A 128450-nucleotide genomic window follows, 5' to 3' on the forward strand; every position below is an offset into this window, starting at 1 on the left:
ACCTGAATTTGCCAAATCTTCTTTATGGTAACAGTTGAAATTTAGAAATTGAACTATAATCTGATCAGCTCAGTCTCCAAAAACTTATGAGGCATGAGAAGGAACCTCTCAGTTCAACCTGATTAGTACTATACAGATTTAATAAAAAGAATCAGATCTGATTCTTTTCAGATTTAACGCATAGTTCCACCCCTACACACAGGAATACAGAAAATGCGTAAGAATAATCTTACTGAAAAACTCACCTTACTAAATTCAGACACAAAATAAGGCTTAGACAAGATGCCTAAAGTTTGAAAAATGTGTATCTTAGTTTTACTTGCAACCTGGAAAAAACAAAACAAATCAAAACAAACAAAAAAACTACAACAGAAAATTTTAACAAAATATAGCCAAATTTGCCTTACTGAGTCTTCAGATATTCCAGTGTAGGGAAAAACAATGTGGCAAGCACAGGAGTGAGGAAGAAAACTACTTGGCTCATGCTGTGTCAGGGCTGAACGAGCCCTGCCTATACTTGTCTACTGGCTATTTTTGTGCCTGCATTTGTAGTTCTTCTTGAAGAGAGGTTGTGGAATCTAGAAGACAATAAATTACTTCAGTTTTCCTTCTTGGCAGAGTGTATTAACATCTCTGTGATACACCATGCTCACAGCCCTCCTCCTTTTGAACAGCCTTCGCTTCTCCAGCTCATTCATGCTCCTGCACAAAGTCTTTTTCTCTTTAAAAGCGTCAGGAACAGATTTACTTGCTCTTTTTTGGCCTGAAATTTTGAAGGCATTTACAGGTTATGCTTTTGTTACTGGAAACCAGTGACTCACTTCTCATTTTGTTACCCTCAAGTCTAAATGATTTCCCCACAGTAAATGCCACAGTGATTATTAACTACTATTTCTTAGGTAAAACCTAAATTTATAGTAGTGTTGTGCCATGAATGCAAGATCTGAAATGTGTCCATTCATGCTCCAAGTTCTTATAGTATACAACAGTGAAGAGCAATTTGTGATGTATTATCCCATTTCAGATTTCACTTCCTTAATTATTGAATCATCTTCAACTGAAAGTCAGTACTAACAGTAAATCTGTCAGACTCTACTGCATGGTATGTGAAAGGCAATATTAGAAACTCTTGCTAAAAATAAACTTGTTATGCTAGCACTGAAAGATCAAAAACAACTGTGTAATTAAAAGTTATTAAGTTGGGAGACACAGCAAAAGAGGCATTACCTGGTAGCTGGATTTCTCTGGGTTCTTCTTGTGGGACCATCCATAGGTGACAGGCAATGCTGAGACAGGCAAGTTTTGCAGCACTGCTTCTTGGTATGTTGATTTCAGTAGCTACTGCCAGCAATCTCTCACCTCTACCAGTAGATAAAACCTGTGTGTGTTGGAAGACACTGGGCTGACAGCATTAAAAGATAACTGCTAGCATCACTGTAAGTCCAAAATCAGACTGATACACAAATACTGGAACACCAAATGGATCACATCTGAGCATTTTAATAGAATTTCAGTGAAGACTCATTTGTAAAACAGAGGAAGAAATCAATGCATACCAAAGAATATTGTTTGGAAACACAACAGGCTTTCTGAAAGCTGGATGGTTGGACTTCCTTCCTTACCGATTATGAAATGGCAGCTGACATTTATTGTCCTTTTTGAGAAGTAATCCCGTGGGAAGTATTCCTGTTATCTGTGAGTGGCTGGCCGATAGAGGGAGCATGGAACAGGCTAGGCTCTGACAAAACTATGGCTTTAAAAAAACCTGCCTGCAACTCTCAGCATAGAAATAGTACCAAAACCAAACTCATCATCTGTATATTTTTCTAAGCCATTCCAAAATCATTTAAACTCAAACACAGTATGTGTTTTATGACTCCTTCATAAAAGGGCAAGGACTTCTCTGAAGGTTTTAACCTTTTGCATGCCAAGAGTCAGCATTAGTCCAAGATCAGAAATCCACTTGTAAATGGCAACTTTCTTATTTTTTCTGGCAATTGTTTCCTGAAATTCTCACCACATGTAGCAGAGAGCAGATGACAAATTATTTATGCTCAATAATTTTATATGTGAGCCATTTTCAGCCTTAAACTTTTGAAAAATTGAGAAAATAACAATCAATATTCATATACCCTTTATTTGCTTCAGTGTAACATTCCATGCTAATTGCAGATGTAATATTCATGAGTGTAAATATAAGAATTAACAACTCGGGGTCGGTTTTCTTCACTTTTGCTTTACATGTGAATATTTTGGCTTACAAAATTAACAGAATACAGTAAATAATCCTCCCATACTTTATACAAACTACATGATTTTGATATACAAGGATTCTGTTTTTATTACAGTGACAATATACAACCATATCTATTTACAATGCAAAAAGTATATAAACCACATTTTAAACATTCTGCTACTGGCAGCCACTATTGTTTAGGAGGTAGCTTTAATTAACAAAATGAACTGAAGCCACATTTCCCATCATGTGTTCTATCAAATAATTTACAATACAAAGATAAAAATTCATTGTATGAACAGTATATACAGTTTAATTCTCAAAACAGCAATCTAGCTTTAAATCTTAATGAGGATGTCTCCAGAATAACTGGGATGGCAGTGGATTTGCACTTAAATTTAGTGTATTGTTCAAGAAACATACATATATTTACTTAATCATGCATTCATAACTTTGGATTAATCGATTTCAAACTAAATATAGATAAATGGATTGCTGATTGTACTTAAATCATTTGGGTCTCAGGACTTGAATGGTTTAAAACTATTGCACTGATTTACATGAAAATCAGTGACTCTGCACAGTGTACTTCACTCTAAGTAAAATAACTGGAAAAATGCTTTTCTTTACTGCAAAAATGCTTTCCATTTTCCCTCCATTTGCTAAAATCTCAGTCTATTCATAGGTATTATTGCAACACTGTAACATTCTACAGGCTGCAGAGTATTAGCTGGTCTTTCTGCAAAGACAGCGGTGTACAATGACAGCACCGCTAACACCCCCGATGCATCAATACTCCTTCCAACAGTGTGACCTGACTGCCTAATACTAAAGCAAGTTCCTGTGGTTCACCTGAAGTCATGCATCATCACTGGAAAAATGTGTTCAACCCTATTATTCCGGACAGCTGTTAATATTCTTATTTCATCATCTACAGGTATTGTGGATTACAAGCGCTTGATTGTAACAAAACTTTTTTGTTAAAAATTGAGTATTCTGAAATACAAAACAAACATGGTATTCCTATATTGCTGTCACAGTTATGTGTGGGAGAATTAATCCCTTTTTTGGCCCTGCAGTAAAATTCATCCTGAGATTCAATGCTGAATACACTATACAAAGCTAGCAAGAGAGGTTTTTTGCTCAATTATAGAAAAGTCACATTTAAAAATAATTTCTTTTACTACTAAACAGCTGTCTTTTAAATTGTGCTTTGGCAGGAAAAATTAAAAAGAAATCAACAGAACGTACCTCACCAATAGCAGAAGCAAAGTACAACTGGAGTACAATGTGGAAACATATCATTAGCATGTAAAAAAATGTATAAAAGAAACCACTATTGTGTGGAAAAAGAGTAAAAATATTGGGTAACAAATTTGGTTTACCAATTATTTACAGTCAGGGCAATCGATTAATTTGTTTCATTATTTTTTAACGTATGGCTCAAGAAATTACTGCCCACTTCCCTTCTTTACAAGTGACACTAAACAATGATTACAAAAGTGTTTCCTGCTCGGAAAGGTCAAAACAGGCAACAGTCTATGAAGGATTATACCTCTTTATTAGAACAGCTGATGGCAAAAGGCCTTTTCAGTCTTTAATTCTTGGTATGTTGTAGGCATAACGAACCAAAGGGAACCCTCGGCTTTGGTAGAAGCATGCACGGCCACAGGCCTGCACTTGGTCTGAGCTGTCCGACACGAAGGAGTCGTCCTCATCCGCATAGTCAGAGTGGGCTGACTGGGTTCCACAGTCTGACCAGTAGCCATCCGCCCTTTGGCAAGGCACCACTGCCAGTGCGGGGCAGCTGTGTGATTTGATCAAGTGTTTACAGGGCACAGTCTTGGATAACAGGAGTGATTCGCAGCATTCACACACAGCGATGTTACCCTGCAAGTGCGTGTAGACACCACAGTCATAGTAAAAATCCTGCGTCACACAGCCCCCTTGAGTGTTGACGGCTATTGCCACTGCTCCATTCTTCCTGGTCATGTGGCGCCTGAGCAACTTCCAGTCTTCCTTGAACTTCGGGTTGAAGAACACGTACAGGACTGGATTAAGGCAAGCAGGCAGTGGGAAAAATATCAAAGTAACAGACTTCATAATTTCAGGGCTGATAGAAATCGCAGTGATCAACGGTGCAAATGAGAAGAATGCAACAGGACAGAAAAAGATGCAGTTCGTGAAGATTAGCCAAGCGACATGCTTAATCATGCTGGACTGCGAGTTTTCAGAGAGGTCCTCTTTCTCCAAGTTGCAATACAGTTTAGTGTAGATAACAGCCATTAGCAAAAATGCTAATGAATTCAGGAGCACTAAAGTTACGGTGAAACCTAACGAAGGTGTTTCTCCAGTGGGGAAGGGCAAACAAAGGGGTGATGCTGAGTACTCTGCTTTGTAAAATAGTGGTAAGCATCCTGCTACCATGGCACACAGGAAAGCAAAAACCGCTGCAACCTGAAATTGTTTTTGGCGATTGCTTTTCCCCTTTTTAATGATCTCCTTCGCAGAGAAGCTCCGTTCAACAGCTGCCAACATCAGGAAAAAAATGGCACTTTCTGACGAAAAGACGGCAAGAAACCCAGCCGCTCTGCAACCACTGCCAGTCTCCCACCATATGCCAAATTCAGCAAATCTTCCCCAAGAGACAGCATCCAAGAAAGTTAAAATACCAGTATAGACTCCCATAAATAAGTTAGAGACAGAAATCAGACCTATAAACAGTTTAGAAGATGGCAATGGAGTACAGGATGCAAATATTGTTAACATGACAAGCAGGTTGAAGAATAAAGCAACCAAAAAAATGAACCAAACAGTAAGTCGAATCATCCAGCTGCCCAATAAATATTCACAAGGCTTAAAAGCACCTAGAAGAAAGAAAAAAAACAAAAAAACAAAACAGAAGGACAAGCAATTTAGGAAAAAAATTGTGCCTTAATAAGCAACGTTTTCAAAAGGTATTACGTGAGCAGTCCTCATTAATTCATGAATAGAGCACACAGCTGAACTGCTAAACAGGTCAGTTGAAAGTAAACTATTCTGCTGAAGCTATTTACTAATTAATTATGCCTGAAATAATAATTACAGTGATGAATGGTCACTTGAGAATACTTCATGTAAACAAGCTCCCTAAACAAACTTAATTACCTTTCAGCTACTCAAAATAGCTTTCATTAGTGCCACGTAAATACCTTTTGTTTTCTTTAGATTTCATACTTCATTTAAAAACCACTGGTACCAAATAAAAGCTAATGTTCACAACCAACTTGCAAAGTGAAAGAATTTTTTAGAAGTAGCATGTTCTCTTGAAAAATGACTCGCAAACATGCCTTGTGGAGCAACTTTTGGTCACAGGGAAGCATCTGTAAAACAGCTGACAAATTCAATTTATCAGCTTTAACAGGGACAGGAATTCACCACAAGCCCTCTCCCCAACCCTTGTCACTGAAAGGCACTGTGAGCTTGGAAAGTCATATCAGGAAAATGATTTTTTGCTTCTTCTTCTTTTGCCACTTAAGAAAAATAATAAAATACAGCCAACAAGAAAAATAATACGAACTGAGACAAGGAGGAAAGGTCACTACTCCTGCTTACCCCTTTAATCCTTCTAATTGCTATTTATTCCATAGGGAAATCCTACTGATTTTAAGTAACAATTAGAAGAGTTTAACCCCTCCTACATCCCCATTAAGCACTGCTAATTGTCCGAAGCACAATAGTTGGGGATCTCTCCCTGCGGTCAGGCACTCTGGGAGCTGAAGGCAGAGCAGGAAAGCCCCAGACTGTGCTACCACCTCAGGCTGGAGCTTCGGAGCTGGATTCAGCCTATGACTCCTGGCTCTGCACAGCTCATGCTCTCCCTTCAGGCAGGTGAAAGGTAAGTACAACCCATCCCTCCTGCAGGCTGGAACAGCAATGAGGCAGAACGATTAAATGCCAGCACAAAAATCTCCCAAAGCATAAAGCAACTTCCAGAAACTACTGAAGTGACAAATCAAAAAAGAATCTGCTTGTTTGTTTAAACGAGCAAGCTTCATTTCTGGGCAAGAAATAATGGTGCTGACTGGATTATCAGATCAGTAAAATCCCTTTTTTTACAGATATTTCTAAGACATCCTCGCCAGAATAATTATTTTTACGTACATTCATGCGATGCAAAAATACCTGCTAAGCTGAATCTACTTATAAATGAAAACAACTTTCACCTTAGGAAATGTAAAAGTGTCAGTGCTGTGCTTCAAAAAGCACTTTTCTAGTAGCTGTGCAGCGAGGCATCTTTGGAGAAAAAAATCCACCACATTTTCCTGTCTTTCTCCCAGGGTCTAGCTATCCTGAGAGTTAAAAATTACCCTCCCCTTTAAACAATATTCCCAGCCCACAGGGGGAAATTCATGCTGGGAAAGAAGAGTTTCATGGCTTTCAGTGCTATGCTACTTGAATGCCACTGTTCAGCAATCCATTCCTGCCATTAGGCAAAGCAGAAAGTGGATCTACGAGATGAGCAATGATTCAGAGCTTAGATGGTGGGTGGAGTGTCCTACTTATGACCAAATGACAGCACGGTATAGAAAACAAGTTGTTTGGGAGGGACTGGTAAAAAACAAGGCAAATTGTGATCTTGTAGAACACGCTCTTCCTTCCTTTTAGAGCTACAGCATCTCTGGCATGGGCAAAAAGAGAGAGCTAAAAGCTTTAAAGATTTAACCTATGTAACACACCATCTGAATTCTCATTCTGTGAACAAAAGACCAAAAGCAAATAAGCAGCATTGGTCAAATTATTTCTCAGATTACATATGGCTACATTAATAATGTATTTTGACTTTCTGACCACAATTTTTTTTTGGTTGTGATTAAGAAATCCTTGGGATATTCTGTATACTAAAGCCAGAGCTAGCCAAGAGATGAAATGCTGACAGATTTTCATAATGGATGTAAAGCACCAGTTTAGGAGAAGAGAATGAAACAAAACTTGGAACCCCCCTGCTCATCCAGTATTAACTTCTCTGGAAGTATGCCGTTCCCCCTGTCTGTGTGTTCCTATTTGTGCAAAGATGAGGGTATAAGAGGTACAGAAGGAATCCTCTGGAGAGCCCATGGCAAAGGCAAGGTTGTAGGGCACCACAGCAAATGCTTTCAGAGCCAAGTGGAACCGTGTGTGGAAATTTGCAGTTTGAGGAAGATAAGCTGAAGGGCAGCAATGAAGCTGCCAAGGATGGAAATACTTGTTTGCAAGATCAAAGACTTTCAACACTCCTGGGCTGTTCAAGCCTGAATTGGAATAGTTCTGATATGCCAATAAGAATACTCATTGCACAGGTAGCTGTAGCAATTTAAGATGCTACCTGTAACAGCCCTCTGCTGTCAGTTAATGCAGCTACAGTAGGGCTGGGGAACAGATTAGCTGAAGTATTCCCCATTCTCTCTCCTGCAAAGATAATCAAGTTTAGTTAAAACCACCCATGACAGTAGTTTGAGTTAAGCTTTTAAAGCACAGGCTGACTTCACATTGAAGCAGATGAGCATTCATACAGGCATCTCTTTGGCAACAGTAACACAGAATTAGACGGCAGTGCATTAAACACAGCAGGTTCTAAATACAAGCATTACAGTCTTGCTTGTTCTGCTTATGGAAACAAAGTTCTGTTTTTTCCTAGTATAGTTCTCCAGTATAGTGCTATGTGTCTAAAGCTGAGCCAAATCTTTGTGACTGTTCATCCAAAACAATACTGACATCAACTGAAGTTTCACTCAAGCTTTGTAGAATTTCATGTTCTGTGTACAGAATGACTAGGAGGAATGAAACATGTAATTCTGCAGACAGCTATTTGCATAACATCATGCTAAAGCACATAATAAGATTTACCTGTTGCTGGTGTACAGTGAATAATAGTCTGTCCCAGTTCCTCATTTTCCTCATTTCTTAGAACATCTGCATCAGCTGTATCCAAGTAAAAATGAAAAACAGGTTAATTGTAGGAAGAAAAAGTGAAATTCAGCAAAGCTGCCTAGGATGGAGGTAGCCCTTTGAAAGATCAAAGGCCTAACACTTCACCAGCATTCAAGACTTTAACAGTGGAGCCGTTCCCATTTGGCACATGAAGTCAAATGCTCAGTGCAGGAATCGCTGCAGCAGTTTGAATTACTATTGCATGTCCCAGCTACTCACAATGCTCTATAACATAGCAGCAATATCTTTCATCACTGGAGAAAGATCTATGGGCCTTGAAGCGCCACAAAGAACTGTCGTGGTTTAAGTGAAACCACGTGGTTTAAGTGAAAGGACAAGTCCTTTCTGAACAGAAAGGTCAAAATACTAAGAACCATAACACTTTTTCTGCTCTGGCAGAAAATGACAGAAAAATACTGGCAATTATTCTTTTATTATTATTTTTAATTTTTTTTTTTAAACAGGCAAATCTTGCACTGTCAGATAATACATTTCACTTTCATTTAGAAGGAACGTGGCAGTGCCAATCTGTAAGCAACTCCTAAGCACTTTCAGGGACAGCTTTTGTATTCCTATAAATATTTTCATTTTCCAAATTTCCTTATTCAAAGACAAAATACACCATTATTCAGTCTAGTCTGGCCCAAAATAATACTGCTGGTTTAGCACAATGAAACGCTTACCCTTCTCACGATCCAGCAAGGCACCTTGATCTTGGTGACCCGAATCTTCAGCATTAGAGTTTAAGTAAGAACCACAACCCCAAAATGCACAGCACTGGTAAGCATATGGTACAGAGAGTGACCTGAAGTACAGGCAGAATACCAGTGTTACCCATTGTAACCAACATTAAGATTACCATCTATTAATAACATTTAGATAGCACACTTGAGTGCCAAACTATAAGCTTCTTTTTGTCCAAGTCAGTAATAAAAAATTATTACTTCAAACTAGATCAGTTGTAACCATTTTTGATGAATTTTTGCACTGAGATAAAGAATTGGTGAAGACCTACATGTCTGCTGCAAGGAGTACAATGAAAATACTGTGATGTTTAGCACTCTTTACTACTGATTCTACTCCTTATACAAACCAAATTCTGATCAGTGTTTGTGGCGTTCCTGTGCAAATGAAACTGCAAACTAATTAAGCAAACTAATTAAGGAGTAACTGCTTTGTAAGTAAGCTAATTCCCAGATGATATTAAAAATTACGTCTTTCCTTCCCACTCTTCACTTTGTGGCCCCAAAAGAGGAGGGTTTTTTTCCCTATTTTGTTTATTTGAGTTTAACATAAATGGCACATACTATTAATTCTGGTAGAGAAGTACAGCTGCACACAGAGATTTAAGAAGTTCACATAAAAAAATGAGATAATAGCAGACCAGAAGTTGATTTTTCTGACTCAAGGTTACAATATCAGCTATCTGCAGTATTGTTTCTGAATTCTGTTCTTGTAAATGTCATCAGTCTGAAGGATTCCACAATGCTTTAGTTCTCAGACACAGATCAAAACCTAAAAAACAATCTGCTGTTTCTGCAGGACTGCTGAGGCCTGATTCTAAAAGTGGCATGGATTCCTTCCTTGGTCTTAGACAAATTAATAGTATGGGAAAAAAAGAAAGAAGTTCTTTACTGTGAGGGTGGTGAGGCACTGGCACAGGCTGCCCAGAGAAGCTGTGGCTGCCCCATCTTTGGCAGTGTTCAAAGCTGGACAGGACCTGGAGCAACCTGATCTAGTGGAAGGTGTCCCTGCCTGTGGCAGAGGGTTGAAACTGGATGAACTTAAGGTCCTTGCCAAACCATTCTATGATTCATCACGAGTATTATCTAAACTGGCTTAATTTATTGTCTTATTGCTTGCTACTGTCAAAACAAGTGAGGCACTCTGTGGTGTTATTTACCAACATACCGGAGCTTTGCAAAGCTCTTTGCTGCCAAAGCTTCTTTCAACTCTGAATTGCCTGCAAGTTTAAGCTGGTTCAGTCCACTCAATCCTTCAGTTGGAACTGAAGAGAGTTCATTGAAACTCAGGTCTCTGAAATGTGAATATTAAGACATCGTTACAACAAAGTAAGTTTGAAGATCCTTTAGCATACATTTCACTGAAATAAGAAGGCTCTTTAGGCCTCATACTGAGGCTGTGGCCTGGAAAATGCCTGTCAGCGCAGCAGGCACTGCAAACAATGGTCAGCTAGTGAGAGGTTTCACCATTCACACGTGAAACACAGAACGGGTAAATATCAATTTTAAGCTAAAAATATTTACTAGCTCAGCAGTTTAATGCTAGAGAGAGGAGGTTGCTGCACAGAACAGTCTACTTACAGGTTAACAATAGCTCCAACAGTGATGAAAGCTTCCTTGTGGATCTGTCGGATCCGATTTCTACTGAGGTCACTACAAAGAATGCCAAATGAGATTATTTTATCAGTTTTATCAAAACTTTGTAACAGCCACCGTACTGAGTGAAAAAAGCTAAGGTGACAAATGCATTATGCCTGTGTCAGAAAAGCTGGACAACCCTCCTGCTTCCCTTCTCTCCCCTAGTCAGCCAGGTGCAGTAGCAGCCAAATCCCTTGGTAAGGCAGCTGTATCCTGCTTCACCTCACCCCCAAAGGATAATCCATCTCCCATTCCTGCCCTGCTTCCATTCCTTCCTGGTGCTATCGTCACAGCCTGTGTTCCCAAGGCATAAGCTGACTCTAGCATCCCCTAATCTCAGGGTGAAGGTGCCAGGAAAATCACTTTGATGACAACCAGAGCAGCAGCAGGGAACATTGGCAGGGAAGGGGGGAGGCAACACAACAACAAGCAGAAGGGCCTCCACTCTCCTGGATTTCAAAATCCAGCTGAATCACCATGACTTATATTATGACATTCCTGTTGAAACACCTGTCAATTTTTATCCTGATAATTTCAGTGTTCCTAATACAATCTTCCTAAAGCAAGAGATATAGGAGAAAGAGATAATTTTGTTTACTGGGCTGCTCATCCTGAGGAAAACAGATAGGATCTCTCCAATAAATACTGTATAATGGAATAATACAGTAATAACATAATGCAAGATAGCAGTGATATAATGCAAAATATTGGAGTACCAAAAAAACACCACCTCCTTTTTCAATCTCCATATATATATATATATATATATATATATATATATATATATATATATGTTTTAGAAGTATCTTTATAGGCTAGAGAAACAAAATGGAGAATCAAAAGATCAGGACTGAAACTAGCTGCTGCTAATATTTCCTGCACATGGTTTGCTTCACCTTAGGATCCAGCACACTTGGGTTTTTGCCATCAATTAGATTTATAACACCAAGCAGTTTACATGAGAATAAAAAACATTATCATGTTTTACTCAGAATGCAGTTATGTGCACTTACAGGACACGAAGGGAGGACAGTCCTTGAAAGGTATCCTCTGTGATTTCATGGATTTGATTGTGCTGTAAAGAACTGCAAAGTGAAGAAGTATAAAGAGAACTAATTAGCTAACTGGTCTGACCTCAAACCAAGGGTTAGGTAGCTCCACGCCTGCCAATTCATAGATTTAGCCTTACCGATGGCAAGGCTTTTCTCATTTCCCCTTGCAGGCCAACAGTTTTACTATTTCCCATAGCCATGTTAATACAACCATGAAGCTCCTTCATGGCACCTCTGCCTAATCCCAACTCACAACTCATTTATAATTCAAAAGAGACTTAAGCGAGGACTGAATTATTTCCAAGCAAAAAAGTAACACTTTGCAAACTCTGAAGAATCACACTGAGATTTAAAGCAAATCCACTTCATTTTGCAGGGAATCTTTAGGCATGTTCTGACCCTCAGTGTACTTTAATTTCTCAAAATACAGATTTATGAAAGGAAATATGTTGACAAACACCTCAAGAGCTAATGGGAGAACTGTACTTGCAGTTCAGTAGCTCCCTTTACAATGAACCACATGTACAATGAGCCTGAAGATGTCAAGAGCATAACAGCAAAGGCCTTTAAGAAGTTTATTAGCCCTGCTAATAAACAAGAAGCTTGAGTGCCGTAGAGATAAAAGGAGAAGTAAGAACATATGCAAACATGTTCCACAACTTAGGCAGAAATATTGTTTAGGGTCTGGAAATTAAGCTTAAGAAAATTCAGTGAAGCAAGGAAAAGCAAAGATGGGTTTTGAATGTGCCTTACAGGGAGTGGAGGAAAAAAACATTTTACACAAGCATAGGCTGATGGTTAGAGGGAGCTGAAGAAGAGCAGAAGAGATAAGAGGCAAAAAGAAAAACACATAAATGCTCATTCCATTTATGTGTATAGCAATACTATTCTGAAATGCAGGATTCCTTTTTGTGCCACATGAACAATTTAAACTTAGCTAATTGAGGAAATTTAACCACTAAAAACAAGTGGTTGAATTCTCTGTCCAGCACACTTCTCACATTAGATGGTCATATCTCCGTCTTTAATCTTAGAAACTTAGAATCAAACACAAGCAAAAAAGTTTCTAGAGACTTGGATTCAGCATACTAAAGAGTCAATAAAGATAAAAACCATGTTTTTTTTCTTACATTTCTTCCAAGGAATGGCAGCCTTTAAAACTTGGCAGGTCCTTTATATTATTATAAGACAAGTCCCTTCAAAACAGAAAACAGGAGAAAGGTGCTTAGTCCAGCTCTTCTCTACTAGAAACGTCTCATCATTTGTAACCATTAAATGGATTGGCATCATCTTCCTGTTAGCAATGTTCTGAGAAGAAACTAAGGGCAGTTTACAGAAAATCATGAAGGGAATCACAATTCAATCAGTGAGGTAAAGCCAGCAACCATTACAAAAATTTCACCCATCCCAAAGCTATTCGACAAATTTCAACTACTGAAACTGGTGCCTTGTGATTGAAAAGTAACAGAAAACCAGGCTGTGTCTCTGCAGTGGCTTTGACAGCTCATGAGATACCTCCCAACCAGTATTTTTGATTCTATATCCTATACCTACATATATTCTATATTCTATTTCACTGCTTTCACTTCTGCATCTGGATATGTCTACCGCAAAACCACACTGTACAAATTCATTGAATTCTGAGAGTTGTAATCTAAAAAGGTTTACTAATAATCTGCTTTTTCAGAATAAACTGGATAGATGGTATGCAGTGCAGGAATTTAGTGCAAATTTTGATTTAGTGTGTTGGTACGTCCTTGCAAAGCATCCTCAAATTTCTGTTCCAAAATAAACTTCCATTTGAAAATAAATTCTACCTCGTCATTCCCCCCCCGTTTGTCTTCTATAAAACAGAACCTATTTTTCTCCTCCTTTTTTCACCACTTGCTTTTGTTCCAAATTTCCCTGCACGTATACTTTGTAAACATAGCTTTGCCCCTCCCTTCCCAATGGTTTAATTTACTAGTTTGGGTTTCTTTGCATTTATTCTAAAACACCCTTTTATTGCTTATTCTGTCTTTCCTTTGTATGACTATCCTCTTCCTAATCCTCATATCTATTTCTCTTAGTTCATGATGCTCCCTCCTGTGTTCTCAAACACAGAAAGTCACAGCACCGTATCACAGTATGCTAGAGATTGGAAGGGACCTCAAAAGATCATCTAGTCCAATCCCCCTGCCAGAGCAGGAACACCTAGATAATGTTACACAGGAATGTGTCCAGGCGGGTTTTGAATGTCTCCAGGGAAGGAGACTCCACAACCTCCCTGGGCAGCCTGTTCCAGTGCTCTGTCACCCTCACTGAGAAGAAGTTTCTTCTCAAGTTTAAGTGGAACCTCTTGTGTTCCAGTTTCTACCCATTGCCCCTTGTCCTATCATTGTTTGCCACTGAGTAGAGCCTGGCTCCATCCTCGTGACACTCCCCCTTTATATATTTATAGACACTTATAAGGTCACCCCTCAGTCTCCTCTTCTCCAAACTATAGAGACCCAGCTCCCTCAGGCTTTCCTCATAAGGGAGATGCTCCACTCCCTTAATCATCTTTGTTGCCCTGCGCTGGACTCTCTCCAGCAGCTCCCTGTCTTTCTTGAACTGAGGGGCCCAGAACTGGACACAATATTCCAGATGGGGTCTCACCAGGGCAGAGTAGAGGGGAAGGAGGACCTCTCTCGACCTACTAACCACCCCCCTTCTAATACACCCCAGGATGCCATTGGCCTTCTTGGCCACAAGGGCACAGTGTTGGCTCATGGTCATCCTGTCGTCCACTAGGACCCCCAGGTCCCTCTCCCCTACACTGCTCTCTAACAGGTCGTTTCCCAACCTATACTGGAACCTGGGGTTGTTCCTGCCCAGATGCAGGGCTCTACACTTTCCCTTGTTATATTTCATCAAGTTATTCCCTGCCCAACTCTCCAGCCTGTCCAGGTCTCGCTGGATGGCAGCACAGCCTTCTGGTGTGTCAGCCACTCCTCCCAGCTTAGTGTCATCAGCAAACTTGCTGATAGTACACTCAATTCCCTCATCTAAATCGTGATGGGTCAGTCCCAGTACTGACCCTTGAGGCACTCCACTAGTTACAGGCCTCCAACTAGACTCAGCCCCATAGACTACAACTCTCTGGCTTCTCTCCTTCAGCCAGTTCACAGTCCACCTCACTACCTGATCATCCAGTCCACACTTCCTCAATTTAGCTGTGAGGATGCTGTGGGAGACTGTGTCAAATGCTTTGCTGAAGTCAAGGTAGACCACATCCACCGCTCTGCCATCATCCATCCACCGTGTTATTTCCTCATAAAAGATTAAGAGATTGGTCAAACATGATTTCCCCTTGGTGAAGCCATGTTGACTGCCCCTCATAACCCTCTTATCCTTGATATGCCTTAAGATGGCACCAAGGATAAGGTGTTCCATTACTTTCCCAGGGATGGAGGTGAGGCTGACCGGTCTATAGTTACCCGGGTCCTCCTTCTTGCCCTTTTTGAAGACTGGAGTGACATTTGCTTTCCTCCAGTCCTCAGGCACCTCTCCCGTTTCCCAAGACTTGGTAAAGATGATGGAGAGTGGTCTAGCAATGACTTCCGCCAGTTCCCTCAGCACCCACGGGTGCATCCCATCTGGACCCATGGATTTATGGATGTCCAGATTGCTCAACTGGTCTCTAACCCATTCCTCATTGACTCAGGCAAACCGCTCCGTCGACCTGACTTCATCTAAGGTCTCAGGGGTACAGGGCTCTTCAGGACTGCCTGCAGCAGAGTAGACAGGGACAAAGAAGGCATTCAGTAACTCTGCCATCTCCGTATCTTCTGTCACCAAGGCACCCATCCCGTTCATCAGTGGGCCTACATTGCCTCTGGTGTTAGTTTTGTCTGCCATGTATTAAAAAAAACTGGACCTTGAGCTTGTTTGGAGGTTCTAGCAGGGGAGCGCAGCTACCGTATACCCGTGACCGATGAACGGTACCGCCTGTATCGGGGAAGGTCGTCCTCTTCGACCAAGCGCAGAGCTTCGGGAGGGACGCACGTGGAGCAGTGAGGGAGGAAGGGGACACCCGCCTAGCCAGCCAGATCAGCCGAATCAACCCTGGCGATCAATGGGGTGACAGATGTCGCAGCCAGATCGCCCTCACATCCAAAAAAAAAAAATTATTAAACCTCTCACAGTGCTTGAGTTTTGGATCAGATTCTTCAAGGTGGCACTTCCTGATACAATGTCTCATGGTAGTTTGTTTCAGGATCCAGGTAACTATTAAGAGTTTTACTCATCTGCCTGCTGTACTGTTCCTTTCTCGGAGACATAGATACCATCCAAGAATTTCCTGATATCCTTGTTCTTGACTGTAGTGGCTTGCTGGATCAGGGCAGCTGAATTGGAGACCAATTCAATGTCATTCCCTTCAAGGATCAGCTCATCTTTTTGGGCTTGAGATACTGCACAGGAAACACCTGGCCTCATGTGCACTCTGCGGATGTACTTCTCCCCCAGGAAGTTCCGGATTTCCACAAGGGAGCTGTTATCCTGTATAACCACGTTGATGGGAAAGTGAGCATACACCGATCTCATCTTGTAACGAAAGCCCAGCGTGACACCCTTTATCATGTTTTGTACATGACTGCAAATTGTGCGAACTGTTGCCAGTTCCTTTCTGTTACCCCACCACTTGTCCACACGTAGCTTCTTGTGCTTCTTTCCCAGGAGAGACAGCTCCACATTGATGTGGTTAAAATCCCTCTTCAGGGTTCCTCTGGGGCCCTTGACAATGACTGTCCGGCCCTTCAGCGACACACTGACTTGATCGGGGATGTCAACAGTCTGGTTGCTGAGAATGGTCTTCATTCTCGCAGCTGGCAGCGCGGAAACTAAACCATAACTAAACTTTACTCTGAATGTAGATGACTACTGTTGTGTTACCAGTGAGTGGTGGCAGAATGAGTTTGAAGATGCAAAGACTGTTCTGCAGCACCACCTTACATGGATTTTATACCATAAGAAAGAAACACAGTGCATGCCTATAAAAGGAATAGAAGTCATTACATCAATTCTGCCATGAGTCTTGATTCTTAAAATCAAGAAGCCGCAATCGGATCTCCAACTCCAACAGAACTACTAGGATGAGCATTTCTAAGCAATACTTTTGCTGTATATTAGATTTAAGTTTCTTTCAAAACATTTTGGTGCACATGAAAATAGAGGAGTGTATACTTACAAAGTTCGTAGCACCTTTTGCTCTTCGCATAAATTAACAGGAATACTGTTTATCTTGGTCCCTGTTAGAGTTCTGTGAGGAAAAAAGGGAAAACATAAATGTTTGCATTGTTGCTGGGAGATGGCATGTAAGAGCAGAATAAGGATGGTATCTCAGCTACCAGGGTGCTAGATTAACCATCAGTTTGTTTGTTTGGAAGCGGCCAAGTTTTCTGGCTTTCAGTTCTGTGAGAGAGAAGTTAGTATCAATGGGCTTTTCATAGGCTGTTATCAGCTCACCCTATTAAAAGAATAATTAACAGGCACCCAGATACCACATTAAGGAAAGCTATATAATTACATTTTTTGACAGGAAGAGAACATATAAGTAGTCACTCTCCAGACCCACTAATCGTGTTTCAAACACTTCATGAGAGTGTCAAAGTAAATAAATTATTGCAAAAGATTTCTGTAGAAGATACTTACAAGCTCTCCAGGTTAACAGTTCCTGTCAAATTAGGAAACCACTGCACCATGCTGGCACCCCGAATGACCCTAAGAATATTCCCACAAAAATGAGCTGTAAGCTATCAGGTAGATATTTTCACTAACAAGACATTCTAACATTCTTACTGCTTTTGTGTAAGTTTTACACTTGAACAGTATGTAAAAGTATTTTCACTGCTTCTTATACTAGTAATATGCTTAATAAATCAAACAACTGGAATTCATCAAGCTGATAAGAGTCATATCAATACATGCATACGAAAAGGGCATAAACTCATAGGTAGTTTGTAGTTCAAAGTTTGAAACCTTGCTCCGCTTCACTTACTCGTCACCCTCAGAATTATCTTTTGAGAATGTGCATACACTAACCTGCAAAACATTCTCACAATGCACATCCCTGTTCAAAAAAACACCTAGGATATATTGCAGTTTGTTTAAGTAGGAACCTGAGCATTTGGCCTGAGGTTATGTGTCTTATGCAAGGCAATCAAGATTAAAAAAAAAAGGTTGTAGAGCATATTTACTAAAGATTCTTAACAAACTGGATATTCCCAACAATAACAATGTTTATTAAAGCTTAATGCAAAAAAGTTATAAGGCAGTCATAAGATTTAGTTATTTTGAGTTCTTAGCCACAGCATTTCATATCCTTATATCCATTTATTGTTACTGTATAGTTGAGAGTATACTTACAGGGAATGCAGATCTGAGAGATTCTGAAATGCTGAGTTCCCCACAAAAGACAAAGGATTATCATACAAATGTCTGGGAAATAAAAAATGTGTTTTAATCCTTGTTCTTGTTCTTACAGTCACTGTCTGCTACATACTAAAAACAGGTGCATAAAAATTACTTACATTGTTCTTAGAAGGGGGTTTCCTGCAAATGCACCATCAGGAATTATGGAAATGTAGTTACTGTGAAATCCCCTAAAGATATTGGAGAAGAAAAAAAAAAAATTAAAAATATACTGCCAGTAGATTCAACCAATAGTTATTTTCTTCACACCTACTCAATTTCCAATCATGCCAAAACCAGGATTGTAGATACATAGGAATAAGTCAAACTGTAGGAATAACTTGGAAGGAATGATTTCTGTCTTCTGTACATCAGGTAAACAAAAAATATTTAATTAGAAAGAAACTATCTCTGTCCCAAAACATAATCCTGTGCTTTCTTTCTTCTTCCTTCTCTCTTAAGGAGGGGAGAAGGAAAACATGTGCGGTCAGTGAATATCTAATTCTGCTACTGGGGGCCAAAACCAGCTCAGATTCAGGATCTATGGTAATGGTTCTCCTTGAAGAAATTGCTTACTTATACAGCTCCAAAATGAATTCAATAGGTTCCCTGTCTAGCTGATGATTATATTTTCCTTTAATTATAGCTTCACTTAGCACTACTTAATCTGATTTAGACTGCTGCATAATAAGACAAGCATTCCTAAATCCTGGATTTTTTTTTTCTCTTTATTTATGAAAAGGAGAAAGAAAACTGGTAAAAAGGGAGAATAAGTAATACTCACAACTCCTTTAGACTTGGCAGTGCTTTTATGGCTTCAGGAAACTCTACCATGTTATTATAATTTAAATCCCTAGAAGAAAAAAAAGTAGGAGAATCATAAAATTCCTAACAGTGGTCATGAATTGTCAAAATAAGGTTTGTTTAAGACAATTCAATGAAAATAAAAAGTTCTCAGAAGATCTTTAACTAGACCATAGAATAACTTAACTTATATTTAGCCTTCTAATGTTTTACATGTTTTATAACCAGCTAATAACTTAGGTAAGATATTTAATATTATCTAGAGGATTACGCATATTAAGTCAAATGCTTCTTTAAAGCAAAGCTCGTTATTTTTCAACACCTCATAGATTTTTCTTCACTAGAATTTACATTGAAATAAACTAAGATTTCAAAGTAAAAAAAAAAAGAGTAGACAGAAATGACTACTCTTTATTAGCTTTCAGACTGTAGAAAACAAAAAGTAAATACGCCATTAGGTAATAGCAGACCCTGTAGCAAAACCAATTACAAACCCTGAACAGGAGAAGAGGGAAATCTCATCACACTGATTCAATACACATCAGTGACAGGGAACTGTTGAAACCAGTTAACCTGTCACCATTCCAGCAGTAATGTCAAGACCTGCTACAGCTGTGTTTCTGTGAAACAGACTCCTTATGAGCAGCAAAAACTCATGTAAAAAGTCTTGCATTTGCTATGCATATATACATAGCATCTAATTATTACTTAATTGAGGTTCTAAGAGAATGACAACACAGTTGGAGTAAGCAGCATTCCTGGACTCATCCAAACTCTTCATGTTAACAGAGGCTGTCACTGGCTTGCTCTTGCCCTCCTTCATTTGTTTTATTTATTTAGCATTCTCCCAAGCATACCAAAATGTGCCACTGAGGCAATACTGCATATTAGATGTTTGATCTGTGAGACAAAGGGAAGGGGGGAATGTAACCCAAGCAGCTGAAAGGCATTCCTTGGCAAGGAGACACTCTGGAGATGGAGTAGTACTGCAGATGTGGCATCTGGCCACCATGGACACCCCATACTGACAGGAGTATGAAGTGTCAGCAGGGACAGCATACACAAGGTGAGGGGAAGGTGATTCTTCCCATCCCCATCGAAAAGAACATAAAGCTCACTGTTTCAGATAAACCAGTCCATTATCTTAATATCTGCCAGTATTTGAAGTGAACTCAAGTCAATCTCTTGTATGAGATGCTGAGAACCAGGAGCTGGGCTGTTTCCTACCAGCCTGCAGAGGATCGGTTCAGGAGCTGAGTGGACATGTGAGAGACAGTCTCAGTGGCAGGCAGTGGTGCCCACCCGGTATTGGAGGAGACATGGAGAAACAGCTCTCTGGGGCCCTCTGAGAAACCTCCTGTTGTCACACAACAGTTCTGGCAGTGTATCTTAAATGTGTTTAAACCTACAGTAAATCTGAGAAACAAATATTTGTCCCTTATCACCCACAGGGCCACTTAAACACTTCTGATATATCCATCAGAAGTCAGTGGAGTGCTATGCAAAGATACACCACCCAGATCAGAGCTAGGAACATTAAGAGCTACATCATCCAGCATGACATTTCATCCACACTAATGTTTACCTGCTTCTCAATATAATTAATTAGTTTTGGTGGAGCACTGCACTGATACTAGCCTTCGGTTCCAAGACCTGAGTTGGACCCGAGTGTTGGTGCTGTGCTGCATGGTGCATACATGACTTATTTGCAAGATCTTCACCATACCAGTGACGTAACCTTAATTAAGCTGAGAACGAGACAAACACTGACCAATCCATTACTTTAAGAAGCATACTTACAAGGTTTCAAGGTTGTCTAATCCATCAAAGCAGTGTTTTCCTATAGTTTTTATTTTATTATTATGAAGATGACTAAAAAGCAAAAACAGAAGAAGTATGAAAGCAAGTTAATGATTTCATGCAAGTTAACACATTAGCATGTATTTCTATGAAATCAAGGCAGTTAAATGGTTTAGAAAAAAACACTGCATGAGGTAGGTTATGCAGAAGAATGTCTTTCACTTCCAGACAGAAATATTTCATCCTCATGTGGAAACAGAACAGATTGCCTACAGTCAAGACAGCCTATTTTAAACCTTTACTCACAATCCAGAAGGGTAATAAGAATATGCTTGAACATACATAATTTTTCATATCATCCTTGGAGACCTCATAGCAGCCTTCCAGTACCTGAAGGGGGGCTATAGGGATGCTGGGGATGGACTCTTCGTTAGGGATGTAGTGACACGACAAGGAGTAACAGGTTAAAACTTGAACAGGGGAAGTTTAGATTGGATATAAGGAAGAAATTCTTTACTGTTAGGGTGGTGAGGCACTGGAATGGTTTGCCCAGGGAGGTTGTGAATGCTCCACCCCTGGCAGTGTTCAAGGCCAGGTTGGACGAAGCCTTGGGTGGCATGGTTTAGTGTGAGGTGTCCCTGCCCATGGCAGGGGTGTTGGAACTAGATGATCTTAAGGTCCTTTCCAACCCTAACTATTCTATGATTCTACACAGAAACAGGTCTGTGGCAGATAATATTTTCTTCTTGTAATATCTCTGAAAGCTTACTTTGACAAACATTGGTTCAAAATATCCATTACTAAAATGAGATCTGAGGAACATATGCATCAAGCTCACTACCTATTTTCTATTTGACTTTTTGTTTAGGAGAAAGTCTTTAAAAAACCTTCAGTGGATTGTCTAGTACACATGGTCTAATCTCGTGTTGGCAGTATAGGCTGTTACTAGACAAGTGAGCTAAAATATAGAAAAAACATAATTTTCAGTGCCATCCAAGTAATCAAAGTAACTGAGGAGAGAATCCAAATAACCTATGAAACAGTTACACATACTCACAGAACAACAAGACTTGAAAGGTTTGTAAATGCATAGTCAGGAATGTGTGTTATTTTGTTGAGAGCCAGCGTCAATGCCTGCAGAGAGGGCAGATTGCTGAGTGGGTAGATGGGAACTTCTGTCAGACTGTTGTCATCCAGCCAAAGGTGACGCAACTGCACCAGACCCTCAAAACTGTCTTCTGGTATGGCAGTAATATGGTTGGCATCTAAACGCCTACATTAAAAGAGAAAGAATTCACACAGTAAACTCACAAACCACAGATAAATAAAAATACCAATTAAAAGAAAGCTTCATAAAAAACTTCTCAGACACTTTTAATAAAACATATTAACAAATTCATATGCTTATAATCAGCCTGTGATTATAACCATATTGAATTAGGAGCATATAATGAATATATTAATTATAAGCATATTTAATTATAAGCAAAGTGAATTGCTAACTGTAGACATCTCGCACACACGTACAAAACCTCAGCTGCTAACACCAGAACAAGTCTTTAAAATGGTAGCTTGGTAGTGCATCAAAGATTGCAGATGCATTTATACATTTGAAGTGATTATCATAGACCCATAGAATGGTTTGGGTTGGAAAGCACCGCAAAGCTCACCCAGTTCCAACCCCCTGCCATGGGCAGGGACACCTTCCACTAGACCAAGTTGCTTCCAAGCCCTGTTCAACCTGGCCTTGAACACTGCCAGGGATGGGGCAGCCACAGCTTCTCTGGCCAACCTGTGCCAGTGCCTCACCACCTTCATGGGGAAGAATTTCTTCATAAGATCTCAGCTCTATCTCCCCTCTGTCAGTTTAAAGCCATTCACCCTTGTCCTGTCACTAAATGCCCTTGTAAAAAGTCCCTCTCCAGTTTTCTTGTAAGCCCCCTTTGGGTATTGGAAGACTGCTCTAAGGTCTCCCCTGAGCCTTCTCTCCTCTCCTGTAGCTCCTCCTGTAATGTATTATTCCTATAGCTACACTGTTGACAGCATCACTCCACTTTTTGCTGTGGTGCTGCTCTGCACCTTAAGTGACTAATTTAGAGAACTGCCTTTAAAAGCAGTTCTTGAACAGTCAGAGCTATGAATTATCCTTACGAATAAAATATCTTACCATTAACCAAAACTGAGAAATTTCCCACTCTTGCAGCACCTGCTCCTTCCTTACACATTCCACAATGAGGCAAAATAGCGCATCAGCACTGTTGACCATTGTACATTATTGGATTTGCCATCACGCTTTTCCCCCAAATGAACTCCAATCACAAAGACTGGTGGTAGTGACACACATGGAAAGGGACTTAACCGCCTTCCACACAGAAAGTCAAGCCAAGCGCGACACTTAGCTCTGCTGCAGTTACCGGCTTATCTATGCTGTGGGGCTTCACCTCATCTCCAGGTTTCAAAGCAAGAAAGAAGAACTCCACACCTGGAACCCTAGGAGGCTGAAACACATGTCTGCAGCTCTGGCTCCAGACGTAAAGCCCTCATGACAGGAGGTGCAGGTGCTGGTGGCAGAATCTCACCCAGAATCCTGATCCATGACAACTGACAAACCTGATACTGCAACTCTTTGTCTAATGGCTTTAGCAGCAACAGCAGAAATTCTTATGCAAGATGACGTGCTTTTTCCTCATGCACAACACTCTGAACCAATTTGGTTTGGCATCTTCCTATTCTAGCAGTGTGGTTACTTGAATAGCATCAGTGGCAACCAGGGTAGGCAAAAGACATGGATGGGGACACATTCAGGTTTGTCTACACTATGTCATATAAGCAGATGTGTTGTGAACAGAAGTAGAAAACCACCCATACTAAAAGCTTAAGCTTGGATTTACACAGATGGAAGCCTCAGAAACAGGCAGCAGCAAGGGGTGACCCAGGAAGAAGCAAAACATTAATAAAGCAATATTCTTCATATGGAGCTGGGAGGAAAGGTCAGCAGTGACAGCCCACAGGATGAAACAAATGGACTGTAACCCATCCAAGCCAAGTTAGAGCTGTGAGCAACAGGCAGTGTTTGCCTGTTGTCTGCCCTGGAGGCTGTCTGCTCAAGGTCAACACACAGCTGAACCATGGTGACACTGCTGTGACACCTTGCATAAGTGCCTTTAAACAACTGGTGTACCAGCCCTACGATGTACACTGCTGTCTGGGGAGGCAGAACACATACACCCTCCTCCATTAGCATCGATGACACAAATCAGCACGGGTTTTAACTTCCATTAAGGCATTCATTGTGTTTCCAAAGCCATGATCAGACATGCTCTGGGAACTCTAGCTGAGTTAGTTTAAGAAGTCGTTGCCCTCCAGCCTCTTGTCCTGTCCCTCTCTAGGCTGGCAAAGTGGACCAAGTGACTGTGCTGCACTTTGTCCGAGGCAGTCATGACAACTTAAACACTGAGTTTGAAGAGAGAAGACAGGCTTGATGAAGAACTGATACACCTAATCTATATCCATAAAAGAGAGTTTTGTTGTTGTGATGTACATGGTTTACAGATTTGAGCATATTAGGAAACTCAGCAGCTGAATTTCCATGTAATAAAAAAACAAGAAATACACCAAATTAAGCAACAAATACACATACAAGTGGGAACTTTCCAACCTTTCTCTGCAGCCAAAGGCTCTCTCCTAAGATGAGCAAGGTGCCATTAGCTCTAAAGGCATACATCAAAGAGCTAATTCCTATGGTTAATATACTGGCATCCCCTTATCATTTGCCCCATGGTCTGACAGGTGTGTACACTATTCTGTTTGAATGCTTTTAGGCTGCACTGTGACGGGAACATTTCAGAGAAATTAAATGCCTGATGATAATGAAGAAAAAGGGCGGGGGGGGGGGGGGGGAAAAAGCCTGAGGCTGTGCTTCAGAAAGAAAAAACCAAACTAGACGTTACCTGTCTTTCTTCTCTTCCGTAAATTCACACACCTCCCTGAAGATCAAAAGAATTACTTTCCAGTGGAATAAACAGATCTGAGTCTTCTCCAACTAATTTCTCTCTGCTGTCCTGCTGATTTTTTTGGTTTTGTTGGGTTTGTTTTGCTTTGTTTTTAACTCGTTTTTGTTTGTTTCATTTTGTAAGCAAGGCAGCGTACCCAAAAGGCAGGCCTTAGTTCTTGTGCATACCTATGTCTGTACTTTCAGTGTGCTTCACACTAAATTCATGTACACTAGCAGACTGGAAAACCAAAACACACAATGAAGCCCTGAGCTGAGGAGCACCTCCTCTCCCACTCTTAAAGCAGAAGATGACCAGAGGAAAGAAGGATGCGAGCAATGAGGCAGCTGAACTCTCACCCAGGCAGAACAAAGAGGTCACGGAGATGATGACAAACCCTTCATCCCTACCTTGCATTGCCAAAATCTATGTCCCCCAGTACAAGTGGATCGAGCACCCAAGTAGCTGCATCTTCAACTGATGGCTCTGCACAGCCATCCAGTCTTTTGTTCATCTTCTGACCACAGCAGTAAAACTGGGGGGGCAGAAAAGACCACCACCCACAGCTGTCATTGAGCAGGCAGGTTTCCAGGTGAAAAAGGGTGCATTTCAGGCTCTCTGTCGCCTCTCTGCCAACTTTTACCATCATCTTAACAAATGCAATGTCTAAATAGAGTTGAAAGTAATAAACGATGCCAAATCAAAAAGCCCAAGCCAAGCAGAAAGACAGGACCTCGTGCTGTGATTATCCGTGCACCTCCTACCCTCCATTTACATAGTGACTTTCAGACCTCTGCAGCTGAAAATCACTGTGCTACAGAAGCCAATGGATACATCACTAAAATAAAAGTGGACTGTTCGCCCTGAGTTTTCTTTGACCTGCATTTCCAGTTTCGACAAGAAAACCTGTGATTTACAAATAGCAACAAGCAGAGCAGTGAATGAGTCAAAGTGGTTATTACGTTCAATGCAAAAAACTCAGCTGAGATGCTTCTATTTAGTGTGAAATGCATGTAACAGAGGACTTCGTGAAACAACTGAAAAGCAAACCTAGAATATTTAACAACATCCGCAAAATAACATAACTAAGGACTGTGCCTTTTCTTTAAGATGGGACAAGGGAATATTCACTACCTCATATAACCAGCAAAGTACAAGTAATATTCTTCACTTGGACTAAACTTTTACAAAGACTGTCCTTTTCCACAAAAAGTGTTAAAGACTATGTTCTTTAAATCAGAGCTTGCAGCATGTACTTAAATTCCTAATCTTTTAGAAGCTACTCCAATTCCAGCTTCCCTATAGGCACTGGCTTGTGAGAGACCTTTACATTTTAGTCCATAAATTCAGAGTTCACTTGTAGAGCCATCACCTTCACTTTTATTACCTGTCAGGTTCCCTCCTAAAACAAACTCCAACTTCCACCAGAAAGAAGAGCAGGAGGATGATATGACCCTATATATTCAGCAGCTCTTATATAAGTATTTGACATATTGTTAAAACACGCAAAGAACATGGCAACTTAAAGGACTTCAATCAACTCAGACTTAAGGAAACTCAAGCTAGGATGAACTCCTACCTCAATTCAAACAAATAAAAGCTATGAAGTCTAACACAGACACACACACATGAAATTGTTATATTTATATAGACACAATGTTTTGTTGGCATCCTGTAGCCTCTCCAGGCATTATATGGTCAACTCTTGCTCTCCTGGAACAAACCACAGCAGCATGCCAGCAGCCACTGCTGTAGATGCTCCCTGACGAGCCAGCCATGCTCCTCGCTGCACGAGATACATCTCATAAATGCAGTCTCAGTAATATTATGAATGTACTGCCATACATTAACCCTATTTACTTGGGAAGAGGAGACTATGGCAGATTTGTTTGTAGCTACTGTCCCAGCCTCGCTAACTCTCACTGTGATCACACTGGGCCTCCCAGGCTTCAGGGACTGGGAAATTTTAACAGCCTTGTACTAACAGCAGTTTAACACTGATGCTAATGAAAAGAAAAATCACTCCCAACTCTTGTGTTAAACCACTTCTGCTCAATAGCAATCATTAAAGAGCTTTTGCTCTTTAAAGTGCTCCTCCAGAAACCACAAAGAAATCACTCAAATAACAGTGGAGTAGATTTTTAGGTTTTGAAGTTGAGTACTGATAAGCCTGGTACCTAGGAAATCCTGCTACAATGCAAGGCAACAAACCCACCATGTTAACAGAGGTACTTTAAAATACTCTGCACGTTTGCTTACTGCATATCAAGCAGCGGCTCTCACTACCTTATGTGCTGAGAACATCAATACCAGGATTTCCTTTATTCAACAACAAATTTACAGCAGCTCTCAAAGTAACTATACACACCAAAGCTATTTCAACTGCCAGTACTGATGTGCCAGCACATCTATTTCTTCTAAGTAAATGTCTAAGATGGCACCAGAGATCATACAAAGTTTGCTGCAAATTACGTGCAGAGGATTCAGCTGATCTTTACCTACATGCTGTGTAACTTCAATTATCCCACTTCAGTTTCTGGTAATTCAGTTTCTAAATAATTTCCTGATCTTATTTAAACATTAAATTTAAACAATTCTTTAAGCAAGACCAGAGAGTTTAAAAAAACCCAAAAGGCTACAAAAAACCCAGAGATTCCCGAAGCTCACAAGAAGTACCCATACCTCACTTTCAAGAAAACCAGAACAGCTTTTGAAGGTGAACATGGCATAGAAAAATGAGACTCTCGTAATTCAGCAAGTATGTGAAGTTCATGGAGCAGTATATTTAAACTGCTGCATATTTAAAGATTTTTCAGCACAAACATGCTCAGGAGAGCTCTTCTACATTCTTTACTCAAAAAAAAAAAACCAACAAAAAACAAACTGCAAGGAAGAAGAGCATACTCAGCATATTTAAATTGGCATTGCTTATGCAGTTTAAAAAAGACATGTGGGTAAATTTCTTCTTTCCCCATTCTGGTGCCGATAGTTTAATCCCACAGTTTAACACAGACTCACTGAAAGGCTGGTCCCCTTTAACCCTTCAATAACAGCAAAGCAGGGAACTAAAAAGAACTCTGAAGACAACCCATTAAAACTTGGTTAGTTGAAAAACTATCTGCCACTGGTAAAGGTTCGCACTACATGTAAGACCTTAGAATGCTTCCTAATCAGTCATCACTGCTAATGAACATCATCTTCCCCAGACTATCCTTGCAGACACCCCTATCCTTCAAAACTCTATACTCCAGAATCACAAAATGATCAGCATAAACCATAAAACACTCTTTAAATCTAGGGATTTAAAATCCCTAAATAGGGAATCCTTCCTAAAACAAGGAACACTTAGAAATGCATACTTTAAATGTGTCCTGTCTGACTGAAATAACTCTGTCTGACTGAAATGCCTTCCATCCTCTGTCCCCACCTTTTTACCCTGCATCTTTACCATGCAAAGCAAGATCCTGCTCTTGGTTCTTTCAGTCCCAGACTTAAGACCCCAGTCTTTTCTGCTGGGCCAAGTTGATTTCCTCTCCCAGAAAATATAATCACATCTCAGTTCAACACATTCATGCCTCCTGCTTTATCCTGCTGCAGGCCTGTTCCAGCCTTCCAATATGGGAAGGCAGACTGCAAAACTGGTTCTAATCCTGCAGTGGAGGCTGTAAGCAGACCAGGCTAGAGAGCCACAACTGCTATCAGGTACCGCAGACAATGACGGCTGACCGCATGCATGAAGACACTTACCCTGCAGCTCAGGTGAACACCCACATGCAGAGAAAGGCAGGAGCTATCACACTAGAGTGCCATACTGGCATGATCCCAGTACCCGCAATTTGGGACTCTGGCATAACAGCGTAACTGCAGTGCTTTGAACTAGTCCTGCAGAACACTCCAGTATTCCCTGCATGTAGGCATGTGTGCACATATGCAGGGACAGTAACTCAGTGATTCCTGACCTACAATGATAATAAATCATCTCCCATACACGAGCAGCTACTGACAAGCTATCAAAAAACGACTCCTGGATTTGATGGCAAATGCCCACTAGAATTTGCAGCAATTACAGTTCTGGAGTTTAAATGGAACACTCAAAGCATCTAAAATTCTTTGCTTATCACAGACTCAAAGAATGGTTTAGGTTGGAAAGGACCTTAAAGATTGTCCAGTTCCAACCCCCTGCCATGGGCAGGGACACCTTCCACTAGACCAGGCTGCTCCAAGCTCCGTCCAACCTGGCCTTGAACACTGCCAGGGATGGGGCAGCCACAGCTTCTCTGGGTAACCTGTGCCAGTGCCTCACCACCCTCACAGGGAAGAACTTCTGCCTAAGAGCTCATCTCAGTCTCCCCTGTGTCAGGTTAAAGCCATTCCCCCTTGTCCTGTCCCTAGAGACCCTTGTCAAAAGCCTCTCTCCAGGTTTCTTGTAGCCCCTTTAGTCACTGGAAGCTGCTCTAAGGTCTCCCTGGAGCCTTCTCTTCTCCAGGCTGAACAAGCCCAGCTCTCTCAGCCTGGCTCCAGAGAAGAGCTGCTCCAGCCCTCAGAGTATCTTCATGGCCTCCTCAGGACTCACTTAAGCAGGTCCTCATCCCCCTTGCGTTCGAGACCTCACACATCCTGCCAGATAGACTTTTCTGGGGTGCTAGACAGCAAGTTTCCACTCGGTAAAACTCTTTCATTTTGCTAAATCTCACCTCCTTAAATAAAGGCTCTATTCTAAACCTCTTTCAGAGGCCAGAGCTGGGAAAATATCCAATGTAAACAGAAAGTAAAGAGCTGTTGTTTAGTATTCTGAACCAGGCTGGCTAGTGGCCAGCTATAATATAAACATTAGAGATCATGAAGCTCCTGTAACCATCATCTTTATTTCCACCCAGGTATGTTTACCAGGCTTGTTAATATATACAGTGTGGCAACCATCTTCCCACGCAGCTGGGACTGGAGCACATTAAGAGAAAAATTGGATAGTGGATACAGGGTACAGGAGTTGCAAACCAAATGATTATCAATACATTATAAAGTTTTATGAACAAGTAATTTGTGTCTCCACCAAGAAAAAAAAATCCCCCTAAAGCCTACTTCAGAGCAAACTGTGAAACTGCCAAGAAGAGTCAGTTAAGTGATGTTTAAACTTGCAGGTTTTGGATGGAGATTATATATTTAAAAGGCAGAAGCAGGCTTTTTACATCTATTCTGCAAAGAGTTGTTTGTTTTAGAATAAAGTCACAGCAGCTCAGGAGCTTTAAACCCATTTTTGCCACAAAATCCTTTGGGCGAGAAATAAATTGCTTTTTTTTCCTTTTTTTTTTTCCCCCCTCACTTATTAAAGAAATCAATAAAGCAGCATCCTGACACTCATGTTTCCATGCTCACACACACAATTCAGGAAACTAGTCCTACATTTCTTTGCCAAAAGGTGCTCCCTACATTAGTAGGGAATATGCATAATTACACTGTAATCCTGTGAGTGATGCAATAAACTGAAAGTTTCCCTGAACTTTGTTAAAATGACAGATCTGCGTTCTGGTGAAAGAAACAAACTGCCCAGGAAAAATGCTCTACATTTCTTACTACACTTGTCTCAAAAAACAACTTGCTTTCAAATTGCTGCCAATCCTCAAAAACGGTGTGATCTTCAATGCAGACAGATGTCCTTGTCAGGAACAGAGATGCGGGCAACCCAAAGTGTGAGGCACAGCAGTGGAATTAAGAAAACGGATATAAAAAGTTCCTTGTGTGCCTCTTGACACAGATGACTTCCAGACTGCATTTGCCCGTCTTATTTCTAACAGCTGTTCCAAAGGCCCAATTTAGCTTTCCTCAGAAAAAGTAGTAACAAGTAACTTGCTACTTATTAAACAATTTCCTCCTTTTTCACCTTCTTAAAATTTATACAGTTTATCATTTGCCTAGCAACAATGAAGCTTCCAGAAAGAGAAACCTCACCACACTCAAAGTTGTTACTATTAAATTTTAATTAGAATGATGTTATGTCAAGCAATTATACTGGTTACATTATGCAATATTACATAAACATGCCATGATTTTTTTTCAACAACCAAAGTGTCTCTTTTTTTTAAATGGCTCTAACATGATCTTCTTTCCAACCATATTAAAAACATATGAATTTTTAGAAAGAGAGAGATGCTGGCTTAATTCATTATTTTTCCTTTAATTTTGTCCCTTCCCTTTTGCACATAAAGTTATCATCAAACCAGTAACTGCAGATTTGATATATTGAACTTTAATTCAAGAACAAACATACTGCAAACAAGTAGAGGAAAAAAAGCACATTAATTGAACATGAAAAGATAATTTGCAGACAACAAAGGTATTTACTAAAGCAGTTTCTGGGTTTTGCATTACTGAAATTCAGGAAGCCAGGAAGGTGTTTTGTTTTGTTTTAAATAATTACTAAAGGGTTATTCACATCATATAACACGAAGGATGTATCTGCACAAAGTGACAGTGGCACTCAGACCAAGGTATTCTGTCTACTACACACAAACCCCAAGAGGGAAACATTACATTCACAAAATGGCTGTAAACTGAAACTTGCATCTGTCCTGCTCTTGGATCCAAAAGACTGGAAAAGCTCCTGTCAGCTCATGGCATCAAAACTCATTGCTCCCTCCTGCTATGTGTTGTGCGCTTCCCATGCTCACCATGGTGGACAGGAGATACTTGGGGTAAGCAGCCCAGCAGAAGCAGCTCTGTGGCTCTGTGGGATAATCTGCAGCCCATCTTATTCTTCTGCCCTGTGCTGCTTACTTACTGTGCTTTCTTCAGGTGAAAAAGGCGGGAACCCACACAACTAGGAGGAGGTAGTGGCCAAGATCCAAGTTGAGGGAATGCAGAAAGCACCTTTGCAAAAGTTGCACAATAGTTTGCAAAGCCATCTTGCAAAACTAATTGTTTTTTTTCCCTCCCCCAAACTGTTCCACAATCTGATGCAACACAGAAAGAAACAAGATTTTAGGCCAGAAACCTGAATTTTGGCACAAAGGGAAGAGAGAATCTGCCCCCTCTCTCCGTATGTAAGCAGAAAGGAGGAAAAATCTTGAAGCCCTTCCCCCATCTGCCTCCTCATCACAGTGATAAGCATCTACCACCTAGAGAGCTGTAACTAACTAGTAAGGTCTGATTAAGATGCTTTATAAAACATAATAAGCCATGAGATAGTATAAGTATGTATGAAATACCTTGCGAGCGACTAGCAATAATGGCTGAGGTATTCATAACTGTCTGTGTGATTTCAACACCTTCCAGTAAAACCAATACTATGTGTGTCTCAAGCAATACTCCTTCCCAGAAACCCCTTTTCCTCCTCCGGATACAAAAGACTTGGGCAGGATTCTTTTTTTTTTTTTTTTTGCACAACATTTTAAAATTGCTTGAACACCTTAGGACATGCAAGAAGGATGATAAATGTTTAACACCATCACCACTACATTTATACCTTAATCTTGTACCTGTGTTTGAGTTTTGAAAAAGTTTGGATTTGGGTCACCCCACCAAAGATGACAAATAAAATTCCTTATCAACTTAGCTTGGGAAACTTTGCTCCAGTTGAAACTGCAAATATCTGAAAGCACGGTTGCATTATTGCACATGCATAATTGTACTTCAAAACTTGACAGAATGAAGAAAATGTGCACAAAGTGACTGAAAGGGGAACTTGGAGAACAGAACAAAGTACAAAAACTTACAAGGACTGTAAACCGCTCAACCCTCTGATGGCCTCATTAGGTACAGTCTTCAGCTGATTGTTCTGTAGGGTTCTGTAAAAATCCACTGCGTTAGTAAAGTGCAATTTGACAATAATCTTTACCAACAGTAAAAGTGGCAGACGAGCCCATGGTCCTGTTATGGCTTCACAAATTTCTAGCATACATAAAAACACGTAGAATTATCAAGCCCAGATACCCAAAGGCAAGGATGAAACAACAAAATCGTCTATTTCAGTTTTATTTACATCCCATTCATTAACTGCATGAATTTGCAGGGAACAAGCCTCTGACATAATACTCTGAAATTCCCCTGGGAGTTCAGTGGGGAGGCTGAACAACTTAACGCTGCTACAAATTTGCTACAATGCATGATATTTTACCGTTTTCTTGTGAAATCATCCTATACATGCTACGAAATACACAAACCTCTAATTTTTTCTTAAAGCCACATCAATACACAATGCATTAACAATCTAATTTACAAAGTGAGTTCACAACAAAGCACCTCTGGGCACAACATGAAAAAGACACAGAATGAAATCAGAGCCAAACTGAATTAAGTTATACTGGGGTTTCATAAGAAGTTCTCTTACGGGACAACATATTATTACATGATGAGTTCTTTTATAAAGAGAATTTAAATAACTGAGATCTCACACATTATAAAACCTTCCTAGATTTTGGTGCATACTGGGATAAAAATGCAAGTGGACAAGTAAGTTAACTGTTAATTAATAGCCACATGCCCAGTGTTTCAAGAACTGCTAGAACCTCAGGCACCTTTAGGACTGAGTATCCTGATGAAGACGCCTTCAAGAACCTTGACGCTCTGCATTCAACTCACAAAATATCACATTTAGTAGTTTTGCAGATGGGCAGTTTCCTAATCTGTACCCTGCTTAAGCTGTCTGTTTATAGTTCTTTCTTTACAACTTCAGGGTCCTTTTCCACTACTGATTTTTTTTTAATATCTGCTGAATAAACTATCCATTACCCTACTAGCCACTGGAAATATTTATATCAGCATAAATGCTACAACTGCTACATACAGGTTTTTAGAACCACAAGCAACAGAAAGCTCTTTTTATCCTTAGCTATGGAAAAACAGTTGAAATGAATATTCTTGTCTCAGAAAGGAAAACAAGATATGGGAAACAGGGCACACAGCTGTTTGGGGTTTTCTTTTTCAACTGAAACTTTTTTTCTAATAGTAATTCATTTCACTCAAAGCACCAAACTCTAGAAATTATTTCTATCACCATTAAAGGTCAAACAGAGTTTTAAATAACTGTAAGTACTAGTACTACCTGATAATGTTGGGGCATCTGATAGAGTAAGCTGAAGGGGTGGAAGAAAACAAAAATCTTTAGGTGGCTTTTTAGGATTTTTCATTCTTAGGATTATTCTACAAGATATACTTCAGAAGCAAGTAAGTGTTATAATTAAACACAGTAATTACGCTTTAGTCAGGTTCACCACTGTTCATCATCACTACTGTTTATCATCACCACTTATAACAGGCTTTGTAATATAAAAAATAAAGTAGAAGAGCTAAAATGGGACAGGGAGAGCAAAGATTTCCTCCAGCCTACCAGTAAACAGGCTGGCTGTGCACTAAGAAAGCATACGCTAGCTATTAAGCTTTAAAACCCAATTACTTACAGAACTTTGAGTTCTTTCAACCCAGACAACGCCTTTGGATGGATAAAAGAAAGGTCATTGCCAGCCAGTCGCCTGGAAAAAAATTGCAATAATAATTTCAGTCATATAATAAAGCACTTGTACAACCATCTAAGAAGGAAAAATCACAGATACATCAAATGTTGCAAGCAGTTATGCATTCTGTGTTCAATTATGCCATATTCATGACCTTCCAAGTTGGCAACAGTTACTTCAGTCATTGCACATTTTTACCTACAAGAACACATTACTCAGCCTCATGGATATATTCTGCAAACACGCTAGAAAAAGCACAGCCCAGAATGATAAAACAATCTTCTTATGACACTGGGTTTGAAAAGCGCATTTACCAACTATTAACACAATCCCCTGGCTTTCAGCATTGATTTGCTGAAAGCCATGCTCTGGTACCCACGTGGTTTTAATCTATACAGCAGTTTCTAAAGAAAGTTAATGCAGTTAAGTAAAAATAACTAGCTGCTATCATGAAACAGGGAAAAGTTTCTGTGAGAATCCCAAATGTGAAGATGATATTTGCAAGCAGGCAGTATGTTCACAGTGCTGACAACTGACAGGATGCCTGCTGACATTACCAAGACATAATCTTGATAATATTTCATCTTTTGGGTCAGCTGTTTGGACAGACATTTCAGGAAAGAAAACTCCTTTGGGGGAGGGAGAGAGGGAACAGGATCCTCAGCTGTATTCTCTCTCAAGATGTGGCTGGTTTCATACTTAGGACTTCAGACACTAACATAAAGTAAATTGTGAAAACCACCATGATATTAAAAGCAATAAATATAGGAGATTCTGCAGAAGACAAAGCAGGAAAGCAGAAACAGCAGCCAAAACAGCTGCTTTCAAAGAGCTTGCTCCCCCTTCCCCCATGTCCTGACAAGCAGACCCTGTGTGGTCCAGCCTTCGTTGAGTTGCTAATAGTTGTGACACGAGGTATTTTATTAAGGATAAAAGACAGTGATGCAGAACACCTGGTAATCTGTAGCTGCCAAAGATGCCATCATTGCAGCCAAAGTATTTGCTTTCAGACTTGATTTCACATCCAAGCTAAGGAAAAGAGATGTTATGGAGAAGGTTGTACAATGAAATCACCCAGTGGAAACACTATGTACAAGGCACTATGTGTTAATAATTAAACAACAGTCAGTGTGCTTTAACAAAGGCAACAGAATATCAAAACCCACCTCTGCTGTTGCAGGGTACTCTGAAGCAAACCAGCCACAGTAAGGGGAAAGTATTGTTTGAAAGAGGCAGAAGAAGGAAATAACAAGACCATCATCTAAAGCACCAGCTTGCCAGAACATGACAACATTATTATGTTTTCATCTTAGCCTCTGTTTCTAACTGCATAAAAGAGATTACCCAAATTATTTTGTGCCCACATAAATCTGCTCGCAACAGAATTGGTGACTTCATAAAATGCTGCCTGATAGAGAGGATGCTAGTTACGTTTATCAAATGCATTTGACAAAGATAGATGGTTTCATTTACAAACCAAGACAGAAGAGGATGGCTTCTCATTAACAGGAAGGTGACTATAGCAGCAGATACTATCTGATTTTAGAAAAGTGTTTGTTAAAGCAGGCCTTGGTATTTGTTTAGTCTTTCTATTTTCATGCACACCCTAACTGCCATAGCTATGGCTCTGACATCCTTACAAGCATGCTTAAATCTCAACTTCTCCTGCCTGAAGAAGCGGAGATCTCCGGACTGCTGAGAAAGGCTTGTCTGTGTGGCTTGTGTGTAACCAAAGAGAAATCACAAGCAAAATAAAAAGAATCAATGTAATTTATTCTTGAAATCTCCTGTCTGCAAACAACCCAAGACTCTTGGTTGATATTCAAGGATCACCTGCTACAAGCTCAGGAGTGCTGCATCCCAACCAGAAGGAAGTGCAGCAGGAGGGCCAGGAGACCTCCTTGGATGGATAAGGAGCTCCTGAGGAAAATTCAAATGAAAAAAGAGGCTTATGATAAGTGGAAGCAAGTACAGGTGGCCTGGGAAGAGTACAGGGATGTTGTCCGGGAAGCTAGGGACCAGCTTAGGAAAGCTAAGGCCCAGTTAGAATTAAACTTGGCTAAGGATGTTAAGAATAACAGGAAGGGATTCACAGGTACATAGCAAATAAAAAAACAGAATAGGGAGAACGTAGGCCCCCTCCGGAAGCTCTCAGGAGAACTGGCTATGCAGGATTTGGAGAAGGCTGAGGTTCTGAATGACTTCTTTGCCTTGGTCTTCACTGGCAAAGGCTCTGACCGCACCACCCAAGTCTTGGAAGGTAGACGCGGGGATTGTGAGAATGAAGACCTTGTGAGCCCACTGTAGGAGAGGAGCTGGTTCGAGACCATCTTAAAAATCTGAACATGCACAAGTCCATGGGTCCTGATGAGATCCATCCGCGGGTCCTGAAGGAGCTGGCGAATGAAGTTGCTAAGCCACTGGCCATCATATTTGAAAAATCATGGCAGTCAGGTAAAGTTCCCGATGACTGGAAAAAGGGAAATATAACCCCCATTTTCAAGAAGGGGAAAACGGATGACCCGGGGAACTACAGACCAGTCAGTCTCACCGCCGGTGCTTGGTGACAGCCAGCATGGCTTCACTAAGGGGAAATCCTGCCTGACCAATTTGGTGGCCTTCTATGATGGGGCTACAAAACTGATGGACAGGGGTAGAGCAGTTGATGTCATCTACCTGGACTTGTGCAAAGCGTTTGACACTGTCCCACACAACATCCTTGTCTCTAAATTGGAGAGACATCAATTTGATGGATGGACCACTCGGTGGCTAAAGAACTGGCTGGATGGCCGCACGCAAAGAGTTGTGGTCAATGGCTCAATGTCCGGCTGGAGACCAGTAATGAGTGGTGTCCCTCAGGGATTGGTGTTGGGACCGGTCTTGTTCAACATCTCTGTCAGTGACATGGACAGTGGGATTGAGTGTGCCCTCAGCAAGTTTGCCGATGACACCAAGCTGTGTGGTTCAGTTGATACGCTGGAGGGAAGGAATGCCATCCAGAGGGACCTTGACACACTTGTGAGTTGGGCTGATGCCAACCTCATGAAGTTGAACCATGACAAGTGCAAGGTCCTACACCTGGGTGGGAGCAATCCCAGGCACAGCTACAGGTTGGGCAGAGAAGAGATTCAGAGCAGCCCTGCGGAGAAGGACTTGGGGGTGTTGGTTGATGAGAAAATGAACATGAGCTGGCTTCAGTGTGCACTTACAGCCCAGAAAGCCAACCGTATCCTGGGCTGCATCAAAAGGAGCGTGACCAGCAGGTCGAAGGAGGTGATCCTGCCCCTCTACTCTGCTCTTGTGAGACCTCACCTGAAGTATTGTGTGCAGTTCTGGTGTCCTCAACATAAAAAGGACATGGAACTGTTGGAACAAGTGCAGAGGAGGGCCACGAGGACGATCAGGGGACTGGAGCACCTCTTGTATGAAGACAGGCTAAAAGTTGGGGCTGTTCAGTGTGGAGAAGAGAAGGCTGTGTGGAGACCTCATAGCAGCCTTCCAGTATCTGAAGGGGGCCTATAGGGATACTGGGGAGGGACTCTTCATTAGGGACTGTAGTGATAGAACAAGGAGTAACGGTTTAAAACTTAAACAGGGGAAGTTTAGATTGTATATGAGGAGGAAATTCTTTCCTGTTAGGGTGGTGAGGCACTGGAATGGGTTGCCCAGGGAGGTTGTGAATGCTCCATCCCTGGCAGTGTTCAAGACCAGGTTGGACGAGGCCTTGGGTGATATGATTTAGCGTAAGGTGTCCCGGTGTTGGAACTAGATGATCTTAAGGTCCTTTCCAACCCTAATTATTCTATGATTCTATGAACCTCAGGATTTCAGAGCTGTGGCATCATTTTTCAAATACCTGGCATTTTTAACATGAACAAAAAATTCCAGATGGCAACTAAACACTCCCCTAAATTCGCTTTATTGTCAGAAGCTGCCTAAATCAACTGTATTAACTTTTTCGGGGGGGGTGTGGGGGGTGTGAAAGGAAGTTTGCAGTATTTAATTTTTTATTAAAATTAATTTTTTTTTCTATCAATTTCTTAAGAATTTCACTGTAAGCAGAAAGAAGTATTGATGAACCATGCTGGGTCTCTACACCAGAGAGCCAGTGATCTAGAAAACACATGTTTATTTTTTAAAGTGTTCAAAACATCAAAATAGAAATCCTTAAATCAAGCAAAATTTAGCTCAGGTTATTGCATTGAGTTATTTTGGCACTCTAGTTGATGTTGATCCTACCTACCATACCATTCAAGATGCAGCAGCTCTGCTCTGCCTGCAGCTCTGCTGAGGTTCCCTGTTAATTGGGATGGTGTGTGGATCATCAGGCATCTGCTGTAACTTCCCCACCACCAGAAGAGGCTGGGGATTATGATTTGTTTGAAAAAAGCTAAACTAGATCCAGTTGAATAGCCTCCCCCACCCTCACTGAGTGTCACTGACACAACCTACAGAGCACTGGAAACAAAATACAGCTGAGCCGGAGCAAGGCTTGCGTGACTTCAAATAGCAAGACTTCACCTACCTCAAGGCAGCTCCTGTTTATTCAGCTTTTTTGCAACCAACCAACAGAAAAAAAACCCTCTTGCAATCCATTACATTTCCGCTTCTCCTCCATCTGGCAACCTTCCAGGAAACAGGATACAACTAGCCAAGTGTGCAAAGGCTTTACTAATCAGTTTACCAAATATACATTTATCATTCACATCCTAGCCTTGGGGAGCATGGCTGCTCGTCAGATTTCAACTGCAGTTCTTCACCAGGCAAAGACCAACATGCATGCAGCAGCTGAGAGGATGGAATGATTTCTCTTTACATAACCAGGCTCATTTTAAAGAGAGAAATGAAAAATTAATGGAATATCATATAGCACATGTACAGCATATAAATTAAGACACCACTGAAATCACCCAGCCAGGTTTTCCATGTTACCTCCTTTCAGCATGTCTCAAAACCAGTCACGTTCAGATTTTCAATCTGAACATTTAGCATGTTCAGACTGAATGTTTAAATGTTTAAATATTTAAAAAAGCACCTCCAAACAGGAGATTTAGGTTAGATATAAGAAAGAAACTATTTACTGTGAGAGTGGTGAGGCACTGGAACAAACTGCCCAAAGAAGTGGTGAATGCCCCATGCTGGAAGTGTTCAGGGACAGGTTGGATGGGGCCTAAGAGCAACCTGGCCTAGTGAAAGGTGTCCCTGCCCATGGCAAGGCATTAGAACTAGACACTCTTAAGGTCTCTTCCAACCCAAACCATTCTGTGATTCTTTCTCTCACACACATGGTAAATTTGCTAAGGAAAATCACAATTTTACCAAGGCCCAACTCCAGCACAAAAGAAAGGAAGCAACCTTCATCTCCTTGCAGCAAGACTCACTCTAAACTGCTTGGAATCAACCCTGGGAACCTCTTCTTCATTGGGAGACAACTTCACACTGCTACAAAGTGGCACCTGAAAGCAGCCCTACATTCACACTACCCAGAGCAGAATACCCATCCTTCCCTTCATTTTGAGTGGAAACAATCTCAGACACCTTGTCTGAAAGCCCGTCTATTGTTACTGAGTCAAGGTGCATCACTGTTAGTTAAGAGATCTTTCTCCAAAAGCCAGAGGACTATACAACAGATTCATTCATCGAGACAGTAAAGTCTTAATTTAATAAACTATTGTAAAGTGCCCTGTTATGCTGTAGGCCACTCTCAAGGCACACAGACACAGCAGCAGGCATCATCTGCCACGGAGCATGTGCGTACCACACTGACCAAGAGTTTCCCTGCTAACTCAGTTACACCTCCCTTTGTTTGCAAACTCTGACCAGGACGCGGGTATCCTGCATTAGTTCATGTGAGTTACAACTTCAAGGTTTCTGCAGTGGAATCACAGTTGTAATGTGTGACCACATTTAGGTATCTTTCTTCTAGGTTGGCAATATCCTTGTAACTGCTTAGTATTGAACACTGTAGTCCTCTATTTCTGCTTTGAAAAATAAAAATTTAGTGTTTTAATGGAACAAAATCTCTGTAAATTTGGATAAATTCAATTAGACATAAGCAATTTCAGCATAGCAGGATAATAGAGTAGAACATAAGGAGGACAAAATACTTCTTCTATCCCGTCACATACAGGTACCCTCTAATCATTAGTTTCAGTGACACAGTAAATGACCTCCAGATGTAGAAGACACTTTGGTGCTATTACAGAAATGCAGATACAATCTGGCTGGGGGAATAATCTTCCATGGTATCTCATTCCCAGAGTACACAGCAAGTACAGCACCTTGCAATGAAACTCATCTGAAAGCAGCAGGCTGCTTTCTGTCTTGGGAAATTAAAACTTCTGCAATTATGAATCTGGCAACCTGGCTGCATCTTAACCAAGCCAAATTAATCACTGGTGTCACTCCAAAATCAGGCAGGATGTTCCAGGTATACATTTTTGTCTGTAACAATTAAAACCATCACTTTTCATTTTGACAGGATGCAATACAAACTTCTTGGAAACCTCTCTGCTGGTCTTGCATCCCAGGGGGTGGTGAACCTCAGGTTATTTGAGCAAAGAATTAGGTATTCTTCTGTCCTTCTGAAGATCTTGTGCAAGTAACGTGTTTTACTATGGGCTCCTTTCTTCCTCTTTGTGGTATTCTGGGATCCTCCTAACCTTATCTGCCCATCCTATCTCTGATCACAACACATTCGTACTTTTTCCATTCAGCACCTGTAATCTTACTGCCTCACTGAAAATTCCAATAGTGAAAAAGACTGCAGTCCCAATGTGATATAAATCACCTGATTTATTATTTTTATTTCTCCATTAGCTGCTTCCTGGTAAGACTCAAGACTCTTACTTCAGGACCTAGTCAAGGCCGAACCTTTCATAGCTCTTATAAACCATTCACCACTGCCCCTCTGTCCACTCAACTTTTAGCTTCAACCTACTTATTTTCATCCCATTGGAAAACATTCCACTGCTTCCCCACTTGCACTTTTGCAATTTCTTTACTTCCTTGCTCTCTTACATCAAACTGTTCTGCCATCCTCACATGCCTGTCCCCAACATCAATGTATTCAGGAGTAACCTTTGAAAACACCTCATAAACACACCTGTTGATTATCATGGATTAAATTTTCTCAAACCTAAGAAAAGAGCTTCAGGTTACACCTATTCCAGAGAAGCAGCTGCTTCAGAACAGAATTCAGTTTTCTTAACAGATGACACATAGTTATATGCTACATTTTGTTCATCAAGGCTTGAACTTTCACATAAGAGGTACAGCTGCTTGCAGGAAACTACCAGGGGCTCTCTGCAGGCCCAAGGCCTGTTGTGCAGCCAGCTCCCACCCAAGCTGGCCAGCTGCAGAAGGGGACGGGCTGGTAAATGAAAGCCCTACCACTACTTTGCTTATCTGTGATTAGCAAACAACCCCTTTGGGACTTCTGTCAGCTGCAGCTTGCTGCACTGCTGTGAAGCCAATCAATAACCTCCAGATTACTCCCAATTCTTCCACGCTGATTTAACATAACTCAATGGATGCTTTATTCTGCTGCTGCTAATGGAAAATGCATTTGTCCCCTTCTCCTTTTCTTATTGTAGTTTCAGTATTATACAACCTCAACCCCTAAAGTCATGAGTATGTAAGCCAAGACACATCAGGACTGAGAAACAAAGCCTGTAGCTACAACTAGCACTGAAACTGCACTAACTCCATTCAGCTGAGTAGGCACTTCTCATCCTCAGCCTTCCCTCCCCACAGTATTTACAGCTTTCTCAAAGTTACATTGAACTTCAAGGTAACAGCTTGTTTTCAAAATGTGTTCCTGGTCTAAAACTTCAACATGTGCAAGCAAACTAAACCGAGTGAAAGAAATCTCAAGCTTGACCAGACGTTCTTCTGTTAAATTGTCAACAAAAGTCACCAGCACCCACTGCAGGACAAAATACGGCTCTATGACATTGCTTTTCGTGGACTATCAAAGAGTATCTGTTACTGTATTTATTTTTTTTTTTTTACTTAACAGGAAAGTAAGTTATGATGGATTTTGAAGAAAGCAAGCATTCCCATCCACGTAAAATATGCTCTATCATTCAATTCACAGGAATTATCTGTGTTTTGATAAGACCTCCTTGAAGCAGAGCCCACAGGCTACAACACATATGCACTGAAGGAAATATATAATAACGTAAACGAATTATTATACAACATGAGCTCTTAAAGCAACCTGCTCCCATAGTCTCAGTTACTATTTTCCATGGGGAAAAAAAAAAAAAGGTTTTCACAAATCTGCTAAGATACCCATGTCTTAAATATAACCAGTACTGTGTAGTCTGGAAAACTGGCAACAAGTCTACAGCATGACAAGTTGCTGCCATGAGCAACTCTGATTCCTCTGGCCACCAAATCAGAATACATTTTATAAAATGCACCTTCTCCTCTTCAATTGCCTTTGTGGTTCTTGTACTCTGTCATGATAACCTTTCCTTTGCTCTACCATAGGCCAGATAGACCTTTCTCTCGATAAGTTATCTCAAGGCACCTGCATATGCTGATACAGGTTCTGCCACTCTGGATTTTTAGTTCCCTCTAATTTCTCACTGCCTGAATAGCCATCGTTACAAACACCATTTTGTTTACTTGAGAACATATGTCCCTGTTCCTCACCACGATGATCAAACTTAAACACTTCAGTGGCAGAGTATGGGGAAGTAGGTGGTTTGCTGGATTTTATTTCTTCTTCCTGTCCCCTCAAAAAGTCATGTCTAATGTTAAACTTTTTGCTGTGGATGCTAAGGGATCGGGGGCAGTCAGCTGTGCTATGGGAATGACTTCCATAGCGGTGGGCTGGCTGCTGAGAAACCAGAGGGGAATTTGTAGTTGACAGCTGCGGTTTGGAGGATTCTGACGCTCCAAGAGGGATCTGTGGATTAGATACCAACTTCATCACGGGCCAGCACAGAGAGAGAACTGACAGGAGCTTTTTCAGGATCAACACGCTCCTTCCTAACTAGAAACGTATTTCACTTACCTTGTCTGAAAGCAGAGATAATGAAAGTAACTGAGCTCAGTTTTGATGAACTGGGATACAAAAACTGAATCAACTACAGGTTTGTGCTTTTAGCAAAAACAGTGATATTTGGAAGCTCAGAAGGTTTCCCAGATCACGAAATATGTTAATGGTTACACATGAGTAAAAAAAATGATTGTTGAGATAGTAAATTCTCAACATTGCTTTGATCTGTCCATACGGCATGTCTCTTGCCCTGACATTTATTGCTTTCCAGGCTCGGGATCTCTTGAATGACCATGCAGTTAGCAAGTGCAAAATGTGGAAGTATAAGTCTACATATATTTGGCAATTAACCTTCTGTTACAAGTTCTCTAACCCCTTCAGATACATACAGAGTGAATACAAGACCCTGGATTTGTAGAAACCTTCACACCAAATGACTTGGAGGAATGGGAGTACTTTTCAATATGATTTTTTTGTTTCAGATTGAGGTCAACTGTTACCTTTCTCTCCGCTCAAAAAAAGGCAAATATTTTATCAGAATCATCTGGAGTTTTACTTTTACACAGGAAGAGCAGGAAAAGAACTTTCCATGAGTACTGCTTACTGCTTCTGGGCCAGGATAAGACCTGCCAATGCTAATTAGGCAAGAGTATTTGAGTACTCAAAAAAAAAAAATATACCAAAATACAACCACCCAAGAGGAGGAGACGAAAGAAGGGAAAATAATTACTTTATTCCTCACTATGTCTTCTTACAGTAGCACAGTGTCATACCAGAGCACTATAATGACAGAAATGCACTCTGTTTTCTCAGAGCACAGGGATAATGCATTTACCTCCACATACAGGATTTGCTTTTAGTGCTTTTCTGTCTAACCCTCTGAGCTTGTTGCAGAGCTACATGTGACTCTTGCTGAGGATTGAGCCTAGAACTGGCTTCTTACTCACTGGCACACGCACATCTTTTGTCACACGCTCCAATTCCTTAGAGCAAAAGGAGGAGGTAGATGCACAGCAGAAGCACTGTTTGGGGGACTCTACCTGGAGAGACCCAGCCTGAGAGTTTTGGAGGCTACCAGAAGTTCCTTATCTGGTTTATACATTCATACAGCCCCAAACTGGCAGCTCAGGCAGCATAATAAATTCAGGCTTGTAAGACGGGTCTGGAAGCTTAACACCTCAAAGTTCAGCCTCCAGGCCATTTAGCTAAGCCAGCATCTGTGTGCATGCACATGTCAAAGTAATGCTGAGCACTGAAACTCAAAGACGACAGATAAGTAAAAAGTGTAATTTTCCTCTAAAAGTCCTTGCTGCAGAATAACCAGTCTTGGGATCCTCATACACAACAATGCCAGCTTTTGCAATGAACGTGTAGAAACAGAAACTGGAAAGAAACTTCCTCATCTTTCAAAAACAATGGGATTTACTCAAGCTACTAGTATTTGTCCTCACAAACAGGAAAAATATGCAACTGTTAAGCACAGCAAGACCCTTCCAAACTACAGAAATATCGTTCTTCTATCAGCAGGATCAAAACTCATCCAGAATCAAACTGATTTAGGACTCACGCAGATAAGAAAACATTAATTAAACGCAGGTTAGCCAGCATGTTTTTAAACATCATTTAGCATCTACTGTAGACCAAGTAAACGATGTTTAAAAATATCTTAGCTGACTGTGGTTAACTCTACTTGGGAGTCTTTGCCTAAAGGTTTGTCTTGACTAGAATCTGAAGATGCAAGTTACAACACGCCGACGTGCTTTCTACTGCTCTGGCACGCACGAGGCAGCAAATGTTTCTAATGCATGCTAGCTGGTCAAGTCAAAGCTTAGGCTACTTGCTACCACACGTGAAACCTACACCTTGCTTTTTCTTCATTAGAACTTCACATCTTGGAATTCAAGTTGCAGCAACTGAGGAAATTACCTCCTCCAGCTGTTCAAATATTTGGAGCTGGTAGATGGATGAAGGGTACTCATCGGCTTCCAACCCAAAGTCAGACGGCTATTTCTGAAATGCCAACAGAGGACATCTACCAAAGCAGCCGTAGAGAGCTCTTGGTTCGTCCCCCAGTCTCTGCTGGAAGGGCTGAATGGACAGGTACAGGGTGGTAACATCTCAAATCATACCACCTAGTTGCACAAGAGGATATTTAACCACAGCCTCAGTTCCCACATGCCAGCTAACACGAGGCACCAGGACAGCTTTTCTTGTGAAGATTCGTCCTTATCTTTTCTACTCAAAACAAGTCCTTTACGTCCAGCTTCCCACTACAAATCCTGGGACTACTCATACTTAATAAAGGGAGAGGAACGGCATCATCTCATCAACACTGACACACTACCTTGAAAATAGTATTTTAAAAGACCCAAGACTAATGGACAAAAAACATCCTTCCTCCAAATGCTCCACCAGCCAGGTGAGGAAAGACACTGCCTCCCAAACTAACAGCTCGGCCTTGGTGGCCTTGGCATTACTCCAAGACATGTCTTATTCATAAAACCAAAGTAATAAAAAAGACAGACACTCCCCATCCCCCCCCCCAGGATAATACAACTTGGTGCTGATGCAGAAATTAGAAGGAAGGGGACCATCTAAATTACACACCGAAATAGATACAACAAAAGCAAGCAGCTGTGACATTTCAGCCAGGCGGTCATCTTCAGCTGCAGTCAAGAGGAAAAATAACTCTAGACATTTCCCTTGCAGATACTTCCTGATTACAACCTTATGGCAAAACCACCTCATTTTCACTGCCAGAATGCATTTTAATTAATCCTTATGTCCTTAAAATATACTTTGTCAATGAAAAGCCATGATCAGAGACTCTGGCTGGGGAAGGGGGACTTGAAATGTTTAAGCAAGGCCTCTTAGTGCTGTAATCAGCACAGATTTTATTAAATAGTTGAGCAAATATGCAGTTGCACTCTTTCTTTCCCTGAAAAATTAGTTGCGTGTGTGCAGTCTCTCGCTGCTTTTTCATCTCTCAAAAAACAGACTAGCATTGTCTTTCAGAAAAGAAGAAATTTTTATTGATCTCAATCTTCCTTTTATCACTTTATTTCCCTATTTTCACCAGCCATTAAATAAAAACCTCAATAAAGTGTCACAGAATGAAGACTGTTACATACTGTGTATGAACAAAAGCCAGAAACACAGACCTTGGCATCAGCACACATCTGGAAGATAATAGAGCACTGCTGGCTCTTCAGTGATTTCAGCTTCAGTGCTTGTGCTTTCAGGAGGGACTGTTTTCCTTGCAGTATTACTGGGCATGATATGATCACCACACCAGTCAGAGAGCACAGCATCCTCCCTAACCCTTACTGGAGAAGGTCAGAGCCCCGCCTTGAGGATGACTCGTTGGGAGGTGACCAGCACTCCCCTTCACACAACCACGTGCTTGTGTCACAGGCAATCTACAGACAGACTACAGGACAGTTTGCTGTCCTCTGCCTCCTGGCAGCCTCTCACATGGACCAGTAGCCAGGCAGCCAAAACCTTACCATCTAAACTTCACCCATCAGTGCAGGGCAAATAAGATAACATTTTAAAGAGTTAAGAGTGGAAATCGAAACAAGGCTACAAGGTCAGTAAGTCAAGGAGATTTCTGCTTTATTAGAGCAGTTGAAGTTTCTGAAGCCAAACTGGTAAACTGGGCAAAGAATGAAAATAATTGTTGATTTGCCCTCCTTTATGAGAGTGCCTTTTTAATTAATCCAGCAGATCATTAGCTAATATGGTGAATGGAAATCATGCAGTTAAAAACCTTCAGACTGTTTCAGATAATTTTATTTATTAGAAGGAACCGTATCTGTGCAGAAGAGTCTCAAAACATAACACAGCCTAACTCTTCCAGTTCAAAATTCACACTGGAAAATGGTTTCTGCTTTCTAAAAACACTGCATTATCTAACTGTATTTCCATCCTCTAGCTTTCTATAAATACTTTAAGGTGTGGTTAGAAAAGGGTGGCCAAGTTCTTCAAGGATTTTTAGTTTCCATATCCAGCAGCTCAAGGCTCCAGTGTATTTATGTTAGCATTTTCTGGGGAATACACTTCAGTAACTGCTGTGGCAAAGCCCTTGGTGGTCCGCTCCTTGCTGACTCTGACCATTGCCGTTTCAATCATCCGCAAATTACTTCCAGATGGGTATCAGTTACACAGAGATGGAGAATTTTTATAACATTTATAGTGCAAGAATCCTACAGACATATGATAAGTGTGCTATGCAGGGACAGGCACGATGAGGCTGTGGACAGGGGCACTTTGAGCACATATCCCAAAGGGCACATTCTACCCATGGACAAGCTGGAAGCCCTTTGCTTGTACCTGTGAGTAACACTCAGGTAGGATGCTACCTTAAAGATGCAAAACTCAGAGAACACCTGCAAATTTGATACTTCTCAGGGGAGCCACTTCCCACCTGTTCGTATGTCTTCTTCCACCTAGCAATTAGTCTCCCAGACATTTCCTGGTGCCTTCAATAACCCACCATGGCATGGGATGCATCCGTCAAAGCAGCCAGGTCACTCCCCCTTCAGTGATGTAGAAAGCACCTTTGCACTGAGCAGTCAGCTTGTACAAGTCTGGCATGCTGCTTCTTGCACTTTTGTTCGCTGGTGTTCATTTTAGGATTCAGAAAATGATCCTCCAGACTACCAAAGAATTCACTGCATTAAGGAAACGACAACCCCCATTTTAAATGGCTCTGACTGCATTTTTTAATCTCATCCTCTTCGTACAGGCACTGTGTAAGACTCAGCTGCCTACATAATACATCTAATTGCCTCCCATTTACATTCAATTAAATCCTGTGATACTATTTTGCAATATTAATTAACTGCCTTTGCCAGTGGCTAATCTCCCCAAGCATTTGACAAACAACACGGCTAAAGTATGGTAAAAAGAGAAAGGTGTCTAGGACTGCCTCCTGGGTGAATAGCTACTAGAGTCCATGGTGATGTAGGTACTTACTGCATTCCTATTAGTTTGTGGGATTTTCATTTGCTTCAGATGTGCAATTCTTGGGAAAAGTTCTCAATAGAAAAGTCACTTCTAGCACAGATTTCAACACTACTTTGCTTTTTCTTTGGTGTGGAGACTCACACCCAGGTTTCTGTGCTGAAAAAGCAACTTTGCTAGGGCCTGGCAGTCAGAATGTGGATCTGTTCAGCTGTAAATAAGAGACAGAACAAGAGTTTGAAGATCGTCTTAGAGCGGAGAGGGAAAATTGTGGTTGTACAGTGGGAAGTAAAACAGTTTGGGTTTTTCTGTCCACAGTAAGCAGAAATAAAGACCAAATAATTTCTGTATCCTGTCCCATACTGAAAAAGGAACGGGCAGACTGAAGCAAAACCATGTCATGTCTAGAGCTGGTTATTTCTGTTCAGGAAGGAAGCTACTTTTCTTTGAATCTACTTGATTATTTTCCCTCTAAGGAAGAACATGAATTGAAGCAAAGGACTTGTGCATGGATGGTCTTGAAAGAAAAGGAAGAAAACATCCTCATTCAGTGTTGGTAGGTATGGCCAGAGCCTTTGCACTCTCTGCTTCAAATTCAAAGCAGGTGCTGCTGTGAAACATTACCAACAGCTCTCAAGTCTCAGTTAATGGTTTTCAACTGAGAATTACTGTTCACAGGTACTGTCTACCGATGGCTCTGCTCTAACATGTGTTTTCCTGTCTTTCTGCATTCATGATAGCTGTTGAAATGGACAGCGCTTTTCTTTGGTCTGTTTCTGGAGAATCTCCTACCTCTGCAGCTGTAGGAGGTAACTCAAAAATGAAAACTGTATCTATTTTTTTTATTGCACTATGGAATTATGATTGATTTTAGTATGTCTAAACATTTGGCAACTATCATTTTTACCATAAAGTTGTTGGGCTTTGGGGGGGGTGATTTTTTGTTGGTGGTTTGTTGTGGGGTTTTTTTTTTGGTTGGTTGGTTTGGTTGGGTTTTTTTTTCCACCAGAAATTGCTTTAACATTTCAACAAGGATACTAGGCACAATTTAAAGCTTCTGGGTGTTCACTTTAATTCTGAGCTTAATTCTAGCCTATTTTTTCTTGCAAACTGAAATGCTGGAATATAGGGGGACAATGAGAGACACATTGCAAATGGCTCTTAGGCAACAAGCACAATAGATGATGGCTGAAGGCTCTGCCTTTTCTCTTTACCTTCTTTACCTCCTGACACACCCCAGGGTTTATGGAAGTTACACAACATGCACACCCACCAGTTAGGTTTTTATTGCTTAATTACTTATAGGGGAAAAAAAAAAAAAAAAAAAAAGAAGTCTCCCACAGTCATCTCAAGCTGGGAAAAGAGTTGTTTGGGGTTTTTTAACTAACTTTAGGTGTGAAATATGACTATTAAGAATCTCAAAAAAATGAACTACACATAGTTTAACAAAACACACAGGCATACAACAGCATATATTATAAAGCACATAGGGAATGTCGGCCAGTACATACGCTGGGCCAAACAAGCCTTCTCAGGCTTCTAATTTTTCTTTCCTTTTTTTTTTTTTGTTTTTTGTTTTTTTTTTCTTTTTAATTAAATTGACTACTTCTGCCATAGTGCCTTTCTGAAATTGTGTCACTTGCACACACGCATCATCTGAAACGCTGGTAAACCTATTTTCTTTCATAAAGTATTCTTGACTACATTGCAAACTTAAGCAATACTGAAAATCAGAGGGAATAAACCCAAACCTGTTACGCATAAGATACCACAAACTATTCATCTGACACAAATAAGATCAACTGCTTCACAATTTTACGGTGAAAGTCAAAACCACTTAAATAACTAATTTTTCCCTGGTTCTTAACTGTGTAAGTAATGGTAGCTACTACATTATCAGTATATAAGAAAGACCAAAATTGTAAGGAGAGGTAGAACACCTTATTAGACAAACCAGCACAGCTGGGGTGCAAGGAAGAAAAGCAGAGCACCTTTCAGGAATGCAAACTTTTCTTCAGGAGCAAGTGATTCATCTCATATCAAATATCTCAGTACCTTTGTTCCAGGATGGTGTAGTGGTTGAGTTCCTTATAGCAGATACCCAGAGTCAAAAGGTTCTGGGTTTTACCTGCAGTTTTGCTATGGGGTTAATTTATCCTGTTGCCCTCTACAAATGTCTTCCATGCTTTGCTTCAGTCTCTTCATCTGTAAAGTTGGAATAATGCTTCCCTACTTGATAAAGGTTTGTCTCTTTGGGGAAATTAGTTGTTCTTTCCCTAATGTGTATTTATTGAAAAAAAAAAATCTCTCAACAAAGCATTCATAGTTCTAGTCTAGCCAAAGTCGCTAATGAAGATAGCTTTACTTTGTATTTTAAAGGCTCTTCCATGTAGGAAATGCTACTTTGACACTGAAAACACACGAGAAGCAAAGCAAATCGCTGTGGTTTTGTCATATCTATTGATTTTTACTGGAACTTCTCAACGCTTACTGGCAAAGGTTGAACCACTACCCTCTATTCATAGATAAGGAAACCAAGGCACACAGAAGTCTCTTGACATATCAGAGTACCTACTAAAGTAGCAATTGGAAGTCAAAGCCTCGTCCCTGTTCATTGACTCTGAAACGCAGTCTAATTCAGGGCTAAGCTGTGAAAGCGTGCTTCAACTTGGCAAAGGCATCTCAGTGAAGACTTTGGTTCAACAGACCACCAGGCACATGAGCCTTAGCACAGCTCAAGGATTCAGAAATCCAAGTATCACTTTAGTGAAACTTAATAAAAAGCTAAAGAAAAAACAAACAAACAAACAAACCAAGAAAAGAGTGAGGCGAGAGGAAGATGGGAAGTGGAGAATTATTTCTGTCAGGGAAACTAAAACCAAGAAGCCCTGTACCACAGAACTTGAATTTCTGATGTAGGTCAGGATGGGCTTGTGAGCACTGCACCTGCAGCCTAAGGGGGCAATGGGAGCAAGCTGCTCTGTAAATGAAACAACATATATTTTATGGAATTTATACAACAGCTATAGCGTAGCTCCTTCAGAAACTATGGTAATTACACACCTCTTGTGTTATCTTTGGATAACACTGTAATTAGTATGTGTCATCACTCTACCCATGATTAAAATAATTACCATAAAAAGCCCCTTGTAAGTAGCATTTACTGTTCCGGTTTCCAAACATGTACAGGATTATTTTTTTAAAGCATAATTGCTTTCTCTGTTCACAGCTCAACTCAACACTATTTCCCCACCCACCTTCCACTTCACACAGCCATCTGATGTTGTAGCAAAACCTGAACATGTGTGAAATACTTACAGCTCTTCCAAGTAGGGAAAGTTCTTGAATGCATCCTCCGGTAGCCTTGTGATGTTATTCATGCTGATATCTCTGGAGAAGAAAAGCAGACAGATTTATCAATAAACAGGAAAGGATTTTTACACTCCAGCAAAAGGAGGAGAAAAAGAAAGCTTAGGCAGATTGCATGACAACAACAACAAAAAAAAAAATAAATTCCAGCATCACACAGTAAGTAGTATCTCTTTCTAGTAATTTGCATCCCGAACTTTCCAAGCACAGTAATTTGAGAATCCAGCTGCAGCAAAGACCTATATAATGGAAAGCTGATAAAAGAGTTCTCTGACACCTCTAAGCAACAAAAAATTCCTGTGAAACTACAGGGTATGCATGGATGGAAGAGGCTCTACAGCACTCTTATCCCCAGTACTGATTTTTACCAACTTACATATGTACACGATTTTGAACCCAGATGATTAAGACCACTCTACAACCACATCATATGAAAACAATAATAATAAAAAAGACTGTGACCACCCACCATGCAAATTTTCATCCCACAGTGTCTTAAAAAAAATTAAGAAAAATATGCATTGGGACTTAATAAATAGCTTCTGGCAAACAGGGCTTCTGGAACAACTGACAAGAATAGCAGAAACATGTCCTAGCTCTACCACAGTCATTTTCCTTCTACAAAACTTATAGAAGTCCCTGAGGTAATAGTTTTAAGCAGATTTCATTCTCAGTCCGTGAGCAGAGACAGGCCGGCAGCAAGTGCTTACATGATAGGTATGCAGACCTGTTCAGCCTTTTTTCTTTCCAAAGGAGCAGTAAGTGGCAAAGCTGGTGCCATCACCTCAGTTCACACCTACATAACCATCACAGATAATCCCATCCTAAAGCAAGTTATTACTCATTGTGAATAAAAGTAGCATGAAAACAATTCAGTTTGATAATTAAACAAATAACTGCCTAACAATTCATGACATAACCCAAGTTCTTACTTTCCACTTGGTTACTGCTTTTTTTGGTTGTTTTTAATATGCAGTTTAACGAGCAAGTCAGTGAGACTACGTACAGCCCTGCTTCCACACGCTGTTCTGTAGCATCCATGTGCCACCTCCCCACAGATTTTGGGTAAAAAGAAACAAAACTAAATTACCCCTTCCATCTCACTGATAGCCAACCAGTAACACTGACACTCCTCTAGGAAGATCTTGAAAGGCTGGTGACTGCATGCAGGACAACAGATTTTGCTTGCCACTCAAAATGCTTAATGTCAGAATTAAGTACCTACTGCTAGGGCAGACATTCTCAGCCCATCCATAGCCACCTCTCTTTTCAAACATCTGCCTCAACTGCAATTATCACTTCTGATGAGGCAGAGAAAAGGCAATTCAGACTCTTCCTGCTATGCTGGGAAGGCACAAATTCCTGAAGAACTATTTTGTAGCAGCAAAAATACAGCCCAGGAGAAATAAAATGTTTCACATTCAGGATATCTTCCATGGCTCACACCCATGACAGGACTCGGTGCTGACCCTAGGAGATTTGAAGTCAGGCCTCTAAGGGGAACAAGGAGCATATGGAGGGGTTGGTGCTGCTTCTGTGCACAAACATCCAAGTCATTTGTGCCTCGTTTCATACTGTGACCCAATGCCACATCAGTACCATATAACCTACCAAAAATATTGCAGCAGCTAATTAAACCACTTTTTGCAAGAAGTGCCCACATTATTCCTCCAGCTGCCAGACCATACTGTCTAACATAGTTAATGAAAAAAAGTTTCCTTATTTATACTGACAACAGAATGCACTATTTAAAACACACCATAGTTACTGGGGGGAAAAAAATTTCCCCCACAGCAGTTGACAACGTCAACTGATGTCAGTGAATTAATGCTCAGATTAACAACTGGCAACTGGTCTGCTGGCCCTGACCTGGCAGCACAGGCTCTCAGCAGCACCTGATATGAACACTGCACTCTTACATGTAATCTAGATGAAACTGTTCCTTTAAACTAAATGTGTATTAAGTAGCAGGCCAAGGCTTCACTGCTCATATCCAGGCGTAAATCAAGAGAGTTATTCCCCAGGAGTTGTTAAGAGTATGCTAACGTAACTCAAGAGCAACTGTACACCAACATAACTCAAGACCAATGGTGGCTAAAATAAGGTTCAGCACATACAGACCAAACCAATTGTGAGAAAAGGACCAAGAAAATCCACTATGGCACAACCGACTCCTTCACTAAGCTCCAGAAGGAGCTGAACTAGAAGATCATTTACTTCTGAACTCTACAACCTGCATGCGCTTTAAGAGGTTCTTTGTGTCTCAGCAGTGGCTTGGGTACTGTAAGATGGTGCAGTTGCTGTGGGTGACGTTTTTCTTCTTGCTCAGGAAAGTAAATAAAAGTATGGCATACATGAATCGCCAGCTGTCTGCTCCACAGGAGTCTGCAACTTTGATTCACCCTACCTCCCACAGGCATTTTTCAAATTGTCATGAATACATGTGCTTCACACATCCAGGCCAGCCCCCTCCTTTCCAGAGGACTACACATCCCTGCCACTATCAACTAGGAAGCATTTATGAATAGAGCAGAAGAGCAAGCAGGGAGTGGAGACCCTACACGAATCCTAAGAAATAGTAACCCGTGCAAGCAAATCACAACTCTCTCAAAAGACTGTCCAGGTGATATAAAACCCTATCATTGTATATTAAATGGTGTTAATAAGTCAACAGTACATATCATCAGAAAGCACTTCATGAACAACTAACCATCAGCTGGTTGATGGTTTTGACTGCAACCACATCCGTTGCACTATGTGACAGCTCTTTGGTGCAGAACAAGTAAGAAATCACATCTGTCTGAAAGCAATGGTCTTGAAGTTCCAGAACAAAAAATGCCAGATTTTCACAAATGTCACATGCAATCCTAAACAAAGTCAATGGAAACCAGGTAGACCTACAGTATGGCTGAGATCCAAATTTGACACAATTTTAGCTTTCTCTGGGTTCTGAAATTAGCAAAGAATGATTTTTGCCTGTAAGTTAGCATCTACAATTTTCATATAGGGAGTGGACTCTTCAGATGTAAGCATGAAAAAGAACACCTTAATAATGAAGATGTGTAAAGCATCATCAAGATTCCCAAATCCTATTGAAATTTTTGTTTCAGCAGAGCTATACATAGAAAGATACACAAAGACACATTGCAATTCTTTAGCATTATCATGTCAATCTTCACAGACTTATCATGATACCTTGCTAAAAGTCTGGAATTATGACCAAGTTTCTATATTTGCCTTTACTGCAATCAATAGTCACTCCTACTCAGTAAAAAAGCCAATCTGTATAGCAGTAACTCAGACTTCCAAAGTTTCTTCATGATCACCACACTACTTCTAAATCAAATTTTGTTTAATTAAAAGCATTATGTAAAAGCAGTTTTGCTGCAGAAATTGTAAGTGTGATTGCAAATGCCTCACCCATTAACAGACTTGGGTAGAGCACACTTTGAAAAACTGCTAGATAAAATTAATCTTATCTGAAGTGCACTATCAGCAAAAAAACAACCCACATAGAAGGAAAACCACAAGGAATTGTAGAAGCCAAAATCAGACACTTGTTTTGTTTTTTAAATATATATGTATGTGTGTGTGTGTACACATATAGGTTTTTTAATTTTCACTTCACTCTACAGAATATCCTCAGTCGAAGAATGAGTTCAGGGGTGCAATTTTCTGGTAATAAAATATTAAGAAGTTCATGAGCTTCAATGCAAGAATTTACAAACAATATTATCAAACATCTGTATCACTAAAATTGGCTGACTTAATAATTACTCTTTAAAAAGTTTACCTATTTAATTTGGAAGACACTGGCAGTATCCATGGCAATGATGCTATCACACAACCGAAGGGTCATGTCAGCAGTTGCCTAATGCCTCATTTCAGAAAGACTCTGATGAAGGAACCTCACTGGATTGGGTTATTACACCCAGACCTAAGGCCCCCCAAAACAGCACAATGCCTACAAACCTTTTGATCACCACCAAAACACCACCACCAAAACACCACCCCCACAACACCCCCAACAAACACCAAAAAAGCCCCACAGTTGCCATAGATTTTACTGGCACACTGAAGTTATGACTCAGTATAAGAAAGGCATATCTTTAATTTCTTGTTCTCTTACCCCTTTTCAGAAAGATCTGTCAGCCCTGGCAACCTACAGCTTTGTCTTGAAATCAGAACTCAGCCTCATGGTTATATCTGGGGGTTTTTGCCTGGGAAGTCCAAAACAAACACAACAGCTTAAAGAGGCAAAAGACAAGGACAGAGATGCGGGCTTACGCCATGGATTTGTCAGGAAAATGAAGGAGAAGTTGGGGTAGACCTGCACCTTTCAGCAGCTAACCATTAACTGAGCTTATCTGTACAAAGCAGCCAGGCTAAATCTTCGGTCACTAACCAACTTTAACCAACACAGAGAAGTGGTAGATGTTCGCCATCCCTGGAAACATTCAAGGGTGTGATCAGGCAAGGATCTGGCATCAAAACTAAATGATGAGCAGCTGAAGGTGGTAATTTCTTTAGCAAAAAGAGGCTACATGTCAGGGATAACATGAATCACAGGCTTATAGTGACAACTGGTTTCACCATTTCAGGTAGGAGGGATGTAACACCAGAATATAAACAATAGCGTGCTCCTTCCTCCAGCGCTACTGCTGCCGTGGCTGCAGTTTTGAACAAATAAGGCTCTAGCACTTGGACAGAAGATTTATCCTTCTTCCAGGAAAGTAATACAGAACAGAGAAAAAAATCCCCACCAAAACACAACTAAAACAAGTACTGAACATGTTATTTCACTATGCCAGGTGCTGCAGAGACTAACTTTTACAGGCCAGAGGTGAAAAAGCCACAGTACTCCAGCAGTCATCTGTTCTTTGCAGTGGGCTTCAGCAGATTCCTCCAGCTTATTCAGACAGCTACTTTAATCATAGAATCATAGAATGGTTAGGGTTGGAAAGGACCTTAAGATCATCTAGTTCCAACCCCCCTGCCATGGGCAGGGACACCTTACACTAAATCATATCACCCAAGGCCTCGTCCAACCTGGTCTTGAACACTGCCAGGGATGGAGCATTCACAACCTCCCTGGGCAACCCATTCCAGTGCCTCACCACCCTAACAGGAAAGAATTTCCTCCTTATATCCGATCTAAACTTTCCCTGTTTAAGTCTGAACCCATTACCCCTTGTCCTGTCACTACAGTCCCTAATGAAGAGTCCCTCTCCAGCATCCCTATAGGCCCCCTTCAGATACTGGAAGGCTGCTATGAGATCTCCACACAGCCTTCTCTTCTCCAGGCTCAACAGCCCCAACTTTCTCAGCCTGTCTTCATACAAGAGGTGCTCCAGTCCCCTGATCATCCTCGTGGCCCTCCTCTGGACTTGTTCCAACAGTTCCATGTCTTTTTTATGTTGAGGACACCAGAACTGCACACAATACTCCAGGTGAGGTCTCACAAGAGCAGAGTAGAGGGGCAGGATCACCTCCTTCAACCTGCTGGTCACACTCCTTTTGATGCAGCCCAGGATACGGTTGGCTTTCTGGGCTGCGAGCACACACTGTTGGCTCATGTTCATTTTCTCATCAACCAACACCCCCAAGTCCTTCTCCGCAGGGCTCTCTAAATCTCTTCTCTGCCCAACCTGTAGCTGTGCCTGGGATTGCTCCCACCCAGGTGTAGGACCTTGCACTTGACACGGTTGAAACTTCATGAGGTTGGCATCAGCCCAACTCACAAGGGTGTCAAGGTCCCTCTGGATGGCATTCCTTCCCTCCAGCGTATCAACCGAACCACACAGCTTGGTGTCACCGGCAAACTTGCTGAGGGCACACTCAATCCCATTGTCCATGTCACTGACAGAGATGTTGAACAAGACCGGTCCCAACACTGATCCCTGAGGGACGCCACTCATTACTGGTCTCCAGCTGGACATTGAGCCATTGACCACAACTCTTTGCGTGCGGCCATCCAGCCAGTTCTTTAGCCACCGAGTGGTCCATCCATCAAATTGATGTCTCTCCAATTTAGAGACAAGGATGTTGTGTGGGACAGTGTCGAATGCTTTACACAAGTCCAGGTAGATTACATCAACTGCTCTACCCCTGTCCATCAGTTCTGTAGCCCCATCATAGAAGACCACCAAATTGGTCAGGCAGGATTTCCCCTTAGTGAAGCCATGCTGGCTGTCACCAAGCACCTTGCTGTTTTTCATGTGCCTTAGCATGCCTTCCAGGAGAATTTGCTCCAAGATTTTGCCAGGCACAGAGGTGAGACTGATTGGTCTGTAATTCCCTGGGTCATCCATTTTCCCCTTCTTGAAAATGGGGGTTATATTTCCCTTTTTCCAGTCATCGGGAGCTTCACCTGACTGCCATGATTTTTCAAATATGATGTCCAGCGGCTTCGCAACTTCATTTGCCAGCTCCTTCAGGACCTGCGGATGGATTTCATCAGGTCCCATGTACTTGTACACATTCCGATTTTTAAGATGGTCTCGAACCAGCTCCTCTCCTACAGTGGGCCCAAGGTCTTTATTTCCAGCTTAGTTTAGCAAAGTCCCCCGCTTTCACCCAACACTGACACATGAAGTCTTTACAAATACTTGTACATATAGTAACCAGCACAGATGCTTCCCTCTGCTGAAAATAGGCATCAAATGAGATAAAATAACTTGGCAGAGGATAGCACCTCTGCTAGATACAGTAAAAATACACAGTACCACATCTCCTCTCTGCATAAATTTAAACAACTGTTAAAGCGCCCAGCAGCAGAGACTTCAGAAACCTGAACTAGGCAATATAATGCACTTGAGCTTTTTTATTACACTCCTGTGCAAAAATTCCAGTCCCTGATGAGATATTTTGGTTGCCAGTTTGGAGGTTTTTTTTTAAAGATTCTTTATTCTATCACTAACCAAATTCAAACTCCCCCAGGCTTCAGGATGAGCAGAAATACTTCCCATCTCAAATGGCAATTTAGTAATTCTATCACATTTTAAAAAGAGAAACCCCTGCTTATCTTTAGGAAAGTGGCTTCAGTCACGGCTTCCATCTGTGGTATCAGGCAAAAGAGAATTAGATGAAATGCACAGCTTCTCACAGCATCTCCTGCAGGACACAATTCTCGCTCTCATTTTAAAGCATAGCCTCTACCATGAAGCAGCCTGAAGTTTATCCTAAACTTCCTAACGATGGCCGGAGTGGGATTCTGGCACAAACAGATTAAGGGAACAATAATTCTTGCACAAGAAGAAAAGCTGCAACAACAAAGAAAGACCACAAAATGGAAAACATAAGACTGCCTGCAGAGGGCTACAGAAAGGACAGGCAAAAAATGATAAACAAAATAGCCCAAGGTACAGGCTGAGACTAAAAGCTAACAACCCACGACAGATGATAGGCATTGGAAAAGAAAACTATGCCATCCTCCCTGGACTGAAGGACATTTAGCTGCTACAGCCTTGTTTTGATGATACCCACTGTTCTTCACTACATCTCCCCAGCCAAAAGGTATGCACATTTTATGCAAAGAAACCCTGCTTGCTACCCAACTCTGTTATGCCAGCACATCTAAAACTCAGACATGTGGGTGCTAAACTCTTGATCCTGTGTTGCAGCCTTGACTATCAACACCAGGATTTGCCCTGAACTGGGGGTGCATGCACCTTCCTACCTACCACATCCATGCACTCCATCAGAAGGCATGTTAACTACTTAAAATACTCCAAAAATACTGTACAAAAGTTCTTCAGCTGGAAAAACATGAAATATCTACCTACAGAAAAGGAAAACTACATTGCAATCAAGATTGGCTGCTTAAAATATAAAACAAAAATACTTTCCCCACCCCATGCTCCCCTGCACTTTGTTAATAGCTAACTTCTTTTTGGATATCACCTAACCTCTATCTTTTGTGAAGTTTAGAAGGAAAGAGGAAGAGGGAAGGAGAAAAAGAGAGAGAGGAGTGTCTGTTGAAGGAAAGAAGATCATGTTTCAACAAGGCACCTTTAAAATCCTATAAAATACTCCCTCTGAGCAAGCTTAACCTGTTTGTTGATAGATAATAGCATGTAATACTGTAGGCTCCATTCAGTCTTTTCCAAGGTCTGGGCACTCTGCCACTGAGTTATTTAATTATAACACTTACAAAATGATTTAGGCTGAGCTATCTATATTTGAATAAAGCCTTCCTACCTACTTGCAAGAAAACATTAGGTAAAAGGTCTTAGTCTTACATAAAATTCCCCAGGTATTCAGCTTCAGTAGTACTAGGAAAAGCTGGAGCTGTTAATATCTTTACAAACTACATTCAGTAAACCAGGTGCAAGTCAGCATGACAGAAAACATTCAGCAACAGTCAGCCACCAGTTACCACTGGGACCACTGATAGGTGGATAGTGTCCCAATTACATTAACATTCGTGAAGATCAACAAGACAAAGCAGCAGGTATTTTTGTCAGTATACCAGACCAACAATTCTATGCCAATTATCCAAAAAACAGGGGCAGAAGTAGATGCTGCTGTATGCCAGTCCTTCGAATTTGATCCAGGTCACATCTGCATTAACCAGCAGAACTACCTGGAGCAAAGGGTAGGCAGGGGAAGAAAGGAGAAGTCAGGGAAACTCAAGGCTAGACCAATCTAAGTTGTCCTGCAGTGCCACAGTTCTGAAGAAACACCTTTGGCATCAAACTCCTTGTAGAAATACACTCACATGATGAAAACCAACATAATTCAACGAAATCACACACTTCATCAACCAGTTCCAGGGGAAACCAGGAGCTGAATTACATCATAGTTTAGACCTGCTGTTCTGTCCTAGTTAGCCAATTCCCTCACAATGAACATAAAACCACTGAAGTGATACAGTAGATGAGTTTGTATTAATACTGTCCCATGTCTTAATTGTATTCAGTGTATAATGAAAACAGAGAAAGCCTAGAGGATCAGCAAGGAAATTCTAAGTAAATTAATTCCATTAAAAGTTTGGGTTGGTTTTTTGTTGTTTTACTCTACCTTTCTGATAACAAGCAGCAAACAATTCTGTTTCAGAAGCATCTCCTCACAGATACTGTTTGGAATGGTAATGGACTGCACCATGAATCCAATGAGAGCAGCTAAAATTCATGGGTATGTATTACAGGCAGACATGCCAATCCCAACAGCTAGAAATCATGAACAGAAGGCAAACAAAATTGCCATGTGTTGGAGGATCCCAGGTGAATTTTTCAGTCATTTGGAGTGGTTTTCTCAAAACAGACTGAAAATTGTCTTTCAGCTTTAAACTTCATTCATGCTATAAAAATGTCATCATTCAAGGCCTGATGTGGTTCTGGGCAGCCTGATCTAGTTGAATATGTCCCTGCCCATGGCAGGGGGTTGGACTAAATGACCTCTTAGGGTCTCTTCCAACCCAAACCGTTCTATGAATCTATGAATCAAGCAGAGGAAATCTGACGCTTACAGAGAGGCCTATACTTGGGGAAGTGTTTGGGCTTGCAGTAATGTTTGAGTTTAAAGAAAAAGTTAAAGTAATACACTAAGTAATTAATTTCTTACCTTTTATATACTACCTACATCTGTTACTGCAAGGTTTGGCTACCTCAGCCTTTACTATTAGCTAATGTTTATATGGTAATAGGACACTGATGCCCCAATATGTTAGACTGGTATTGTATTTAACATTTACCTTCAACCAGCTTCTGACAGCTCTGCACAACTGCCAGCGCCCATCTCTCACCAGGAAGGGCCCAGCTCAAGGGCACCTCTGGGTATGCCAACAGCCAAGGACTCCACAGCATTAACTATCCGATATCCTCCAATCCTCACTGCCATGCCCCAACACATTTTTCTCCTTCTAATCCTCACCTATTGTTACTTTTAACATGGACAAAGTTGTTAATGAAAAAACAAGATGTAAGATTTGAAACTAATTATTGCATTAATATACATTTTTCTCCTTGTGATTCCATCTCTCCCCAGGTACCTTAAGTATGGTCCTACTGCTTTTGACATGACACGAGACCTCCAACACTTAAAAAGGCACAGAAACCTGTTCTGTATTCACAGCCCATTTTGCAGTTACAAAAAGCCTAGCAACCATGCCATTTCTTCAATTATGAGCATGTTTCTTTTCCCACTTCTTCTAGGAAACATTCTTGTAAGAAAGGATATATCCAAATACTTAAAGCCTTAGTCAACATCTGCAGTGACTAGCTAAATAAGACAGAGGTTGCATTCCCACCCAGCAAATTCACTTGCCATTTCCTAAGTACTCATACTATCTCTCTAATGAGCACAACGTCTTATCATCTCTTGTTTGTATTGCAACAAGAAGCTAAGGGCCCTAGTTCAACATATCAACGTGATTGGCGCTGTACAAATATGCAATTGGAGACACTCCTCACCTAGAACTGAATTTGCTGCTTAAATGGACTAGACAAACAACAAATGGACAAGAAAACAGGCACAGAAAGGTGCGGTAAGCTGCCCAAAGTTGCCAGCAGAGCCTGGAGTCCCCTCCAGTAACTCAATGCTGCTCTGATGTGCTATGCTCAGCAACTACCCACCATGTCCTTTTCAAAACAAATTAATTACCTTTCTTTTTCCTGGGTTTTGGGGTTGTTTTTTTGGGGGGTTGTTGGGGTTTTTTTAGCAGAACAGGACAGGAGACTCTTTTGACAGTTTCTCCTTTGCTAGATGTAGGTTCACTCCAATCGGTAGCAGCAGAAAGAAATTACATTCTAACAGCTATGCAAGAAATTAAGTGCAGTGTTTCCATCCGCTTTTTTGTGGTTCAAACTAACTGGAACATTTGTGCCACTGCTCACTTGGGGATGAAGCACTTAAACTGCTTTTCCTTGGAAGCAATCAAACATCAGACTACCCACCAACCCTGGCTATTAAGAGGGAACTTAGTTACTCAAAAGTTTTAGCAAACAGGGGTACATGGAGCTCTTTCTCAGTACAAATAAAAAATAAATAAAAAAAAAAATTAACCCCACATAAATCCTATTGATTCCAGTAAGCTTTTAGCATTTTGCTGAAATAGCACCTACATTTTCACTGACAGCCACAGAAAGGCTGAAAAAATTCAGACAAGTCTCCTCCTGCAAGGGAAGTAACATCCTCCTTTCCCCCACCATATCTCCAAGTTATTTCTCCTGCCTCCTCCTTCCCACGTCACATCAACCTGTTAGTTTTTTATTTTCTCTTTTGTTTCTTCCAATGATGTCTTAGCTTTCTTTCAGCCACAGTAACTAGCTCTAATGTACCCTATTCATGTGTCAATCAAGCCATCATCAAGATCTTAGAGAGAACAATACTTGTATGCAAAGGCCTATTTGGAACTGGTATTTGAGTCACTGCAGGCCAGCCATTAAGCAATCACACATACGGTTAATGGCCTATGTTGACACATGGTGGGGAATTAACCCAGAAAAAAATTCCACTGCGTTATTATGAAAGAGATCATATCCTGAAATAGGACTATAGCACAAGTTAACATACTCTTCGGTTAATTTTTAAGAGTCACACATTTGGTGCAGATTACGGGCTGAAGGAAGGGTTTATTGTAAACTGGAGGAGGAAATAAAATGTCTTTCAGTGCAAGAGTATTTCCCTTACATAGTTAAGAGATTATTTATAGCTGATAGTAAAATTATTCATTATTCATGGTTTTGTAATTAATTACTCTCCAGAATACAGGAATACAGGGAATTGAGTACAAAAAAATATCAGGCTGCGAGTGTGACAGGCACATTGATCAAGTAATCTGAGGGCAAGCCAGTGCTGAGATACTCTTCCTATATTTGTGAATATCCATCACAAAATAGGAATAATTAACCTGTGCAAGACCATGAAGAAATCCATGAACAAAACCAAGCAGGAACTCAGATCATCCACATCCCGGATCTCTAACCAACCTTCCATGTGCTGCTAGGGAAACTACTAGGAAACTACCAGGGAAACCCCCTGCCAAGCTGCTAGGGAAGCTCCCAGCACGGCTTCATCACAGCTACTTTCTGGCTTGAAAGTTGTTTAAAATCATGTAGACAAAGTAACGTGGCTAACCAAGACTCCAAGAGTAACCACAGATTAAAATGTCAGCAAGATCATCATAAGCATTTGGTGACACACCCCTCAGATACACAACCACTTGAGGTAACACAGACTACAGGGGACTTCAGGAGAGCAGTGAAAATCTGTAAGGACCAACATTTTCCAGAGGACCGCTGCAAAGCACCTTTGCCAGGTGGACTCATCATGCCTTGCAACTAGCACAGCAGTTGTTTGGGGGCTGAAATCTGAACAATGTCATTATTTCATGCCAATTGCATGTTTTGTGCACTTTACCCAGTTTGGCTCCTGTCTCCAGACAGTACAGCTCAGGCTATGCACAAAGCCAAGGCAAGTTGTATATCTGGCAAGGTGTAAACCTGGCGCAAGCATTCAAAATGCTATCCTCCTCTTAGCAAATATTCTGTTTTTCATTGATGTCTCTTCCAGCTATGGAAAACTATGAAGAATACTTTCATGCCTTCATCCCATTTAACAACCCATAAACTGGCTGAATAACAGCTCTCCAAGTAAGGGGCTTGAAACTGGAATCATCTTTGCCCAAAACACACACGTCTAAACCATTCATTACTATCACCATTTCTGGAAAGGCTTGAGATGATTTGTAAAAGCCACTGAAATAAGCAGAAGGATTTTTTCTTTTTTTATTATTATATTTTAATCCATAGCTCTCCACACATAAAGGGTAATAGAGAACAGAGCAACAGACTACATGTTTAAGGCTTCAAACTATTACATCTCCAGGGTGTAGTCACATGATATGTTTTCTTTCTCACAAAGGAAATTGGCTTATATTCCTACCGCTTTCCACCTCCACAGTAGGAACTGTTTACAGGCAGCATTCTATAATCAGATCATTGTAATAATCTGGATTTAAGCAAAAACATTACTGGGTTTTGGCCTGTTATTGGTTTTTTGGATAGGGTCAGCTTTCTTCTCCATTATGGCCTTGGAGAGAGCTGTACCAGCACAACTATGGAACAGCAGACGCCTGTGGCAGTAGGAAAGAGGAAAGGTACTGAAAGAGACAGTGGGAACTTTGCGCTAAAAGCAAACATAATGTGTAGCTATGCCTGTGATGAGATCAACACCAGATTCCCTAATGGCGTTTTACAGAAAGGTATTTGTCATGTTTTAAGTAAATAAAGTTTAACATTGTGTTTGCAACCAAGTTAAAATAGGGCAGCACTGACAGTTGCTGCAATTGGCTTTACCACCGGGGAGTCATACTGAACCATCAACCACCAAGATAACTGTCATTTTTAAATTACTCGAACTTTGACTTTTCTTTAATGAGTTACATAAGCCCCAGGTTAGACAAACATGCACGTCTTAATTTAAATCACATATTGCTAAACTGAACACAGCCACTTTACCTGTTACCAAGCCACGGTTTTATTCACTACTATTGAGGAAGTTCTCAAGCATTTTCTTCCTTATCAAAAACTTCTGTGAAGAACCATTGCTGAAACACTAGGAACATCACCAAACTATGTCATCTAACCAGTTTAATGAGATCTGTGTGTCCGCCCCTCCAGCCTCGGGTCCTTGCTGCATAACCACAAACACCTACAAAGCATGTTTCATTCCATTCAACAGCTTCAAGGGCAATGCCATAAAACTTAAACCGCCTCTACATGACTGTAGGGAGCCACACTCACCCTTTGGACTCCAAGGACACCAACATCTTCCTCCACCTAGCAACACGGTATTTACTACAACAAACATTTCACACCAAAACCTCCCCGTTACAACTCCGGACAGAGCTTCAGTTCCTTGCCCCAGCAGATACTCATTTTGTGGGTTTGGACAGGTTGATTCCCCTTCCCAAACCCCAGGTTCAAAGGAGAATAATCTTTTTTGCATCTCTGCAAGGAAGGGGAGGATAAAGCTGCTGATGTTTCTGAGCTGCCAGACAGAGCCCAGCACTTCAATCTGATAGAAAAGCAATGCTATCATTACACACATATATTCACATCAAAATCTTCTGTTGCATTTTCACTCTGTGTTTTTGCTCTGTTACAGAAAGAGAACACCAACAGCTACACATCCCATTTTATAAAAATGCCAACTTTAGTAACTCTAAGTACTCTGGATTTTATTCATTTTCTTCTGGTTTATTTTGGTCTCCTAGTCTGTCCCACTCAATGTTTAGAAAGTAACCTGAGCCTCAGAAGTCTGGGTAAGCCCTACATTTTTAGAAGGCTACAAGCAAAAGAGCAAAATAAGAATGGTGTATGAACACAGTCACACAATGAACCCAGAAGACAAAATGTAAACATCTCAATCAGTCCAAATGTATATACAACAGGTTCAGCATCTAAGACTTTTTTTCACTTGCACATAACATATAACATGTAACTTGGACGTAACTAAAAATTATTTCTAGAGGAAAAAAAAAATTAATCTTTTCCTGCAATACAGCACTATAATTATCTACAGACTGTGGGAAAACTAAAAGCACACAGTACAGCTTTCTAGTGTCAAAACAGATTTTGTGGCAGCACCTGGAATGGCCTTTATAGAACCAAAGGTGCTTTTACACAGGAATTTCTAAGGCATCTTAAAGTAGCTGACAAAGCACATTTTTATACGATGTAAAACTCAGGTTATGGAAAATATTGATCATCAACTACCGCACAGTACCTGAACAGAAGAATAATTTCCACTTTGTGACATTTGAAGGTTAAAGTCTGCCTGAAACGCTCTGAAGTTGATACCTTCACCAGATGGTAAAGAGAGGGTTGCCGCCTATTGTCAAGATGTGTAGCTCCAGACAAGAATCCAAACAGCTTCCCAAGCTTTAGAGTTACTGTGGTTTCAGCTACATTCCTCTTTATATTTGAGATGGATGGTCAAGGCCCTTACACACATAAATACATGGGCTGAGCATCCACCTTACATTCCAGTGACCCTTAGACACAAATTGAAATTAAGAGTGCACTGGCAGACATTTTGTCCAGCTTTCGAGAAGAACTATAGGTTCAGGTTCTACTTCCAACAGTATAGGATTGAACAAGGGATATCAAGGAAGCATTTTAAACCAATTTTATTTCTGCTTGTATAATGAGAGTCAGGAATTATCTCATTCTTACCTGACTTAGAGCAAATTACTTCATTTCAAGAAGCACAAAGTATGCTTTCCCTTGTGAAAAAACAGAACTCTCTGCTCAGTGGTTCAAGTGGTACAAGGCTTTTATCCCCTCCCACCTTCCCAAATTCTATTTGCTGTCATGTTAAAGCAACATAATATGCTTTATTAAATGTTCATGATGTAAATCATGAACTGCAAATCAAAGTTCATGATTTACAGCGACACAGCACCTGTGGTGGGCACATACATAGCGGTGGGTTTTCTCCCCCAAAGGCTGCAGTAAAAACCATTTAGCAACATCACAGAACTGCACACATTTGCATCACTCATATTCTTGAGAACTTGGTGAAGGTACAGCCCTACCACTGACACCATCCAACAGATAACAAAAGCCCACACAGCCACATCCTCCAGAAAAGATGGATCCTCCATCAAGAGCCTCAAGTGAGGCTGTCTGCACCATGCCAAGCTCATGGGGGACACAACTAACTTCAGTCAATGTGGGCTGGCAATACAGGGGCAACTGGCAGGAGCAGTCATGTCTGTAAATAGCAAGCCATTCAGTGAAAAAAAAATGTAAAGGAAAATATTCAATCTGGATGAAGAGAAACCAACTGAAAGCACAAAAGCTCTTAAGGCACCAGGAGATGAAGGATTAATGTCCTCAAACAGCTTCCAACCTCAGAAGTCTGAAGGACAAAAGGCAAGACCTGCAGCAGAAAGCCACATAAGATGACGAGCACCGCCTTTTTTATATATATACTTTATGAGGAACCATGCCTGGATACAGATTTTAGATGGCTACACAAAGAGGCTACCACAACCACCAAGAGGCCTCTTGAGCAGCTAACATGCCGAGAAGTCTTTCAGCATAACAAACCAAGATGGATCAACTCTGACTGCAACATGGGTCCTTCCTCAATATTTGCCCCCAACTGGAAGAGAATTCTCCAGAATCAAACCAGTTGGTGAACCCGGCTATTCATCAACCAAGTCTTTTCACACACTTAAACTACAAGTAGAAGCTCAAAGAATCAAAGAAACAAACAAACAAAAATAGGGAGAAAGGAAAAAATTTGGAATTTAAAAAGCAAGAGGTGTGGGAGAGGATTTTAAAACGTACTGGTCCAACCAACAGAGATGTAGGAGAAGGGATGGCAAGTCTGAGGCACAGCGACACTTTCTGAGGTCCCTAATAGCATGCAGACATGTATTTTAGGAAGTCTGCCAACAGCAACCTGCAGAGGTTGTCCCTCTATCACTATGGCATACAAAGCAACAAGCATAGCCTGAGCTGGCAGCCATAAGATGGTTAATACCCACTGCACACGAATTAGAAAACCCCCTACAGTTAAAATTAACTGCAATTGCAAAGAAAAAGAAAATACAAAAGAAATAAGAGGAGAAAAAAGAAACCCAAAAAACTGCACTCTCTCAGACGCCCCGGGAAAAAGCCAAGTACGCTGTTATCGGGGGGGACAATACATTCCCATTCCACAACAGCATATTCACAGTAGTTTTCAATCAACATCTACACAAGTCACTGGGGGGGGAGGAGAGAGAGAAAAAAAAAAAAAATCTGTTTTCTTTCATACAATTCCACAAAAATAACTGTCATCACAACCATCCTTGTGGCAGAAAAGTCCGTATTTCCCTGCAGTGAAATCCGTCTGCAGCTGCCCTGTGGAAAAGACAGGCAATAATTGGCTTCTTTCACCTCTGTTAACCACGAACAAAAGTGTCATTCAGCTCCCAAATGGACAGAAGGCACCAATGGATGGTCAGCTCGCTGAGCCAATGGGCTGGAATAACAATAACCCTGTAGCATTTTCTTTTTCCTTTTGTTTAGTCTTTCAAAGCCCTTAATTAAGACCCTCACAAAGCACCCCTACAGACTTCTTTCAATGAAGCATTACACGCCTGTTTTCTTGTATTTAAGGAAGAAAAGTAACAGGGATTTCTGAAACACATTAAGCAGTACACACAATTTCCATGTATTCACAACTGAAATACTGTTACATTTTAGCTTTTAAATATTATCGTCCATAAAAAGAAGTTCAAGCTTACTGTACCCACTCTTTGCTGTACATCCATTGCTATGTCAAAAACAACAATTAAATACAGGTAGCCATAAATCTGGTGTAACTGCAACAGCTCACCCCAATCTTTCGCGAGCCAGCAGCTCCCAAAACGAAGGCAAGTGGAACGAGGCATGTTGATGCCTGGGCATCCCAAAGCAGGCAGCTGAGAAAGGATGGGGTAACGTAGGGAACTAATTTGTTGCGACTGCACATGACGCACTGGCATTGTCTGAAAAATCAGAGCTGGTGAAGGCAAAGGTATATTCCCTGCTGGGTTTGGTGACCTTCCATACAATTCAGTATCTGCTGTCATTTAATATACATGAAGGTAATCTGTACTCCATTATTCACAACCAAACTGATGGAATACCAGTGTTTGTGTATTAAACAGGACATCTGAGGACTACTACTGCTTTCTGGCAGCACAGGCAGTTGCTGCTGAACAGAAGTGCTATAGAAACTTCCTAGAAATATCAGAGTACACAGCAGCAGCTCTTTTCTTGAAGGTCATTTCCCCCAGCCACAAACAGGAAACAAAACAATCCTAAGAAAACACCACTGAATTATCATCCTTGTAGGTGCAGGCTACTTTGGCCAAACCTAGTCACCATGTCCTTTCCCACCCTAAACCAGCCTCAGCAGCAGGCTAACATGGCCCCTGTTTTTGTGAGGCACCCAGTGCAGTGAAGGGTGCAAGGGTGGGTAAGGAGCATCAGGTACAACTTAGGACCTAAGGAAGCCATCACCAGCCAGCAATGGTCGAACCCCTCCAGCATGATGCAGCCCCTCACCATTGCCTTGTAAATATTCTTGGCCTGTGAAAGGTGGCATCTGGGCAGCTTCCTTGCATTAGACCAGTCCAGAGATAGAAGGTGCAGCCAAACAGGGTCAAAATTATCAGCAGACAAAAGAAAAAACAACAGGCTGAAGCTCTGGTAATCTCCAAAATGCTCTCTTCCCTGAAAGAGAACAGGAATGGCCTTTTTCTCACTGACAAAACCCCACACAACACGAAGCAGGAACAGAACAAAGACATTTCTATTACTAATACCAATCTGAGTGAAGACAAAAAAGCAATGGTTTAAAACCCCCCTCTACACTACCTACATATCCAGCAGGCATTCTTTAACACGCAGCACCTGCTATAAAGGCCACATACATCTAGTCAAAATGCAACGGGGTATAAATCAGTTTAGACCTTTTTTATTATTTTTATTTTTTATTTTTTTAAAACATACCAGCGTTAGCTGCATGTATCCATATGCAACACAGACAAGGAAGAAACTTGCCTTTCAGAAATGGCAATCTAGCAGCAGTACTTGGTGATTTTGCTTTTCAAAGTCAGACTGGCCTATTTAGGTACTACAGACCAAAATCTCTCCTAGTCAGACCTCAGACTACTGAATTAAGGTCACAAGAAATAACACAAGATCATCAATTGTGCTGCATGGACGTTGTTCCTGTTTCCTACTACTACAAGAAAATATGATGTAACTGTACTAAAAGGCAAGAATAAAATATATTTTTTAAAAAAGACAATGTCTGCATGACTTGGTTTTGAAGGCCCAACTCTAAGCACATATTCTTGGAAAGCCTGTTCATGTGCCTTTATGTGCCTTTATCAGAATGTGTTGTATCACTGACCTTGACCATGATTATTTACCAGAGGAGTTCAGGAGGAACTCCTGATCAACAGCAAAGAGAAGTAAGTTAAATTCTGAAAACAAGCATGAAATGTCATTCTGAATGCATCCAATTGTACCAGCCACAATCCAAATTCATATAATGCTGATAAAAGTCTCATGAGAGCATCTGATAAAACTGCAATACAATGTTAATATTCACCACTGCAGTATAATGTAAAAAAAGCAAAACAAGACCCAGCCTCTCCCATGCTACCCCAAAGCCCCAGATACAGCTCCAAGTGCCCAGGACAGGGGGATCTCGGTACCTAAACAGCCAAGGTCTTAAAATACAACAATCAAAACAAACAAAAAAAAAAAGAAAAAACAACAACGAACCCCCCCCCCCAAAAAAAAAAATCCCTGTGAGGCCCTCTCCAGCATGACTTTGTCACTTTGTCAGTCAGGAATCGCATCCCAAACTGGATAGTTGTGCTAACCAACTTTAGTAGTACAGCTGTGGACTTGTGGATTCTGCCCCGACATGAATAAAAATACTACTACTTACCACTGCTGACCCAAGAATATAAACTAACTAAAAATTAGAATATTTCTCTAATTTTCAAGGAAAAGGCATACAAGCAAATGAAGTATTTCACAGAAACCTTCAGCCAAAATAAACCGACAGCCATCACTTGCCATAAGTAAGAGGTCAAAGAAGCACTTATTACTCGTAAATTTCTTGAAAAGGTAAAGTTCTCTCTTTAATTCAACTCTGTTCTCAGTATTTACACAACTACACCTATTTAAAACTGAGTAGATTTTAATCACTAAACTGGCAAGAAAAAAACCTACCACACTTAATGCAAAAGAACATTGCAAGTATTTACATGAAAAACAAAGACCTACCACAATACCTATCCAGCCCACACTCTCAGCAACAGAGATTAAGGCTTGTCAAGTTTAATCATGTACATTAGATCAATTTTTTTATATAAACGCATCTGATGCATGTGTGATGGAAAAGCAAGAGAGCCACAAAAGGCAATCAAGTAATCCACCTGCATTTCTAGCCTGCTTGTAGACAGAAATAGCACATGAATCTTTCCAGCATTATGCATCTTATAGATTAACTCCAAGAAGAAAATTGGGCTTGTGAACCCTTATCTCCTTCTATCTCCACACAACAAACATGGGTACATTTTAACTTCATCATTGCTATCCTCCAGGCATCCATTGCTATCCTCCAGCTCTTACCTAAAGGCCATAGGTCAAAGCAAAACCCTTTCTGATGTATAAACCTATGTTGCAGTGAAGACAACTATAATGGATGCAAGGTGGACAAAGAATACCCCTCCCAAGCTCCATTAATAAAAAGATCTGGTTTTTCTTGTTCTCGCTTGCTTCAAAGAAGTCCGGTTTCTTCTGCCTTGAAAGACTATGGGTTTTACTGAATCAGTAAACTGGGGCCAGTAAAACTTGCCATGCAGCTCAAAACCTGTCTCTAATATGGACAACTGAGTACGACCAACACCCTGTTTTTCTCATTACCAATCTCATCGCATATTAAGACCAACATAGCAATTTTTCCAACCTATCACCAGCAAAAAAGGTCATTATTCCATCTTAATAATAGCACTGAATATTCAGAGGTCCAAGACATGGAACCTTCTGCTACTTTTCATTATATTTACCACAAAATAACTAAATAAGAACAATTTTTATTTACATTTTTCTCTAACAGGTTTACAGTTTATCTATAGTAAAGCTGGTAGAGAAGGAAGCATCCCCATCCCTTTGACGTATCGTATTTTCTGTAGCATACAGGCTGATTAAAGTTGCAGAAGACAAAGCTTTTAGAACTAATTCTGTACTACTCATTCCAAGAAATGATCAGTCTTACCTCCTCTAACTACCATCAACTTAAAATTATTTTAACAATCTATTTATCCACTTTAGTCCTGCTGGTCTTTACTATTCCTGTTTTCTTTCCCCCATGCTATGCATTAGGAAGAACAGCATTAGGAGGAATCAGAAGGATATAACCCTGAGAAATTTCCACAGGATTAAATATGTATTTCTTTGCTATCACAGGAGCAATCAGTCTGGCAGCATTGCATCACATTCATCTCATAAGGAGTTATTCTCTTTTGACATTTAAATAGTGTCTGACTAAACAACAGCTGCTAGTAGAAATGGTAGAATTAATGGATGCCATTTGCTAAAGTCAGTGCCCTTTCCTTTTTAGCTGTCCTGTCCCATTACAGTACCAAGAGGCAGTGTTAACTAGCGCTTTTCCGCAGAGCCCACACCACCTTCAGCAAAGGGAGAAATATTTGGAGCTTGCTAATGCAGTACATCTAGCAGTTGAGTTTCAGCAAACTGAAGTTTAACATGCTATGCAAAAGGTATAAATTATGCTTCCAAGACAGCTCCAGGCACTGCCTTGTTTGGAGTTGCTTACTGAGCAGCTACATTTCTCCAAACAAACTAATGTGCAGAAGGGTAAAGGGCAGTGAAGGTAATTATTGGAAGGAAACCTCTCCCAAGGTCAGCAAAGAATAATTAAGCTTGTGCATGTTAAATCACATAGGGGAAGTGAACACTGAAGTAATCGAGTGTTAAGTGATAGCAAGACCTATCTTCGATCTTTTCGAAAGGAAATTAAGGAAGGGGGTAATCTAAAGCACGACTGTTTAGACAACACAAACGCAGTATCCCCAACCTTCATTTAGAGTTCTTTGCATAAATGTGAGTTATTTGTAAACATACATGTTTCCCCTACATACTCACATGCATAGCACCCCCACAGCAGAGAAAACTTTCAGTAACCCAGTAATTAAATGAGTGTGCTGAAACCTAAAGCAGTTCAACTGCATTCTGCAAGCCTGGATCCAACATAGTTACCTATCGCTCATTAATCTCTCTGCAGATAAACAGATAAAAATGCTTAAAGTACGACCAAGATTTTCAGCTTTTAAGATGCCTCTTATACTTCAACTGCAACGGTGTTTTGGAATCCACCCCAGCTAAATGAATGCAACATACAGGAATAAGTGCTACGAGTTCCTAGTCTAGTCCTTCCTCAAAAGTCCTGGGTTGTTGTGTGAAAACTGAATGAAAGTCACTTGCACAACCCTGAAAAGTTGGTGAAGAAAAGCTGTAACAGAATCTTCTCCTCCTGGACTTCCGAGTTGCCTGTCTGGGGAAAAGAACCTAAGACATGAACCATGCACTGTTGCTGTTGACAAGATGGCAGCAGAACAGGGGTTGTTTGTGGTTTTAATTGCACGCATTCTTGGCTGGTATTTGCTGAAGCTTCTTGGATGACCTGCATATATTCTGTTAAAATATACTATGTACTAACTGCTTTTAAAATATAAAGCAAATACAGAGCAATACTCTGTATTTAAAATATCTGAGACGCTTCAAGGGACAGCTAAACCAAAAAGAGACTACCTCATAACGGCAGGTTAAAAAGCAATCCCATTTAAGTCCATGCTGGTGTGCCTGAACTGCAAAAGGAGAAAACCAAAATCTGTAACATAGGCAGACATTAAGGCTTTCCCAGTAATTTGGCAGATATGAACTGTTAAGAGATCTGCTATCAGCCGCCAAAGACGCATTTGCTATCAGTGCTCTGTTGGGAGAACCCTTCTGTCTCCTTTACCAAACCTTAAAACTTTGCAACTTATCTCTCAATCCATTCAGCAAAGACCTTAGATTAACTTTCAAGTCTGGATATACAAACAGATTTCCATCTATGTACAACAGAGCTAAAGAAATGGTGTCTGGACAGCAAACCTCACCATTATCAGACATAAGGCTTACACTGCAATGCAAACAGATGGCAGGGCTCAAATCCTGAAGTAGGGTGTTACTACTCAATGGGTCTTCCTTCTTTAAATTAGACATGCAAAAGGACTTGCAAAGGACATGCAAAGAAATACTGGAAACGGTCATACATAAAATACCTCTGTAATTTCACTACTGATTCACACTGTGGTTCACCTATTCTCTTAAAATCAGAAGCTACTTTTCAATTTGACATAGTAGTTTAAGAAGGACACCAGCAATTAAAACATACTTCGTACTTGGGATGAACGACCGTAGGCATTACACACTTCTTGTCCTTCTCTGCAACATCACGATGCAGAATTAATGTACTGTCTGTCAAAAGAAGGGGGGAGGGGGCGGGGAAGAGAGAGGGGGTTGATAAATGTACATATATCATGACTACTTTGTAGAAATCTCAGTTCCCCCAGTACCTCTACATTGTGAAACACCAAGCAGGGACTGGTCACACAAGAGCTATCAGTGCAACTCCTGCGTTCAACTAGTGGCTGTTGAAGAGAAGTACTCTGGAATAGGGATAACTCCTCAGTAATGCTGTAATTCCAGAATGCTGCAACAGGGCAGGAAGAACACCCAAGTTCTTATTTAAAGAAAAATACCAGCTAAAGTTCAGGATAGTACCTGTTGCTTGTTTAGCCATCCAACAGAACCAACCCCATGCAGGTGACTCTATACCCATTTTTGTCATGACTAATATTTACTACTGCAAGATTATAGAAACAAGATCAAAGTCCAGCTGTACTCTGAACAAATGCGGTGGGGGTTGGGGGGGGGAGGGGGGGTGTGATGATGAGGGAGGGGTGACAGACTCCAGCCAGCATAACATGGTTTTATCAGACACAGCAAAACAGACACATGCACAAATGTTTGCCAGTATAAAACAGACTCATGTTTTATAGAACACTCAGGGAGGATGATTTTATACTGTCATGGTATGGCAGAATTTCCCAACTTGGTGATCACTTGCACATTACTTATCATTTGAAGCATTTGCTTCTACCCTATCTATTGTGGTAACAAAGTTTACACGGGCAAAAAATTATTAGTGTGGCACAGATATTAAGGGAGCAAGCAGTCAAGGATCAAACTGCACAAAGCTCCTCCAGCCTTCCCAAATGTCTTATCCAGAAAAGCCCAAAGGGCCACAGCAGTTCCATACTAACTGCAGATGAGGAGTGAGCCCCAGGCTGTATCTTCTGCCAAGCACTCGAAAGACAGAGATGAAACAGAAGCTGTCTATTCCCATGGAAGATGCCATAGGACACAGCATTTGCTCAGCAAAGTGACCTACAATGTCAATCTGACTAATAATAAATCAAATCAGACTGGACATCAAATTTGCTGAGCCAAATTCACTGCAAAAACAGCATTAAAAAGGAATATTTTTACGTTTATGTTATCATGCCACTATTCTCTATTCCTCATGGCACTGAATCAGCTGAGACTAGGTGATGCACTATACCTGCAGGAAATGGGGAATATATTTGGCAAAATAAATATCCAAGGTATTTGGAAATAGGCATCAATCTCATCTATGTTACAGACCAGTTAGTTATTAGGGCAAAAACTTTACCTTATGTGAGTGAGGAAAAAATGGCACAGTTACTTCAGAGTTGAAAAGTACATGTACTTTATTTTAAGGAGGGAAAAACTGGCCTTGCTGCACAAATGCAGAGGCTTCTGCTGAAACACTAAAGAACTGCCATTTATTATCCTCAAACCATATCAAAACCCTGCTTAGAACTCCTAAACGTCAAGATACTGTACATTTTTGGTATGGAAACCAGAGACCCGTCTTTTCAGGAAGCAGGTTAAAAAAAACAGCATGTAAACAAACTAGTTGACAATGACATGTCAGGCAAGTCAATTCTAAGTCAATGATTGACCTGGATATTGAAGAGATTTAACGCCACCACTAAATACTTAGCACAGAGCCAGCAGATTTGCCCTTGGAAAAGACATAGATTTTCTACATCTAGCAAGACTCATACTAGTTCTGTAAAATATTAACAGTCTGGTCAATATTAGCACATATCTTTTTTTTTTCTTTTTCCCTTTTTTTATTTTTTTTTTTTATTTTTAAACCCAAATGTTAAAAGCCAAAGCAGTAAAAAAAGTACCTAAAGGCAGAAGCCTGTGCAGGTCTAAATCACCAGCAACTACATTCTCCAAATAGGGCCCCTTACACAGGACCATATCCTTTTTTCTCCCAGCTCAGTTTTCCCCCCTCTTAATTCCATAAAGACCACCACAACCCCAAGGAGACACCCAGAGGAAACACAGCAGGGTGAGAACTGCTTGAGTGAAACACAACTAAAAAAGATGAACAAGGAGTTTGCAGATTGCTGCTGGCCGCAGCTTTTCAAAATTCCCTTAAAGAATGTGTAAGTCTGGGCATAAGTGCATCAATCTTTCAAACAGTGTGGGGCTCCCTTCAGTAGGTTCAAGGGCTCCTAACTTGCAGGAGCAGCTCAGAGAGCACTGAGAGAGCAACAAAGACTGTTCTCCAATGTGAGCAATGTTTCCCCTGGTTAAAAATACATTTTTAGGCTCTCAAACACAGTACCTGAAAGAGAAGATGGTCCTTCATAAATCTTAGGTGCAAGAAACGAACGAAGGCCAGATCCACCAGTTGTGCCAAGGAGCATGTTTCCCCACAGAAAGACCCATTGCCCCAAAGAGAAAGGCCTGCACACTGAAGTCTCTTCACTTTTCAGATGAACTACCTGTACCCACTACTGTTCCAGAAAAATAGCATTCAGAAAAATAGCAAGGGTTATTTTTAAAAACATATGAAATGGAATTTTACAAAGGACAGACATGACACTCCTTAAGTGAAATTTTAGTAACAAAGAAAGGACTGAAGCTAGGCACCACCAAGTCCTTTTAATGAGGCATGGAGCAGCAAAGCTTTCCTCAACATCCTCTCCCGACCTGCACTATCCTCTCCTTCAAGGCAGTGCTGCAACAGGAGCAAAGGATCTAGGCTTTCCAGCCACAAGCCCGAAGCCTTGAATGGGGAAAAACTCTCACTTTCAAGCTAACACACCACAGTGTCTGGATCACAGGAAGAGCTAGTCCCATTTTGTGCTCTGAAAGGGAACGTAATGGGCATAGGGGGAGACAGACCCCAATGCACATTCCAGAGGGACCCTTGCATCTGCGCTCGCAACTTCCGTACCTACTGAGCACCAAATACCAACCACCACAGTACCCAGATGGTTAACAAAAAACCACAGAACCATAGAATGGTTTCGGTTGGAAGGGATAGTTCCAAACACCCTTCTGGAACACTTTTCACTAGACAATCCTCAGTATCACGTAGATGAAAGAAAGGCAACCATGGTTAACTCTACTGCCTGGTCACATTATTGATAGTGCAATGCCAAGAGCTTTGCTCTACATCCACGATTCCGGTCCCACAGCAAAGCATGTGGCCCTTAAGCAAGAGCATTTTGAGGGCTCACAACAAAAACCCTGTGGCTAGCTTAGCAATCTACCACAAAGTTTGAAGCCCCCAGCCCTCTCCCCTTGCAAAGACGGGAATGAAATATTCCATATGTTTTCTTTGTCAGAGACATGCCTATTGAAAGCACAGCCACGCCACTCTCCCCGCTGGGGCACCGGGTCAGGCTATTCATCTGTAACCATGCAGATGTCAAGAAGGTAATGGGAAAACTCCCAAACAAAAACACATTTTCACAGAACAAGGTTCTAAAATATACAACTGTGTTTGCAGCATTATTAAGCTAAATTAAACAGGTTTAGGCCTCCCCTGCATACCTCTGAAATTGCACATCCATTTATGATTCACTGCTAATTGTGTGCCAGTTAAAAACTCCAAACACATTTGCTCAAAAAGTATAGGGTGAAGAAAGTCCTTGCAAGACCTAGCATTCCTTCAGGATTGGTTGGGGAGAGGAAAGGAAGTACACTACCAAAAAAAAGTCTATGTTTTAGTAAGAGAAAGCTCAACTGGGAGCTGCAAATACAGCTGTTTCCTCTCTGAGGGCTGACTGCTCAGGGTACTCCTCAAAAAGCTCTCTACAACTTCACCTGACTTCACATTTATTTCATCTTTTCCTCAAGATAAAAAAATTAGCACTTCCTCTCTTGCAGGAAAACTAATAAAATCTCTTCTTTTCTGCCCCAAAGAGAGCCCCTTCTGCATAACTTCTATACCTTCTTCCAGACCACCTTGACGGTTTGAGGGTCCTCCTGCATTTTTAATGCAAAGCTTACAAGAATTAGTTAGTATATTAAAAAAAAAAAAAGAAGCTACATTCCTTAACCTTTGTGATAGTTTTCCTACCCCTGAAGAAAAAAATAGCTATTATTTTTTGATCTGAAGTTAAGAAAATATTAAAAACAGACTCAAAATTTACTTCAATGGTATCTTTGCTGTGCCAGAATCTTGGGGCCAAGTTGTCAAAAAACAGCAGCCATTGTCTGAATTACCTACAGTTAACAAAGTTATAAAACAAGATTTTTAATTACATGTGTATTTATCAATATTAGACTTGAAAAACATCAACAAGAAGAAATAAAACCACTGATGCACTCTGAGCATTTCAACCACAGACCTTATATACTTTATAGTTTTCTCCTGTTATACCAAACAAACTTCTGGCTACATTCAAAACTGCTATCACTTGAGAAACATGAGAATCTTTCTTCAGTAGTGAAAAAATGTATTGCTCTTACCTTCCACATACTCATGGCTTTAGAGGTTTCCCTACTGAATTGTATTCATAAAAAATAAATGCAAAAAGCACACAAGAGAAGCCTAAGGAATTTATTTTTATTTCTGTAATGCTATGTTTAAAACATTATCATATTGACCGACATGATGCATAATGCTATCGCTTAGCTGTTACGTATTCAAATTCAGCAGTCATTTTCAGACACCTACTTTAAGCTGTTGTTTTTGAGACAGTCCCCTCTGTTTTGTAAAAGATGCATATCATTACTGATGTCAGTTGACTGGTTTATGCAGAATGGGCTTTCAAATCCAGGGAGAAGCTGAAATACATACTTCCCCTAATCTTTCAGCAACATCAGTATGTTTCTGGGAAATGGAAAGTTCTGACCTTGTGACAAGCCTTTAACACTTAAATCATTCAACAGTAAAATAAAATGGATTCTACTATTTCAGCTATGTATTTTGAAATAAATAACATCAGACTTGGAAACTTTCAATTTCAGTGAAACTCTGACAGCTGTAGTAACTAAGCACTTTAAAAGAAAAGAAAAAATGGTCAATTGTTTTTTCAGGTAGATACATGCTGTTTCTGCGTGATTTAATTACACTTTCCAGGCACCCATACATTTAATGATAGATGCTTCTCATTGGGACATATCAGCTTTATTTGGAACACAAGTGAATAAATCTGGGCCTGATTCTGAAACAAGGGATTTCAAAGATGTTTATAGTGAGGGCAGTTATTTATATAGTAACATCAAGACCTTCCTCTCTTCTGCTGTGCCACCCATCGCTGCATGCAGCTCTACATCAACTGAACCAGCTGCTTGTCTATCAGCAAAGGAAATACTAACAGCTACCTCCACATTTCCAAAAGGGCTGTGCAGGGCAAGCCGGTGGTGGGAAAGCTTCGAGAACCAATATCACATGACCAGAAATCTCTTCTCAGACCAAAGTTTGAGAACGTCTTATCAGAAAACTGCAGCCGTACCTGAAAGGCAGGTATGGGAAACCACAGAAGAGTATTTCCCCTGCAACAAAACCCTAGGTCACTACAGCAGCAGATGGCGAGTTTACCAGGTGGGGAGGACTCCCAGGGACCATTAACCCATGAAATCCTGTTCATACGTCTGTTGGCAAACATCTCAGAACATTTAAATCTCTGTCGCTTCATTTTTCAGGCTTCTTGAGATAGAGATGGCTGCTTCTCTTACCCCTCTCTCATGTACCCTTTCCCACCTTTGTCTCCTATTTCTAGATCACACACATTTCTTATAATTCTCCCTCAAGCTATTTTTGACTTTCTGCTTCTTCCGTAAAGAACCCCAAAACCACAACTTGGCAGCACAGAGCTGCTGCCTGAAACACATTCATCCCTTAATAGAATAACTGCTGGCCATGAAGTCCCATGCGGCCATGCTGAAGCTAACCAGCCCCATCCATTTCACTCCCTTGCCTGCTTGCAAAACAAGGAGCAGGCAAACCTGAGCTGTTAGCAAATCCTCCATAATATAAATACATCATCAGCTCCTGCCTATTCCTAAAAGGAGGGCCGCCTTTAGGAAGAAGCTTTTAGGAAAAGCACAAGGGTGGCTGAGAGGAGGGTCTCAGACACTCAGAGACACTCCTGAAGCCCCGCAGCTCCTGGGCTCTCTAAAATGAGATATGGGTGCTCAGCCCTTCAGAAATCTAGGCCAGTAATTTTCTCTGGGTAAATAAGAGCTTGTGTTCTGCAAAAATTGCTGGCTTAGATGTAGAATACAAAACAAATAAAGATCCTTGCGGAGGAGGTTTCTTTGGGTTTTGTTTTGTTTTTCAGTCCTTATATTACAGTTTCCATATTTTGCATCTCAAGCAGAGAGTTATTAGTAAATTCCTCTCAAGAACTGAAAAGGTAATTATCTACTAGCATAAACTTGCTCACATTAAAGTCCAACTTTTTTTTTTTTTCCACGCTGAAGAATCATCTTAGCATTTATTCCCCAAAGTTACACTTAGGAGCCTCTGCCAGGAAGCATCAAACAAGAAATGTCATATTGCTGATACAAATGCTCAACGTACAAAATAAAACCCAAATACCTGACAAATTACATGCTACAGCAGGGTACTGTTTTTTTTCGGGGGAGGGATAAAAGAAAAGGAGGAAAACACCAAATTTTCTGCCAACAAAGAAGATTAAAAGGGTAAAAAACATTTAACAAACTTTGAAACAACAAACACCACACTTTTCTGTTCTCTACCCAAGAGCATCTACTTGTTTACAAGACTGACTGACAAATCAGACAGCCTGAAATTAATCATAAAGACTCCTACCTTTGAGTGAAAGCTGCTGGAGAGACTGCCACTGCGTGCTGCTGGATACTGTATCAAACTCAAGTCCCCCTTCCAGCCCATGGAATTGCATAGGCATGTACAAATGCAACAGCATTTCTGCCAACTAACAGGAATATTCCCATTAAAATGATGTGACTGTGTCTTTCCAAAACTAGTATGGGAAATAGGCTTTTAAAAAGCCAAAATAAGTCTCTTATAACTTGCCATCCCATCACCACCATGTGGCATAAGTAAGTGAAAAAACTCAACGGTGTCACTGTAAAACCTTCAAACCTCTAATTAGATAAGGCTTTTCTATCTCAGGAGAACTGCAATTACGCTACATTTTCCAGACTCAAGGTCATGTCTGGACATCTTTACTTTTCACCATAATAACTCTGCTAGACAGCCTTCATAAAATCTCAGCCATGTCCTTTCTTGTGCTTATCTGACCAAAGCAGGATGGTAAATATCTGTGTGTTTGTATGGGACGTATTAAAAGAAGACATCTCACATCTATCTACTGCATTTCATCACCATCCTACAAAAAACGAAAGTGCCAGATGAAAAGACAAATAACGAAATTCACAAGCTCTGCTGAGTCCAAACAGAACCATACCATTTTTGCCATTGATACATAAACAGAGCAGGACATGAAATGCTAACATGAAACAGTGTAGATACTACCAGACAGTAAGCACACTGTAAAAAAAAAAAAAACCAACCCAGAGGATCAAGTCTCTGTGATTGCTGAAGTAACCTGTGGTACGAAACACACAAAAGAAGGGTCCTTCTAGGCTGCCACATCTTGATCTTACAAATCTTGTACATAACACAGCACACAGAAAGACAGCCAGTGTTAGGTTAAAGGAGTAATAAAAAAAAAAACAAAAGGACAAAGATGACTGTTTCAGACTGAAGTTCTATCCTCTAAAGCAGCCAGGACTCATAAGCCTGCCTTTCACAACTCAAAGCAAACTTAAAGCAGGGGACCCTGCCACTCCCTAAAAATACTAGCAAGAAGCACCAGAAGGGAAATCAGCTGTATTGTTTTTACCTTTCAAGTGCCCAAAATACAGTGGCAGGCACTGAGAATGGACTACATTCCTCATGATTGTCAGGCAAGCCCCTAAAACAGCCAGGTCCAGGTAAGATGCCTCCAAAGTCACCAGCTAGAATTACCTGCTTTTCATCTCCTGCACAAGACTCATGCATGTATTAAACCTCTAAAACTGCAATCTGAGTTCTTAAACTGACACCCATTAGAAACACAAGTACAAGTATGCCCTACCATAACTGTCTTCCACTAAAATGGATGTTTTCTAGCACATGGCATATGAAATATCATAGCAAAGATCAGGCGTGTACCGCATTGGTTAAAAAACCCAAACAAACAACATTTTCACATTCTTGCACAGGCATCTCAACTTGCTAGACGACAGTTATTTTGCAACAAAGCACAATCACAACCTTCATAAACAGAAAATCATGCAGCTGGTAATTAAGAGTTACATAAACACCTACCTAAATTATACAGAACAAATGGCCGCCTACAGTAAAAGTATCAAGTAATTATCCATGGTCATGTCCTCCTGACTCCCCCCCATCCCATCCCCTCCAGCCCCTCACAGTGCCCAGATCTAGTGCTGCCCCCCCTCTCTTGTCTATCTCCCCAAAATCTCTCCACCAAGATGACTGTGGCTGGGATGACGTACTCACCTTTCTTCATTCAAATTCTATCTCTCAAAGCACACTGATGACTCAAAAGTAATGAGCTATAGATGCCATCTTTCCAAGCTGCTTGGTCTGATGCAACTACCCTCATGTAACCACGCTGCACATCAGTAACCATGCAACCATGGATCCCCCTGCTATCATCCCAGTCCTCCTCTCCCTGCACCTAACATCATGGTTGCAGAACCTTTTGCCAGGTATGAATGGAGCGGATTTAATATACATTCCACAAAAAAAGAAAAATAATAAAAATTGTTGTGTTTGGAGGAGCTTTCTAACCACTGCAGTAAGCAAAGAATGAGCACCAAAGCAGTCAAGAGCTGAGGAATGGGAAATAAGGAAAGAGGGGGGGAACCTGAAAGGAGGTACTTCTGAGGCTCTACAGAAGTCACTGCCTGACCACTCATGGCAGCCTGGGAAACAGGGCTGTTTTCAAAATACACCTTTGGAAGTTATGTTAAATTATGAAAATTAATGTGAATAAATTAAGACTGCAGGAAAACAGATGGAAGAAGAATTAAATACCAACCCCCTTCCACAGTTCTCAACTGCCTCAAAACTCATTCACTGCCAACTTGGGTCAATAGTGAGCTAATTTCCTTCAGTTGCTCTCTCCTGGCCAAAGCAGGAAAGCAGGCACAACTTTGCCTCAGTATCACAGAACACCACCTGTAACACTCTTCCAGCCACCTCTGCTGTGCTGTGGACTTGCTGCTGCTACGGCTATAATCAAAAAAAAAGCCCTGTAGCAATGCTAAGGGTATTTCCTGGCATCCTTACCTTGCCTGACAAAAAGCATAGCAAAGCTTTCTTCTCTTCACATAGCTAAGACACTTTGCTATAACACAAACATGTCAGCTGCGGGGCACAGGGAGGGGGGATGTTATTTTCTTTCTTTTTCACCCCTCCTCACAAGCCAACTCAGCTTCTCTGGCAAAACTGTACATTGCCCAGGCCAGGCAGGTCTGAAATGAGCTTTCTATTGCCTACAAAACTGTTTTCTACATATCCTAAACTTCCTGTGGCCTCACTACAACGGAGACTATTCAAGCACAGAAGTGCCAAGAAGTCACCCTTTTTGTTCCTTCTGTAAACAAGGGCACGGAACTAAACACAAGTGGGGACCAAGAGTTTCCTTCACTGCCACAGAACAAGATACCTAGAAAGTTTCTGCTCAGATTTAAGGGTCATAAAACCAACAGCGACACAAGTCCATCATGAAATATGCTGAAACATATGAAGATCTCTTACCAAAGGCCTTCAGCTGGCTTCGGGAAATTTACCTGGAACTTGCAAACTAAAACTCTTCAGCGACCTTATCTCTAATGGGTGTTGGCTATGACAACTTGTACCATTAGACAAGGAATGCCATGTTGCAGGCACAAAGAGATGTACCGAGCCCATTTTTACAAGACAGCCAGACAACATAATAGCCATGAAACCTGGCACTTAAATGTGTCTTTTACCAGATAGGCTTCAAGTACTTGATGAAACTGGGTAACTTTCCTGTTTTGTCTGTGAAGAGAAGACAATTTACCAGCGAATCCAAGGCTTCATGACAACAGCTCACGACTCCCTACCCCACACGCTCACAAAACACCATTTCTGCCAGAAAAACCACCACGAAGTCAGTTCCCAACAACGTAGCACAAGCACAGAAAGGAACAAAGTATTTCAGCATAGGTAACAACCAAGACCCGTAACTTTTGCCATTCATCAGGTACTACACAAGCAAAAGGCTCAGTAACCTTTCTCCACCCAGCTTGAACAACTAAAAGGAGAAAAAAAAAAGAAAATAAGTAACGCAAACAGGTAGAAGAAATTGTAAACGTGCTCAATAAACAAAACATCCAGCACCTAAGAATCAGACTCGCTTTGCATATTAAGTATAGGCAAACAAAGAGGGGGGAGGGGAAAAAAGAAGTGACATTTTCGTAGGCATATGCCGCTGCTGTATTTTGACAACACGGCAGCTCATTACTGATGTGAACCCATGTGCTGTCACTTGCCGGGGTGCACTCTGTGCTGTATGCTGTAAAGCTTTAGCAATAACAGACCTGACCACTGGCCCATATAAGGCCTCGCTTCAAATCTTTGCTGAGAAGCGGGGCAAGACTGACAGGTTTTGTTGTGAAACTTAACAGGTTTGTGGATTAGCAAAGCTACCATATTGAAAGCTGCAAATCCCTCTCTGGTCATGTCTCCACAAAACAGAGTGTTCATTCCTCAATTAAAATCGTTATTATTGAAGTTATCAAAATTCAACGCAACACCCACCAGGTTGCGTCTGCTTTACAGTATCATCACAGGATACCAGAGAAAGGGGTTTCAGGGTTTGTATTTTTCCCTACCCACAAAGAAAACGCAACAAAGCTCACGACACTTGTTTAAGCTGGGATTTTTTCCAAGGTTCAGCTGTGCATATACACTGTGAGGTTTTGTAACAGTAAAGGCATCCTTATTTAACTGATTCACGCATGCTGAGGACTTGAAACGCCTTGACTTTAGGGAGATCAGGTAGCCTGGGAGCTGGTTTCTGAAGAAAACTAAAGAGAAAGGCTCTGCAGTACGAGGACATAGCACAGAGGCACACACACGTGCAGGCAGCGGCTCCCCTGCCTTAGGACGGCACCAGGAGCCCATCGAACCGTACGGGAGCTCTCCCTCCGCCAGCAAGGCTCCCCTCGCCAACCCTCCCAGCCTTTAAACCTCCGAGAGACCAGGCCGGGCCCCAGCGCTGTGGGCAGCGGCCGGGCCCAGGTGCCGCCTCGGGCCCCACCGCCCTCACCTGCCCCTGTGAGCGGCCCAGCGGGCCCCGCCGCTGCCCACAGGCCGCCACCCGCGGGCCGGAGGGGGAGCGCGGCGGCCGCGGTGGTGGCCGTGTTAGACCCGCAGCAGCAACAAAAGATACGTAAACACATGGTTGGGGGGGGGGGGGTGTAAGTAAAAGGGGACAAAGCACCCGCCCGCCCCGGCCCCCACCCCGACTCACAGGGCGTGCGTGAAGGCGCTGAGTCCCGGGGGCACGGCGGCCAGCCCCCGCCCGGAGCAGTCCACACCGCGGTCACCGTCGCAGCTGCAGGACGCCGGGCAGGGCGGGGGGGACGCTCCGCCGCTGGGCCCGGCCCAGCTCCCCAGGCCCCAGGCGACGAGGCCGAGCAGAGCGAGGCACCGCATTGCCGGCCCCCGCCGACCACAGGCTCGGCCCGCCGCCCTCCGCACACCGAGCCTCGCCACCGGCGGGCGGAGAAATCCGAGAGGTTTAAAAACAGCAACAACAATCGCAACAAAAGGTAAATATAAAAAGGCGCCTCCGGCCGGCCGGCCAGCGCGGCGCTGGGGCCACCTCAGCGGCGCGCCCGGGAAGCCACCCCTCCGCCGCCCGCCCGCCCCATCCAACGCCCGCCGCCGCTGCTCATCTCAATCCAGCAGGTCCCGTGCGGCGGCGGCCATGGCCGGCTCAGCCCCCGCCGCTGCCGGCGGGTGGCGGTCCCCAGGGAGCGCGGAGCGCGCCGGCTACCGTGCGCCCCGGGCCCGGGCCCCGCGGCGGGGCTGCTTCGCACCGCCCGCCCCAACCCAAGCTTGGTCGCTACGAGCCGCGACGGCTGCTGCTCTGCGCCCAGGGCAGAGATGCGTATGCTAATGAAGCAACCACCCCCGCCACCCGATTGGGGCAGAGCTCATTAATATGCAAAGCAGAGCGCGGTAACAGCCAATGGGCGAGGGGGGGCGGGAATACCCTTCTGCAGAGACCCCGCCCCTACGCGCTCCTGTAGGCCCCCCCGGACGTTCTGCGGGAGCTGCCGCGACCCCCGGGACCGGCCCGGACTCCCGATCCCGGTGCCCGTCGGGATGCCTCCGGGATCCTCAAACGTGACAGAAGGACCTCAGCAGCCGTGGGGCCAGGCTGTCCCTGTGCTGCAGGAAAACACCGGTCCCGCACCCCAGCCCGTGCCGCCAAGTGCCGGCATGAACTGCTTCCCGACTTGCGCCCCCTGAGAGGTGAACAGCAACAGCCGGCTCCTGGGCCTGGTATAAGAGGAGGCTGACTGGCACTGCCTCTCCATCCCTTTGAGCAGGCATGCGGTGTCGTGCTGCTCCCTGACTGCTAGACCTAGGGAAGAGGGAATGCATCAAAACTCATCTCAAAACAGTTTTGCATTGAAATAACTGTTTCCCAGGCACACACACACACCCCCCCACCCCCACCCCCCCCCCCAGATGGTATCTGGCTTTGATGACAGGTCTGCACCGTAACCACACTTAATGCCAGGGGCCACTCCATGTCCTCTTCTCCTTATTGCCTTAAAACAAGCAAACAAACAAATCTGAAAACCCATCTACCCTTGGGGTTAGGATCCTCCATTTTTACTTTGGATGTCTGTTATCTACAGCCACCACCCGCAATAAGCCACGTGTTCAACTTGGCTTTCCTATGCTCCACACAATCACTGTGTCTTACTGGGGATGTCACAGCAGCAGCACTCAGGCCACACCAGTTGGGCGCTCTCACTGTTGGCTCCCTCTGGTCCAGACCCTGTAACAGGCTCTGAGGTGACAGACCTGGCTGAAGTGAGCACTGTGATGGCACCAGAGCCTGCCCCAGTGGCAAACACACCATCTATTTTACATGTCTGCTTGGGATGCTCTGAAATTGCCTGGGGAGCTGCCTCCCCGGTTCTGTCATCGGCACAGCCCCTGGGTGCAGCCTGAATCACAGCCAGGCAGGTGGCTGCACTGCCCAACCCAAACAGCACAGGTCCCAGAGACCCCATGAGAGATCCAAGCTTTCCTAAGCCCTTCTGTCACTACATAGGTACCATGCTGTTCATTTTGTGGATCAGTGATGGAGGAGCACAGAAACAGGGAAGTGACTGACAACCTGCTTCCGCTGTAGGAAGGAAAACGTAGAATCATAGAACCACAGAATGATTTGAGCTGGAAAGGACCTTAAAGGTCCCCTAGTTTCAAACTCCCTGCCGAGCAGGGACACCTTGCACTAGATCAGGTTGCTCCAAGCCCTGTTCAATCTGGCCATAACACTGCCAGGGATAGGGCAGCAAACGGGTCCAACAACATCACCCTATGTGCACCTAGCTCCACTGACTGCCCCAAACCCAAGAGCAGATTTGCAATAATGATTGAACCTCAGTCCAGATCAAGAACAACTGTGCAACACGTGGCGTGCTGGTACTGACTTCAAGTTGCTGTAATAGCATCCAAACCAGGAAGCAAAGAGGCAGTGTTCACAGCAACCCTGGCTCGTCACCTGTGCTCTGATCCATGTTGCCGGGGGGGGGGGGGGGATCAGGAGCTGAAGGTCCCCCACACCTTACCTTACCACGGGCTGCCTTCACCAACATGGACATTGCAAAGGAGACTCTCTATGCTGGGCTGAGGTCTGGGCTAATCTCACCTTTCCTGTGCTGAGGTGGGGGAAAAGGAGAATGGCATCAGCTTCAAAGTGTTCACTAGGTGACATTTCAAAATCAGGCATGTAAAGAGCTGAAGACTGAAAATCGTCTGTGCTCAAGATGGTAGAGTACACATCAAGGACACTAGAAATACAGATCTTCCAGACACAACCTTTACCTCCTGTATTTCTCCTTATCATTTTTCAATGGTTAATTCCTTTCTAAAAATATTAACATTATTTTACCTAGTTACTGAAAATACTATTCTCTTCCATACTGGGAATCCTGTTCTCGATACACTGATTTTGTATGAACTTCATCATTCATCACTGCAAAAACAAGGTCATTTTAATAACTTGCTATGTGCTTGTCTTAATACCAACTAAGCAGTACAAGGTTCCCATCAAAACTGAACATACCAATGTATGATAAGGCTTTGCCATACATATATAGACACATATGATTGCCTGTCCTTCTCCCTGGTTGGTCTTGTCAGCAGAAACATGTCAAAACTGTGTTGTCCTGACTGCCCCTGAGGCTAAAAACACTGCACATTCATGTCACTGTTTCTGTGTCTGTGTTCAGGGACAGCAATGGAGAAGCAGCAACCACAACAGGGAAAAAATAATTAAAAGGAATTATTTTCTGGCCATATTTCCACAAGCAGACCCAAACCAATCCAGGTAAGCAAAGTGACCTCCTCTCCCCGCCCTGACTGGCGAAGAAAAACAGCAGAGTGCTTATACTTACTCTGTAAACAGTCTCACTTCACTAACCAAAGATAATGGGAGCAGAAATGGCCCACAGTGACTGCACGGTGTTGGGAAGATGAACAGGAGCACGGAGCATACTTTGTACTGCAGCAGTGGCGACCTGCAACACCTGCAGAACTTCGCTGCTGGAAAAAACAAGGACAAATGACTTCTAGTAAAACAGGGTAACAAAGCACTTTTTTCATCCTTTGAAAACACTGGAATAGTTTTATTTTTCGTTTCAATCTTTGCCTGGTTTCAAATCTATCCATTTCTTTTCCCAGCCTGGCTTCAGGTATTTTTTTCCTTAGTGGAGCTATCTCAAGTCTCCATCTTCCAAACTTCTGTCCTAGAAGCAATCCATTTGTTCTTTCCAATCAGATGATACTGCTTTGCTTCTTCCAGCTAGTCCATAACTTGTTCTGGTCAACGAACCAATCTCTGGCTCTCCCTTGCTATAGCACCATTCAAGGACTCTTCTCCATCAACAGCCCACGTTTCTCTCTCTTCTTATGCAGCCATCAGTTTCCAGGCATTTATTGGGTTTATCTTCCTTTATAAGGAAAACCCTATTGTTTATTGCAAAGCTGGTTTGTTTATGTAACAAATATCTACATGCTGAGGTATTTTTAAGCTGAAAAACATTATGGGTACATTTTATTAAATTACTTATTTAGCTAAAAATTGTACTCATGGACTTTGAAATTATCATAGTTTAGAAACCTAGTCTGAAACAATCCTCAGCGTCACAAATTCCAAGAAGCATCCTCCAAAATACGGCTTGTTTAAAAAGAAACAAATATCCCCCCCAAAAAAGAACATAAACAAACAAGACAAAAGAAAAAAAGAAAAAGAAAAAAAAAAAAAACACCCACAAAACAAAGGAGAGAAAAAATCGTCTTTTAAAACAGGTGAGGGAGATGAGGATCTGACACCCAAGTCAGTTAAAGAAAAAAGGAGAAATGGAAGATTCACTTTGTTTGAGCTGTGGAGAAAACTGGAAAGGACTATAAACCATTGCTGCATGAGATCTTCAGGATTTAGAGCCTGATGTAGAGGTAGGTGTCTGTGAAACTTGTCAAGCATTTGCTGAAGAGGCACTAGGAAAGCTTCAAAGACACATGGGAAAATTCTAAAGAACCTGGGCACTGGATTTTTTTCTGCTATTGCCACAAAACTGTACAGCAATACAATAATTTCTGACAAAAGTCTGACAACAGTCCTACTTCAAAGACACAAATATGTTTGGATTTGACTTGAGTTCAATGTGAAAGAGCATACAGATGAAGACCTGAAACACACACATAAATAAATACAGTATGAAGTGTGACTGGAGCAGCAGAACTCAAGGCTGACTTGAGGGGAATGAGAATGTAAAGCTCATAGTCATGATTTGTTTCACTGTAAGAAATTCTTAGACTTTATAACAGGTAGCTCACCAGTACTGGACCAGCACATCATTCTCAGGTTTTCCTTCTCCACCATTGCTTTTGCCAACTGATGCCATTGGGGCAGCGCTGATTTAAGTCTGATTTGTGCAGATATTGCTATAGACCATGCTAATATTGGTCCAAAGTGGGGAAAAGTCTGGCAGAGGGAGGTAAGGGCTGACACTCAGCCTTGGGAAAAATGATCCTGTCCATGACTTGACACAGGCAAAACCAGCACCAGCTTTTTTACCTTCAGCAACTGACTGTCAGAGCTAAACTGAAGAGCCAAGGGGATGTGCATGGAGGCTTCCACCTACACGCTGGGGTAAGACGCTGTCAGTGTACTGGTCCTGCATCATGAGCTGCTCCATCCCTGCTATGAAAACACAAACACAGTTTAGAGCAGCTTTAATTTTTATTTATCTCTGTCTAGTGATAAAAACCCAAGGTTTACACTCCAGCAGGCTAGAGATAGAGCTGAGAGATATATCCAAACCCTACTGTACCCAAGCATCATCAGCAAAAGCTGCTGCTGCTGCTATTTGAGCCTTGTACTGCTAGAAATTCAATTAACACTTTGATTTCAGTTCCAAGGAAATTAACGTTATGCCAGAGAGCATCACACGGAGCTGCTATGAGGAGGGAAAGCACCAAGTCTGGAATATCTGAAACTGACAAAGCAAGCTCTCTTAAAAATTATACTCCTTTCCAGAAAATAGGCTGGGGCTTTTAGTCAATTGAAGTAGAACGGAAAATTGCTTCAGGAAACAAGCATCAAATGAAAAAGAGAGGCTAAACTAAGTTCAGAGTTTTGTTAAGAAAATGAAGGTAAAGATTCAAACCTTGGTGTAGCAGGTATGATTTCAGGCTTCATGAAAATGCTTAGACTGAAAAAAATTCAGAATTATTTGGTGGGGTTAAAGGGTTGCCAAGAAAATTACTTTGTCAATAGGTATTTTACATCTCTGTAACACAAAAAAACCTAATCAAGACAAGCAAGACCACCAAGATCCAGCATTCAAAACCAGCACTTGGAGAGCAAAGAAATACACAACTTAAATACTAAATAAAAACAGGAAAGAAAATTCATTTTAAAAATGCTCATAATTAAACATTCTCTATAGGTAAACAATACTTCCAATGGTGCAGTGCCTCTACACCATTCCTGTATATGAATTACTTACGTGGTCCACTGTGTAATGTATTTTGCAGTCTATCCTTGCTCAGTTACTCCAGAAGCTGCCTCTGGAATGCAGTAGGCTGGGCTGTGAACAGAAAAGGAATGTTACACCGTAAGTACGAGAGAATAACACCAGGCAGCTTATTCCAACACCTTCAGTAAATGTGATAGAGCAAAGCCAGAAGACAGGAGAGCCCACAGCAGTGTGTGGCTTGCTTGCTGTTTTTCTGTTTGCTTGAGTTATTTTAGCCTAGTGGCAGCTCCTCAGCTGTCTAGAATTAGCTTTGGATATTCTCCACTACTAAGTATTCACCTTGAGGAAAAAAAGGGAGAACAGTTCCCACTTTAATGCAATAGCATCATAACATAACAGATTAATTTTATCATAGCACTCTAACCCAAGGTTAATTTTCCTACAAAATATTCATTACAAGCACATTAAATCAAGTTTTTTGACAGGCATTCTAGCATGACATAATTCTAACATTAAAACAAATCAAACGACAGCCAAAGCGAGATCAGCTCATGACTGGGTGTTTATATATGATGATTAAATGCTTTGCAGGGAAGGGGTCCCAAAGAAGTAGCATCATAGAATCAGAGAAGTACAAGAAATGCAGTAGACACAGAGCCACTGTTACTAAGAGCTGAGTAGGGAAACACCCTGCAAGAACAAAGCCTAATAGCTCAAAGCGAAACCTACCCACTAATTCAACTGCTGAAAAGACAACATCCATATCCACTGGTAGGTATTTTGTGCATTTTAGCATATTTCAGGGTAGGTGGTCAGCTGAAAAACAGCAAGAAGGCAGGCAAGGGCAGGCAGGATCTAGCTGGGCTTACCCAGCACACTCAAGAGGCAGAGAAAAGGCCCTACTAACCCCTGTTTCCCAAAATCCTCCCCAGAAAACAACAGGAGTTTTATTTTAAGCCAAACAGCATAGTTTCAACTTTTTTTATACGCCACCAAAACACTGAGCAGTATAAAATTTAAGGCAAGATATTATACTAGGAATTAAAAAACTTAAATGAAGCAGTGCTTTAAGGGCTAAATCTGCCTTCGCAGAGGACCAGCTTAAGGATTATGTAGTTTTAAATCCTACTTATATCCTGTTTTGAGGAATTATAGTAAAGCCCAAGTAATGTAACGGAGTAAAATTAACTTCAATGACAAATTACTCCCAGAATGTGCCCGCTGTCATAAGCTGTTTAGGAAAATATTTTAAAAGCTCCTGTGTTAGAATGAATAAAATTATTTTAAGTATTTTGTCACAGAAAACTTGATTTGATATATTACCTATTACCACCACAGCATAACCCAAACACTCTGGGAAAAGAAATACACATGGAGCAATACATGGGAGTTTATAAGGGAACAATTAATCATAATGCAATCACTTGGTCACAAATGATTTTCAGTGCAGTGCTAACAAATGATTTCTTTTTAAGTCACAGATATGGGAATATCCCTGGTGAAGACTGAGGGGATGCAAAATAAGGTTGGATACCTTATTTTGGTATGTTTTCTGAGATGACTAGGTCACTCACGAGACTGATTTCTTCCTTTAAATGGAGTCTTAAAAGACAAACAGAAGCAATGGGTTTGGTTTGTTGTAGCATGGCATGCAACTCCTCATCACTGTCTAATGCTTTGTCTGCATTGCTCTTACTCAGATGCTGCAGCAGTACAGAGTTTTTGTGTTCCTATTTTTAAGGAGTATAAACATCACTAATCTGTACACACCTTAGTTTCTATAGGATTGACTTCAGATTGTCCTTTTGAAAGGCCCTTACAGTTACAAGGCAACTGACTCAACAGGCTCTGGCAGAGTCCCTATTACCAGAGTAACCAAGGAATCCCAGACTGATTTTAAGTAGCTTGTACCTTGGGGGGGGAGGAAGGGAAAAGAACTGCTAACTAATTATGACTCGTCATCAAGTTGAGCTATCAGATACTAAACTATCATCAAAATTGGGGGGCATAAGCAAACACTAGACATTTTGAGCCTCTCTTACCCTATCTTATCCTCCCTGCCAATTTTTTATCCTTGTTTTTTTTGCTCACCACAAAGTAATTTCCCATCATTTCTGTCTGGCTTGCCATGCAGCAAGGTTCAAGTTTTGTTCTGTAGTGTGAACTTAAAGCAAAACCCACTCTGCACCTGCAGAACAAACTGAAGAGCTGCAACAGCCAGAGCACTATGGAGAACAGCCCTGCTTCCAACTCTCAGAAGGCAGGTTCTTACAGTTCTTCTGCCAGGTGGCAGTCCTCTCGCAAATACTGAAGCCAGGCTTAACCCAAAGCCTGCCTTCAGTATTTGCAGATGGGGTGTATGCAACAGAACAAGATGCAGACAAGTAAGTCCTGGAGAAGCCATGAGTGTTTCTCCACCTCAGGGATCAACTCACTTGGAGACAGCCAACTCATTCCTGGAAATATTTTTATGTTGTCTTCTCTGTCATTATGTTAAGAAGGGTATATAAAAGCTGAAAAAGCCTTCAGGTTCTGAGATCACAACCAAGGCTCAAGGTCACACCATCTATTTCCACTGTGGAAGGGCTGATGCTCTCCAAGGGGCCAGGTGCTTCTCAAAGATGCTTTTGGTGGAGCAGAGCAAACATACCAGCCACTGATGGATTGCTACCTGGGCCATAGAGCCACTGGCCACCATACCAAGACTGACCTAACAACATCATACAGTGCTTAGCATGCCAGACAGGATATGGAAATTAACGTGAAAACTTTGGGGGACACCCAGGCCGAAGCAACAAACCTACTTGCCAATGCTTAATAAATGACAGAAACTTCAAAGACAACCCTCACTTTTCATAAGAAACTGCAATCCTTTACCATCATGATCCATTTATTTTATTACTTATCTAGTTGCTTTCTGCTTATCTAATTAGAATTACTCCTGGTATGTCATTTGAATACATCCTCACATTTCTCTAAAGCTGTTGTTCTACAGATTGATTGCGTTGTGCTCCACATCTAACACCAGCAGCATCTTAGACACATGTTATCCACATTTAATACTTTCACAAAACAGCAGCACAAATACAATTTCTTAGGGACACCACATCATGGAGATGATTGGAAAAAAATGCACGTCTACCGCAGGCTCTCCGCTTCAGTAAGATTAGTCAGGAGCCTGCCAAAAAAACAGCGGGTTTTAATATGCATAGGTATTCGCATCTCAAGCTGCCTGCTTGTGCTGAGGGACAGGCTCACTTTTGTATGCCTCAGAGAAGGGGAAAAAAAAAAATAGTTAAATTGGTCTCAAATTATTTGCAGAGGAAACTGCAAAAAAGCCTTATTTAATTTTCTACTGTATTTTCCCCCCACTTCTCATAAACACTTATCTTACAATACCAACCCCAAACCCTACAACTTCTTAGCAATAGATTGAGGCTCTCTGGAGCCAAACTATTTGTCCTGTGTTTGTACACTGCAAAACACAATAGGATCCTGGTTCAAACCCGGGACTTCTAGGGGTTGCTGCAATGCCAGTAATACAATAAATTACTAACTTTTGCCTTTTACTTACAGCCCCTTGAAGCAGGTGAAAGGCCTAATGACTTATTCTCCTGCTGTCAGCCATCCAGTCTCCAGCACAGATTAGATTTGATTCAGACAATGCTACTGTACTGCTTGGGCAGAAAAGCAGAGCCACGATTAGATAAGAGCCTGGTAGATGTGGTTTTACTTACCTTTGGAAGTATACAATTCCAAGTCTTGCACTGTTTGGGAAGACGACTTCTTGATTGCATTTCAGGTTTTTTTTTTGCACCTCTACAAATCTATTTTCTATATAGGCAAGGAGAAATCCGAGATAAAACATGGAAGAATGTGTGTCTGAGCTGCCTAAAAGATATGGTAGGATGGAAAAAAAAAATCCAGTAACTTCATACAAAAACCTGGATAACTTAGATCAACATGCGGAGGGGATGGAATGAGATGATCTTTAAGATCCCTTCCAACTGTAATCATTCTATGATTCCACTTTTGCCTTCTATGCTACCAAATCAGATTAACCAGCCAGGAAAATATACTATTAAAAAAAAAAACCCAAACCCAAAACAACTGTTGAATGAGAGGCACAAAATTTACTCTAGAGGGAGAAAATGACTAAGTATCACCATTTCTCTATAGGACACATAACTGCAATGTAAGGTTTCATAAAACTGAACATGATCACCTAGCACTACTGCAACATATCCATCTTTACTCCAGCTTCCATAGTAACAGAAGCCTTTCTATACAGGCAAGATTTATCAATACATTGAGCTATACAATTAAACAGAAACAAGGGTTATACAGATATCCGAGGACTGTTCAGTTTGGAATTAATACACCCAGTTTCCCAAAGTCTTGCAACAAAGGTTCTTAATTTTCCTTTGAGGAGTGGGGAAGAAATGACTAACGTGTCTGAGCAGAAGACTTGATTTTAAACCTTTTAAGCCTTTGTTATCAATAAAATACCCAATTTACTTCAACCAACCAACCAAAGGTGAGGGATGCAAAGAGTTCATTTTACTTCTCACGATTTTGTTACTCCAGACCCAAGACGTGTCTCTAAATCAACAAGAAATAGTAGCTCATCAGAACTTCAATACTAACTTAATTTTAAAAGGCTTCCCTGCAACTCCAGTTGCAGTTTTCGTGACTGGGGGTTTGTTTTTTTTAACAGTTACAACTAGCTACCGATTTTATCCTGGGGCACGCTCCTGAATCTCAGATGTCTTTTTGAGTGTGCTATCTCAGCCTCAGACTCTCCAGGCAAAGGACAACTTCCCTATAAAAGTGAACATGGCAACCCTGGCTTTTCTCTTTTAACCAGCTTCAAATCAGGATTTTACCAAAGAATCACAGAAACCGTGCTACTAACTGCTCTGTATCTCATGCTTCCCTGTAATTTCAACCAGTTTGCCTACCTTCCATGGTTCTCACCCTCACACCAGTGCAATCCCTTTGACCATGTGCTTTTCGAGTTCACTTATGTCCATGGCAATGGACTCAACAAAACCTGACAACACCATTCATGTTTTCTGCTAGCTTAGGGCACTAAGCTTGTTTGGGTATCAACTGCTAGATACAGTTGAAAATGTAAGTCAGAAATTAAGGATGTCCCACCAACTTTTTCAGTTGTTTTAAAATCAGTTAAGCCAGTAACTACAACGAAAAACATGACATTGATGAACTGCAGCTTTTTAAGCTATGAAATGACATTAACTTCAGTCTTTGCTTCCATGTTGTAAGCCTTATGCTTATGTATCATTTGAGTTTATGCAGCTGAGGACTATGGAGGTGTCAAAAATGCAGGAGGCCCAATGTATTATACTTGGTACTTGAGAGCATTTCCTTCTCCAGCACTGGGGTAGGAAAGGAAAAAAATCCATACACAATCAGGAGAACTAACTAATAACAGCTTGAAGTTTTCCTCTTCAGACACCCACACACATGCAGGGTGTTTATATTGAGCCCTAGAGATTATGAACACCCAATTACACCAGTCTGAAAGAAGTGCCCAGAATGGGAAGTCAGAAGAAAAAGGCACAAACACAACGCATGCAAAATTTAACTTTTATTTTTCTGTTGATAAAACCCAAAGATCCCTCACAGCAGCAACAGATGCAGAAGTATCTGCAGAAATGACACCTCTTCTTAACCTCTTTGCATACCCAAGTATGCCAAGTGTATAGGGACTGCATGTTAACACAGTACAGGCACTGCTCAGTAGTAACAGAGATCAAGTTTCTTGGCATATTTTAACCCATCCTTTCCTCAACAGTATAGCATTTTCACAGTAGTAAAGATGAGTATTAATAAATAGTCTGTTTATGGATTTTTCTGTTGTCATTTAAAAACTTTATTAACTTCTACATGTACAATTTATATTCCCAGATACACCTCCCCACGTTTTGTAGTAGCTGACAAGCTGTATCTAAATGCTACAACTCAGAATGAAAATGCTACCACCTTTAGCACCTCTGGCTTCACTAGCGTAAATATTCCCATAAAGTAACAAAACACACCTCTTGTTTCAGTAACGCAAGGGATACAGGTTTTAAAAGACACATTTCTACTTCCTTTCCATACCCTTTTTAAATATATATATATATGTTTATATATAGCTCTAAAACAGATCTGTACTATTTTACAATTAAATTAAAACACATCCACAATCGGTCTAACTAGTGATTTTGTCTCAATATCTTAAACATTAGCTGTTCCATAAAAATATACAATTCAACATGGTTGTATCAGTAACATGGGGCCTTTTGAAAGAGGCCCATGACACAAAACCAAAGCAATTCAGTGCTCAATGTCATCTAGCTGATAAATATCTATACTGCATTTTCAAACAACCAGTATCTTTAAAACCCAAATTTCTCTTTGCAGGCTTACCATGCTTACAAACATGCAGAAAGCAGTCACATTTCTCACTTGTCTGTAGCAATCACATTGTTTTTTTCAATGGGTCAACTGACAAAGTACAAACCTCATTCTGTCATTTTTAGATCACTAACCTTTTCCTTTCCTTCACATACTGAATTATTTCACAATGGATCATACCGTTCCATGTGAGACTAGGGATTAGCCATGTAGCAAGAACTGCACTTTTCAGTTTAAGCTTCTAAGAATCAAATTCTAACAGTCAATTAGGATGCACTCATAGCTGCCATACAAGTGAACAAACATCCAGTAGACAATTAAATTAATTCTAGATATATACCAAAAGGCGAAGCTTAAAAAACAAAAACCAAACCAAAAAGACCCCAAAACCTAAACTATACAAGTACAGCCTCAAGCCTGGCAGATTCCAAGAAAAGGACCTCTGTCCAGAATTATTCTTCCCAACAACAAACAAAAACCGTGCCACATCAAACACGCTTGAGATAAGACATTAGTTGCTTCCAGCTGGAGATTCCTTGTAACTACCACAGCATCATTCCACAGAAAGTTTTACAGAAATGGTGATGTGCAGTACTTCTGCAGTACAAACAAGAATCCTCCAAGTCAGAGGCAGTCAGTAATAACACCCCAGACAAGTTCACGTCACGGTAACCTGGCGTATAAACCTCAGCACATTCTACTCTTACGCATGTAATAACCAATAATTTAGGTACTAACTATTCCAAGACCAATACAGTCAGTCTGTAGATAAGACTACAATAGAACATACTAAAAAACCCACAAGAGGTATGACAATCAAGATGAATATTTCTTTTAAACAGCAGAAAGTCAGGGAAACATCTGGAATTCTGTTGCACTGCATTATTATAGCTTCTGCTTCCTAGTATAAAAATACATCTAGAGAGTCAATTCAGAACTGCATACAGAATTATACCCCCGCCTTAACTGCTTTAAAATTAGTACAAAATAAGTTACAGGAATGATTGTTGCAAAATTGTGTCAGTATTACAAAAATCATTATATGAGAACACCAACTGCAAATTATTTACAGGCGAGGTAATACAGTTTCCATAATAATGAATTAGAATTTAGCAGAAGTGTAAAAACCATGTACTCACCAAAACATTACAAAATCTGGTATCATTATCAGCTACACAGTAGATCAGGATTAGGTTTTGTAGCTGATATACAACATATTGTTAAGAAAAGTGCCAAAATACTGCTACATAAGAATCTTTTTCCAAAACCATTCGGCAAAAAAAACCCTGCAGATTCTACGTTAAGAAATGCCTAAAGGAAACAGGAAAAACAAAAAAAGGGATGTCAATTGTACGAGTATGTCTTATTAAATGACTTTGAAAAACCTGCACATTCAATTCATGCTTAAAGGTCTGACATGAAAGAGGCTTATTAAAAAAAAAACAATAATAATCTAGAAATACCAATAGATGATTTTTCAGGGTTATCTTAGGCCATTTTAAAAGTACACATTCCTCTTAATTCATGAAATCTATGGAGACTAAGAACATTCTAAGCATGGCTGGACTGCTAAGGGTTGCTGTGATCAGTGGCACAAAGTCCTGCTGGATGCTAGTCTCTATTGGTAGACCCTAGGTGTCTGTACTGGGGCCCACTCTGGTTAACATTTTCACCAATGTGAAGGGGCGACAGGACACAGCACACTCTCAGCAAGCCAAAGGGACCTTGGCATGCTACAGAAATGGAAAACAGGAATCTCTCAAAGATAAGTGCGAAGTCCTATCCCAGGGAAGAATAACCCCATGCACCAATACAGGCTGGGGGCCAACCTGCTGCAAAGCAGCCCGGCAGAGAATGATACCAAGCTGACCATAAGCTACCATGTGTCCTCGTGGCAAAGCAGCCCAGCAGTCTCACGGTCTGAATCAGGAAGAGCACTGCCAGCAAGGTGAGGGAAGTAATTCTTCCTTCCCCTCTGCTAAGCCCTGACAAGCCACAACTCAAGTGCTGTGTCCGAAGTCTGGGCTCCCCCTGCATACAGACATCGGCATTACAAAAGCAAGTCCAGCACAAGGCCACAGAGATGAAGCAATTGGAGCATCTGACATACAAGAAGCTGAGAGAACAGGGATTGTCTAGCCTAGAGAAGAGGCGGCTCAGGGGTGATCTTACCAACATGTGTAAGTGGCTGACAGGGAGGAGTATAAAAGAAAAGGGCCAGATTCTCCTCAGTAGCATCCAGTGGCTGGACAGGAGGCAATGGGCACAAGTGAAAATACAGGAAGATCAAACACTACAACAGGTTGCCCAGAGATCTTTTGGAGTCTCCATCCTTGGAGACGCTTAACGCCACAGCTCGTTGCAGTCCTGAGCAATCTGCTCTAGCCAGTCCTCCTCCAAGCAGGCGGCTTGGACCAGATGATCCCCAAGAGTCCCTCCAAACCTCAATCATTCTGTGATTCTACAAAATGGACAGGGTCTTTTGTAGCCCAGGCATTGGATAAACTGAGTCACAAACTATAAAAATGCAAATGGAATATATTTTCTCCTCAAATTATTGCATTCGAAGTTAATTTTGCTGCCTGCGTTTTGCTGATCTCATTTTTTCAAATCTTGACTCCATTTCTTCCAGGACCTTTGGTGTGTATCGCACAACTAATTTAACCTTCCCTTGAGCTGCCTTCAGCAGTTCTACAGCTTTTTCATGGTGTTCACCTTCAACACTCTGCAAAGCATAAATGATGGAGTATTAGTAAAGACACATACTGAAAACAGACTTTTTTTTTCATTTCTTTGTAAAATTTCTACACAATCAGCTATTGAAGTTTTCTAGTTTGAAGACTGCACAAGGACAACGTCACCCATGCTCAAGATTTATTCTTCAGCAAATTAGTAAGAGGTGATGAAAAATAAACTCATTAGTATTAATAGAGTACTACAAAACTTTTGGTCAGGTTTATGCTGAACAATCATATTCTGTATTTACAGACACCAACCAAAACGAGGGTAACATTAGGCAGTTCTGAAATGACACTTAAAAACCAACACATTCAGGAGGATGCTTATTTAAAACTCCAGATTGTTCTTCTTTCTGAATGCACTTTAAAATCAGCAGCCACCTTCTATGTGCCTAATAGGCTGCCACAGACAACTGCAAGATAGCTGCCTTCTTGATGTTATCCTGTGTTATGACAGTGCAGAACAGTGCATACTGAGTGCTGCACTGGAGAAGCTAACATGCGGCATGCTGCTTATCTTAGTGCTCCACATACCTCTCCATAAATGCAAGGTTTTCAAGTTAATTTCCTCTAAATTGATTCAGAACAGCCTAACCCAACTCAGTAAGAACAGAATCAAAATACTTTCCTTAAAGAACTCTCAGAATTTATTAGGGTTATACTAGATCCGTCTAATTACAAATTGTAACCAACAGTTCTCAACAACTGCATCCAAATATACATTCCTGCACAGCACACATTTTATCAGCCAAACTTATTTCTCCCAAACTTATTAAGCACAATGACGGGACTACCCCAAGCCTACCTCCCACTGGTGCTATTAGAAGCTAGAAGGCAGGTGATGTACCTGTTGATTGTAGGGTTTCCCCGTTACTATAACATTACTTACAGAAAAAAGACAACAGTTAAAAAAAAAAAAAACAAACCCAAGTTATTTCTCTTCTATCAGACTTAACACAACACAGACATGTGAATGCTTTCATTTGTGTTATTCAAGTAGATGTGTAGGCTGTTCTGGTTAAAACCAGTAATAAAAGGCTGGTAAAAGTCTATGTCTAATTATATCAACATGCTGCAATTCTGGAGTACATTCAAAATCTCCCATCTGAAAAAAACACAGACTTGTTTTAAGGCACATTCACTGCAGTCTTGGCAGTGACTTTTTTAACTATTAAATCAGGAATTACAAGAAAATGCCTGTCACATATTAAGATGACAGGATTCCCTCTGTAAACATCAGATGTTTTTTCTGAGACTACATTAGCATTCTCAAAAGCTTTTTATGCACTCATTCACTGTATTCATGCAATGGCAATATATATTTATACATGTGCTTGCACACACATGCAGTCATTGTTAGCTGTACAAACTGCCTGATGACCAGGTTCAGTTTCAGGTGGTATTTTTTCTTTTAGGAGAGTCTGTGCATGAGGAAAGCCTCCTCTGAAGAGAATTCTACACCTGTTCCTCAATACTTAATGCTTCAAACTAACAGGAAGGCTAGGCCAAGGACAGTTGCATCACTACGGCCATCCATGTCAGTCTTTCATGTCCTGAAAAGGACAGCTGGACTCCCAGATATTAGCCAGGAGCCCAGCATGTCAGAGATCTGCCCTAGCAGAGACTTTCCAGAGTATAGACACCCAGTTAGCCTCTCTTCCTTCAAGTGTCAAAAAAACCCTCACTTGAATTAAGAAGTACTCTGTCTTCAAATACAATTGGGTTTACAGAAGTAGTGATAAAACCAAAATTTTAAGCTATCATACACCTTCTCTGCAAATGAAAACACTAGTTTGAGAAATATTTACATGCATTTGACTAGCAGCTGCCTTAAGTCAACGGCTGTCCATAGCCTCCTCTTTCCAGCCACCCTGTGATTTGGTTTTTGTATTCTCGCTCTTTAGAAGAGGATGCTCATTGAAAGTAAATATCCACAACAGCATTTGATATACATACTGCTTAAAATATGGTGAAAAGCCTCTGGTGTTGAATGTCAGTGCACTTAAGTGGAAGGAAAAAAGCATCACACAACTGAAGATAACACCACCTTGTAGTTCCATCTTATTACAGCTGTCATTATGCAGTAGCATTTTTACAGGGATAACGAGAATGTGCTCAGTCTAATGCAACACATCATAATTTATTACTTACCTTAGAAGGTGCAAAAAATTGTATTAATTAAAATCTGCATCATGAAACTTGGATTTCACAACACAATACCTGAACTAAAAGTATACAACCCCTCAGAATCCAAAATACTGACATAAATATTGCAGTTCCCAAGTCAAACATCTTGGGAACCAAAGCATAGTCCTAGAACTCTCAAGGCACACAACTCCACAGAAGCCTAAATAAATTGCACTTGTGAGGATAAAAAGAAACTATTTTGCCAAGATTAAAAAGATGACGTCAAGTTTGTGCCATGTATATTCTCCGTATGCCCCCAAGTGGAATCAAGTAGTTACTGCTACGTAAAGTGGAAACCAATTCCTACCACTCCGTTTACAGAAAGCAGCTGGTCTCCACGTTTCAGGCCTCCGTGCCTATCAGCTATACCGCCGGGGATAATACGAGAGATATAGATTGGAGAATTTTGTTCTTTGCCTCCCATAATATTGAATCCAAGACCTTCTTCGGTTTTGGGTAGTTCAACCACTCTGGGATGGGAATGGCCTTCACTAGCAGCAAACGCAGCTACGGTGGCCTGTAAGAAACAATATTTTTCTATTTATAAGCAATTAAACATAGACCTCTTAGCTAGACACAGCAAGCAGACTGGAAAAGTACTTTTATCTCCAAGTACCAAAATGTGAAGACAAATGAATTTAATTCTCTAGGTACCAGGTAATGGTATCTAGGGAATAGAGAGTAGCTTGAAAAAGTCAGAACTCCAAGAATAAAACTAAAATAGAACAATCTTAAAAATATCTAGTCTTTGGTTATATCTTTTAATAACCTACTAAGATTATCCATTTTATCAGACATCTAGATAATATCCTACTGAATTTTAAATAATCTGCTTCTGAAGTAACAAATTACTGTTTGTTTATACAAGTTACAGTTTGGCTTTTACCTTCGCCGTTGCATTAGCTCTAACTTCTGGGCTACTGCTGATATCCACAGTTTCATATACGTGTTCATACACCTACAGAGACAAAAGAGTTAAAGTATGGGGGAAAGAGATATTTTTCTGCTTAGATAATCTAACAAAATACCAGGTATAACGAAAAAAACATGTAACTTAACAAGTACACACCTCGAGTAAGAAGTTTTTCCCCAATTCACTACAAGGTGTCAAGTGACAATGTGCCATACTACAAAGAAACAACTCTCTTGATACCTTTATTGCTCAGTTAACCCATGCGGATCTATGTCTCAGCCTCAGTCTTCCTCCTTCCATAGCATCCAAACCTCACCATCAACTCAGAAGTGCTTACAGCTCTAACACATGACTGGAGGCATGGATTACTATCTTTTCTTGTCCGATTCGATGTGAAACTCTTCAATAAGGATGCACACAAAACCATTTAAGGAAAGCTCTTAAAAGCTCTCCTGACAACCCATCCCTTCCCGCAAGATCCCCATTTTTCCTTCAACTCATGCAACCAATTGAATACCTTAGGAAAAAAAAAAAAAAGGCTATTGAAAACACAGAGGCAAGGAATACTAATGCTAAGGAGGTGCTTACACTGAAGGCTAACCCACATCCTCACATCTACCTCACAATTTGGACTTGTTAAGCAATAAAACATACTGCCCTCAACAGGATGAGGACATTAAGAGGATACCTCTGTCTAAAACCAGATCTTTTACATGACTCCAGGTGTTACCATCAGTGGTAGCACCACCACCAACAGCAAGGCATATTCAATCACCTAAGAATCTCTAATAGAGTAACTGGAATGAAGATGAGGTGGTGCAAGGCTCCACCTTGAGGAGATGTGGATATGGCTTAAAAGAAACAGGCAATTGGTACTTTGTCTATTCTTACATTCTAAGAGGATAACAGCCTGCTATCTGCCAGTAAGGACAAACTCTCAAAATAATCTCTAAAAAGTTACTTGCTCCTGAGCTATTAATGCACCTATGCTATCTGCAATTATTGTTATTTTCTTCTGAACTTTTAAAAGTAGGTCTTGTTCTATGAAGTGGCGTCAATCAAATTCAGCCCTTAGAGCAAAATCAGATTACTGCACTGGGCACAAAAAGGAAAAAGTAAAACATACTGGGTTTCAACTAAAGGTAACTGCTTACGTCAGGTTAGCTTACCTCCCTTACAGCATTACAGAATTCACTTTGAAGGACCCTTTGCAATGCTTGTAGCTTTTGCGGTGGCACTTCTCCACTTCTCTGTAATTTTTCCAGCAGCTCAATTGCTCTGCAGATGTCTACAGAAAAATAAAACAACGAGGAACATCTGAGGAAATTATAGGTTTGTTTTTTCTTTCTTTCTTTGTTTTAATGGAGCAGTCTGTGTGTGCACATTTTTACACATAGCTTTAAGGTGTACACCCTTGATTTCTCCCATAAAACTGTATGTTTACAAAATGGTACAATAAAACACTCTACTTTCAGAATATTTTTAAGTCAACCACAACAATCCCTCCCTGTAATCTGGAGTTATCACTGCCAATCTGATTTTTCCTTGAAGTTTAAATCAGACTGAAATATTTAATTGATACATACACTATCAGCATCTCTTATGCGTACTTCATAATTTATCTACTGCCATTGATCACATTTTGTTAAAACAAGCAAACCAGCTAAAATATTGTCAAATACACTGTTTAACATTCCTTTTATATATATATAAAAAAATATTTTTAGTTCAACAAGACTCATTCGATACTTTCCCTACAACAGGGCTGAGAATTATCTGGTCTATTATCCTCCAGTGTTTGGAAAAAAACAACCAAGCTCCTTTTCATATTCTCAGTTGAGAATACCTCTGTTTTAGAACCCTAAACCCCAAACCTCTTTGTTCCAGTTCCTAGAAACTTGTTCCTAAGAATTCACGATGTCCATATTATTATAAATGCTGCTTTGTGAAACTGAACTCCCTGTAAAAGGTTTGATTCCAGATCCCTAGAACTCAAGAAGGGCATCAATGCCATGTGATGACATGCTCCTGGCAGCTCTAGAAGAGTACAAGACATTCATATCCCTTGTATTTCCATTAGTGATGATTCTGAATCACGCAAGTCCTTGAACAGAAGCAGAACATTCTCTCGGAAAAGCAGATAGGAAGAATTAGTTTCATTAGCACACAGGCAAAGAAGCAGTGATTAATCTATTATATAAATAAGGCACAGATTATTTTAGAAAAGGATGGAGTCTGGGACACTGCTATATCTCAAATGTATTACTTCCTTCTCCATTTTTCATGTGAACGCACTCAAATGGCACGTCAGCACAGAAAACGTGCAATAGCCATGAACTTCTAAAAGCCCAAGTTTAAGAAAAGAGAATTTATGTAACAAGATGAAAAGACAGTGGGGTGTATGTTTTGAAATGGAGGTCAAGTGCACTGAGAAGAGACAACTCATACTCATGCTCTGTCCACTTCGTGTTATCAGACACACCTGCAGGTGGTACAGTCAATGAAACAAGGTACAGCTTAACCTCTCAGGCTGGTCATCCACGGACTGGAAATGAGTCCTTCATGGAACACCATCCAAGTATTATCACTATAGCCACAAGACACAAATTATTTCAGATGAGAGTTAACATTTCTATGCACCATGAGAATTTGGTGTTTTCTGGCAAGCATTTCCAGGCTTTACAAGCACCAGTTACCTGAAGCAAAGAAGTATCAAACCTTAAATTCCAGCTATTACTAATCTCAACTCCTCAGAGGACTCACTTCACACAGGCATGCCTATTTGCTATTTGTACAATTACAAAATTCAAAAACACTTCTGAAGGTTTTAATTTCCTAACACACATTTTGTATTTCAATTAACATACAAAACAGTTGGTGAAATTAAATTAATTCTATATGTGATTGTTGATTCCTCTTCAAGTGATGAAAAATCCCCAACATTTTTAGTAACTCTTGTGTTCAGCAACAGCAGCACAAGTTGTCTGTATTCCATCAAATCTTGCACTGAACAGCTTGAAGTAGAATGATCAACAAATGGCAGTAGCAGCATTTCCAACCCTGCAACACTCCATACATTAATGAAAAAAAGTCTAGAAAGTATGTAAATTACAATACAGCTATCATGTAAATACTTGCAGATGTTTGCACACAAATGACTGTTTCATGCACAGGAAGAGTACAGCTGTACACACCTGTACCCCAACTTGGGGCCCATGAAGCCTGTTAAGCTGTAAGGTGCAGGAACTTGTTAGGTAACAATTTGATTACGATACTGCAAGAAATCTTAAAGGGTGACAGCAACCCAGTGATCCAAAGAGCAGCTGCTGAAATGAAGACTCCAGAAACAGTTTTGCTAATTTCTCCTATTTTTTTTTGACCTTCATGTTTCATCAATAAACTCGGTATATTTCCTACCTGGATCTCCTAAGAGATGAAAAGTTTTAATTACATAGCACTTTATACCCTAAGGTAAAATCGTCTAGTTTGGGAACCAGTTGTGTCTTTCCTGAAGCGCAGACTAAGAGCATAGAATCAGCTTGTCAAAAAGTGACTGGGATACACTGAAATGGATTAATTTTAGATGGAAATAAAGCAAAAAACATAGTTGATTAAGAACAGGCTTCCAGATCAAAGCACTAAGCTGCTCCTGGTAAAAAACCAAAGCAGACTAATGAAGCACAAAAGTCAGATCCTCAGCACTCTGTAGATCTCCTTTACCACACTGTACCTCTGGCTCAGGTAGATACAGGCAATGATCCCATTACCAACACACTTCCCCCCTCCTCCCCCCCCCCCCGAGTTGTTTTGTTTTACTCTGTTGACAGGACCCCATTATAGGAGCCTGAAAGTGAAATGAGTGTAACTTTCTCCCACTGAACTGCATTTGGTACTATTAGTCAGAAGCTGAAGATTCAATCTCTCCCAGCAATACTGCCCTGGAAAGGAACTAGTTTGGCTGGGAATAAATGGCAAAACACACCTTTCATTTTCAAGAAAAGGCTGTTGACTGCTCTGCTGATGTAGTGTGCTTCCTCCTGAACTACTGCTTGTGATATGATCAGCTGAAAGCTGTCTTCCTCACAATATTATCATGACAGTTTAGCCAACTGTTCCGCACCAGAGGCTGAAATGGAACACTACAGAATTGTCAGTGATGGATTTCCACAAGGATCAATGTAGAAATAACTCCAGAGGTAGGTGATTAAAAAAAAACCATAAAACTCACTACAAAAATGAGTCCACACATAACTAAAAAATGGATTTCCTTTTAACCTTTTCATCCTTTTTATACCAGTTGCCTGTTCTTCACAGATCATTTTTGTGCTCACAGCATCAAAGTCCTGAAAAAGTAAGATACATTTAAACTAAAAAAATGTGGGAGAAAAAGACAGCAAGATGCCACCACCCCAAGCATATGTGTGAACAAAACACAGAAACAGAAATGCAGCAACCTCATAGATACTCCTGATTAACCACCTCCACTGCTTATGTTCAAATAGTCTGGATTCCCAAACTGTATGTAGAGTTATCACACATCACCACCAAACCATACAAATAACTTTGGAACGTTAAATGTTCTTTCATCCCTGCCCTCCAGTGAATTTGGGTGGTGGTGTTTGCAATGCAGCTTGGAGGAGAGAACAGACGGGAAAATGTTCAATTGCCCTGATGGTAAGCTATGGTAACCATTTTAAATCAGCTCTTTTTCCACACTATTCTCTCCTTTTGTATGCCAACAACACTAGTGATGTTCACTTTCTATTCTCTCCTTTCTTAAGCTATATGCCAACAACATTACTGAAGTTCATTTTCAAGCTGCTGTTGATTCATCGTCAGGTTATCTGCAGTCAGCCCCACACAATTAACAGAAGTTATTTATTTCTGTAAATAAGCCTCTGGCTTTTGTGAGTCCATTATACTGTGCTCCCTTTTTCTTTACTTAAAAAGGTCAATATGCCAGAAGACTAAATAGCTCCTTTGTTACACTGATCCCTAAGTAACCCTGCAGATTTGTTTACTTTCATGGATAATGCATAGTAGCAAGGTATTGAGGTGGAGAAGGATGCTGCCTGAGGTTTAAATCCAGACCTACCAAGAGAAACTAATCCACTGCCAAAGCAGCTGCCCTAATTAACAAGCTTTGGAGTAGGGAGGGTAGGTGAGCTGTGGAGTGAGAATCAAAGTCCTTACATAAGTCACTATTTACAGGCTTTCCCTGACACAAGTGATTCACTTGTAGAATGGGAAAGAGGGTCAGGCAAACAGAAAAAATTACTTCAGTGGTAACTAACATGTGCTAGTACCAAACATGGGTATGTACAGCATGTCATACATCTATAAAAAAAAAGCAGTTAGCACTATGAGCAAAGATGGTGGTTCCAATGGAAACAGCAGCAGGAAAACAGTCAGCTCATCCAGTCATCTACACTCCATTTAATTACTTTCTTTCTCAAAAATAGGATTTCTCATTCTCAGTATTCTTTTCCTATTTAAATTCCACTTTCCACTCCCTGCTTTCCTACTTTCCTACATACGCATTCATAAGCCCATCATATATATTGTTATACAAGCATGTGTTCACTGAGCTACTGTGGACCTCGCAGTTCTGAGGAACCACCCTGAAGGAAGTATATCTTTGTTTCCTAAAAGCCCTGGATACAAGACACAAACGTATTACAGAAAAAAATACCTAACTAGGGTCTGTATTTTATCTATTTCCCTACTGATTTTAGTACACACTGTATGGTATTAACAACACAAATTTAGACTAGAAACTGAAAAATCGGGGTGAAACCATAAACGTGAGAGTGCAAGAGCTGAGCAGAACCACGAACAAGTGTACGGGGAGCCCTGAATGTATCAGCTTTCTTCTATAAAAATAAGTAAATTATTATTACTAACACAGAGCCTAACAGATAGAAATTAAAGCTAAGAATTCAGCTGAGTTCAAAAGTGAGCCTTCCGAAGAGAGAAGCAGAAACAAGAAGCTAACAAAAACGCTGGCACTAGCAGAGGCGCAGCACACACACGCACAGAAGGTCTGTGGCCTGTGCACCCATGCAAACCCAGACGCCCACTGAAACGCGAGAAAAATCTGCGTGAAGAAAAGCCAAAGGAGCAAGTCCAGCCAACACGCAGCGAGAACCGGAAGCAATGGAAAACACTTCCTGATCAGGCTCCTCTCTGGCTGCCTCTGCGGCAGAGGGGCCTCTCAGAGCGCCGCTGCCCGCTCTTGGCTTCCTCTAGGCCCAGCCTCAAGACGATCAGGCCTCAGCAGGGAGCGGGGGAAAGACAGGAAAAACCGTCCCATGGGCTCGGGCCAGCCCCTCGGCAAGGCGCCGCGGAGCCGGGCTGGAGAAGCAGCCCCACGTCCGCAGCAGTGAGCGGTCACAGATCAGTGAAAAGCGCCTGTTCCCAACCGCCGCCGCGCTCACCTCGCTCCAACCGCACCGGCTCGCTCAGCGCCGCCATCTTCTCTTCGCTGCGGGCCGAACGGGAAGTGACGCAACACTGCCGGAAATAGCGGGTAGCGGGAGCGCGGGGATGGTGTTGACAGCCAGGGAGGCGATGGCGGTGGTCACGACGGGCGGTTTTGTCGCGATCGCAGAGAGCGGCTTTTGCTCTCCGCGGTAGGAAACGGTGAGGTGCTCGCTTCTCCCCCGCTGGTGTAGCAGGACGTGAGTCCTGTGGGCTCAGCCGAAATTGTGTCAAAACCAGTGTAAAGTGCTCTCTGTATGGGGCTTTTTTCCCACCTCTTAACACGTCTAAGGACTTTTCTAAAAACGCCACAGAGGGTGTGCCTGTCTTTCTGCACACCTTGGGTGCAACTGGAGATGCCCTGGCAGTGTTCAGGGCCGGGTTGGACGGGGCTTGGAGCAACCTGGTCTAGTGGAAGCTGACCCTGCCCATGGCAGGGTGTGGAACTAGATGAGCTTTAAGGTCCCTTCCAACCCAAACCAGTCTGGGATTTTATGAAATGTTCTGCCTACGTGAAATGTGAAGCATGTATTTTACGTTGCTTGTTTGGCATCAGTTTAATGTATGTGTGGGACTAATGTATTGCATTTACTTTCTGTATTAAATTGATGTGTGTACAAGTATGATTTAGATTAGCTATTAGGAGGTTCTTCCCTGTGAGGGTGGTGAGGCCTTGGCACAGGTTGGCCAGGGAAGCTGTGGCTGCCCCATCCTTGGCAGTGTTCCAAGGCCGGGTTGGACGGTGCTTGGAGCAACCTGGTCCAGTGGAAGGTGTCCCTGCCCGTGGCAGGGGGTTGGAACTGGGTGAGCTTTAAGGTCCCTTCCAACCCAAACCAGTCTGGGATTCTGTGATGTACCTTTTTCTGGAAAAAAAAAGCAAGAGACTACTTCAGGCCATGTACTTATATATTCTTAATTTCTACTAAGGGTATAACTCTTCATGTTTGGCTTTGATTTTACCCACATTTTGTATTTATTTTTGCTTTGAAAGAAAATAGCTCTCAACAGGTCTAAAAGTGTCTGCTAACATGACAGTGATGTACTCTCTCCTCTCTGTGATGCATTTTAATGCCAGTTCCTCTCAGTTTGAAGGATGCAGCGTGTGCATTTTAATGAAAAGGTCATGTGAATGGTATTTTGCAGGTGAACAAAATTCAATCCTCACAGACTAGTCTCCAGCAAGCAAAAGTATTGTAGCAGCTGGAACCATAGAATGTTTCTGGAATAAAATCCAGATGCTTCTATCACAGTCATACACAAACTACCATTCTTGTCACGAGTGATTGAAGTTTTAAATAGCCTGCTCTGACTTTGGACAGATGAGCTTATGGAGAAAAATGAGTGTTCAGCAATATTTCATAAATCTTAAGGTTTTTCCAAAAGATGTGCAATAAGAATACATGTTGAAACATATCTTTCAAGTGGCATTATTCTGACTCCAGTGAAGACTAAAGATTCACAAGTTAAAGCAGCTGCTTTAACTTTCTTGTAGACCCAGTGAACTGGACAGTGACGTTATGAGAATAAGAAAATCTGAAAAGCACATTTTATGAAGTGCTTCCACTGTCTTCTTCATAGCGCTGTCCATCTTACACCACATTGTTTCAGGAATTTGTGCTGATTTATACCTGCAGGGAAAAAAAAACAACAACAGCACAATAAAGCTTGTGGTTTTAACTGTGATCTGTGAAGAATGTTGTATTAGTTACTTGCGTTTGTTTGTTCGTTGTTTTCAAAATAGACCTTACTTTCTATGATTTTATTTTATCTGAGAAAGCTAGATCTTTTTACACCAGAAGTTCTGTGGTCATCAGGAAAACTAGTGGGCATATAATCTTACAAAAGAACAGAAAAGAAGCAAAATGCCTGATTGTTCTGTTTGGCCTTTGGTTTTTTGTAACACCTATGGAACTAAACCAACTGGACCTGAGAGAAAGAAAACTTTGGCATAAAATGTGATATTGCTGTCTGGTTTAATAAAAGAGCTGAAAGTGGGCATGTATGCCTCTTGTGTGGCCTTCAGGAGGACCAAAGAACATCAGGTCTCATGTTGCAGTGGAAGAAGTGGAATGCCAGTGTTACACAACACAGGAAAGGAAAATAAGGCTACAGGTTATATATAAAAATGAAAAGCATGCATACCCATTTGTCTTTTCCTTTCTGAGGTAATGTTTAAGTGCACTGCTGTATTTTTGCAGGACTGCCTAATTTTTGCAGTGACGTCTATTAAGCTACAAAGCCAGGCGTTGCTGTGACAGAGGCGTTTTAGTGCAGTTTTTTGTCTTCAAAAATAAGAAAGGGAATGAGCTGCTGAGTCTATAGCATGCTGCATTTTCTCAAGAAAAAAAATCAAAGCATAGGTGGATACTGACAAGTGCCGTATTAATACGACAAACTGCTTGTGCCATCCTTGTCAGGAAATCCCTATCCTGGTAAGCATTAGGAGGAAAAACAGGTCCCAAAAGTGATTCCCAAAGAGTGTGGGTGCGCCTCCTGAATGACTAGGTAAATGTATTTGCACAATAGTGGCTGAGAAGCATGAAAGTTCTAAGCATTAGAATTCAATTGATGTGTTTTGCTAGCTATAATGAAATTATTAATTTAGACCCGTTTGTCTATGTCACTCAAGCTTGTGACATTTTTACCAGAATTACTTTAAATCTTCACTGATGAATTAGCTGAGGTGTTATCAGCTACACTTTAATGCCACATGAAATATTGGTGCAGTGTGCTGTAGTATATGTCAGTTGGACTTCTGGGAGCAAGAGCATCCTGCAGGTTTTTGTGTGTATGGTGAGTAATTAGAGTTACTGTGGAAGGATTATCAATAATCAACTGATATAGCCTATGTCTTCATTGGAAGATAGTTGCACTACCAGTCTAAGGGAAATGGAAATCAGTCTCTAGTGTGAGCTAACTTAAAATGAAAGCAGTTTATTTTAGATGAGAGGTCTTAGCGTGCAAGAAGTTAATTCATAACTAAGAGGATGAGCTTTATTCATAAATTAATTAATAAGGTCTTAATATTTTTATGGTAGTGTCTTACCAGGCAGCCAAACATGGGGCCCTTTAAATCTGGACATTAGACACAGCTGGAGAGAATGCAAATGTGGCAGGATATACTGTACAATTAGCTACGCAAAATGCAGGAAGAAGAGTGGTTTAAGAAACTTCATTCACTTTCTGCTCGGGTGCAAGGTTCGGGCTCAAGCTTCTCATGAGAAAGAGACATGGACTGAGGCTAGCTTTGTCTCTGTACAATTCTATCACAAAACTCTGTAAACTTATGGCTTAGTTTGTTGGAAAAATACTTTCCGTGTGTATGGATCTGTTTATATGTGTGTTCTTGTTCTAGCAGGACCAGTCCATAGTGGTCTTGTAGCTAGGTAGTATTTTCCTTCACATCCAGCTGACATGAATTTAATCACAAGGAGACTGGAAGATTTGCTGGATGCTACAGAAAAGTTAGAATGCAGTGTTCTAAAATTTCATCATCCCAATAACATCCTTACAAGTGTAAAGGTGCTAATTAGTGCATTATTTTACCAGATAGTACAAATCACAAACCCACAGCATTTATTTATGTATGTGTTTTAACATGCATATGGTCAGGAATTATTCCGATGTGCTTTTAACAATATTAGGCAAATTTTAAGTCCACACTGAAAGGGATTTTACTTAATTACCTAGCTAATGCTGTAGAATGTACATAGGCATCCAGTTACCTTTAAGGAGGAAATGGCAATCGTGTAACACGGTACACCAATATGCTGAAAAAAAAATTGACTAGTAATGGGTATCAGGACACAATGTATGCTCATAAAAATCACAGAGGGTTTTCTCATGTCCACGAAGAACAATGCCTGGGAAATCTGAAAGGCCAAATTAACCATGGTAGAACTTTTATTTATGATTCAGGGCAGAGAAGAGAGTGCCAATTCAATTTTTAGGTTATTAAGACATCTCATTGCCTTAAGGCTACCATGTTGGTAGAATTTTATTGCTTTAATACCTTTGAATTTAAGTACTTTAAATCTTTGACAGTTGCATTAGTATTTGCAATTCCAGCAATACTTTGATTCATTGGCCTAGTCCAGGGTGAGTTTTGTGCTCTGCCACTCACTGGTTGATTGTCATTGTCACTGTTCAGGCTTTTATACTAATTGAAAAACATGGTACCTTTTTGGTCATGCACATAACTAGCATTTTTTCTGGTTTCATATGACAGAAGAGAATTTTGCATTGTTACATGTTACAGAACATGCATTTTGATTAATCTCTCACACACTGGTTGATTAACATGTAGAAAGAGTCCAGCATTTTGGTATGTGCCACCTGATCTCCGTGCCAGTTATTTTTTCCACATAAAACTTGACTATGTGAGTTATCTCTGGATTTTTTTAGTCACTCCTAGTGAATGTATGAGCAGACATATACAAAGCACTGCCTGTTACTCAGAGTTTTTTTAAATCTTTTCATTGTCATCCCCCTGGCCTTTTCTATAGATGTAAATGCTGTTTACTGATGACAAGGCTGACAGAGGAAGCAAAGTCAAATTGAAAGTCAGTGATGCACCTAAATGCTAATTACAATTAATACTCGGAAATAATTAAATGCATCTGCCTTTCCCACCACCTCCCTTCCTCCTCCCTCCTCCCCCAAGGAAAATACTTGATCTTGCACATGCTCCTTTTTTCTAAAATACATAGTATCTGTTAACAGCCTCATACAGATGAGACAGACTCACCTTACTGCATGATGTAGTAAGCATACACTGTAGTACAGCTCCACAGGAAGCCCTTCACCATTAAGTTTTGAAGGACAGCAAGCTTCTGTTAGCAAAAGAGACTAGTATTATTATATATTAATAGTGATATTATATAGCGTAGTGTTCTATGCAGAGTCAAATCCTATTTTCGAACACTATTTTTACAGAATTTACATTAATATTGTCATAATACAATAATTAAGGAATTATTAATTAATAATTAATTTTCATCTCTAAGCACATTTTCCTTGGTACAGAATTGACGTCTTTCAGTGAATAAAATTGTGTTAATTGCTGAATTTCAGAAGAAACATGGGATGTTTAATTTCACCTTGGATAGGACAGTAATGTTTTTGAAAAGACTGCTATTAAGTTATGCCTTTCTGTACAGTCACAGAGATAAGTTAAGATTGCATTAGCAATATTTGCCTGCCTTTCATGTGCTTTGCTGAATAATCTCATTTAACTTGTTATTTGAACCTGGAAAGTTTGAGTTTACTTTAAAAAAGAACTAAAGCTACCCAAAATAGATTTGGCAGAACAGCCATTTGACAGAAGAATATAAACATGGTGAGTCTCCCTCTGCTTTCATCACTGGAAGCCGCGTCTGGCCCCTGGGAGGGGTGGTCCAAAGAAGAAACTCTGCCTCTGCAGTATGCTCTTCTTTGCACTTAAACTTGACAGGGCTTTCTGAGTAGGAAAGGGATGGAAGTTGCAAATTCAGTGTGTTTCCTGCACAAATACAGGTGTGAGTTAGCAGTGAATTCCAAATATCAACTTTTATTGAATTTAGACAGCACTGTAAAGGAGTATTTCATTAGAAGAGAATGTTCCCCCCCCCCCCCCCCCCCCCCCCCCCCCCGAAAATATGATAGAAACATCCACAAAGCCTTTCATAAAGAGACTTAAGGAAGACTTTCCAGATCTCTGGAATTGAATTTCACCTTTTGGCTTTCCCCCCTGCATTGTGGTAATTTCTCCACTGTCTCTGGCTGCAGTTGAGTTTTTCACTGACTCTAGTTAGAAGACTAGGCTAGTCCTTCTGCAATGAACCATTTCTCTGTGTATCTTTAGATGAGCTATCTCAGAAGAAAGCTCACTGGGATCAGAAAAGTCTGTAGAAAACACTGGTTTGACTCCTGAGATCTGAAATTGTTCTGTTTAAGCCTTGCTTAAGTAAATGTATGCCACTGACCTAAGTGGGTATTGGTCTAACCCCCAGAGGACCATTCAAAGTTCAGTAACGTAATTCTTGCTCTCCTCTGGTGCAGCTGAGAAAATTTGAATATAATTAAGATATCTATTTAGGGTTTAGGGCTGAAGAGCAGATGGACTTGGCTGTATGATTGCTAACACATTTCTGGGTTTGTAAAGAACCTTTTAATTTTTTTTTCTCTAGTGTTTTTTACCAAATGTGATTTGTAAATACCATTTCTCAAAGGTCCAATTGTAACAAAATGGATGCAAACTGCTAATATAATATTAAAGTGAATCACAGAATCACAGAATCCCAAGGGTTGGAAGGGACCTCAAAAGATCATCTAGTCCAACCCTCCTGCAAGAGCAGGGTAACCTAGAGTACATCACACAGGAACTTGTCCAGGCGGGCCTTGAATATCTCCAACGTAGGAGACTCCACAACCCCCCTGGGCAACCTGTTCCAGTGATCTGTCACTCTCACAGTAAAGAAATTTTTCCTGATGTTCACCTGGAACCTCCTATGCTCCAGAAACTACTGTTGAACTTTTTATGCTTACAAAAATGCATCCAGCATTTAGGATCCCCGACAGATTCTCCATTTCCATGTAATAGGGTCCTCTTGTACAGAAAGGAATCTAAGTTTCAATGACACTGTTTTCAGTAATATCACTGATGTTTAAAGAGCCCCAGAAGTGTTTTGTTGTACGTCGCTGAACATTTAAAATTCACAGAAAAGTGTTGAAAGTGTATATATAAAATTTCCTTTTTAAATATTTGAATATTAATATTATTAATAATAAAAAAAAACAGTATCTTCCAGTAGGATTGTGTAGGGCCAGATCACTCATTGATGCAGATGCACACAACCCTGCTGTCTCCACCTCTCCGGCTCACTGGGATCTTAGAGGCAGGGTTCCTATAGTCCCAGGTATTTCGCTGTTAATTGCAATAGCATTAGGGCTGGATCACTCTAAAGAGGTAACAAGTAGGTATGCTACCTCTTTGTATGTACAGTGCAGTGTATACCATTTTCTCCACATCAGTAAGGATGTTCAGAGCTTACTTTCTGTATATTGAAGAATATACTGTGATTGTTTCCTAAAATACATTCTTTACCTAGACTTCAGTCTCCCTGTCAAAGGTGCCAACCTGGTAGTGCTAGGAATAGATTTTGTTTTGTTAAAATAACTGATATTATCATCTTTACAAAGCCACTAACATGACAAGACCTTGTACTTCACTACTAATATTAAGTAGACTACATTAGCGGTATCTTAACTGGTACAGCCTGTACAGATGTAATACAATCTCCTTCCATACTATTTTATCACATTACTCTGGTTTCTAATCTTGCAAATATTCTCAAGAGGAATTACTCACATGCATAAAGTAACCTCATATTCTTTAATGTTTGCAGACTTGGGCCCCAGGTTACAATATCATTTATATTAAAATTGTTTCTGAGCATAAAAGGCTGCTAATTATTCCAGATTCTACATCTAGGATTGTATTTTGAAGGGAGAAATACATCTTATTTGTCTGATTTTATCTTTTCCTGTTTTCTTCTGGTCTGTTTTGTAGTTACACATATGGGGAGAGTGATGCACATGGGAAAATATTAAGGTAGTTTGGTGATAAAAGTATTCTCTGTGCTCAAAGACTAAAGAACTGCAACTGATTTGACATTTTACTCTTTTTGGCTAAAAAGAAAAAGCAATTCAATTCCTAATATGACTGACAAGCTATATTTTAGTGATCAGTACAGAATGAAATCTGAAACACATTAATTTGTTTGTATTTGCACATTTTAGAAACATGGAGTTTTAGTTTTCTTAAGTGTGCCTCCTTGTGTTTTACATTTCAGCCAAAGAACTGAGATTAAATTTGTGTAGGAAGGCAATAAAAGGGGTTTATGAGTACATGCAACTGCTACTTATTTTCAGCCTATGACAAAGTGAATTTCCATGGCAGCTTGTAAATTCATGAAATTTAGAACTTCAGGTAATACCAAAAGCAAAAAAAAAAATGATGGAAGAATCATTTCAAAGGCCTGGGAAAGCACGCCCAGCCACAAGTCCAGCTGCAAGACAGTGCAATTTGGCAATTGAGGTACTTCTGACACATTTTAATATGGGTTTATGCACTTCTGAACCTAAGTACTTTAATCAGAGTGCTAAGTTAGTGTTCACAGACCGGGATTGTGTTACCTAGGTCCTGTTTGTTCAGTGGTTTCAGCGATGCGTGCCCCATAGGTCTTAGCTTTGCAATTCAGTGAAAATACTTCTCCCTGGCCTGCTGAGGAACACCCATTTGAAGAGTCTTAGCATGAAAAAGCTTCAAAATCAGATTGCGATACCAGCAGTTGAGACACAACTTCCTGTAACAGCAAGAAAAATAAATTACTACAACCTTTGTAAAAAACAAAAAATAAATCTCTACTATCTCTCGCTCATGTCAAACACATTAGAACCAATGATTTGTAATAGATGGGAAGAAAGGCAGCTGAGATGATTAGGTGAAAGGGAGAGGCTAAGTTACAAGGAAGGGTGAGGAAGGATTACTTTTTTGAGTATCATGGGGAATATATGCTCGGGATTGAAAGAGTGCAACAGAAATAGATTACAACAAATAGATACAGGAAATGTGATTCTGAAGAAGCTTTGAAGCTGAATTTGCCTTTCTCCTTGCAAGACAGTAGAGAAAGTTGTTTCCATCAGAAAATGTAAGCCCACATTCTCCTTGTACTGTTTATTGTCAAGCACACCTGCTTTCTAAGCTGCATAAGCCTCCAGCAGGTAGATCCTCAGGATTGGTGTCTGCATTTTAACTCTACTTTTTATGATTTTACAGCCTCGTATACTGCCAGGACAACATTTAGTCCCAGCGTCCTCAAGCAAGTTTCCATCACTTCCTCTAAGAAGCTCTTCTAGCAGCTTTCCAACAACCAAGAATTACCTTCATCCACAAGTAGTTTGGCTTTACTACATGAAAAAATACAGAATCATAGAATGGTTTGGGTTGTAAAGAATATTAAGCTCATCTAGTTGTACGGACACCTTACCCTAGACCATGTTGCCCAAGGCTCTGTCCAACCTGGCCTTCAACACTGCCAGGGATGGGGCATTTACCCCTTCTTTGGGCAACCTGTTCTAGTGCCTCACCACCCTCACAGTAAAATACTTCTTCCCAATATCTAACCTGAACTTCCCCTGTTTAAGTTTTAACCCATTACCCCTTGTCCTATCACTACAGTCCTTGATGAAGAGTCCCTCCCCAGCATCCCTGTAGGCCCCCTTCAGATACTGGAAGGCTGCTATGAGGTCTCCACACAGCCTTCTCTTCTCCAGGCTGAACAGCCACAACTTTCTCAACCTGTCTTCATACAGGAAGTACTCCAGTCCCCTGATATCTTTGTGGTTTCTGGACTTGCTCCAGCAGCTCTATGTCCTTCTTATGTTGAGGACACCAGAACTGTACACAGTGCTCCAAGTGGAGTCTCACCAGAGTGTAGTAGAGGGGCAGGGTCACCTCCTTTGACTTGCCAAAAATCAGTAGATGAACTGATCTGGAACCCTGAATGGATCTCAGACTTTAAAACATCCCTAAGATTGTGTTAGCAAACACACAAAACCCACTGAATTTATACATACAACCCCTGATAAGATCCAGGCTTTATCCTCTCTACTTAGGTGCTGAGCATTTTATGATGACAAACCTTAACATAAGAATAAAATAAAATCAGATAAAATACAAGAAAACCATCTCTCAGTTATGCAGGGAGCACTCTAAGTAGCTTTCATCTCTTTCCTGTGCTCCTAGTAATTTATGGTGGTTCAAAATAAGTACAGCCAGCTCCCATCCTCTGGAGTGCAAACACACCGCCTCTTCTCCACACCCTGTCATTTCTGTTTACCAAGAAATAGAAGATTATTTTGCACTGAACTACTCTAGAAAAACACCAGAGAGAACACTAAAATTTGAGGCCAGCTAGGCTTGTCCAATTGCTGCTAGTTTTCCTCCCCAGCTCAAAGAGCTGCATCATTAAAAATAATGCATGCTATTAAAGGACAGCATAGATTTTGGAGCATGAAGGGTTTTTAAATGACAGCATTCATCTGGAGACAATACATTCTGAGACTCATTCAGTTTTTCTCATTTTATAATACAACCTAGTCAGAACCTGACCTATGAACCATCTTGCCAAATTGGCAAGAATTTTTCAGTTGAGACACATTTTGTTTATCCATTGAGTCTTCCTCTGTTATCCAGGTGGGAATCTCATGAAGACAAAAGCCTGCTTCCTATTTATGTTATGCTTGTCAGAAAGTGCTTAGGAAGCTCACAGGGACTCCAGTGGAGTGGATGTGAGAAGTCATGCTTTTCTGCAGATGGCTTGCAGTGTCCAAAGAGACCTCTCTCAAAAGCATTTCTCCTCCTGAGGAGAACTCCTCAGAAGAAGTTTTTCATTAAAAAGATTTTAGTAATACTCAGTAGCATTGTGCTTTGGATTATGGTGTAGATGAGTTGATGCTATGGAGAGTCTAGCTTAAAAGAAAAAAGGAAAAGGCAAGTTAGCTGGCAGAGCAAAGAAATTTTAATAATAGGCAGAATGAGGACGGGGAGATTTATTGTTTTATCTTTGTTCCCATAGGGAAAATCCACTCTTTTTAAAGTGAGCACATATTTTTATCATTAAAACTCACCACACTTAGATGATTCTCTAAGTCTCATCTAACACCTAGTGAAATGTCCCATCTATGCAGGCATACCAGTCCTCAGACTCACCATAAACAGGTTACCATATGTCATTCTATGATTACCTTGAGGTGACTGTATTCCTATGCATCAAAACCAGAAGTATATTATGGTGTGGGTGATGGGTAAATCTGAGAGGAATAAGTGTCCAAGTGTCTAAGTGGAATAAAGTGACTGGATTTACCAACTCCCTGGCATGTGGTAAGGCAGTATGGAGCCTGACTCAGCTTCAGAATACTCAGTGGTACACTTTATCTTGGTTTGCGTCCTCCTGTTCCCAAAACAACTGGAGCAAATCCCTTCTGCTCTGAGAACTGTGAAGAGCACCCTACCAAAGCCTGAAGTCCAAGATACTCTTCCTCACTTATAAAATGTGCTGGTAGCCGAGAACCACGAGAAGTCCTAGTCCAAGCTACCACTCACAAGTCCAGGCAGTAGTATGCAGATTTCTATAGCTATAATTTTTTTTCAGAGTTACAGAAGACATTTCAGACATCAAGAGAAGGATTAAAAGTTTGTGGTGCTTCGAGTGTAAAGTATTTTCTAGAAGAGGGAAAACTAGAAAAACCAGACCCTGTCTCTGGCACTCCAACAAGAGTCTGATGTGTTCAGACGTGAATGCAAGGGAGCAGGCTTGGTTGGAAAAATTGGTATTTAATTTAAATAAAACCAAACAAAAAAGGCTTGGCACTTACTTTCATTTACATCAAGATGAAACCAAGATGCTTAAAATTTTTAACAATAAGCCAGAATGAGAGAAAGAGGCTCCAGAATACCTAGGAAATTTGTGGCTAGGAAGCTCCCCAGGAGATGGGGTACAAGCAGGGATTCAAACCCATGTGTGTTACATCTAAGGTCAGCTCACTAGTCATGGGGCTAGAGTATTTTCCAAGGCTTTTCTACCATCCATTGCCTTTTGCAATCTGTCCCTATTCCTTTAAATGCTTGGTTTTGTTGCACTGCAGATTGTAACCGATTAGAAGAATCACAGATTCTTTTTCTTCCTTTTTTTTTTGTTTGTTTGTTGAAAATAACTGCAGTCTTTGGCTCAATGTATATTGATATATGTATGCAGAATTAAGTAGATCCATTCAAAGAAAGTAAGGATATAATTAGTTACAGAATTGTATAATGCCTGTAGCCCCACCTATTTCTAGTTAAAAATTAGAGTCATAAGCTACCTCTTCCCATGTGAATAAAGTAATCGTAAGGATATTGCCTGTTCTATAACTGCTCCATCGTTTCCCCTCTTTCACGTACCTCTTGTTTTGACTAGAAATTCTTTCTTGAGCCCAGCAACTTAGTGGTAAACATTTCTAAGGAGCCTACTCCAAATTTAATCAATAATGCGCTTGATCAATCAACTTCCAAGCTGAAAAACATCACCACCTCAGAAAAAGCCAGTAAGTATTTATGTTCTTTTTCTTATTTACATGAAGTTGATCTACCATTTCTGGCTAGACCCAAGATACACACCTACCAAAGCTTTTTCCACACTATTTCTCATTTAAAGGAAAAATACATTTGGTAAGCCAGTGAGTTAAAACAGACCAGCTGCATACAAAAGTACAAAACCAAAACAGATCCACAGGTGCAAAGGAAAGAGTTCAGTTCTGTATGGGGCACTGCTAAAAAGCCAATGGATCGAATTGAGACAAAAGACTGAGGCATTCTGAGGAAGTGTCAGGTGCGTATTATTATGGGCTTAAAAAACAAAGTGATTTCTTACAGCTAAGGAAGGAGCAGCATGCTGAGCTTGCTGAGAATGCTCAGCAAGAAGAGCCCTCTTTCCTCCTGCCATGTATTGTGTGCTGGGGTAGGGGAGGTGATGACCCATTGCTTGTTTTGATATCACTTCTTATTGCTGTTTATGCAGTAGTGCATTTGTGGGCGTGCAGCACAATTGTATTCTCTGCATTTCTGTTGACAACAGTTCTTTAAGGGCCTGATTTCCCAGGTCTTTGAAAGCTGGGCGCGGCAGACGTGGAGTTCTATTGCTCATGGGTTCAGGTGAGGTGTGATGTGAACTCACACATGGGTGTTCCCCAGGGGCAGGGCACCCAAAATCCAGACCTGCAAAGCAAGGGCACCTTTTGACTCAGTTCATTGTTTGAAGGGTCTGGAAATGCTGCTCATGTTGGGAGGCTGTGTTTAGTTTTCAGAGCAGGGTTTTGTAATCCAGTTTGCATTTAGAGTAACAGTTGAAGTCCCTCATATGCCTTTGTGTATTCAAATGGACATTTCTTGGCTATTTTTTCTGCACATGCCATTTCACACTGAGCACAGCCAGGCGCGATTTCTTGCTCAGCCCAGAGCCTGGCTGTGTGAGGTTGAAGAAATCTGTACTAAAACTGTCTCTAACTGATTTCCATAAGCCTTCTTGGTGCTTTTCTCCACCTAAGCTTGACAGTCAGCTAGTCTGACACTTCTAATTTCTCAAAACGTGCTTTTTCCCCCTTGCAAGACTCTGCTACCTGGCTTCTGTGTGGCAATTAAGATCTCTTTTGTTTTTAGTATCTATAACATTATGCTATTCCAAAACCACAGGTAAGAGATACTAGCTAAAACTCTGACTATTTCTGTCCACAGTAGTAAAAGTCAGGATCTAGTGATGCACATTTATGTAATAAAATGGATTCTGAAGTAACTTTGGCTGCTGTAGTTTTGAAGCAACAGCTTAACAGAAGTTCTCAAAGCACAATTTAATTTCCACATACCATTAGCATTTCATGTTTCCTGATGAGGATAGCTGAGAATATCCGCTGTTCATGCCTGAATATATTAGTATTTCAGAAGGGAATATGAAAAAAATAACATATAGCTGAAGGGATACTAAAGATTGTGTTTAAATACCTGAGCTGAGATGAAAATTAGCCATTATCGGGTTTAAAAAAACAAGTAATTTCCACGTTGGTGGAAATCGGGGTGATGCTAATGTTACTCAATGAAAGACATATATAGTGCAGTAAATAAAGTAAATTAAGAAAATAATCAGGACTTGTTGGATAGCTGCATTCCTAGTTCTCTTTTAAGATAAACTTTTCTAGTCTTTCCATGTTACCTTCCCCACGTTAGTAACAAGACCCCACTGAGATGGATTTAGCTATTTTGGCTTTGAGGAGCTTCTCCTTTCCTGCTTCCCTGCCCTGGGCCAAAGCACAGCTGTGGTGACAGATGCCTGTGCCTGCATGTGTCAGGCAAGGGCTCCCACATGCTTCCAAAGCATACTTGATGTGGTATCCCCAAAGAGTCTTCAATCCTTGTTTGTCTTGTCCTGCATTGCTTAATATCCAGTGACTAAGCACCATTCCCTGCCACCCACTGGCATATTTTCTCTGTTATTTTTTACATTGTGAAACCAGCTGTAATTTCATTTTCCAGGGTGAGGAATGAGCCTGCCCCACATTGTTATCCAGCAGGATCTTATCAGGGAATCCTCACAGCCCCAGGAAAATCTAGTTCTCATACCTGTCATTTCAGTAAAGGCTCTGTTTGAGGAAAAGGTGGTTCTGCTCCTGCACTCTGTTTGCCTAAGCTCTTGCTGGCCTCCAGCAGCTGTGCACCATCTTCATAGCAATAAAAACCAGCAGAAATACTTGCCAGTGGAGGGGGGCACACCAGTTACACAGGAGAGCTGCAGAAACCGTCCCAGCTATGCACGTAGTGCAAGTAACACTGATGCAAGCAATCATCCAGGATCCAGGAAATCGAGGTAATTGGAGGAAAAACACTAAGGAATAGTTACTGGGCGAGTAACGAGCAGATGCTTGACAAAAGGCACTAAACAAGCTATGGAGTTGTGCCTGAGGCCTGAGAACCTCTCTGGGGTCAGACAGATGAGGCAGCTGCTGGGATATTCGTGCTCTGTGGGATGAAGAGAACCAGATGATACACCCTCAGCACCATGCCTCAACAGCCCCATGCTTCCATACTGTCTGAGTACAGTCTGAGTAGTCATTAACATGAATCAGGCATCCATCTTGTACTGGCAAAGAGACAGACTACTCTGATTTATGGCCCTGTAGGACATGACCATACTAACTCTGAGTTTAAAATAAGCAGATTGAATTGCTTAAAAGGAAGAAGCATAAACACTTTTTGCGTTTTTCTGAGGTGGTTAAGGTTTTTAGCTTGGAAGATGTCTCTGTTTATTTTTCCTTTTATGTTCCACCAACCAAGGGTTTCACCTGTATTCTATGCAAGGCACAGCTGTAGGATTTGCACCTTAGAGGTTGTTTCATGGAGAGCATCAATACAGCACAAAATTAATGCCATTTAACCAGAAGCAACAAGCTTCTTCCAATACCAAATGTGCCATGCCAGTGGCTGGAAAAGGGAGAATTGTCTATGAACATGAGTCTGTAAGCAGAGTGACATACCTTCTGCATGGCCACAGGTCACAGCATGCCTGCCTCAGCCCTGGGAGCAGACTGTGTGTGCGGAGATTGTCATTTCTGAGCTCAGAGTGGCAGTAAACACTTAAAGTCTAAAATCTGTAGGAAGCTGACTGGCCTGGAGGAAGCACAGAGCTAGCGGAGCAGGTGGTTATGGTGAAGGGCTGCTTCCCTTGGACAAGAACACAGAACAAACCTTTCTTGAGATGGACCTAAGACAGAGAACCACAGACAGTAGGAAAATGGTGGCCATTTCTCATGTGATACAAATAAGTTAATTAATTTCTATTAAATTAACTGTCCAGGCCCTGCTCCTGGCAGCCGCTGACCATCTCTCAGAAGCAGAAATCAGTTTCCTCACAGACAGGTTTAGGGGAACTACTGGAGAAACAGCAGTAGCACCTAAACCACAGGGCAACAGATTTTGGGTACTAAAAATATTAAAAGCAAGTATGTTCAGAGGAAGCACCTTTAGGTTTTGCTTATGGGTGTGAAAAATTTAATATCACCTTTTGAGAAGATCATCATAGTTGAAGCTGATGTTACTGCCATTGGAAAATGACCTATCTGCAAAGAAAGATCCCTAGAAACAAAGATACATCCATGTACAAATTATACACACATTATAAGCACTTCCATGACTACAGGCACACTTTCTAAGGATTTGAGCAGCTAGTAAAACAAAATCCAGAACTGCATTCAACACACCAGCCTGAGAAAAGGCAACAGGTTAAGATGTTTTGGCACAGTAAGGAACATCACTGAGACATTAGATATGTGGTTATGATACAGGACAAGTGAAACAGGAGAACCCATATCCAAAGAGGAAAAAAAATGGTCTCTAGAACAAAATAGGAATGTATTTCTTCACAAACCCCTAAGACAATCCTTACCAGAAGATATAAATACTGCATATATCAGAGTATTGCATTTCTTATAAGAAGGATGCATGGGCAGTAATAAATATAACAGGTGAAATAACTCAGATCAAATCCATTTGATCTGCTGAAGGATTCACCATCATCACATGAAGTGTAACTAGATGTTTTGGGAAAGAGTTCCAGGCCTGTGTGACATGGGACCAAGGGGCTTGATTAGTTTAGTTCAAGCTTTTCTTATATGTGTTTGAAATTTTGTATAATTTAAATGTTGCATACTAGATTTTGTTACCGTTTGACTACAAGGAGGGTAAACAGTAGATATAGAACAGTTGCTTGAGCCAAAGGTATCGTGATTAGTGAAGAGATCCTTGGCTTTAGTGATTTATAGAGAACTGCCACAGGGTTTGCTCATCCTAAGCAGCAGTTAGGAGAGCCTGTTTCACTTGTCTTAGCCAGACTGAGGGGTACATGAGAGGGGCTGAGAGGGGACATGAAAAATACCCATAAACCAAAGAAAACCTCTTAACAACAAGAAATATAATCTGAGTATGAATGAAGTTAGACTAAAAATGAAGGAAAAAAGAGAAAAGATTTCTAGCCCTAACAGAGGAACAAGGATGTGAGAAAGTTTCTTAACAGAAATGGGAATGAAGAGTGGGGGAATGGGAGTAGAAAATCCTTTTTATTTTAAGAAGTGGCCCAGTGGATGGATGTATGCAGCTCTGGTCTCAGGCAGCTGTAACAGAACTGGGGGAAACAAAGTCAAAAAGGAGCAGCAAGCATGACCACATATTAAAAACTTACCTAGGAGGATGAAACTGGTAAACTACGCCTCTTCTGTCTGGAGAGGGTAACTCAGGAAATAAGCCGGAGGCCCCAAGTCATGGGGGCAGGGAGCAGAGCAGGGTCAAGCATTTGCAAGCATCTTCCACTACAAGCACTGGGAAGTGTCGGAGGGATCTAGGAGGAGCCAGAGCTGAAATAGGCACGTGGACATGGCCCTTCACAGAAATGTCCCCAGCGCTCCCTGCCCAAGGATGCAACCAATGTCTGTGGGGCCAACAGGAGGCGCAGGAAGTATCAGCTGAAGAAGTTCCCTCATCTGCAAAAAGTCTTTTTCAGGGAAACCATTAGGGGAAGGATGATATTTACTTGCTCTGTTCTTATTTCTCCATAGCCGCCTCATGCCATTGCTGGAGATGGGCCATTCAGCCTTGCTGCCGTTACTTTCCCTTCCCACTTTATTCATAAGATCATGGAGGATGAATCCAAAGCAGTTTCTGGAATAGAAAGTTAGATGGAGGAAGCATGGAAGTATTTGTTTCCCCTGGAGAGCAGCCATATGTAAATAGTATAATTAGGTCTGGAAATGAGGAGTGTGACTTAGCTATGCTCCCAATGACCTTCTCCTCAGTTCAGTCTTTGACACCTTTCCAGGGAAACAGCCTGAAGTCATGGGAAATTTTGTGATTCTTCACCTTCTGCAGAGAATTACTGACAGCAGTTAGCCTGGTTTGAGTGCACTTCAGATTCTCTTGAAATAGTTTATTTGTAATTAACTTTTTTTGGCAGGGAATGAGAACAGATCTGTTGACAGACAGAAGTAGTCGGAAAGCTTTTATATTTTCAGGCTGGATTGGAAAACCTCAGAGAAATACTGAGTAAAAACTGAACTCCTGACAGTAATTGCATGCTCTAGGCAAGATGTAGATCACTGCAATACAGTAAATATGATAGTAGACAACACAAGAAAGAGAAGACAGGACCTGGATGTTTTTTCCTCCTCATACCTTTCCTCAATCTCATAATTAAAAATGACTGCATCATTCTACAAAGAGAAAATGTATCATCTGCCTTATTTCTTTACCCCAAACTTACTAAAAGTTCGTAAAAATCTGGCACAGGAACGGGTCGTGGGAATATAACATTCTCAATTTGATCACTTCCTACCCAACACACAGGGTAGGCTGTTACCCAGTATTCAAAATTAACACTATAAATAATTCTAGTGACGTGTTACTAAGAATGGTAAGAACTTAA

General features: G+C 41.1%; 3 protein-coding genes and 1 long non-coding RNA gene across 10 annotated transcripts; all 4 read right to left on the reverse strand.

Annotated features, from left to right (window-relative positions):
* Positions 1–2117: 2117 nt before the first annotated feature.
* On the reverse strand, positions 2118–95382 carry LGR4 (leucine rich repeat containing G protein-coupled receptor 4). 7 transcript variants are annotated; one of them, XM_062614211.1, is made up of 22 exons: positions 95246–95382; positions 93206–93273; positions 91702–91782; positions 90527–90893; positions 89086–89233; positions 51386–51457; positions 34039–34110; positions 32356–32427; positions 21712–21927; positions 20655–20726; positions 18835–18903; positions 18170–18241; positions 18006–18077; positions 17292–17360; positions 16828–16899; positions 12749–12814; positions 11580–11651; positions 10510–10581; positions 10097–10222; positions 8869–8990; positions 8102–8176; positions 2118–5103 (listed from the first exon to the last, which is right to left on the reverse strand). In XM_062614211.1, the coding sequence occupies exons 4-22, from the start codon at positions 90570–90572 to the stop codon at positions 3827–3829; spliced, it is 2862 nt and encodes a 953-aa protein (XP_062470195.1). In that variant the 5' UTR covers positions 90573–90893; positions 91702–91782; positions 93206–93273; positions 95246–95382; the 3' UTR covers positions 2118–3826. The 7 variants fall into 7 exon arrangements, with proteins under 7 accessions (XP_062470195.1, XP_062470198.1, XP_062470196.1 ...); XM_062614214.1 differs by having other exon boundaries at positions 90768–90893; positions 95246–95381; XM_062614212.1 differs by lacking the exon at positions 93206–93273.
* Positions 15788–16479, reverse strand: LOC134161420 (large ribosomal subunit protein uL6-like). The gene has a single exon (XM_062614220.1). It carries the CDS (start codon positions 16455–16457, stop codon positions 15879–15881), a length of 579 nt encoding a protein of 192 aa, XP_062470204.1. The 5' UTR covers positions 16458–16479; the 3' UTR covers positions 15788–15878.
* Positions 95383–97267: 1885 nt separating the features above from the next.
* Positions 97268–110479, reverse strand: LIN7C (lin-7 homolog C, crumbs cell polarity complex component). The gene is made up of 5 exons (XM_062614226.1): positions 110370–110479; positions 105102–105220; positions 103906–103977; positions 103327–103536; positions 97268–100819 (listed from the first exon to the last, which is right to left on the reverse strand). Exons 1-5 carry the CDS (start codon positions 110404–110406, stop codon positions 100664–100666), a joined length of 594 nt encoding a protein of 197 aa, XP_062470210.1. The 5' UTR covers positions 110407–110479; the 3' UTR covers positions 97268–100663.
* Positions 110480–114278: 3799 nt separating this feature from the next.
* LOC134161407 (uncharacterized) lies at positions 114279–119365 on the reverse strand. The gene is made up of 4 exons (XR_009963961.1): positions 118588–119365; positions 115702–115912; positions 115160–115244; positions 114279–114945 (listed from the first exon to the last, which is right to left on the reverse strand). It is a non-coding gene; the product is annotated as an uncharacterized LOC134161407 (long non-coding RNA).
* Between the last annotated feature and the right edge of the window lie 9085 nt (positions 119366–128450).

The sequence above is a fragment of the Pezoporus occidentalis genome, unplaced genomic scaffold, assembly GCF_034315485.1.
Source record: "Pezoporus occidentalis ecotype Australia unplaced genomic scaffold, CSIRO_AGI_Poc_V1 ctg173, whole genome shotgun sequence".
NCBI classification, from domain to species: domain Eukaryota; kingdom Metazoa; phylum Chordata; class Aves; order Psittaciformes; family Psittacidae; genus Pezoporus; species Pezoporus occidentalis.

Bases quoted from the DNA above. Each gene is read 5' to 3' on its own strand.
- LOC134161420 (XM_062614220.1), bottom strand. From the start codon at position 16,457: ATGAAGACCATTCTCAGCAACCAGACTGTTGACATCCCCGATCAAGTC.
- LGR4 (XM_062614212.1), bottom strand. From the start codon at position 90,572: ATGGTGGAGAAGGAAAACCTGAGAATGATGTGCTGGTCCAGTACTG. The intron at 18,242-18,834 runs GTGAGTATTACT...CAATATCTTTAG, and splicing joins CTGCCAAGTCTAAAGGAGTT to GGGATTTCACAGTAACTACA. The intron at 12,815-16,827 runs GTAAGTATACAC...TCTGTTTTGAAG, and splicing joins CAAAAGGTGCTACGAACTTT to GGACTTGTCTTATAATAATA.
- LIN7C (XM_062614226.1), bottom strand. From the start codon at position 110,406: ATGGCGGCGCTGAGCGAGCCGGTGCGGTTGGAGCGAG. The intron at 105,221-110,369 runs GTGAGCGCGGCG...ATTTTTCTGTAG, and splicing joins GCCGGTGCGGTTGGAGCGAG to ACATCTGCAGAGCAATTGAG. The intron at 103,537-103,905 runs GTAAAAGCCAAA...TGTTTCTTACAG, and splicing joins GAGCTAATGCAACGGCGAAG to GCCACCGTAGCTGCGTTTGC.